The sequence below is a fragment of the Pleurodeles waltl genome, chromosome 11 (assembly GCF_031143425.1).
Source record: "Pleurodeles waltl isolate 20211129_DDA chromosome 11, aPleWal1.hap1.20221129, whole genome shotgun sequence".
Lineage (NCBI taxonomy): Eukaryota > Metazoa > Chordata > Amphibia > Caudata > Salamandridae > Pleurodeles > Pleurodeles waltl.
The window spans coordinates 939,865,478-940,009,656 of NC_090450.1; the positions used below are offsets into that span (position 1 = coordinate 939,865,478).

General features: G+C 45.7%; 1 protein-coding gene across 1 annotated transcript; it reads left to right on the forward strand.

Moving 5' to 3' along the window:
* The first annotated feature begins 53,417 nt into the window (after nt 1-53,417).
* ACADS (acyl-CoA dehydrogenase short chain) lies at nt 53,418-120,742 on the forward strand. Its single transcript, XM_069215056.1, has 10 exons — nt 53,418-53,560; nt 78,880-79,043; nt 81,551-81,700; nt 83,265-83,376; nt 83,927-84,078; nt 84,194-84,364; nt 88,745-88,882; nt 109,782-109,877; nt 111,936-111,992; nt 119,885-120,742. The coding sequence occupies exons 1-10, from the start codon at nt 53,509-53,511 to the stop codon at nt 120,035-120,037; spliced, it is 1,245 nt and encodes a 414-aa protein (XP_069071157.1). The 5' UTR covers nt 53,418-53,508; the 3' UTR covers nt 120,038-120,742.
* The last annotated feature ends 23,437 nt before the right edge of the window (nt 120,743-144,179 follow it).

Genomic DNA, 144,179 nt, shown 5'->3' on the forward strand with positions numbered 1-144,179 from the left:
ACAACAGTTGAGGGCAACTGGGAATAGGGGTAGGAAGGGTAAACCAGATGCAAGGGGCAGCATGGACAAAGGAAGGAAAGGGTAGGTATGAGGAGCAACATGGACAACAATGGGAGGGTGTGTTTAAGGAGCAGCTCTGACAACATAGGGGCAGTGGGTGGGATGACGATATGACAGTGGAGGATCAGTGGGTGGGACGAACACTACGTGGGGATAAGGACACAAAAAAGGTAGCTGGAAAAGAGACTCTGGTAGAGGGTTTAAACACAAGGGAAAAAGTAGTGCATAAAAAATGAGCAGTGGAAGGATGCAAGTAATGCATCCGGGCTCCGGGGAAGTAACAAACATGTGAAAAGGAAGGAACCAAATAAGAATGACAGAGAAGGCAATCAATGGTAAACAATGGGCAGCCTCTGGGCCCACTGTTTGTTTATATATATATATATATATAAAGGCAAGGCATGTTTCTGTCTTAGGCGAGACCTAGAAACGGCGAGGAGGAACTTTGACTATGCAACCCATCACTCATTCTAAAACTTACCCCATCACATCAGACACATTTCTGAAAGCTGAAGCACCAATACGAGACTCAAAGGCCCAGATTCCCATGCAGCACGCCAGCCAAAAAATCTGCAATGTGTGAGAAGGGAGGAGCAGGAGAGCGCCATATTTATAGAAATATGGCTCTCCTCTCCCTAGCGCTGGAGCTGATTTTAGCCATGTAAACACCTTAGCTTAGGGTGTGCGCATGAGTCTAGCAAAGGTTTTGTACTGGAAGGATACACTTCCAGTACAAAATACTATGCGTAGACGCACTTTAAAACTTTTTCTACATTGTATGTGTGCTGCACAGTGCAGCACGCATGCAAAGTCAGAGAAGAAAGGAAAAATGAAAACATGCTTTTTGACACTAAACCCTTTCTACTAAAATGAGTAGACCGCGTTTAGCGCCAAAAATTAACACCACTGAAAAGCGGGCATTAAAAGGAGATCTTTTTTCATTTCTCCTTTCTTTTCCTACTTTGCATGTGTGCTGCATTGTGCAGCACATAAACAACATAGGAAAAGTTTTCAAGCACAGATAAAAGTGCAGAAAAAAGAACCTAAGAGGTGCGAGTCATGCATACCTATATCTTTGCTAAATAATTTTTATAAAAGTTTTGCCCAACTACTGGCTAAAAGGTTGGATAAAGTAATGGGAAGGCTGATTCATAGTAACCAGAAAGGCTTTATGAGAGACAGGCATTTAGGTGATTTCATTCATGATTAGGTTTCTGCAACAGACATGGCAATAGATACTAACTCCCTCTCTCTATAATGACTATGGACGCGTCAAGGCTTTTGACAGTGAGCTGGCCCTCTTTGCATGCAGTGATCAAGTAAAATGATTTAGGAGGTAACTTTCTTAAAGCAATTAACACAATCTATAAATCTTTGAGACGATTTTAGTTAATGGTAACATTACACCACATTTTCGAATAGGAAGAGGCACGCTGCAAGGATGCCCACTTTCTCCTTTTTTGTTCAACCTTTATATTGAACCACTCACTAGGAGGATCGGGCAATAGCATATGATTCTGCCTTTTCAGTTTTATGACTGAGTCAGAAAAGAAGCCCTTTACACAGGTGATCTAATGATTTTTATTCAAGAGTTTCTAAATTCTTTCCTGGCAATTTTAGACACCCTAAATGATTTTGGGAAAGTCTCCGGCTATTTAGTCAATGCTGACAAATCCAAATTGATGACTTAGAATGGTCTCGTGGAAAATCTGTTAGAAAAGGAGGAAATTCGATATTTGGGAGTTTGAATGGTGAAGCATTTGGGAAATATGGCGCAGGTAAATTTCACCAGACTCGTGATAGAAACGAAGAGACTCCTCCATTCATGGGCTTTTCTCTCGCTCTCTATTTTCAGGAGAACAAACAATTAAAATGATGATCCTGCCTAAATTTACCTACATCTTTAATGCCTTGCCTTTACACTTTAGGGTTGAACGGTTTAAAAAGCTTAAGAGGGAAATTTCTGGCTTATTTTGGCACACAAAAGCTCAAGAATTGCCCAGAAGAACTTATGTAAAAAGAAAATAGATGGGGGCATAGCTGTACTCTTCTATTGGGACTCCTTAGCTGGGTGCAATCATAATAGGTTATCCAGATTCAAATACCTCCGAATAGCAAGCTAGCTACATTGGAAACCTGCTGTGGGGCTCAGAACGGAAAGGGAAGAGGATTTACAGAGTACACTGGAGAAAAAGGAGGTATCTAAATGGTACTGGACTTTGGTTCAGGGGTGGAGGATGGTCCCCCTTCACTGCAGGAAGCTGGTTGGTAGACGGACCTGCCCTCTTCCGATATCGTGCATCTTTGGCGAGTATCAAGAAAGCATTTGTTAACTGTGTACAGGGAATATTGGTCACCGAAAAAACTGGTGAAATTAGGAGGTCGAGGAAGGGAACCTGTCCGAAGTGTGCCTTTGGGAATGCAGATGACGTGCATTTATTGTGGCAGTGTCTGGATATCCAAACCTTCTGGTAAGACGTGGGTAAGACTTTCTCAGCCATAATGAAAAGCGATGTCCAGGTAAGCCTGGCAGTGGTTATATTTGCATACAGTAAGGGGTGGGGCAGGTCCAAGAGGTGAAGTGGGGAAGCTTCAGGCTCCTCTTATGTTCCATTTGGTACTAATTACCCTTAGAGAAATCTGTGTTAACTGGTTATCCAAGTCCTCTCCAACCCATATGGACTGGTTACACTTGGTAAAAAAGATTAGTAGGCTAGATTGTGTTAATGGTTCAGAGATATGGGCCAGAATGTGGGAACCTTGCTTTTCTTTTTCACCCAGCTAGCTCCACCATTGTTATCTAAGAGTAAGCGCCAGACTGCCCTGATAATGAACCTATGGTAGTCCAATGATTAAACAAGGAGGCATTAAGGGGCGGGGATGGCTCTTTCTCTCTTCTTCCATATGTTGGTTGAGGCCTGCTTTAAGAGGCTAAACCCCTTGGGGTTTGGGCTGTGTCACTGGCACACGCATGGTACCTCCCGCCTTTTGTCATGAATGAGAACTAAAAAAAAAAATACAGGCTAGCTATAAGTAAAGGAGATCCTTTCCAAGTCCTTTCCAGATTTGTATGTGTCTGTAGACCATGAAAGGGAACCCGGGGAAGGATGGGGGGGGGTCCACACCAAGGTACCCCTGTCTAAGATACAGTAACCAGTGCCCACTACTTGCCCACCCCATGTCCTGCGCAGTACCTCTGGATCCGCATGCATGAGATGTGTCTCCTGGAGACATACTATCTTGGCCCCCCATTACTTTAGGCAGAAGTACATTTTGTGTTGTTTCGACAATTCAGCTATTCCCCTTCCATTTCATGTAACTCATACATACACATTACACATCATTACAGGGAACATATAATCACTTTCTTTCAGCAATCCCTGCACATAATCCATCTCTGCATATTAGGTATACTCATCTTCAACACAGGACACACCTTTGGACATCTGCCTTCTGTGTGGCATGCATATGCAACAGGTTCTCACACACAACTTGGCGTATGCATATCACAATACAACTCCATAATTATTAACAACATAATTATTAACATGTCACATTTGGACCAATACCACACTCACATGCTTGATGAGAAGGCAGACAAATTAACAACCTAGCATTCGGATCTAAGATTGACCCGAGACCTGTACTTCACACTTTACCACCGTTTATATAAGCACCACTGTCTTCTTTGCCTCGACCTTATTTTAAATATTTCCAACAAGCATACAAGTGTAGTTTCAAATATCCTATGTCAAATTATATTGTCCGCCATCCAGGAGTCACTTCGTGGCCCCCACTAAGTACTTCTGTGGGTTCTTCAGTATCTGATCATACATCAACCCTCATCAGTTGAGAGCGTGGAACTTGCCTATCTCCTAAGCCTGTCCATTCTGGTCCATGTCTGGGACTACTCCGGCCTTCTCCTCTTCTGCTCGCTGCCTTGTTGGGTGACCATAAAGTCTACTCTTTCACCCCTTCCGGGGTCTATCCCTACCATGTCCCGCTCTTCTCCATTCTCTCTTCCTGCTGGGAAGACTCCATTACATTAAAGTTACTTCCAAACATCAACATGAGTATCAAACAAGTGGACTGTATTATCGTTATAAATGGAATCACGCCGGGAACACTACGGCATATCTAATATCCAAAGAAGTCTGGCCACAATTAGACTGGAGTGGCCCCGGCAATGGGTGGTGGCACGGGTACTCCGTGGGCCCTCGACTACAAAGGAGAGGGGAGAAATACCTGCAAATACATTTTTCAAAAGCCACTTTTCCAGAAATTGTTCAACATCCTGCTCTCCAGCTTCTCGGGAAGTCCTGTGAAATGAATATTATTCCTGCGGGAGCAACCCTCATTGTCTCTCTTCTGCTAATGCCCCACCATTTCAGACAGCACTTTTAACTGTTTCCGCAGTTCCGGCACTGAGGATTACAATGAAAACAATGTGTACTCATTATCTTTCCCTTTTTTAGAGAGCATTTTCATGATCAGTGTGAAGAAGTATGGCATCTGTCTTAATCGTGTATATTTGTACCTCCAGTGAACCTTTTAAATCGGAAATGACTTTCAGGATTTTTTCAAATTGCTCAGTGTTTCCTTCATGTATGGTTTCAACCCTGCAGAGCGTGAAGCCATCATCCGTGATCCCAGGCCATGAAACGTCTACCTGAGGTTCTATCTGGTCTTGGTTTAATCATTGTGTATCACACACCTACAGCACCACACTATCCAGCTTACTTAGGTTAACATCACACAGGCAAAAACTTTAGGGTGTCGCGTGGGCTCTCATTATTCTAAATGAGACTACTGGATTTCTAGGCAGCAGGATCGATAACGGTGTGGGGGACTGAGTCTGACCCACGTGTAAAGAACTCTGTCACCCTAAATCCGGTTTTTGCTCCGGCTAACTAGCAGTGCCTCATTTCTCCCATGTGGAAGGAATGATTCGGCAGCCGAGCGCATGACATCTTTGGAACTTCTCAGGGAAGTCGTGGTTACTCCGATCCAAACCAACTCTCTTATTTCCAATATGATCTCATATACAAATGACAAAGACAGTATAAGTTTTATATAATGTTTTAATAAAATGACTGTATTTTAGATATTAAGGCGTGAGCCGCAATAACCAGAACGATACAACACAGTAGGATTGAAATAGTCACCAGGAGAGTAAAACATAAGAACAAAGCTATCATATTGTCTAACAGTTTCTACTCTCCCTCTGCTTGTTCTATTTAGAGCACAGCATGTTAAGCTTCTAGCTTGCCTATTAGAATCACTGTGGAGACATCAGCCCTCATACCTGAGCAAAGACCTGTGATCTTGGATCAGCATCTGCAACGAGGCAGTCAGCGTCTAGTTGTGGTTCCCTGGTCGGAATCTCCCTCTTGCGTGTATTGGGACAAGGAAGTGATTTTATAACTAACATGTCATCGTGATCACAAAATGTCCCTACGCATGAATGCCAAGTTTAAACTCCTACCACGTCTATCGGCAATGTACCAGACTGTATCCTTGACTGAAGCACAGAGTAAATATGTTATGGAGAACTCCAGTGCTGAAGTAGGCAAAACAGTGTGATATGAATAAAAAACAACACCGTAGAACTGGCTATTTGAAAAATAACAGTACAAAGCCTAATAAAAAGCATGTAGAGCAAAGTGCACAGAGGCTCTAGGCTGTCAGCAAATGAATAAAATATATTCAGGGCAAAGTGCACAAAGGCCTAAAGCCCGAAGCTAAAGCGCAATCAATACGTAAAAACTGACCACACTACACCCTCCCCTTGTCGGTAGCAAGTGGTTCCAATAATATAAAAGGATGCCCCAAATATAAACAATATATCAAATCAATTATTTCGACAAGGTGAGAAGACAACAAAGTCATAAATTTAGGAAACATATGACCATAAAGCCAAATTCAATATAGTGTCAATTTCGTAGGAGAAAAAAAATCCAATCATCAGACAGAAGCAACAGAACGCAGGAGTTCCTCCACTTCGATATATGTCAGTATCAGAAGATCCACGCCACAAAGTACCATGGAGCAGGTGTGATCCAAAGCCCCAAAACTATTCAGGGCGGCACACCGTGCAGGGCCTATGAAAGAGACAATACCATCTTCCTCCAGGAAGGGAATCTCATAAACCGCCTCACGAAGCAAGCGCATCCGTAGTGCACAAGTCTGGGAATGAGCCCTAATCAGGAACATCAACAAATCACTATCGACCATTGGAGGGCGCTGCAGTGAGAGACAGAGAGTCAGTGCATGTTCAAACGAGCACCAAAGGCATCGAAACACGGGTTGCACACAATCCAAAACCGGTCTGAATGACAGAGACCAGTCACACTCCAAATGTCCCAGGAGTGTTGCTCCAAAATGCTGCATCATGCGTTCACGACACAGCTGCGCTGACGGGAGCAGCAATACAGGATCTCGTCGTGACGGGACAGCCATTGTGAAAAAATAGCAACAACAGCAAGACTCCAGCCAATAAAGCCAAAGTAATCGGGAAACCCCCAAAAATGCTTCCGAAAATAGAATGTATAGCCGAAGGTATCAAACCGAATATGGAAGAGAAGGTGTGAGTAAAACCAACACCAACGGCTTTGAAAAAATGTGCAATACCAGCAGTGATGGATGCATTAAATATACGTCCCACAAGTTCACCGAAGTGACTTGGAAAGTTAGTATTCAAAAGGGACTGTATCTCCGCCGATGACCTTGCCACCTGAAGTGCGTAGGTCTCGCTAGCAGATGTAAGGGCCACATGCTTTTGAAACAATAAAGCTTTTAGCCGACTCAACTTGTCGAAATCAACCTTGGAAGTAGCAATATGAGGCCAGATGTCCGCTACCTCCCTAATTTGAGTGGGGGGAAACAACACATTCCCGCAGCACGTAACGGCCTTGTTGACAACGACGATGTAAACTATTCCGGCACGCATGCCACAGCAGCGTTCGCTGTTAAGAACAATGTAACTGCCGTTAGAAAGCACCTGGAAAGTGTTTTTAATAACCGGGACTGGAACTCCCTTCAGATAACAAGCTAAGTTAGCAATCGAAGCGTTACACGCCCCGTGCAAGGACAGCTGTTTACAAACCATTGAATGGCTGACAGAAGCTTCGCATTCGCTGCCGCTAAGAAAAACCTCCCTCAAACCATTAACACATCTGTACTGAAAGGGAAGCTCCCACACCTCGTGTATGTAACTGTCTCCCAATAGTTCATATCTACCCACTGGAATGTGCTTCAAACAAGAAGTAAATTGCAAAGTGGAGATAGGCAAATTAATAGCCCCATGAATCAACCACTCAGCTGACGGAATCTCAGCTACCGTGAAAGGCAGTTTCTCTAATTTCTCAATGTTTAACATAACATATGTTGCTTCCTTTTTAGCCATCAGTTGTTGCTGACGAGTCAAATTAAAAGAGATAAAGATCTCTCTGGCACGAACGTGCTGCCATGGAACGCGACCCGCCTTCAAGGTCTGAAGAGTCCAACCCAGCTGCATGATGGACCGCATCTGACTCTGCCCATGATATAAAGAAGACATGTCCGATTTAATAATGTCAATGGCAGAGGAAACAATGCTGTCAATCGTGTAAACACGGTCCGAAAGGGTATGCATGCCATTATCAACAACAGACAAAGTCTGCATCAGGTTTTCCTGATCAATCTGCCTCAACCGGGCTGCAGCCTCTTGTTGTGAAAGCTTCCAAATCTCATTATAAACTTCGTACAAGAACCTTTTCTTCCGTGGTACTTTGGGACCCGACAAAAAATCTTGTAAATCAGTATCATTAGACAGTAACGTGAGATGTGACTTAACTGCATCCAGCGTGGATGACTTCAACCATTGCTGACAAAGCTTCCCCACACTGTATGTAGTTATAATATCAGCATGTTCTGGTGAAACGTAACGAGGGTCTGCCCTACTAGTCCTGAACCCCCTGAAGAGGTGACAAAACGTTGATGACACACATTAGTGTCTACAGGCCATAATAACCACCCGCCTGGCTGTAACGATGAAATGTTAAGCGTACCATTCTGGACCCAATTTGTAAATTCACTAAAAGTAGCATTCACATAATGCTGCCAATTTTTTAATTTAGAAGGGACAGGTATACTAGGCAAAGTCAACTCCCTAATTGTCGCTAAGCCCAAACAGCTAGTCTGTTGTACTGTGTCATTGAGGAAAATCATCTGCACAGGGATAATACATGCTCTAAATAACGTGTCCCTGCTTTGCATTTGCCAATTTTTCGAACCCCAAACACTTTTCAAGTCAACAGTTTTAAACCAGTATTCATACCCCTCGACCGAAAGTTTAGATACAAACAAATTTGAATACAGTAATTTAGTATCGGTCAACAACATTTGCTTGTTAGAATACGGGGCAACTTTAAAATAGTAAGACTTAGCATTTCGTTGATCATGCCTAGAGTAATATGCAAATTTATCATAATACGTTTTCGAACCTCCTTGTGGAGGAGTCGAGCAATGTTCCCATTGCACATAATTAAACATGGACTGAGGGCTACTAGCTTTATGGATAAAGTGGTGTCCATAATAGTTGTAGCAAAACATGTCACCATGATTATCTCTAAATTGGTAAGCATCTTCATTGTCATAGACAGTATAATATTGCAAGTCTGTTAGCATAGAATCTACTGTCTTCACATCCCAATCATCAGAAACAATGCCAGGTATAACAATATCATTCATTGATAATTTGAGGACATACGGTATTTGAATCAATTCAGTGGGACCATATACATCAAACATTACTTTATCCCACACAATCCCATCCGGAATTGGTATAGCAGAAATGTTTACTGTGGACAAGTCTCTTCGAACCATATGAGACGAAAAATGCGGTTTTAACACAGTCTCCACGTGCTCAATGTCAGATCGATCAGGAAGAAAATGACCATGTATTATCAGAAAAAAAGTAACCACAAATCCCAACCATAATAAAAGAGTCATCACGGCCAAAAACAGCCACAAATAGTTCCAAGGAAAAACAAAATATGTGCGTTTAAGCCAACCCAGCAGCCGTCGTGGACCGTGGACAGAAGACACCGAGGACGAGGAGCCGGACACATCATTATCAGCGTCGTTGAAGCAGCCAGAGGCAGTTCTAGCAAAAGGTGCAACCTTGAACAAAGAAGCAGATGGAGGCTCTCGCCTTGGCACGCTATAAACCACATGTTCAGAAACATCAGTAGAACGTACAGCAAGTTGATCAAAAGATTCCATATTAATCGTCGTCGGTGGAACAATCGCAAGATCATCATCCACCCTCCCCAAGCTCGGAGAGGAAACAGTGTCGGTGAAAATCACCTGCAGCGGGACTTTTTCCCCAGTAGTGAGAGGGATTCCGGAACTACTGGGTGTCCCTCTTGGTCTGCTGTGCAGAATCGGCCACATGTTGTAACTTGACATTATCAATGGAAACAAAGCGATTTCCTTTGGCCCCTCGCAGCGGCGGTAAAATCACAGTTCTCGTGCCGCTTACCCCCAACACAGGGACAGGTGCTCGATAATTGTAATTGTAATTGTAATTGTAATCGTATTTATATAGCGCTTACTACCCCTGACGAGGCGTCGAAGCGCTTTTCGATGAGTAGCACGCTACTCCGGTACCCAACAAGAATTAGTGATGGATTAGTATAATTTAATAAGGAGTACAGTTTTAGTATTATTATGAGTTAATTTGAGTTGCGGATATGAGAGATAAGAAGGACCAAATTCTTTCTTAACTGCAACCTTTTCACGCACTAGATCCCCAATCCTGGGTATCCAACCAGTAGGTGTTACTGGCTCATCCTTAATTCCTGAGGAGGCAGCACTGGCAGAAGAGTTATCTTCACGGAATTGTTGTAAATCCTGCAAAACAGTGACACGATCATTTATGTCAAAGGGCGTATCTGCCGCCTCCACACCAGGACCATCTAGATCAGGAACATACATTTGTGTTCCAAACAGGCACTCATATGAAGTACGACCCCCCAGTGACCTTCTAGGCAAGTTATTAAGTGCTCTCTGTACTCCATATAGGTGGGCTAGCCAATCACGACCCGTACCTATAACCCTGGCCGTTAAGGATTGCTTTAAATCACGATTTAAACGCTCCACGACAGAATTTCCCTCGGGATGAAATGGAGACGAGAATTGGAGTTGGACCCCCAACGAAGCCATGGTGTCCCTGAATGCCTTAGAGGCAAAAGCAGGGCCCTGGTCCGAATGAAAAGCCGCAACTGCAAATGTATCGACAAAGATGCGCAAATCTTTAATAACAGTTCGAGCGTCAGCCGAGCGTTGTGGCCACACCCACACAAATCTGGAGAACGAATCTACAGCAACCAATATATATTTGTATGCACTATCTGGTGTCAGCGGACCACAATGATCCAAGTACACACACTGTAATGGTTTATTTGAAATCAGAAGGGGCGTCTGCTGCGGGCGTCTAGCCGACGACGCTTTAATTTGTTGACAAACGTCACAACAAAGGACATATTGCTTCGTCTCTTTATAGAGACCAGGCCACCAGTAACGAGCCTGTAAAAGTGAAATCGTGGCAGCCACACCAGCATGTGCAGAAGCCACCCCCTCATGTGCTGCAGAAATGAATCGAGGTCTCTCAATTTTATTGGGAATTTCACGTACACCAATGCCTGGAATCGTAACAGTAGCATTCAGCGCACTATTCAAGAAGTAACTATATTTAGAAGGAAATCCTTTAGGATAGGGCGTGCCATCAACCGTAGCCCTTATGGCAGCCGAAATTTCTGTGTCTGGTTTGGAACTCGAACGAGTCACTGCGGCCACAGTGACGACAGCCACTGCCGATTTCGCGGCTTCATCAGCCAAAGTATTCCCAGCAACGTGTATTCCAACGCGCTGGTGTCCAAGTGTATGCACAACATGGACGTTAGGAAGCGTTTCCTTCAGATCCGCAACCTTACCCCACAACATTTTATGTTTAATGGTGTTGCCTTTAGAATCTCTGAACCCATTCATCTTCCAATAGTGTAAATATTCGTTGAAAGACTGTACACAGTAGTAGGATTCACAGACCAGCAAGGTCAAAATCGCCGGACCCGCGTGCTCCAACGCTAACAATAGAGCTTTGAGCTCAGCCAGCTGTGCCGTGCAATCTCCCAAGGTTTTAGTATAAGTATGTCGGGGGCAGAACACTTCCCCCTCCATAGTGCCGCTCACCACCGCACATGCAGCAGAATACTGTTGTTTAGTCCCAACCGCTGGTTGCGCAGAGCCATCGGTATACATGACCACTTGATATTGGTCAATAGGCAACGTACCAGCAGGAACAGGGTATTCCATCTCATATTGAAGAAATTCTTGAGTCTGCAGTTTAGGGTCAAATACGTAATCTACATCAGTGGCTGTCAAAGACGTAGCCCATTGTATCCATCGCGGGTGCAAAGCTTTCGAATTTGGAACACTCGCTTTTGTAACTGCCTCTAAGGCCGGAATTGGGGAAACGACAATGATGCGTTGGCCCTGGGCTAGCGGTCTTTCTTTAATAACAGTCATCTGTACTGCAGTGAGAATTTTCTCAGTATGTGCAAATCGTTGTTCTGCAGCAGAATACAAGTGAGACTTGTATGCAATCGGGACTGTCTCCCAATCATTAAAGGTGACATAAGTAAACCCAACAGCCCCAGGTATCACCCTGATGACTAAATGTGTCTTATTGTCCCGTGTGTGTAAGTGTTTAACTGCTAAGAGATCACTCTGTAACTCTCGTAGTATGTGTGTATGTTCAATCGTCCAAAATCTACTCGAAAAATTCGGGCGAATCAACTCGTATAAGGGTTTTATATGCGTCGCATAATCAGGAATGTAAGTTCTGCCAAAATTCAGAAACCCCAACAATGACTGGAGCTTCCGAACCGTATTAGGAGGCTGCAATAAAGCACATTTCTCCAAAAAATGTGGCGCTAAGCTCTTGCCCTCACTCGACAACTCATATCCCAGGAAAATGATGCTGAGGAAGGCAATCTTTGATTTCTTAAAATTAAACTTATAGTCAATATCAGCAAACCCCACAACAATGCGCGATACATGCCTTAGATGTTGCAGAATCTCATCATCTGTCAGATATATGTCATCAACATATGATAACGCTTCAGGGTCGAACTCATGCAGCATTTCAGTTACATGAGCCGAAAACAGTCCTGGGCTATTCTTATACCCCTGAGGCAAACGACAAAACTTTTTCTGAGAGCCAAACGCACTGAAACTGGTATAGTCCCGACTTTCCGGTGCTATATTTTGGCAGAAAAATCCATTCGAGATATCTAATGTTGTTTTGTACTTCTTACGTATGATATTATTCATAAGCGCTGCGCTGTGTGAATTCTGTATTGCATATGTGCGTGTATGACTATTCAAATGTCTGTAATCCACCACTATCCTATATGAATGGTCCGGTTTAGCAACTGGAAATAAGGGATTATTCATCGGCGAGACACAGGGCTCAATTACACCCTGGTACTCCAATTGTGTAAGAATTTTCCTAACCGATGCCCTTGCTTCAAATTTGATAGGATACTGCGGTTGTGGCTGAGGTGTGCCCTTTATCGGAATTACATGATAAGGTGATTGTCTATCCCACCCCACGTTATTTCTATACAGGGCGGGAGCCTGTGCTAGAGCCCATGATTTACTATAGGACTCCGCTAGTTCTCTCGGAACAAGTGGTGAGAAGGAAGGTGTAATAACCTCCTCCCCAACCGGACAGTCGCGAACAAAGTCAGGTGGCCAATCCTGTTCGGCCAGCAGAACATCATATGATTTTACCACATGGTCCCAAAAAATGGCGTGTACAATACGGTCAATGTCCCCTTCCAATCGCAGAGTCACTTGATATACTCTATCAGGATCAGAGACTCGCATATCTGCCGTCTAGACTTGTATGAAGTCATCAGTTGCTTTCACCTCCAGATGCTCTAGAAGACTCCGGCGAACTATTGTGACCTCTGCCGCGCTGTCTAACAGTGCTAACTCCCATGTCTTGTTCGTCAAGAGAACTCTCTTCTTGAGCGGCATGTCTAACTGAGACTGCTGCCACTTTCTTCTTTTTAAATTGATGTTTTTGTTGCAGCGGTTTCTCTTCTTGTTTAATAGAAACCTCCGCCAAGCGTTGTGAATCCTGTCTCGGTTTCACGTACTCCGTCCTCCGCTCTGACCGCCCACCTCTCTCACTTCTCTTTTCCGAGGAGTCCTGAAAGGAACGAGATTGGCGTGTATCAGTATATTGATATCTATCAGGCGTCTTCAAAGTATCCCTATTCCTGAGATTATACTTATTCTGTGGGGTATCCGGTTGCGGAGACTGCCCACCATCTTTTTTAGGTGTTTGCTGTTTCTTTTCCCAGCGCTTTTTCGAACCCTCAGGTTGTTGCTGTTTAGTATTATCTTTATTATTTTTACCCTGTAACTGGGGTTTTTGTGGTCTAGCCCCTAGGCTATCACGACCAATACTAGAATATGTTTCCGCTATTATTCTCGGAAGCTCCCGCTCCTGATTAAGCAGCGGAACATCCCGAAGATGCATTCGCACTGCTAGTGCTACTGCCTCTCCTTTGAGATTACTCAAAATAATAGAAGAAACTGTGGCAAAATTGCCCAGCAGCTGCATGCCCAAATCTAAGGCAGGGGCAGCCCCATAATCATCTTGAATTTGTTTAAGCATGTCCGGTAAATTAGCTAATGTCTGTGTACCGTGTGCCGTTGTGTAGAGCGCGGCAAACAAGGTGCCCCAGGTATTACAAAGGTCCACCGGAGGAACCATCCCATACGGCAAACACATGGTCAAAATTCTATGTTTATCCTGAGGTCCCGTATGGGGAAATACTGCTTCCAGCGTATTCATTTTTTGCGCCAGCCAAAATGGAGTCTCCTCTCGTTTAGCTGGTACTTTACCCATAACTGAGTGTACAGTGGCCGGATTAATACCCGGAACCACTGCCTGTGGGTGCGCTGGAGCAGCACGCGCTGCATTCGTATTTAGTGTCTGCATGACAAACTGAACTAATCGTCTATATGTAGCCGTTAATTCTGTATATAAACGACGAACTTCAACCACTGCCAATTGAGCAACCGCAGGATGAGGTGTATATGTAGCCAATAAAGGCCAGGTAGGGCCATCATTACTCAGCGGACCTAACCTAACTTGTGCTACTGTGTGTGGGAGGGCGCCATCAAGCCAATTATGGTGTTCTTGATAAGATAGAGGTATTTCTAAGTAAGCGTAAGCCCTGTATTGTCCAGGGACATTCGCAACAGTGTATTCGTGAAAAGTATTTGTACCCCCATCCACTGCTGGAAATCCGACCCAAGAATAAAAAAGTTCCGTTCTATAGGCTGCATGGGCGTCCACCACAAAAGTGACTGGACCCCCCTGGACCGTCAGCCCATGTGCCAACAGATGTCCTGTGAGCGGGTGTCGCATATTGATTGCTATATTCACTACATTGGGATTCGCCATTTATAAAAAATAGCTCCAGGTCAGAGAAGGCACACCAATATCGGGGTTTTCCTTTCAAAGTTCATGTCGCGTGGGCTCTCATTATTCTAAATGAGACTACTGGATTTCTAGGTAGCAGGATCGATAACGGTGTGGGGGACTGAGTCTGACCCACGTGTAAAGAACTCTGTCACCCTAAATACGGTTTTTGCTCCGGCTAACTAGCAGTGCCTCATTTCTCCCATGTGGAAGGAATGATTCGGCAGCCGAGCGCATGACATCTTTGGAACTTCTCAGGGAAGTCGTGGTTACTCAGATCCAAACCAACTCTCTTATTTCCAATATGATCTCATATACAAATGACAAAGACAGTATAAGTTTTATATAATGTTTTAATAAAACAACTGTATTTTAGATATTAAGGCGTGAGCCGCAACAACCAGAACGATACAACACAGTAGGATTGAAATAGTCACCAGGAGAATAAAACATAAGAACAAAGCTATCATATTGTCTAACAGTTTCTACTCTCCCTCTGCTTGTTCTATTTAGAGCACAGCATGTTAAGCTTCTAGCTTGCCTATTAGAATCACTGTGGAGACATCAGCCTTCATACCTGAGCAAAGACCTGTGATCTTGGTTCAGCATCTGCAACGAGGCAGTCAGCGTCTAGTTGTGGTTCCCTGGTCGGAATCTCCCTCTTGCGTGTATTGGGACAAGGAAGTGATTTTATAACTAACATGTCATCGTGATCACAAAATGTCCCTACGCTGGAATGCCAAGTCTAAACTCCTACCACGTCTATCGGCAATGTACCAGACTGTATCCTTGACTGAAGCACAGAGTAAATATGTTATGGAGAACTCCAGTGCTGAAGTAGGCAAAACAGTGTGATATGAATAAAAAACAACACCGTAGAACTGGCTATTTGAAAAATAACAGTACGAAGCCTAATAAAAAGCATGTAGAGCAAAGTGCACAGAGGCTCTAAGCTGTCAGCAAATGAATAAAATATATTCAGGGCAAAGTGCACAAAGGCCTAAAGCCCGAAGCTAAAGCGCAATGAATACGTAAAAACTGACCACACTACAAGGGGTCATGAGACTGTGGCCTTCCATGTTCTAGAAAAATAGGTGGATGTAGCCCTTCTTTAATGTACTAAACAAATTTGTTAACCTTTTAAATATATATGGCACAATGCAGATTATTGGAAATTCAACAAACAGGTCATATCCAGACATTACATTGTGGGCAGAATTGCACAGTCATATCCAGTAATATTTTGATCCCAGACTCGGGCCTCAGCTCACTCAAGTTTAGAAATGCCAGATTATTATAGGCAGTCAGTCTTTCCAGGGCCTTAAATTGGAACATTAGATGGAGCACTGGACAGGCTCCTCCGCACTTTTAGTTCATTAATTGCTTTGTGTCCCAATGTGGCAAAATCCCACAGCTCTCCTTCATCCAGTTCCATGCAATTGGCCTCACTCTACATACACTGCCCTGGTGCATGGAGCAGACTGGAGCTAGGCAGCACATTGTGTCCACCCCCCCCAAGCCACGCTCCGCTGATCTACAAAGTCGCTCACCGCCCTAGGCACCAGGCTCGGTACTGTCTAAGGCAGCACCACACTAAGGGCTTCATTTAGGAGGCCCTAGCAACACACTGCGCCACTAGAGTGTCATTTAGTTTTACGCGCTGGTCTTGCGTGGCTTTCATGCCCTTGTAAATATGGACCCCGTTCACGCATAACACTGCGTGAAAGGGGATTACATGCATGTTGTTTGGGCTCTTCCCATGCAACACCCATGGAATCTGAAGGAATCTTATGCATTCCTAGATTTACAAGTCTGGGAATGCTTCTGATACCTACGCCACCTAAGGGGTGGAGTAAGAGCGACACAACAGGGAGAAATATCTTTATTTCTCCCCATTTCTTCCTCTTTTGATTGTTTTTGTGCAGGAAGGAGTTCCTTCCTGCACTAAAACAATCATCCCCACAGTGCAGGCACCCTTGCACCATGTTACAAGGGTGCCTGCATTGGCACGTGGCAGCAATTTGTGCACCAGCGCAGGCGAGAGGACAGAAATGACAGCATTTCTGCCCTTTCTCAGTGGCGCAGGGTGGTGCAGCAAGGCACTTTCTATGCTACCCTGTGCCTCGGGCCTTGTAAATGAGGTCCCAGGTGTTTGGTCAACTATGGATATGAGGAAAATGTCTTCATCTTCCTTATCTACTCCTTCAGCACCCGACCCCTTAGGTCGGAGGAAGCGGTCTCACTCATCACCATTTGGTCCCTCCTTCTTGTTTGTTGGTATATATGTGTTTCTTTTGAGAAGAAACACACTCGTGCTCCCAGGTTCTGAGTTTGCTTTAAAACCACGATTTCAACAGCCACGCTTGGCATATTCCTTGAGCTTGGACTTGGAGTGGTGTTTGATTTTGTAGTCTCCAAACTGTTCTCAAGAACTCTTCCACTGTTTTTACTTTACTTTACTTTCTTTTCATTCTTATTTTATGTCCATCTGTATCACAATTGCTCCATCTGCAGTGCTTGCAGGTGCAATAGTTAATTGTATCACCCCAGTACATATATTGCTTTTTTTTTTGTTGCAAACAAATGTTATTAACAGGGATCTGCAATAAACAATACAGTTAAGTATGAACGTGGTTGGCTGTGGTGTTACATTTCTCCTGCAATCAATGCTTATAGTGAAGTTGTGATTTTCGAGGCATTAATAGAAGTTCAAATTGCAGGCATGTAGCGCGGAGTGCAGGAGCCGGCAGTCATATAATGCAGTCCGATGTTCCTTGTGTCACTTCTGGGAGTTCCAGGCTTGTCGCATTTGATCCTGTCGACTCCGCATCGGAGTCCGATCCTTCAGTACCTCTCGTCGTTCCGGTCGAGCGTGGGCTACCCCCCCTTGGCTAAAGGAGGCCACTGCGGCTGCAGCTTGGGTTCTCTCCGCTTGCGCCTCCTCTTGCATGGGGGCCACTGTGCTTCGTCTATGATCTTTTGTGTTCCGGCGTCTGCTGCGGGGTCTGGGTTCCCGAGTACTCCTCTCATCCGCTGGGTCTCCTCGGTTCTCCAGCCAGTCTCTCGCCTCCTGTGGCGTATGGAAGAATCGTGCTCAACTGCCATCCGCTACCCTCAGCGTCGCAGGAAAGAGCATTGCGTAGGAGACATTCAATTGCTGTAGCCGCTTCTTAATTTCCAAATACGTTACCCTTTGTCTCTGCACCTCTCTGGAAAAATCAGGGAAGATACGAATCAATGAGTTTTCAAGTCGTATTTCTCCAGTTTTTCTGGACTGGGCCAGTATGTGATCCCGATCTTTGTAATGCAGTAATCGGGCTATTTAGTTGGTGTGGCGCGGCCCCAGGAGGGTGAGCCCCAGCAGGGACCCTATGCACCCTTTCTAGTGCGAAAAAGTGCGAAAGACCCACTGGCGCAACAGCTTCGGCTATCCAGCGTTCCAAGAACTCAGGAAGATTGCTCTGTACAACTTTTTCAGGAAGGCCTATTATACAGATATTGTTTCTTCTGGATCTGTTTTCCGCATCTTCGGCTCGAGCCACAAGGAGTTCCATTTGCTTCTCTAGTTTAGTTATTCGAACCTCCGCCGCTGCCAGCTCTAGCGTCCTCTCCGTCGTTGTTACTCTCTCCGCTAGGCGACGCTGGTCCTCTCGGAGCAGACTCAGGTCGACCGCCAGTGAATCGATCTTTGTCTCGAGACTCTCCCTGGAGTTATTGATGGCCTGCATGATGTCCGCTTACGATGGGCTTTCAGGTAAGCCTTTGCTCCCGTCGATGCGCGATGTTTCTACTGGGATGAGTGGTGCGCCGCTCCGTTGTCTCTGTCTCCCCTACCACGTCCTTTTTCTTCCCAGTCTTCCCCATCTTGAATTGGATAGGAGGGGGCTAGGTTTGAGTCTGCGTCTCTGGCTATTCTAGACCACCGTCATTTGGAGGTGCTGCGCTGCTCGCCTCTTCTTTCTGCCTTCAGGTAAGACACCACTGAGCTCTCATCTCAGTCGGATTCCCGTTTCAGCCCCAGTCCCCCCTGGATCTAAGGCAATGTTCCTGCGTCCGCCAGTCCACAGGGCTCTCTTCTTGATGATCCCAAGGGGGGGAGAGGGGATGGGCACGCCTCACAAGCTCCCCTCGGTTCGATTGGGTGCCAGCTACTCCCTCCTTTCTCGGTCACAGCCCCAGCGGTCCCCTGGCCCTTTTCAGTGACAAAGTCTTGAGAATGCTTTTAAATTGGTCGCATTGTGTGCCTCTGGCCTAAGCTCATGATCAGTCTCAGCCTCTCCTCTCCAACTAGCTCAGGCCCCCAGTACATATATTGCTTGTTAGAGCATTTGTGTCTCTTTGCGAACCAGCCCCTTCAACATGGCTGACTTTGATAATTGAATTATCTACACCTGTACTTCTTTCAGCTGGTGGTCATTCCATACATATGCCTGCTAGTTCTCAAGGCTTTTTGTAGAATCCATCCAGAATCTGATCCTTCTTTTGCTATTGCCATCTCCGGATGAGTAGCTCATAATTAGGACGTATTTGTGGGTTGAATTGTGCATCAAGAGCAGAGACTGCTTGTTTTAGTGTTTGTCTTGACCCCTGAGTGGCAGGTTTTGAAACAATTTGTTTTGTTTCCCAACTAATGCAGCAAAGGTGAATGCTTGATTTCACCATATTTTTTCCTCGAAATACACATTTGTGTACACACAGTATTGAACCTGCTAGTCAACACTTTCCATTTCAAGGCCACAGTGAAAAAGTAGTCAATTCACTGAACAAAGCCATTGAGCAGGAAGTCAAAGCAAATGCAGCTTTATCAACCAATAGAAAGGCCATGCATAAGCTCACATCATTTTCCACCAATATTTTATTTGGGGGTATTACAGCTGTTTGAGGTATTCAGGCATTGATTGGAAGTACTTGATGGCTGCAGTGGTCATGCAAAATACTGCCACTAAGAGTACATAGATGTAATGGTGCCTGAGCATGCTAACCACTATTATTTTGCTGGCAGAGCCATTCCTAGCCACAGATGTGGACTGAATGCATGATGATGTCATGTGATACTTGTCGCTGTGGGGTGAGTCTTCATAGAACACAACAAAATTCTTCAAGATTTGAGCTAGCAAATTTGTTGTTGGAAACACTTAAAATATTTCTGTAGGAAAAGGCCCCTTTTTGACATGGTCACCCCGATATTTTCGCCTGGTAAATGATGCAATTTTGACTGAAAGTGTTGAGGTGGTCCATCTCCCTACAGGAAATGGACTTTATAGTGTAACACAAACCTGGGACTGACCACGCCAATGAATATGGCTGTTCCAGGTTCTTCCACTTAGACAATGAAGACTCTCTTAGGAAAGGTTAGTTTAATTCTCTTTCATTTGGGGGGTGGTTGTGTAGAGAACTGGCCCGTTTTGACATGGTCACCCCCACTTTGTGCCTGGTAATTTGAGGCAATTTTGACTTATATTGTACTGGGTTCCTGCTAACCAGGTCCCCAGTGCCAGGTCTCTTTCCCTAAAACTGCAATTGTTTCCCAATTGGCAATACCTTTGGCCCCTAGTAAAGGGTACCCTTATACTTAGGGCATGGGTACCAAAGAGGGTCCTCAAGGGCTGCAGCATGTATTGTGCCACCCTCGGGGACCCCTCGCCTAGCACACACAGAGAGCCATTGCAGGCTGTGTGTCTTGGTGCAGCTAAAAACAGAAACACGACATGGCACACCGCCTGTGTGTCAGGTCCCCTAACACTGCATGCAACATATGTAAGTCACCCCTACAGCAGGCCTTCCAGCCCTAAAGCAGGGTGCATTACATTGCATGTGAGGACATATCTGCATGAGCAGATATGCCCCTGCTATGTCTTTGTCAATGCTTAGACATAGTGAGGGAACGGTGAAGCAATTTTAAGTACATGTGCTGAACACTGGTTACCACGAGTTCCCCAACATCATTATGGCTTCACTGAAACTATAGATGTTTGGTATCAAACATCTTGTATTAATAAACTCTCACTGATGCTAGTGATGAAAGAGTAAGAAACGGGGAGAAATGCACCCAGAGGGCACCGTAGAGGTGCCCCCTGAAAATCTACCGTGTAGGGACTGACTAGTTTTAGCCAGCCTACCACCACCAAACATGAGTCTCACCACCTAGAGTGAGAGCCTTTGCTCTCAGGCAGTCAACCACAAAGCCCACTCTGGGAGAGGTGTTTACACACTCCACCCAACAGGATGACCTGAGAACCTGCATTCCAAGACAGGGGGCTTCAAAGAAGCCCACCGCCTTTAGTATTCAGATCTGGCTTCACTCACAGGAGAGATGCTGAACCCCCGGCCCCGGGGCCCATTTGACACCTGGACATGTGAGAAATTTAGTGTTTAGGGATGTGTGTGCACCCCTCATGTCAGCCCCACTTCTAAGATGAGCTGCCTGATTTGGACAAAACTTTTAGAAATCTGCCATCTTGGTGTTGACAGATTTAGGAACTCTGGGACAGGGTTATGCTAACCTCCCACAGTAAGTAGTCATTTAGGGGGTGTAGTGACCCCAGGGGTAAGTAGCCCATTGGCTCACTACCCTACACTCCTCAAAACACCCCTAAATGCAGTATTTAGGGGAGCCCCTAACACCAGGAACTCAGATTCCTGCTGACCTTCGAAGAAGAGGGACACCCAAGAGCTGCAAAGACAAAGCCTGAGGAAGAAGCACCTGACTTGAGCCTTTCTGCAGTTCCCGTCAGTTTGTGCCAAAGTCAACTCACCCTGCAAGCTGCTGTGACTCCAAAAACATGGGCCTGCCTACTTTCAACAAAGACCCAGGAAATCCTGTGGAGCAGCGGAGCTGCTTCCATGCATCTTGCAGGCACCCCAAGACAACTGTGAGGACTTCGGCCCACAGAAAACCAGACGCCAGAAATCACCATTGCAACCGTGCTGCCTAGCCCGAGTTGGTGCGGGCCCACTTTGGACTTGCCCACTGTGGAATTACTGACGCTGCCTGCAGCCTCTGCCCACAGACCCCCTCAACCACAAGTGCTCCCGGTGGAGAAAACCAACGCCTCAGGACACCTCTGCACCCGTCGTCCCTGGAGAAGAGGACCAAAGGTTTCCCTCCATCTCCGAGCAACTCAAGACTTAAGCCCCCTGGTGGTTCTTCTTGGCTGAACTCCCTGTAAAGACCTGCAGTCTTTTTTCAACTGGACCGATCCCAAATGACTAACATTGGGCACCCAATACCATACTTCACCTCTGCACAGGGCCGCCCCAGTGCCGCCCGGTGTGATCTGTTGTTATTGTCCTGACCCTTGCCCAATACTTACCTTAAGTCCAGGAGATTGGTCCCGTAAGTCACTGTACCATACGTGAATGCAGTATTTGTTTTTATCTCCATAGGATAACATTGCAGCTTTTCAGAGACTGTACTGTTGACTTTTCAAAACTGTAAAGATTTTTCTTGCAAAAATGTACTCACCTGATCATATTGATTTCGGTGCCAAACATATATAAAGATACTTGTTTTTGTAAATTGGTGTGGTTCAGTTCTTCTTGGGTTGTGTCTCATTTATGGATTGTGTGTGTATTTGCAGATGTCTCACACTCCTGTCTGATAAGCGTAAGGCTTCTCGACCCCACTACCCCCTAAAAGAGCACCTTGGGATTGCTAGGGCAAGCCCCGTCCACTAGTAAGGGAACCCCCGGACATTTGCATGATACATTTCATTTTGATATATCATATACAGAGCCAGCTTCCTACAATTTCCAATTAAGGTATTTCAGCACGTAAAATTACTGTCTCAGTTATAGTTCTTAGTTCAGCCGGTTACTCCTTTCACCAGCTGAATTTGGAATTATAGGTCACTCAGAATGAGGGTTGTATAGTAAAAGCACCCTTCAAACTGCAGGCCTATGTTTGCTGAACCACGATTGGCTATTAAAAAGCTCCTGTCTGTTGGGACCTTATTTCGTTAAAAATGATCATATATATTTTTCATTTTAAGATTCCCGTTTCTTGGATTACATATGTTTGTTATTTAGACATGAGCATCATATATAAAATGCTAATTTATTCATTGCAACATGGTGATCAAGTCTACTTGAACATATTTGTGTTATTTCGTATAAATCAAATTCTATGTTTCAGTGAATATTTTAAGTAATAATGTTTCATAAAAGCTGATAACTTCATTTCTTGTTTAATGTTTTTAAATAATGAGCATGGTTTCACATAATGTAAGTAAGTGAAAGGGTGGCAAGGCCTTTTCTGATATTTATTCAGAAAGAACAGCGAGTGAGGAGATAACTTTGTGCTAGAGACTTGAAACAGATGCCGTACAGAACTGTATCATCTTTCTTTGCCGAAGGTATTGGAAGGTGCATTTAGACTTCACTCTGTGGGCTTATCGCCATGCCTGCTGACACAGGCGAGAATAGCAGACACTGCTATTTTGTTGAACATTGGTCTTACTGTTCAGAAGAGGTATGTGGGTGTGAACTATTTTTGAAACTGAAATTAGACCCCTTTCTTTGTGGTGCTAAGTTTATCTGAAGACACGTGGTGGAGATATTAATATATAGAAAACTCTATGATATCTCTATTATATTACAATATTATTTGCTCTTCAGATAAATATCACTGCCACTATTTTGTTGATTTTTTTTGTTTAAATAGATACTATTCATAATATATGCACTAGGTTATCATTGTTTTTTTTTTTTTAAGTCTTTAAAACATATCCATGGTTTCCTAGAATTCTGCAGTGTCTTTCCTTAATGAAAGGGAGTCTGGGTTCCACAAATTATCTATATAATATCTCATAGAATTGACTGTTACCTGAAACGCATTTCACTCAAATAGTGCTTAGTGGGTTGTAGGTGTTAGCAGTCCAACTGTCTTTCTGTCTCGGGTTGTCACATTGACAAAAGTCTTAGTCCCAGGAGGTCTAGAAAGTCTGTCTCTGGGCCATGGTCTGGCCAGTCCAGAAAACATATCACTTTTAGTGTTCGAGTGGCTTCAGGATCAAGTTACTAAATGTTCTGGTTGAATGTTTGCGTGAGGTGTATTACAGATGACAGTGATTCTATGTGTTTGACTGTTAGCTCATTGCAGGCTATAAGCACACGAGGTTCTTCACAAAACAGGAATGAAACTCAGAAAAGGACGCTGTCTTCTTCCTGTGCCCATGTTGTCTATATGTCAGCTTCAGTTAGTGCGCCAGCAGAAAAAGGTTATCATATAAGGATATAGCTCTATGTCGTCAAGACATCAAGGGGCATATTTAAGAGCCCCTAGCGCCTCCTTGCGCCACATTAGCATATTTTTTTCTGACGCTAATGTGGCCCAACAAGGCCAAAATCCCTGCGCCATAATTACAAAGCAGTGTAATGCTTGCGTTGTGCCACTTTATAACCCTTTGCGCTACATTATGCTTTTGCCATGCATAATGTATGCAAAGGTGGCATTCCCCCATTTGGGGGGGGGGGTGAAAAATGGCGCAAGGAAATCTAACAGATTTCCTTGCATCATTTTTTCACCACTTTTAACGCCTGCTCATAGCAGACGTTAAAATGGGGCACACCATTGTTTACAATGGGCCCCTACGTACTCTGCAGGAGTAGCGCCGGAAGTTTGCCACTACTCCTTCAGGATACCTCAATAGCGTCACAACAAATTATGCTATTGCCCCCTACCCTGCGCTATGGTGCGCCGTACTTTAAATACGGCACACACATGGTGGTGGTAGGGGGGTAGTAAGGGGCGCAAGAAAAGTGGCAGGCCACTTTTCTTAAATATGCCCCCATGTTTTGGATGCTAGGCTTCTCTGTTACAAATCATTGATGTAAGGTGTGTCAGGCCAATTGAAGTAAATGTAGCAGTTGCTCAGTTCCAATGTGTAGTTACATATTTATGCTTGCTTGGCACGCTCCTGTTGCCTCAGTGCCTCCTTCCCAATGACTTCAAATGTTTATGCTTGAATCCTAGAGCGATTACATACCTGGCCACACAGTTACCTTTCCCGTCTTGGAGATGTGTTGCTGTGGGACTCTTTTCAATAATACAGATGACTTTTTAAATGTCTGACTTCCATACAAACCATGACTACAATGTCAAGAACAGATTGGATTGTTTAATTAATACCCCCAACTGGAAACCTGCAGAGCTCTCAAGTTTCCCAGTACCACGCAGGTGTACCTCATTGTAATATCCTGAATTTTGTATACTTGTGGCATAGGAATAGGAATCATCTCAATGGAAATCTACAAGTCTCAGCACGTCTATCTAATTTGGTCTGCAGGCCACATGAGCATGTGTTCAAACTGGGGTATATTCCTGGGAAAACTAGAGTTACTGCAGATCTTTTATGATACATGCCACATGATCCTGGGGTTTGTGATAGCGAATTAAGTAAGATGTAGCTGCTGCATTATTAACTGATGGGCCCAGTACTGAACTGGGTAGAATGGATGGATGCCTTTCGAAATGACACAGAGGATGTGCCAGTACCTTAAAGATCATAGTGAAGGAATGACTGAAACAAAAAGAAATGAAGGTCAACTTGTGGCCTTATTGAAAAATAAAAGTCGAATTGACGAGTACAAATTATATTATTGCGAGAAATTATGCACTTGGAAAACCCACTAAGCTGAGATCCTGTCTCAATTGCTGCTCTGCTATGGGCTGAGATGTGGCGATATATTAGTGTGAGTGCCAAATTTGCAAAGATTCTGACAAGATGCTACTGGTTCACACCCTTGTTGATTTACCTGCGAACCTTGGCAGAAATTCAGAAAAGATCTCATTGTACTGATGAACAAGTTACCTCTTTCTATGCCAAGTGATGTGTTGATGATAGATTGCTGCGCTAACTTTATCAGATTAAAAATGTTAGAATCTCCCTTGACAAAGGTGTAGTTGAATTATTAAAACAAGTTTTCGCAAGAGAAGAGTTCCCCAAGCAGGTTGTCAATGACAACAGAAACAATTCAATTTCTATCCTCCAAGGTTCCCACTTTCTTAAAGGTAAACAGGATTGCCAGCATCCTAGTATCACCCGCAAAGTAACTAGTAGGGCAAATGAGTGAATAGCTTAGTTACCGAAACCATATGATTAGCCCTGAAGGAGTGCATACCTGTGAGAAATGCACTAAGAACCTACCTGAGGGCATATTGCACTACGCCCCATAGTTCACTGGTCTAGGGTGAAAATGGCAACCAGCAGGCCATGCATGACAGGTGAACAGTTGCGTAGGGCAGTAATGAACAGACAAAAAATGATGAAACACTTTGAAAGGAGGAAGGCTGTGAATGGCAATAGTGTGTCTATGTGGGATTTTATCAAGATCATGAAAAGCCTCTGTCCTCTCTCAGTTGGAGCACTGCTTGGTGCCTGGGTGTGGTTTCCAGTGCCCTGCATGGGATAGCGCTCTCACTTGTCCCTCATTATAGTTTGAAGGTCGGTTAAAAAGGGGTGCCTAGATTGCCCTTCTCGCTCTTCATCATCCCTCGCCTTTCCATGATACGACTAGTTAACGGCATAGGATGGACACAAATAAATCTCTAGCAAAGGTGTGGGTGTAATGGGTGGAGGCTGTGCTAGATTATACTAGATGTGAGTGCAGGCATTGGATCTCAAAAGCTGGAAGGGGCGGAACAACCAAGAGGGGCTCAGGATGCCCATGGTCCACCTTGAGCTGGGGAGAGAGCCCTGGTTGTGCCTTGGGAGAGGAGTACCTCGTGAGGAGGAGGGGGTCGAGGGGGGACTCTCAAATTTCTGTAGCAACGGCTATAGGAAGGGCCAGATGTGCAGGTAGTGGGTGGAAGACAAGACCATAATGCTGTTCCCTGACTATACTCAGGCAGTGCAACGTCAGCACTCTTCCTTTCTAGACATCAAGCGGCACCTCCGACAAAAGGGTGTCCCGTATGCACTACTATTCCCACCTGGCTAAAAGCCATGTCTGGAGGTACAACTGTCTTTTTCACCAACCCCAAAGAGGTTTAGGACTGGATTGACCAATAGCAGGGAGAACCAGCAAAAGAACAGGCCAAGCTTAAATCTGGGGCCAATGGACCACGGAGCAGATGCCGTGATAAATCCAGCACAAGGCCACCATCTCAGAGCTCCTCAGCTGGTTCTCCTAACTTAGAACAAATCATAGCTGATCACAGGCGTGCAACACAAGCTGTAGCGCACCTTGGCCACGTCTCCACAGCCACAGATGATAACCGTCCGCACATCTTTTCATCTGAACAGGATGCCACACACTCTAAAGACTCTCAAGCTGGATCAGAATCCCCTTTTTGGCTGATACCGCAAACGGCGGCCGGTCTTTTGTAACCACCTCCCAACAAACTGTAGAAGCTCACCATCATCTGACACTATGCTGCTGCCAGGCCTGGGGACAGGAGTCCCCCACCGAAGGAGGGGGTCCTGGACTAGACATGTTGCCCCTTACAAGCACCCAACGCCCCTGATGGCGGCAACCCCTACCCTTCTAATTGATGCCTTACCAAATGTTGCAGTACCTTATCACTCATCACAGCAGAACCCTATGCTGCACCTGCCATGTAGCGTGGATGGTTCTCACCATAGGTATCCTAATTTCCCAGCCCAGTAAACCTGTTCCCCTTGCGCAGTATAACCCTCTAGTCTCCACAAGAAATGTTAGTACATTCCTCCTCTTCGACCTTGGCACTCTCACTTATCCGCACACGACAGGCCTCAGCATTTCAGCACTTCACATCAGCAAATAACCACACACTCACATTACATTAAGGTATAATGACTGTTTCATTTGGACATGCCACCAGTTGTGACATGTACCCATTATTGGGACGCTTAGATTCCCCAGTTGTTACAGTTCCCCCTCCATGTCCCTCATTGTATCACTTTACTATCCCACTTGGTGGGTATCACATGGTTCATTAGGCCTCAAAGGAGCGACTTAGTGTATTTCCACAGCCAGGAAGCAGCTTTCCCACAGCTCCAGCACCTCCACATTACCATGACTACCACTGATTTACAGAAGCAATATACAGTATATTCATATATCAATCGCCAGCGGTCCCAAATAATCTTTTTACAAGAGATGGGTGAACTTGAACGCCTGTCAAGGCGCTGGAGAGGCCACTTCTGCACCACCACCGATTCGGTGTAAGGGGCGCAAAGGTGTGGATGTGCCATGGTGTACCTTTTCGTGAAACCAACATGACCATAGATGGAGAGGGCAGGTATGCGCTTCTATAGGGCAACATGGACAGTCACTGCTCCTTGGTAGCATTTATGCACCAAATGCCAACCAGGGGGCTTTCTGGGACACCTTCTCCACCGAGCTAGCCCATAAGACTGATGTGCCATACGGGCTTGGTGGTGACTATAATGATGTATACAGATCAAACACTCACCCCTACACGCGCAGGTGGAATGTTTCAGAAACTGGATGCACCACTGGTCACTTACTGATATGTGGTGATCTCAACATCCAGGGATCAGACTCTATTTTTTTTACTCCATCCCACACAATCTGCGAGTGAGGCTTGATCGCTTCCTTTGTGTACTTTGCTCATACCCTTGCTTCAACATACAGACTACTTGGGATGACTAGTGTCTGATCACAATGCACACATTATAGATCTTACGTGGTCTCCTCCTTCCCCCACCTACTTCCACATGGGAGCTTCCTCGTGATTGCTTGGAACATCCACTATTATGGGAGGAACAAGTGGAACATATTCACCAGTACTTTGCCATTAATCACACCACTGCCTCCTCTCGAGGCTTGGAATGGGATGCCTTCGGAGTGGTGGCAGATATCTGGAGCCAGCAAAACCCTTGAGAGGACATAGCCTCAACTGAACGCTCCTTGGCGTAGCTAACCAAGGCAGTGGACACAGACCCCACTCTGTTTCTACACCTAGCAGATGCGAAGACTGCCTACTCCACCCTTCTGGAAGGCTTACGGCGGTATAACTTCACAGCCCATGCGGCAAGGGTCCACCGCGAAGGAGACAAGTGCAGTAGACTTCTGACTTAGCTTTACTGTCGAGATTCTGAAACCCACCCCATCACTGAAGTAGTCACCCTAGCAGGTGACACTGCCAGCTCACAGCCCGACATCTTGCAAGCCTTTCATGATTACTACTCATCCATTTAGAGAGTCCCACCCGACACAACACCCGATCACACCGCAGCATTCCTAGCAGGGCTAAACCTTCCTCCATTTCGGCATCCTCAAGACATTCTCTGGAGGCGGAGATCACGCCACTCGATGTGAAACAATCAGAGACCTGGGACTGCAACAGGACGCCATGTCTAGATAGGCTGCTCTTGGAGTACTATGATACCTTTGCCCCACTTCTGGCTCTGCGCCTGGCAGAGATGTATAATGCCACCCTGACTGAGGCTGAGCTCCCTCACTCTCTTTGAGAATACCTCCTAGTTTCCTTTCTTATACCAAATAGGAACCCCACACTACTGGCCTCATACAGACCCACTGCCATCCTTGGAGCAGACTACAAAATTCTGGGCAAGATCCTGGCTGATCGGGATGCACAGATGCTTCCAGGTCTAGAGGGCGCAGGCCAAAATGGGTTTGTCTCTGGATGGAACACCTTGCAGAATATCCAGCGCGTCTTCCATGTTCAGGATAAGGTCCATGGGTATTTTCCACAGTCAACTTGTCTGATCCTTGACCTGGAGAAGGTGTTTGACACCCTATCCTGGCACTACCTCTTGAGGTGCTCACCTGCATGGGGGGCGGTCCCCGGCTACTAGTATAAACCAAACTGCTCTACTCTAGGCCAACCTCACGAGTCTGCCAGGTTCGCCTCATTTCTGCCCCCTCCCCGGTTGCTTGTGGTTTAAGGCAGGGCTGACCATGGAATCCTTTATTATTTGCGCTCGCCATGGAGCGCTGGCCATATGATTCCGCGAGGAGGGCCGTGCGTGGGGCATCCCACTCGCGGTTCAAATACATGTGTCTCCCTATACACGAACGATCTGCTCTTGTATATACGAGATGTAACGGCAGGCCTGACCTCAATCCGTGACACTTTGGAGAAACATGCACCTGTGGCTGGCCTCCGAGTCAACTGGATGAAATCAGCGGTATACCCCTATGCTCTAGTCAACCACCACACACTATCTGCCTCGTTAACACCCCTCTCACTTGGCGTGCATTATCAGTCCAACTAGACCTATTGGAAGGAAACCTCCACAAGGCCCTAGCCGGAATCCGCACTCGGGTACAATTTTGGTGTTCACTTCCACTGACTTCTATAGGCAAAATTGCTCTGGCGAAGATGGTTATCCTGCCCCACCTTTTATACTAATTTATAAATGTCCCCATTATACTGCCCCACTCTTTTTTCAAAGAACTAGACTCTCTACTCTGCACACTTATATGGAGCTCAGGGCACAGGTATCTCGCCGTGGCTAAGCTCCAACTACCACCCTCCATGAGGGGGCTTGGAGCCCCAAAGTATGAAGCATACTTTCTTGCAGCACAACTACAGTGGCTGTCCAGGTGGACGGCAGGTCGTTACTTACTCGAAGCAAATACTAATGTGAGACCTCTTTCAGAACCAATGATCCGTCACTTGCTCTTGCCAAAAGCACAACACACACCTCCCTGGCCCCTTCAGGGAAGGGTTGCATGGCTAGGATACATCGACTAACCTGAACACTCCCATTGTGTGCCCCCAATTTACCCCTTATAGCCTCCCTCGCGATTCATGCTACTATACTGCAGGAGAACTGAGGACTTGGAAAGAACATTCGGTACTAATGACGGGCGACCTCTTTGCTGAGGTTATCTTTCTCCAATACGACCAATCGGCCAAGGAGAACGACCTCCCTCCAGGATAGTTCCTTCCGCACTGGTGAATCAGTCACACAGGTCACACTCCACCCTCTAGGACCTTTTGGGCTGAGGGGGAACCTTCAATGCACTCGCTACTTCAGACTGTTCTCACAATGGGCACCATTGCCCTCCTCACCACAGTACGTCACAAATGGGACGATGACTTCGGGAGGGTACTACATTACAAGACTGGAAATGGACCCTGAAATATCCCAAAAACGTTTCCCACAATTCACGTTTCAAAAATATACAATTCTTTACCCTGCACAGGGTCTACCTGACCGTGCCACAACTCCACCGCCACTATCCCGAGGCACATTTTGAGTGCCCACAGAGCCGCCTTCTGGGCGCAGATCTTAAGCACATGCTACGGTCTTGCCCAGTTATCCAGGACTATTGGCGCTATGACCACAACACAGTGCATGCGGTCACGGGACAAAGTAATAGGTAGGGTCTAAAAGGCTGCCTTTTGTGCCTTACGGCAGGACAGCACAAAGTATGTGGCTTCATAGAATGTGGATTACAATGATATAATGGAGGAATGAGCGCAGTGAGGCAGCAAAGAGGCAGTCAACATTGATGGCAATGGGAGGGACACCATTTGAGGTTATGGTCAATGTAAAAGGCAAAAGGGATCGGGGGAATAAATGCAAAGTAAGTCTGAGCTATAAAAGTATCACACCTTTCTATTGTTAATTTATTTGGAAGTTCAGTATGTTTTCATCACTTGCACTCCAAGTGTATAAAGTACTGTACTTATTAGCTTTCCTAGTACAGCATATTGTTCTACAAAAAGTTGAACCACAGGAGTCATTTTATTAGACACACTAGCTGTCCCGTTAAAGAGCGGTGCCACCTCTATTCAGCATGGCAGCAATGTATTTAGTGAGACAGTGCGAACACTGGTCAGCATGCCCATCAAACTACTGAGGTTGACTCAACATCTGCCGCTCTCCCTTTGCTCGCTTCAAACTCATTTTTTCCTCTCCATGTCTCTCCTACACATCTTTTCCCCCTCACAGTTTTCAAATGTACTATTTCATCAGTATTCAGGAAGAGGACAAAGAGTTTTGGCACTCCAGCCAAAAAAAGGATACAAATGTTTCCTTCGAAAGCTCCCTGTCCCCCACAAAAATGCTATTTTTGGACCATTTCTTTTGCTTTGGTGCTCTAAGACAGTAGACCTATCTTGCCATAGGGTCACACCGGCCCTGTGACTATGGCATTTATATGTAGCTCACTGCTTGATGCTCCATACTTTCTGCTTGCTCTTTATTGAACAAATGGTGGCCATTAATACTTCAGTTACTTCAACATGCTATGCACACCCTCGGTCAGATGTCTGGCGTCATCTTTAGAGGTCTATATTCTTACTAAATATTTGAAATATAACTACAGTGGCCTTTGACTCAACCTACACTAGTTGCTCTCCCACCTCATGCTACTGGCTGCTTGGTGTCTCACCTCACCGCATTAAGGAGTGCTTGCATTAAAATTCATGTGAGACAATTTTACAACTCCAAAGTACACTGAATCATTACACATTAAGGGCTACATGTACAAAGCATTTGTTTGCGACTAGAAAAATGCTTTGTGGGATGTACAAAGCCCAAACTGCGATTCAGTAACTTGCTACCGAATTGCAATTTGGGTTTTGCGATTCGGTATTAAGAAGGGGCGTGTTCAGGACCTCCCTTCCTAATACCGAATCTAAATGGTATGTATGATTGTTTTGTGACCATGGATGCGGTTGCAAAACAATCGCAGTTACCACCAATTTCAAATTGGTACTAAACCATTCGCGAAGGGGTTCCTAAGTGACCCTTCCCCTTTGTGAATCCATGTGAAAAAGTTTTTGAAGAGCAGGCAGTGGTCCCACAGACCACAGCCTACTCTTCAAAAATGAAACTGAAAAGTTTCATTTTCTTTCTTTTTAAACGCAGCCTGTTTTCCTGTAAGGACATGGTAAGTGAACAGAGCAGCCATTTACATGCATGGGTTGGACACTGGTCAGTACAAGTTTCACAGCTACATGAAGGCCACTCTGCACTCTGAGTAGTTTGGTATAAAAAAAACTCAGAATGATAAGTCCAAACTGGTAAAAGTATTGGATTTATTACAAAATGTATCCAGGGGCCACCACAGAGGAGCCCCCTGCAAAAGCTAACTACACTGGCATGGTTGCTGGCCAGTCACAACCAGCCTTCCACCAGCAGACACAATTCTAGAACCCTGGGGTTAGAGCCTATGCTTTCTGGGTCCAGAGTACAAAGCCCTTCCTGGGCATAGGTGTTACACCTCCTCCCCCAGGAATGTGCGCAGCCCTGCCTATGAGCTTCAAAGGGCTTACTGCCATTGAAACACGTCACCCGGCCCTGCTACTAGCAGCACAGAGCTGCCCCTGTTACAAAACCCACTTTTGAAAGGAGGAACAGCAGGAAAATGCCAAAGGACAGGAAGAGAGGCCACCCCGAGCTTGACCCCACCCCTAAGGTGTTGCATGTGAGGTGATTTCTCCATTTCCTTTTCCTCCATCTTGCATGGTAGGAAAATAGCCTATCTGGGATAGAGCCGTGACTTCTGCCCAAAGGAAGTGGTCACGTAGTTGGTGAAGCCACCTTTAGGTAGATGACCCATTGGTCACTACTAGGTACTCCCCTAAACACTCACTAAAGGCAGTATTTAGTGGGCACCCCTAGACCTGCAGATCAGATTCCAAGAACACAAGAAGACCAGCAACAAAGAAGACCCAAGGCTTGAGAAATGTATTCCTGTTCCACAAAGAAAAAGACGCCAAACCTTGCCTGCTGCACCCAGGACTCGACAATCGCCGCTGTGGGGTTGCTCGGACATCGGACGGACTCTAAAAATCCCCAGAGGCACTCTCCTCACCACAGTACGTCACAAATGGGACGATGACTTCGGGAGGGTACTACATTACAAAGACTGGAAATGGACCCTGAAATATCCCAAAAACGTTTCCCACAATTCACGTTTCAAAAATATACAATTCTTTACCCTGCACAGGGTCTACCTGACCGTGCCACAACTCCACCACCACTTTCCCAAGGCACATTTTGAGTGCCCACAGAGCCGCCTTCTGGAGGCAGATCTTAAGCACATGCTACGGTCTTGCCCAGTTATCCAGGACTATTGGCGCTATGACCACAACACAGTGCATGCGGTCACGGGACAAAGTAATAGGTAGGGTCTAAAAGGCTGCCTTTTGTGCCTTACGGCAGGACAGCACAAAGTACGTGGCTTCATAGAATGTGAATTACAATGATATAATGGAGGAATGAGCGCAGTGAGGCAGCAAAGAGGCAGTCAACATTGATGGCAATGAGAGAGACACCATTTGAGGTTATGGTCAATTGGAAAAGGCAAAAAGGGTCAGGGGGAATAAACGCAAAGGAATTCTGAGCTATAAAAGTATCACACCTTTCTATTGTTAATTTATTTGGAAGTTCAGTATGTTTTCATCACTTGCACTCCAAGTGTATAAAGTACTGTACTTATTAGCTTTCCTAGTACAGCATATTGTTCTACAAAAAGTTGAACCACAGGAGTCATTTTATTAGACACACTAGCTGTCCCGTTAAAGAACGGTGCCACCTCTATTCAGCATGGCAGCAATGTATTTAGTGAGACAGTGCGAACACTTGTCAGCATGCCCATCAAACTACTGAGGTTGACTCAACATCTGCCGCTCTCCCTTTTCTCGCTTCAAACTCATTTTTTCCTCTCCATGTCTCTCCTACACATCTTTTCCCCCTCACAGTTTTCAAATGTACTATTTCATCAGTATTCAGGAAGAGGACAAAGAGTTTTGGCACTCCAGCCAAAAAAAGTATACAAATGTTGCCTTCGAAAGCTCCCTGTCCCCCACAAAAATGCTATTTTTGGACCATTTCTTTTGCTTTGGTGCTCTAAGGCCATAGAGTCACACCGGCCCTGTGACTATAGCATTTATATGTAACTCACTGCTTGATGCTCCATACCTTCAGCTTGCTCTTTATTGAACAAATGGTGGCCATTAATACTTCAGTTACTTCAACATGCTACGCACACCCTCGGTCAGATGTCTGGCGTCATCTTTGGAGGTCCATATTCTTACTAAATATTTGAAATATAACTACAGTGGTCTTTGACTCAACCTACACTAGTTGCTCTCCCACCTCATGCTACTGGCTGCTTGGTGTCTCACCTCACCCCATTAAGGAGTGCTTGCATTAAAATTCATGTGAGACAATTCTACAACTTCAAAGTACACTGAACCATTACACATTATGGGCTACATGTACAAAGCATTTTTCTAGTCGCAAATGGGCCGATTCGCAGAATCGGTCTGTTTGCGACTAGAAAAATGCTTTGTGGGATGTACAATGCCCAAACTGCGATTCGGTAACTTGCTACTGAATTGCAATTTGGGTTTTGCGATTCGGTATTAGGAAGGGGCGTGTTTAGGACCTCCCTTCCTAATACCGAATCTAAATGGTATGTATGATTGTTTTGTGACCGTGAATGTGGTTGCAAAACAATTGCAGTTACCACCAATTTCAAATTGGTGCTAAACCATTCGCGAAGGGGTTCCTAAGTGACCCTTCCCCTTTGTGAATCCATGTGAAAAAGTTTTTGAAGAGCAGGCAGTGGTCCCACAGACCACTGCCTACTCTTCAAAAATGAAACTGAAAAGGTTCATTTTCTTTCTTTTTAAACACAGCCTGTTTTCCTGCAAGGACATGGTAAGTGAACAGAGCAGTCATTTACATGCAAGGGTTGGACACTGGTCAGTACGAGTTTCACAGCTACATGAAGGCCACTCTGCACCCTGAGTTGTTTGGTATCAAACAACTCAGAATGATAAGTCCAAACTGGTAAAAGTATTGGATTTATTACAAAATGTACCCAGGGGCCACCATAGAGGAGCCCCCTGCAAAAGCTAACTACCCTGGCATGGTTGCTAGCCAGTCACAACCAGCCTTCCAGCAGCAGACACAATTCTAGAACCCTGGGGTTAGAGCCTATGCTTTCTGGGTCCAGAGAACAAAGCCCTTCCTGGGTATAGGTGTTACACCTCCTCCCCCAGGAATGTGCACAGCCCCTGCCTATGAGCTTCAAAGGGCGTACTGCCCTTGAAACACGTCACCCGGGCCCTGCTACTAGCAGCACAGGGCCGCCCCTGTTACAAAACCCACTTTTGGCAGGAGGAACAGCGGGAAAATGCACAAAGGACAGGAAGAGAGGCCACCCCCAGCTTGACCCCACCCCTAAGGTGTTGCATGTGAGGTGATCTCTCCATTTCCTTTTCCTCCACCTTGCATGGTAGGAAAATAGCCTATCTGGGATAGGGACGTGACCTCTGCCCAAAGGAAGTGGTCACGTAGTTGGTGAAGCCACCTTTAGGTAGATGACCCATTGGTCACTACTAGGTACTCCCCTAAACACCCACTAAAGGCAGTATTTAGTGGGCACCCCTAGACCTGCAGATCAGATTCCAAGAACACAAGAAGACCTGCAACAAAGAAGACCCAACGCTTGAGAAATGTATTCCTGTTCCACAAAGAAAAAGACGCTAAACCTTGCCTGCTGCACCCAAGACTCGACAATCGCCACTGTGGGGTTGCTTGGACATCAGACGGACTCTAAAAATCCCCAGAGGCACTCTTCTGATAAATCGCTAAAGATCTCCTACCAGAGTGAAGGCATCACCCTTTTGCAACAAAGACCCAAAGACCAGTGAAGTGCAGTTCGCTGACCAGCTGCTGACCAAGGAACCGGATGCCGCAGTCAGACAAAATTTCACCCAATGGACCCGGCGGACAAACATTGCTAGTGTGCCAAGTTTGGTGGCACTGCGCCCTTCAGTGGCTGAACCGTGCAATAGCCTGGGGTACTGGTCACTCAACGTCTGACACCAAAAAGAAAAGTCCACACCGGACTCCAATAAGACCAAGAGGAATCTTCAGAAACCACCAGAACCACCCACCAGACTGGCCCTGTTGACCTGCAAGTGACCCTTAAAGTGACCTCCTTCCTGCTTCCAAGGGCACCTTTGCGCTCAGCTCTTGGCTCATCTATCTGCTTTGCACCCAGTCTCCCTGGGCCCTGCACTGGAGAACCGGCTGTGCCCTAAGGTTCCCCCACCCCTTGAGTAGTTACTTATAAAAAGACTAATTTTGCTAAATTTTGAAAAATCATAACTTAAGAAGTACTTTTTAAGTACGATTTTGATGATCTTGTACTTAAAAATTTTATGAAAATCTGAAGTATTTTTGTAAATTGGTCTCAAGTTATTCCTTTGAGTGTGTGTCTTGCTTTGTTGATACTGTGAGTACAACAAATGCTTTGCACTTCTCCAAGATTGGCCTAACTGCTCAACCAAGCTACCATAAAAATGAGAGCATTAGGTGGTCCAGTTTTTACCTCTGTAAACCGTGTGGTTGCCCGGACTCTACTCAGTGCCTGGTTTTGCACACTACATAGACAGCCAGCCTTCTACACTTATCAGGGAAATCGACAGAAAAAACAGCCCACAAAGTGTTAGAAAAATGGCCCACACAGAGAGCACTCCGACCCTACTTTTTATTAAACCACGGGCTAGATGTACTTAAATGCAATTTTGCATGTTCTAAATAGTGACTTTATAGAAATCTCTATGTAGGAAAAGCAAAATGCTATGTACAAAGATACTGATTTCCTGATAGCGATTCCTACAGAGGAGGACTCGCTATTAGGAAATCGCAAATAAGAAATCCCATGCCATTTGAGAATATGGGTCGGTTTTGCATTTCCCAAATAGCAATTTCTTATTAGGAAATTGCTATTTGAGAAATGCAAAACCATGGATGACTATGGGCAAAAGGCCCCCCTTGGTGCACCCCCAAAAAAGAGGGGCACAGGTAGAGCACACATAAGCTGTAGAGACATGCTCTATTGCACTTTTAAAAAGCACATCTTGGGGTGCTTTTTTTTAAATTGCACATGGTTACCGTCGACTTGAAGTCGATGGTAATTGCATTTCCTAAATGCCCAATTTGTATTTAGGACAGTGCTTGAAATAGAAAAATAGAAGTGCAGGTATTCTACCAGAGTACCTGCTTGTTTCTGAGAAGTGCTGGTACTCTCCAATTAAAAGTATTACATTTTTCTTGAGAAGTTCAGGTACTTTCCCTCTCAAAATAAAAAAAGTACTCAGTACTGGCTCATTTAAAGCACTGATTTAGGAATCGCAAATAGGTAATCACTATTTGTGATTTCCTATTCAGGGGATCACAAATTGCAATTTCTATAGCGTAAAATCGCAATGTGCAATCCCTTAAAGGGCTCTGTACATTAGTAAAGCCCATTTTGCATTTCTTAATGGCCCGGAATGAGTGCATCTAGTTTTCCTTTAAGGTCTTTGTGACCCCACTGGGAATCGCTATATGTGTCAGAGACACATTTGTACATTACATTTTGCAAGTCTCTAATTGCCACTACCAAATGTTGCAATCAGAGACTCACAAAATGAAATGGACATACATCTGGACCAAAATCCCTTAACCCCTTCTGTGCCGCGGACGTAGTGGTTACGTCCCGCGGCACAGTGCTGCTGTGCCGAGGACGTAACCACTACGTCCTCGGCACACAGCCCAGAGGGAGCGCTCTCGCTCCCTCTGTGTGCTTCCCCCCACCCCCCCAAAGTCAGGGATGGAAGGGGAAGCCCTTCCCCTTCCACCCCCGACCCCCCCCACCCCCCCATAATGACGTCAGCGCGCGATCGCGCGCTGACTTCATTATGGGGATTTCGCCGCACAGGAAGCCATTTGCTTCCTGTGCGGCGACGAGGAAAGAGGTGAGTTCCTCTTCCCGGTGGGTGGGGGGTTTGGGCTAAAGAGGCACCGGGGGAAAGGAAAGGCTTTTCCTTTCCCCCGGTGTCTCTTTGAGCATTCCTGCTGCCCGATCGCATTGCGATCGGGCAGCAGGAATGCCCACTAGACACCAGGGATTTGTTTTTTTTTTTGTTCTTTACTGTTTCTTGTTTGCGGGGAGCGGCCCCTTGGGCAAGGGTCGCTCCCCTTGTGGGGGCAATTTGTTACGGCCATTTCTGCCCCCCTTGGGGGCAGATTGGCCTACTTTTTAGGCGGATCTGCCCCCAAGGGGGGCAGAAACCACTGGATCACCAGGGAATTATATTTTCTGTGCAGGTATGTTGGGAGGGGGTGCCCCCTTGGGCAAGGGGCGCCCCCCCCCAAGGGGGCAGAGAACTGTTGGCCATTTCTGCCCCCCTTGGGGGCAGATCGGCCTATTTTTTTTAGGTCCATCTGCCCCCAAGGGGGGCAGAAGCTACTTAGGCACCAGGGATTGTGTGTGTAGTGGATGGGGGGGCGCCCCCTTGGGCAAGGGTCGCTCCCCTTTGGGGGGCATGTCTTTTAGGGCCATTTCTGCCCCCCTTGAGGGCAGATCAGCCTATTATTTTTAGGTTGATCTGCCCCAAGGGGGGCAGAAACCACTAGAACGCCAGGGATGTTTTTTTATGTGTTTATTTTTGTGGGGGGGCGTCCCCATGGGCACGGGGCGCCCCCCCCAAGGGGGGCATTGACCTGTTGGCCATTTCTGCCCCCCCTGGGGGCAGATGGGCCTATTTTTCTAGACCCACCTGCCCCCAAGGGGGGCAGAAGCCACGTAGACACCAGGGATAGTGTGTGTGTGTGTGTGTGTTAGTGGATGGGGGGGGGCTTGGGCAAGGGTCGCCCCCCACTTTGGGGGCACATGTACCCAGGCCATTTCTGCACCCCTTGGAGACAGATCAGCCTATTATTTTTAGGCTGATCTGCCCCCAAGGGGGGCAGAAACCACTAGAACGCCAGGGATTTTTTTTTATGTGTTTATTTTTGTGGGGGGGTGTCCCCTTGGGCACGGGGCGCCCCCCCAAGGGGGGCATTGACCTGTTGGCCATTTCTGCCCCCCCTGGGGGCAGATGGGCCTATTTTTCTAGACCCACCTGCCCCCAAGGGGGGCAGAAGCCACGTAGACACCAGGGATAGTGTGTGTGTGTGTGTGTGTTAGTGGATGGGGGGGGGGGCTTGGGCAAGGGTCGCCCCCCACTTTGGGGGCACATGTACCCAGGCCATTTCTGCACCCCTTGGAGACAGATCAGCCTATTATTTTTAGGCTGATCTGCCCCCAAGGGGGGCAGAAACCACTAGAACGCCAGGGTTTTTTTTTTATGTGTTTATTTTTGTGGGGGGGCGTCCCCTTGGGCACGGGGCGCCCCCCCAAGGGGGGCATTGACCTGTTGGCCATTTCTGCCCCCCCTGGGGGCAGATGGGCCTATTTTTCTAGACCCACCTGCCCCCAAGGGGGGCAGAAGCCACGTAGACACCAGGGATAGTGTGTGTGTGTGTGTGTGTGTGTGTTAGTGGATGGGGGGGGCTTGGGCAAGGGTCGCCCCCCACTTTGGGGGCACATGTACCCAGGCCATTTCTGCACCCCTTGGAGACAGATCAGCCTATTATTTTTAGGCTGATCTGCCCCCAAGGGGGGCAGAAACCACTAGAACGCCAGGGATTTTTTTTTATGTGTTTATTTTTGTGGGGGGGCGTCCGCTCGGGCACGGGGCGCCCCCCCAAGGGGGGCATTGACCTGTTGGCCATTTCTGCCCCCCCTGGGGGCAGATGGGCCTATTTTTCTAGACCCACCTGCCCCCAAGGGGGGCAGAAGCCACGTAGACACCAGGGATAGTGTGTGTGTGTGTGTGTGTTAGTGGATGGGGGGGGGCTTGGGCAAGGGTCGCCCCCCACTTTGGGGGCACATGTACCCAGGCCATTTCTGCACCCCTTGGAGACAGATCAGCCTATTATTTTTAGGCTGATCTGCCCCCAAGGGGGGCAGAAACCACTAGAACGCCAGGGATTTTTTTAAATGTGTTTATTTTTGTGGGGGGGCGTCCCCTCGGGCACGGGGCGCCCCCCCAAGGGGGGCATTGACCTGTTGGCCATTTCTGCCCCCCCTGGGGGCAGATGGGCCTATTTTTCTAGACCCACCTGCCCCCAAGGGGGGCAGAAGCCACGTAGACACCAGGGATAGTGTGTGTGTGTGTGTGTGTTAGTGGATGGGGGGGGGCTTGGGCAAGGGTCGCCCCCCACTTTGGGGGCACATGTACCCAGGCCATTTCTGCACCCCTTGGAGACAGATCAGCCTATTATTTTTAGGCTGATCTGCCCCCAAGGGGGGCAGAAACCACTAGAACGCCAGGGATTTTTTTTTATGTGTTTATTTTTGTGGGGGGGCGTCCCCTCGGGCACGGGGCGCCCCCCCAAGGGGGGCATTGACCTGTTGGCCATTTCTACCCCCCTGGGGGCAGATGGGCCTATTTTTCTAGACCCACCTGCCCCCAAGGGGGGCAGAAGCCACGTAGACACCAGGGATAGTGTGTGTGTGTGTGTGTGTTAGTGGATGGGGGGGGGGTTTGGGCAAGGGTCGCCCCCCACTTTGGGGGCACATGTACCCAGGCCATTTCTGCACCCCTTGGAGACAGATCAGCCTATTATTTTTAGGCTGATCTGCCCCCAAGGGGGGCAGAAACCACTAGAACGCCAGGGATTTTTTTTTATGTGTTTATTTTTGTGGGGGGGCGTCCCCTCGGGCACGGGGCGCCCCCCCAAGGGGGGCATTGACCTGTTGGCCATTTCTGCCCCCCCTGGGGGCAGATGGGCCTATTTTTCTAGACCCACCTGCCCCCAAGGGGGGCAGAAGCCACGTAGACACCAGGGATAGTGTGTGTGTGTGTGTGTGTTAGTGGATGGGGGGGGGGCTTGGGCAAGGGTCGCCCCCCACTTTGGGGGCACATGTACCCAGGCCATTTCTGCACCCCTTGGAGACAGATCAGCCTATTATTTTTAGGCTGATCTGCCCCCAAGGGGGGCAGAAACCACTAGAACGCCAGGGATTTTTTTTTATGTGTTTATTTTTGTGGGGGGGCGTCCCCTTGGTCACGGGGCGCCCCCCCAAGGGGGGCATTGACCTGTTGGCCATTTCTACACCCCCTGGGGGCAGATGGGCCTATTTTCTTAGGCCCACCTGCCCCCAAGGGGGCAGAAGCCACTTAGGCACCAGGGATAGTGTTGTGTGTGTTTTTTTTGTTTTTTTTTGTTTGAGGGCTGTCCCCTTTGGCAAGGGTCGCTCTCCATGGGGACACAGTACTAAAGGTATTTTCTGGCTTCCTTGGGGCAGACAGGCCTATTTTTTTAGTAGGCCCATCTGCCCCTATGACAGAATCCACTTAGGCACCAATTTCTAAAATGTTTGATGGTGGGGTGTTTGTCAACTGAAGAAGTCTTTGCATTTGTGATAAAAGAATTTTTCCTCCTTTTTGTTCTAGTTCAAAGCTTTTGCTTTATTTGCTGTGGCTCCTTGCGGTTTTGGCGGTGGTTGACCTGCAGTTTGCACAGTTGCATGTTTTAGGTAAGTAAAAACAATTTACTCCAAAGGAGTATTGTTGCCATGCATGAATGACATGTTTGTAGGGGGTGTACTAAATGCAGGATTGTGTGTGAAATTGTCCTTAGGTTTGTGCACAATGATATTTGTTGTGTCTTATTTCTAATTTGCCTTTCTTTCTTTCTTTTTAGTGGGATATCATTGGTGATTGCTGTGTAGTTGCTGGTGAATCAAGCTTTTTCAGGCAAGTGAGCGGTATAGTTTTTGAGTTTGTAACTCTTACTAACAAAGCTACACTTTGTTACTTGTCTTACACAGTGCTGGTTGTTGGTGGTGAATTTGTCCAGTTAATTTTAGCAGGAGAGATCATGGCTAGCCGCAGGATGACCGCTCAGCAGGTGGTTGGTATGCTTTTTGAGTCACAGTCTGATCATGACTATGAGACGGACTCTGCATCTGAGGCAGAGGAGGAAGTCAGAGATTCTGGCAGTGATGTTTCTGTTGGAGGGGAATCTTCTGATGATGAAGCCACACTCAGTGCAGATGAAGGTTCTGTTTTAGAGGAGGACATTGATGTGCCAATAGTGCAGCAACCTGGGGCTGAAAGGTTTCCCGTTAGAAGACCTGATGTCTGGGTTGCCCCAAACATGGAGCAGCCAGAGTTGCCTGCCTTTACTGGTCTCCCGGGGTGTAACGCCAATACAGAGAACTTTATGCCTATCAATTTCTTTGAGTTATTCATGGATGATGTGTTTTTGGAAGAGATTGTTGAGCAGACTAATTTGTATGCGGAGCAGCATTTGAGGGACAACGCTGCTAGACTTAGGCCACACTCTAGAGCTGCCCAGTGGATTCCCACAAATTTGGAGGAGCTAAAAAAGTTTTTGGGTTTGACTTTTTTGATGGGGTTGATAAGGAAGCCGTCACTGGCTTCTTATTGGTCTACTAGTCCCTTGATGGCAACAGCTATATTTCCAGCTACCATGAGTCGTAATCGGTATTTGCTTCTTCTTAGGATGCTGCATTTTGTTGACAATGCATTAGCCTTGCCACGAGATCACCCAGATTCTGACCGTCTTTTTAAGATTAGGCCTGTCCTTGATCATTTTGTAGATCGGTTTTCGGAGGTCTATGTTCCAGGCAAAGAGATAAGTGTGGACGAGTCTTTGGTCCTCTTCAAGGGTCGTTTGGTTTTTAGGCAGTACATTCCTAGCAAAAGGGCACGATATGGAATTAAATTGTATATGCTGTCTGAAAGTAGGACAGGATATGTGTATAGTTTCCGTGTGTACATTGGTAGGGATTCCAATATTGACCCCCCTGGTTGTCCTCCCACTTTTGGAGTTACTGAGAAAATAGTGTGGGATCTTGGTAGACGACTGTTCAACAAAGGTCACCATTTGTATGTAGATAACTTCTACACTGGTGTGCAGTTGTTCAAGGAATTGTTTAGAGTGGACACAGTTGCTTGTGGCACAATCCGTTCTAACCGGAAAGGCTATCCAAGGGAGCTTGTCTGTAAAAAACTTGAGAGGGGACAGTGCTGTGCCTTGCGGAACGAGGAGCTGCTAGCTTTGAAATTTTCAGACAAGAGGGATGTCTACATGCTAAGTACCATCCATGATGAGAGTACTTCCCCTGTGACTGTTTGGGGCCAGGTTGCTGAAGTGCGCAAACCTGTGTGCATTTTAGATTATAATAAGCACATGGGAGGTGTAGATAGAGTTGACCAGAGGTTGGAACCTTATACTGCTATTCGTAAGTCTTATGTTTGGTATAAGAAGTTAGCACTTCACCTCTTCCACTTAGCAACCTTCAATGCTTTTATTGTGTTTAGGGATAGGTCTCCAGACTCAAAGATGACATTTGTGAAATTTCAGGAGTCAGTGATAGAGAGCCTTATTGTGGTGGAACAGGCCAGAGTTCCTAGAGAAGCAGTGGTGGAGGATGTGGCTAGATTGAAAGATCGCCACTTTGCTGAGCACATTCCTCCCACACCCAAAAAAGACTTTCCAGCTAAGAAATGTAGAGTGTGTTTTCGAAGAGGTATCCGGAGGGAGTCTCGAATGTACTGCCCAGATTGTCCTTCAAAGCCTGGGCTGTGTGTCGGTGCTTGTTTTAAGAATTACCACACCCAGAAGAATTTCTGGGAACAACCATGAGTGTAAACTCATGTCTGTTTTGTATTTTCATGTGTTTAGTTTCATGGTTAGCATTTCTGTCATGTTGTTAGTTAGAGCTTTTGTGTTTGTTGTTTTGTAATTCTTTCTACTTAGTTAGGGGTTCCTCTGTTAAAAAAAAAAAAAATATGATGCCATTGTGTGTGGAGTGGGGCTTGGCTGAGACTGTACATATTGACTTGATGTTGGCTACTGCAACACACTGCAAGCCAAACACCAGTCCACACACTCCCATCAGCTGGTGTGATTGTTGTATCAGGCATGTGGGCGTATGTAAGTGATGGGCCCTTGAGTGGCGCTGTCTGTCGATGTGAGTGTTGTAATGTGCTGGGCCCGTGGCTGGCGGTGTGAATGGCCTTGTGTGTGTCATGTATGAAAGTTGTGTGAATGGACTGTAAAGCGGTTGGTGCCTTGTCGCGGCTTTACAGCTCACGAGCTGTGAGTCATTGGTTCAGTTTTTTGCCTTTCAGTTACTAACAGTGCTTTTCATTTTTGTGAAAGCTCTTGTTAGTAAAATTTGATCCACTGAACCATCACTCACCCTCGTGCCAAATCCAACCAGTATGTGTGGTAAAAATGACCAAACCTGCTCCGCTGTAATCAGGCGTCGCAGCACACCTATGACACGCTAGGTGCCTCAGGTGGGACCCCGATGATGAAGCATGCCACCAACTTGGTTGGTGGGTGAGGGGTCTTTTTCACATAACCTAAGTGTGTTTCTTTTCAAAATTTTAGTGTTTGGCACATCACGGACGTATGTGGGCACATCAAAACGATATATTACAAAACTACCTGTGTTTGGGGGGGGAGAGGGCACCTATGTTTTTGGTCCTGTGTGCGGCCTTCATCTAGGGAAACCTACCAAACCCAGACATTTTTTAAAACTAGACACCCCAAGGAGTCTAGGGAGGAGTGGCTTGCGTGGATCCCCCAACATTTTCTTACCCAGACTCCTCTGTAAACCTCAAAATGTGCTTAAAAAAAACATATTTTCCTGACTTTTCTTCGTACGATCACCACTCCAGCACAAAATTCCTACTCCCCAGTGTTCCCCTCAGTCTCCCAAATAAAATGACACCTCACGTATGTGGGTCCCCAAAGCAGAGTCAGTCTAAAGATGTATAAAAGAATATGTCCTTATAAACTCGCATTACTATCCCCTGTATCTCTACAAGTTTTGGGCCTTATTCTGTTGGAGGCACCTGGCCCACCCACACAACTGAGGTATCATTTTTATCGGGAGACTTGGGGGAACGCTGGGTGGAAGGAAATTTGTGGCTCCACTCAGATTCCAGAACTTTCTGTCACCGAAATGTGTGAAAAATGCGTTGTTTTAGCCAATATTTGAGGTTTGGAAAGGATTCTGGGTAACAGAACCTGGTCAGAGCCCCTCAAGTCACCCCATCTTGGATTCCCCTAGGTCTCTAGTTTTCAGAAATGCACAGGTTTGGTAGGTTTCCCTAGGTGCTGGCTGAGCTACAGGCCAAAAACTACAGGTAGGCACTGTTTTCAATGAAAAAATGTGATGTGTCCACGTTGCGCTTTGGGGCGTTTCCTGTCGCGGGCGCTAGGCCTACCCACACAAGTGAGGTATCATTTTTATCGGGAGACGTGGGGGAACGCTGGGTGGAATCAAATTTGTGGCTCCTCTCAGATTCCAGAACTTTCTGCCACAGAAATGTGAGGAACATGTGTTTTTTTAGCCAATTTTTGAGCTTTGCAAAGGATTCTGGGTAACAGAACCTGGTCCGAGCCCCGCCAGTCACCCCTCCTTGGATTCCCCTAGGTCTCTAGTTTTCAGAAATGCACAGGTTTGGTAGGTTTCCCTAGGTGGCGGCTGAGCTACAGGCCAAAATCTACAGGTAGGCACTTCGCTAAAAACAGGTCTGTTTTCTTCCAAAATTTTGGTGGTGTCCACGTTGCGCTTTGGGGCGTTTCCTGTCGCGGGCGCTAGGCCTACCCACGCAAGTGAGGTATCATTTTTATCGGGAGACTTGGGGGAACGCTGGGTGGAAGGAAATTTGTGGCTCCTCCCAGATTCCAGAACTTTCTGCCACAGAAATGTGAGGAACATGTGTTTTTTTAGCCAATTTTTGAGCTTTGCAAAGGATTCTGGGTAACAGAACCTGGTCCGAGCCCCGCCAGTCACCCCTCCTTGGATTCCCCTAGGTCTCTAGTTTTCAGAAATGCACAGGTTTGGTAGGTTTCCCTAGGTGGCGGCTGAGCTACAGGCCAAAATCTACAGGTAGGCACTTTGCTAAAAACAGGTCTGTTTTCTGTGATGTGTCCACGTTGCGCTTTGGGGCGTTTCCTGTCGCGGGCGCTAGGCCTACCCACACAAGTGAGGTATCATTTTTATCGGGAGACGTGGGGGAACGCTGGGTGGAAGGAAATTTGTGGCTCCTCTCAGATTCCAGAACTTTCTGCCACAGAAATGTGAGGAACATGTGTTTTTTTAGCCAATTTTTGAGCTTTGCAAAGGATTCTGGGTAACAGAACCTGGTCCGAGCCCCGCCAGTCACCCCTCCTTGGATTCCCCTAGGTCTCTAGTTTTCAGAAATGCACAGGTTTGGTAGGTTTCCCTAGGTGGCGGCTGAGCTACAGGCCAAAATCTACAGGTAGGCACTTCGCTAAAAACAGGTCTGTTTTCTTCCAAAATTTTGGTGGTGTCCACGTTGCGCTTTGGGGCGTTTCCTGTCGCGGGCGCTAGGCCTACCCACGCAAGTGAGGTATCATTTTTATCGGGAGACTTGGGGGAACGCTGGGTGGAAGGAAATTTGTGGCTCCTCCCAGATTCCAGAACTTTCTGCCACAGAAATGTGAGGAACATGTGTTTTTTTAGCCAATTTTTGAGCTTTGCAAAGGATTCTGGGTAACAGAACCTGGTCCGAGCCCCGCCAGTCACCCCTCCTTGGATTCCCCTAGGTCTCTAGTTTTCAGAAATGCACAGGTTTGGTAGGTTTCCCTAGGTGGCGGCTGAGCTACAGGCCAAAATCTACAGGTAGGCACTTTGCTAAAAACAGGTCTGTTTTCTGTGATGTGTCCACGTTGCGCTTTGGGGCGTTTCCTGTCGCGGGCGCTAGGCCTACCCACACAAGTGAGGTATCATTTTTATCGGGAGACGTGGGGGAACGCTGGGTGGAAGGAAATTTGTGGCTCCTCTCAGATTCCAGAACTTTCTGCCACAGAAATGTGAGGAACATGTGTTTTTTTAGCCAATTTTTGAGCTTTGCAAAGGATTCTGGGTAACAGAACCTGGTCCGAGCCCCGCCAGTCACCCCTCCTTGGATTCCCCTAGGTCTCTAGTTTTCAGAAATGCACAGGTTTGGTAGGTTTCCCTAGGTGGCGGCTGAGCTAGAGGCCAAAATCTACAGGTAGGCACTTTGCTAAAAACAGGTCTGTTTTCTGTGATGTGTCCACGTTGCGCTTTGGGGCGTTTCCTGTCGCGGGCGCTAGGCCTACCCACACAAGTGAGGTATCATTTTTATCGGGAGACGTGGGGGAACGCTGGGTGGAAGGAAATTTGTGGCTCCTCTCAGATTCCAGAACTTTCTGCCACAGAAATGTGAGGAACATGTGTTTTTTTAGCCAATTTTTGAGCTTTGCTAAGGATTCTGGGTAACAGAACCTGGTCCGAGCCCCGCCAGTCACCCCTCCTTGGATTCCCCTAGGTCTCTAGTTTTCAGAAATGCACAGGTTTGGTAGGTTTCCCTAGGTGGCGGCTGAGCTAGAGGCCAAAATCTACAGGTAGGCACTTTGCTAAAAACAGGTCTGTTTTCTGTGATGTGTCCACGTTGCGCTTTGGGGCGTTTCCTGTCGCGGGCGCTAGGCCTACCCACACAAGTGAGGTATCATTTTTATCGGGAGACGTGGGGGAACGCTGGGTGGAAGGAAATTTGTGGCTCCTCTCAGATTCCAGAACTTTCTGCCACAGAAATGTGAGGAACATGTGTTTTTTTAGCCAATTTTTGAGCTTTGCAAAGGATTCTGGGTAACAGAACCTGGTCCGAGCCCCGCCAGTCACCCCTCCTTGGATTCCCCTAGGTCTCTAGTTTTCAGAAATGCACAGGTTTGGTAGGTTTCCCTAGGTGGCGGCTGAGCTACAGGCCAAAATCTACAGGTAGGCACTTTGCTAAAAACAGGTCTGTTTTCTGTGATGTGTCCACGTTGCGCTTTGGGGCGTTTCCTGTCGCGGGCGCTAGGCCTACCCACACAAGTGAGGTATCATTTTTATCGGGAGACGTGGGGGAACGCTGGGTGGAAGGAAATTTGTGGCTCCTCTCAGATTCCAGAACTTTCTGCCACAGAAATGTGAGGAACATGTGTTTTTTTAGCCAATTTTTGAGCTTTGCAAAGGATTCTGGGTAACAGAACCTGGTCCGAGCCCCGCCAGTCACCCCTCCTTGGATTCCCCTAGGTCTCTAGTTTTCAGAAATGCACAGGTTTGGTAGGTTTCCCTAGGTGGCGGCTGAGCTACAGGCCAAAATCTACAGGTAGGCACTTCGCTAAAAACAGGTCTGTTTTCTTCCAAAATTTTGGTGGTGTCCACGTTGCGCTTTGGGGCGTTTCCTGTCGCGGGCGCTAGGCCTACCCACGCAAGTGAGGTATCATTTTTATCGGGAGACTTGGGGGAACGCTGGGTGGAAGGAAATTTGTGGCTCCTCCCAGATTCCAGAACTTTCTGCCACAGAAATGTGAGGAACATGTGTTTTTTTAGCCAATTTTTGAGCTTTGCAAAGGATTCTGGGTAACAGAACCTGGTCCGAGCCCCGCCAGTCACCCCTCCTTGGATTCCCCTAGGTCTCTAGTTTTCAGAAATGCACAGGTTTGGTAGGTTTCCCTAGGTGGCGGCTGAGCTACAGGCCAAAATCTACAGGTAGGCACTTTGCTAAAAACAGGTCTGTTTTCTGTGATGTGTCCACGTTGCGCTTTGGGGCGTTTCCTGTCGCGGGCGCTAGGCCTACCCACACAAGTGAGGTATCATTTTTATCGGGAGACGTGGGGGAACGCTGGGTGGAAGGAAATTTGTGGCTCCTCTCAGATTCCAGAACTTTCTGCCACAGAAATGTGAGGAACATGTGTTTTTTTAGCCAATTTTTGAGCTTTGCAAAGGATTCTGGGTAACAGAACCTGGTCCGAGCCCCGCCAGTCACCCCTCCTTGGATTCCCCTAGGTCTCTAGTTTTCAGAAATGCACAGGTTTGGTAGGTTTCCCTAGGTGGCGGCTGAGCTAGAGGCCAAAATCTACAGGTAGGCACTTTGCTAAAAACAGGTCTGTTTTCTGTGATGTGTCCACGTTGCGCTTTGGGGCGTTTCCTGTCGCGGGCGCTAGGCCTACCCACACAAGTGAGGTATCATTTTTATCGGGAGACGTGGGGGAACGCTGGGTGGAAGGAAATTTGTGGCTCCTCTCAGATTCCAGAACTTTCTGCCACAGAAATGTGAGGAACATGTGTTTTTTTAGCCAATTTTTGAGCTTTGCTAAGGATTCTGGGTAACAGAACCTGGTCCGAGCCCCGCCAGTCACCCCTCCTTGGATTCCCCTAGGTCTCTAGTTTTCAGAAATGCACAGGTTTGGTAGGTTTCCCTAGGTGGCGGCTGAGCTAGAGGCCAAAATCTACAGGTAGGCACTTTGCTAAAAACAGGTCTGTTTTCTGTGATGTGTCCACGTTGCGCTTTGGGGCGTTTCCTGTCGCGGGCGCTAGGCCTACCCACACAAGTGAGGTATCATTTTTATCGGGAGACGTGGGGGAACGCTGGGTGGAAGGAAATTTGTGGCTCCTCTCAGATTCCAGAACTTTCTGCCACAGAAATGTGAGGAACATGTGTTTTTTTAGCCAATTTTTGAGCTTTGCAAAGGATTCTGGGTAACAGAACCTGGTCCGAGCCCCGCCAGTCACCCCTCCTTGGATTCCCCTAGGTCTCTAGTTTTCAGAAATGCACAGGTTTGGTAGGTTTCCCTAGGTGGCGGCTGAGCTAGAGGCCAAAATCTACAGGTAGGCACTTTGCTAAAAACAGGTCTGTTTTCTGTGATGTGTCCACGTTGCGCTTTGGGGCGTTTCCTGTCGCGGGCGCTAGGCCTACCCACACAAGTGAGGTATCATTTTTATCGGGAGACGTGGGGGAACGCTGGGTGGAAGGAAATTTGTGGCTCCTCTCAGATTCCAGAACTTTCTGCCACAGAAATGTGAGGAACATGTGTTTTTTTAGCCAATTTTTGAGCTTTGCTAAGGATTCTGGGTAACAGAACCTGGTCCGAGCCCCGCCAGTCACCCCTCCTTCGATTCCCCTAGGTCTCTAGTTTTCGGAAATGTACAGGTTTGGTAGGTTTCCCTAGGTGCTGGCTGAGCTAGAGGCCAAAATCTGCAGGTAGTCACTTCGCAAAAAACACCTCTGTTTTCTTCCAAAATTTTGGTGGTGTCCACGTTGCGCTTTGGGGCGTTTCCTGTCGCGGGCGCTAGGCCTACCCACTCAAGTGAGGTATCATTTTTATCGGGAGACTTGGGGGAACGCTGGGTGGAAGGAAATTTGTGGCTCCTCTCAGATTCCAGAACTTTCTGTCACTCAAATGTGAGGAAAATGCGTTTTTTTAGCCAAAATATGAGGTTTGCAAAGGATTCTGGGTAACAGAACCTGGTCCGAGCCCCGCCAGTCACCCCTCCTTGGATTCCCCTAGGTCTCTAGTTTTCAGAAATGCACAGGTTTCGTAGGTTTCCCTAGGTGGCGGCTGAGCTAGAGGCCAAAATCTACAGGTAGGCACTTTGCTAAAAACAGGTCTGTTTTCTGTGATGTGTCCACGTTGCGCTTTGGGGCGTTTCCTGTCGCGGGCGCTAGGCCTACCCACACAAGTGAGGTATCATTTTTATCGGGAGACGTGGGGGAACGCTGGGTGGAAGGAAATTTGTGGCTCCTCTCAGATTCCAGAACTTTCTGCCACAGAAATGTGAGGAACATGTGTTTTTTTAGCCAATTTTTGAGCTTTGCAAAGGATTCTGGGTAACAGAACCTGGTCCGAGCCACACAAATCACCCCATCTTGGATTCCCCTAGGTCTCTAGTTTTCAGAAATGCACAGGTTTGGTAGGTTTCCCTAGGTGGCGGCTGAGCTACAGGCCAAAATCTACAGGTAGGCACTTTGCTAAAAACAGGTCTGTTTTCTGTGATGTGTCCACGTTGCGCTTTGGGGCGTTTCCTGTCGCGGGCGCTAGGCCTACCCACACATGTGAGGTATCATTTTTATCGGGAGACGTGGGGGAACGCTGGGTGGAAGGACATTTGTGGCTCCTCTCAGATTCCAGCACTTTCTGCCACAGAAATGTGAGGAACATGTGTTTTTTTAGCCAATTTTTGAGCTTTGCAAAGGATTCTGGGTAACAGAACCTGGTCCGAGCCACACAAATCACCCCATCTTGGATTCCCCTAGGTCTCTAGTTTTCAGAAATGCACAGGTTTGGTAGGTTTCCCTAGGTGGCGGCTGAGCTAGAGGCCAAAATCTACAGGTAGGCACTTTGCTAAAAACAGGTCTGTTTTCTGTGATGTGTCCACATTGCGCTTTGGGGTGTTTCCTGTCGCGGGCGCTAGGCCTACCCACACAAGTGAGGTATCATTTTTATCGGGAGACGTGGGGGAACGCTGGGTGGAAGGAAATTTGTGGCTCCTCTCAGATTCCAGAACTTTCTGCCACAGAAATGTGAGGAACATGTGTTTTTTTAGCCAATTTTTGAGCTTTGCAAAGGATTCTGGGTAACAGAACCTGGTCCGAGCCACACAAATCACCCCATCTTGGATTCCCCTAGGTCTCTAGTTTTCAGAAATGCACAGGTTTGGTAGGTTTCCCTAGGTGGCGGCTGAGCTAGAGGCCAAAATCTACAGGTAGGCACTTTGCTAAAAACAGGTCTGTTTTCTGTGATGTGTCCACGTTGCGCTTTGGTGCGTTTCCTGTCGCGGGCGCTAGGCCTACCCACACAAGTGAGGTATCATTTTTATCGGGAGACTTGGGGGAACATAGAATAGCAAAACAAGTGTTATTGCCCCTTGTCTTTCTCTACATTTTTCCCTTCCAAATGTAAGACAGTGTGTAAAAAAGACGTCTATTTGAGAAATGCCCGGTAATTCACATGCTAGTATGGGCAGCCCGGAATTCAGAGATGTGCAAATAACCACTGCTTCTCAACACCTTATCTTGTGCCCATTTTGGAAATACAAAGGTTTTCTTGGTAGCTATTTTTTACTCTTTATATTTCAGCAAATGAATTGCTGTATACCCGGCATAGAATGAAAACCCACTGCAGGGTGCAGGTCATTTATTGGCTCTGGGTACCTAGAGTTCTTGATGAACCTACAAGCCCTATATATCCCCGCAACCAGAAGAGTCCAGCAGACGTAACGGTATATTGCTTTCGAAAATCTGACATTGCAGGAAAAAGTTACAGAGTAAAACTTAGAGAAAAATTGATGTTTTTTTCACCTCAATTTCAATATTTTTCTTTTTCAGTTGCTATTTTCTGTAGGAAACCCTTGTAGGATCTACACAAATTACCCCTTGCTGAATTCAGAATTTTGTCTACTTTTCAGAAATGTTGCGGTTTATGGGATCCAGCGTTGGTTTCATGCCCATTTCTGTCACTGACTGGAAGGAGGCTGAAAGCACAAAAAATCGTAAAAATGGGGTATGTCCCAGTAAAATGCCAAAATTGGGTTGAAAAATTGGGTTTTCTGATTCAAGTCTGCCTGTTCCTGAAAGCTGGGAAGCTGGTGATTTTATCACCGCAAACCCTTTGTTGATGCCCTTTTCAGGGAAAAAACCACAAGCCTTCTTCTGCAGCCCATTTTTCCAAATTTTTAAAAAAAAATGAAATTTTCACTGTTTTTTGGCTAATTTCTTGGCCTCCTTCTGGGGAACCCACAAAGTCTGGGTACCTCTAGAATCCCTAGGATGTTGGAAAAAAAGGACGCAAATTTGGCATGGGTAGCTTATGTGAACAAAAAGTTATGAGGGCCTAAGCGCGAACTGCTCCAAATAGCCAAAAAAAGGCTCGGCACAGGAGGGGGAAAAGGCCTGGCAGCGAAGGGGTTAATCTAGTGCAATTTCTCTGTCCTCTGTTTCCAGAATGTGAACTGCTGCAAAGCAATCCCAAAACCGCCGGGTGCCCACGTGACTCAGTGCTCCTGGCCCCACAGGGGCGAGTAATTCACGCATGCGCTCTGTACACAACTCACTTCGGTACCGCTCGGCACGTTAAATTCTTTTTTAATTCAAAATTTCCAAGTAAACCTTTTTCACGACCATTACCCAGAGCGCTCACGGAGTAATGACGTAAGCACTACTACTCGCGAGCGACCGGAAGTTGTATTCGATTGGACGCCTAGCGGGAGACCGGAAGTGATGTAATTCAGGAACTGTTTACTGTTGACCCTGCGGTTGATCTTGCCTGTTAAGGCTCCCAGTGATGGCGGCGGTGAGAGTCCTGCGGGCCGGGAGCCGAGGCCGCCTCTGGAGGGGTGAGAGGACGGAAGCGGGAGGGGGAGGTCTGTTACACCCGCTGTCGTCCCACTCCTGCACTAGAGTTGGGAGAGCCACTGAAAGCCCGAGTTAGACCCCTGGCCAAGCTGGAGTTGGAGCCCTGGCTCAGCTCGAGGTTCTTCTCCAGCCGAGGTGTCACGGCGGCGACGTGGCTCAGCTGCAGCTTTCGGTCATGTAACACAGGGAGCCAAAATCTCTCTGTGCTCAAAGAAAAAAAATGTAAATTAGTGTGTTTTCAAGCTCTGTTATACACCGTGTAAAACCCCCAGTAATAAAATGTAGATTATGCCTGTCACACACTCAGATTTCATCCTCCAGGTCATACATAGTATTTGATGTCAGAAAAGAGATATCTATCTAGTAATTAAATTGCATAATGCAGTGGGAAATGTGGTTTCAGTCACGTCTTCCTCGCTTCACCAAATTGTGTCACCGTAGGCCAGTAACTTTCGTTTTGAACACTTTCACGTATGAGGGGACCTTTACATATGTGATTTAAGAATCTGCGTTGTACAAGACTCCATTGTGTTTTAATTGAATAGCTTATAATGTTGCCTATGTCAGAATTGTAAATATACCAAGTGACACACACCGCTCAGTGCATGGAACCTGACTTCTTTCTTCGTTAACGTTGTCGGCAGAACTAGGGGCAATAATTTTTCTCTGTTCATGTTTAATAACTTTCACTTTTAATACATATTAATTAAATAATCCTATGTCCTAAGGTGAAACGCATTTGCGTGTTAAATAATTTGTTTTATTTTGAAGATGTCTTATATTCTAACGTGATTTTTTTTGTTGGACGATTTACATGCCAGGAATTTTCAGGGTTGGCAAATGGGCTGTTGGAGCCGACCCTTGGCTGGGCTCTCTTTGTTAATTTCCTGTCTTGTCCTCTTTGATGCTGGAGTGCTATTGCTACACACTGGCCTTGGGTGTCTTGGGCAGTGTTCCCAGATCTTGTAACACTCGTCTAATACAAAGCCACCAATCAAAAGGTAGCCCAGTAGCAGCACTTGAGGTATGAGGGGCAGAGTGGGGGGCGCAGTGATACAGACAGGAATGAAGATTGGTGGTGGGGCCGGGCCTCCTGCCAGCTGCTTTTTTGCCTCCTAATTGTCCTAGCCGGGCCGCTCAGGCAATGAATCAGTGTCCTTTTCTCTTCCGTGTGGCCTAGTTGCGAGAAGGTGGGGTAAGAGGAGGAAGGTCATCAACCGATCGAGGAAATTCCACTTCACCTTAAGTTGTAAGACTTACATAAAGTGTGAGTGACAGCAGCATTTATTGCAGCTGAAGGCACCGGTCATTGTCTCATCTGCCAGACTAGCATCCTGTGAAATGCATCCCCTGAACCCTTTGAAGGCTCTTGACGGGTGACACAGCCAATATTGGAGGTAGACTACATATTTTTTGTTTAATCTTTGCTATGACATTTTATCTTTAAGCAGTGTGTATTTTAATTAAACTCTGTACCCATGATTTGATATTTAAAAAAGTAATATTTAATTGGGGTCTGTGACATAACTCCATTCTCCCAGCTGTGAAACTGTCTTCCAGGCTGCTGTATAAGTAGCTCAGTGAGGCCTACAATTATGATTGTCACAGAGTGATGACTGGCAGTTCACGTGCTCAAGCTCCAACAGGCTGAAAAGTTGAGGACTTTTAATTTGGTCAAAGGGACAAGTATTATCCAGTGCTGATTAAAAACAGTATTATTCAACTTAGGTTGGACATAGACGTTGCTGTCATTGAAGGTAAACAAGGGAGGAGGATTAGTGGAGAGGTCTGTGGAAATGTGCATGACACTGCCTCCAGTAAAGGCTTCAATCACACATCTTAGTGGGTTGGCTCCAAGTTCCTGGCCACTACCGGTATTGGTTGTATCTGAAACAGATTCATCCACTTTTCAGTCCTGACCCACCCTCCAAAAAGTGTTCATTCCCTGTTAACTTTAATTGGGTCACCATTTTAAATGCCTCATTTCACCAGCGTTTTTGAGGTTGACAGGTATGTGATAGTAGATCCCACAAAATGGAGACGGGCGCTAAACGCTCTGGTCTAAGTGCAAAATCACGACCCTGTCTCCATAGCTCGATGTTAGAGCCACACATTTCCATCTGGGAACCTCGATATTTGGCCTCAGAAGAACCATAAATCCTGGCCTCTTAACTCCACAATGTGGACCTCAAACCTACAGCAAGGAGCCCTGGATTCACCCACCCACTTCAATTAGTGTTACCTGAACCACCGCTCCACTGGAAAAATGGTGGACTGTCCCGTCAGAGAAAGAATACTGACTCTGTACAAAACCCATGCAACACCAAAGGGTCTGCCTAACCCAACACCAGGAATCCTGAACCCCATCATACCCAGTCTCCAACAGAAATATCCTCTAATTTTTACCTCAAAGCAGAGTATCTTTATCACTTCGCCTAGCTTAGAGAAACCACGGCTCATGGGCGTACTTCAAAGTCTCTTATTACTTAGCCTGCATACAACTGATCCTTGACGTACACTAGCTTGGTCTTGGGGTCCACAGTATGACAATTTGCCAGTAAACCCACTAAAGCCAGTTACTGCATACAGGCCTTACAGCAGGAACCACACGTGTAAGACATAGAAACCAACAGTAGGAAATCTTGATCCTATTATACCCCTAACATAAAGAATTAACTTGAGCATTTCCTCTGCAGGGGTAGTTGATCTCTGAACTAGCAACATATAACAAAAAAAATAATCAGCTTCCCTTGTCTGTTACTGCGTGCATGCCTGCCCTTCGATGTGGTTCCCTTATCCTGCTCCCTCTTGTCTCTAAGACCTCATCGGAGATTGGCTTAATCCCTCTTCAAATAGTGTACATCAGTTAAGCGTCTTAACAGTCCTGTAAACCAGCGCACGTGTATGAAGTGAATATAGTGGAGTACCGTTTCATCATATGCTTAAGTCTGCTAAAACAGTATGGTAGCATGTTTTAAAAACTGAGCAAGCCATGCTAACATGAAGTTATACAAAAATGAAATGGTTAGTCAAACAGGATAAAACACAAAGGAAATGAACAGCCAGCCATAACCTAATTATTGGCAGAGCCATTCGATCTCGCCGTATAAAACAATGTGAAGAACTATTGTGTTTGCTATTGCTTCCTAGTTTTGTGAATAGCGAACTTTAACAAAACAAAAAGTACAATTTCAAGATGACTTCTGGTGCATAAGCACTCATAGTTGGCAATCTAGGGATGATATTTATCATAAAGAAAAAGCAAAGGAAGAAGGCTGATTATGCATGCATGTTGATATTTTGATGGTCATTTTCTTTCAAATTTACAGTTCTAGGATGGCGTACGTTAAGTTTGGAGTAAGAAATTTAAAAATCAAGTTTTCCGGGGATGTAGTGCAATCCACAAGGAGTGGCTCAGCAGAACTGTGCCAGGCCCTTTAGAAAAATCTTTAAATACAAATCAGGCACCAGGAGGGTTGGAGGCGCAATGGAGAAGTTGAAAAGTGAGTGGCCCAGCAGCAGTGTGTAGCTTCTGGGTCCTTGCAAAATCCTTGTTAAAATAAACTTTTTTTTTTTAAACCATTAAGCATCCCAAACTGAATTAGAAAAATGGAGTAATATTTAATAAAATGACACAAAAATGACAACAATCCAATAAGGGGAACCTGAGCTAAGATTTTTTTATTTTATTGGATTAGCGTCAAGAAGTACACAGGGCCAATGGTAGTCAGTGGTCTCTGTACAAAGGGGTCCTAGACACAATTTGATGCTGACCATGATAAAGCACGGGTCAGAGATGCCAACCAGGTCTATCCTGATCAAATATCATACCTTCTGACTTTGGTCTTGCCCTTTAAGACCCAATCCATCATGGGAGTAAACTTCTAAAGGCACAAGGATCTTGTGAAAGACACTTGGAGACACACAGAATGCTGAGACAGAGGCCAACAGCAGAGTCCAGTCCAGGTCTAGTTGCCATTGGGCACTTGCAGGAAAAGGTCTCTGTTAGCTTGCCATGTCCCTGTAACTTGAACAGGAGGTACTCCTTACGACCCTTGATGTCTACTTCATTCTCCTGGATACTAGAGAGGGCAGGTTCAGGCCTTCGGCGTTCTTCTTAGGTAGCAGACAATCGGGTTCAGTCCTCTTCTGCTATACTTCAGGTCCAGGAGTGTTCTGAAGTGGGTACCTGGAGTTGCCACATTTATGTTTGGCTTGAGCTAAAGCTAATGGTTGGGGTTGACTCCTGGGTATGCCCTCACCAATGTGCTAAAAGTTCCCAGGGCTAACCCTGCACACTTTGTGCATTTTTAAGATGGTGGAAGTCTTCAGTCACATTAGACTTGATCAGTGAGGGCAGTGGATATGTGTGGGGAGAAGAGTACTATGGTAATCCTAGTGCCCTCTCACACATCACACTAAATCCAGTTTGTGGCAGTCACTGTACCTACAATAAACCCAGAGTCTGAAGTCTAATTGAACAAAGGTAGGGTTTTCCAGCAATCAGGCAATGGATGCACAAGCATTGTTTTGGCATTCTGTTTCTTTTCTTTTCAGGTGCACCCCTAGTGATATATATATATAAAACCCAGCAGACCCGTCAAGTACGCTTTGTAATAATGTAAAACAAGCATTGGCATAGCCAGTAGGTCTCGCCTTTGGGACCTTATTAGTATTGAGCCATGCAGTATATTACATTGGCAGATGGAACATACTATAGCTGGCATTGTGCAACCATTGGTGACCTCTTCAGAGTACCTGTTTGCTCCTAAGATGTGCAGGTACTCCCCCATAAATGCCTTGTAGCAGTGCAAGGAAGTGTCAGTACTCTTTCTTTCAAAATAAAGAAGTGTAGGTACTCGGTACGAGACAGGACCTCCCTTTTAAAACACTTGCCGTTTCTGACTCACAAATGTCATCTTTGCAGTTTCAAATGTTGAGAGATGTGTGGAACACCACCCAGTGGGCCCATCTGGATCTAGTTTCAGCTGATAACATGACATAAATTAAATTGCAACACAATATTGGATAAAGCTTTCCAGTAGAATTGCCTAAAGACATTGTAAGAATGAAAGCCTGAGTTCTGCTTATTGTTTTGCCAGCAAAGCATATGTCAGACAAGGCGTCGGTAATGTTTTGGTTTCTCTTGGGTCCCTCCTTTGGGTGAGCAGCACAGCCACCTAAATCCTAATTCCATTCGTGCTTGGAAAGGAACGGTGTCAGAGGACTGAGAATGTGATGCAGCAACAAATAGTGAAGCGACAGAAGAGAAAGGGAGGTAGGAAAGAGATATAGCTGTAGATGGGGCGGAGGAGACATACAGTGAGAGAGCAGCAAATAGAGAAGGGGGAAGATCACAGACAGGAAAAGATGGGTACAGTGAGACATGAATGAAGGGTACAGAGAGATTGCGATGTGTATTGAGCGAGAAAGGGATGGTTTTCCGAGGGAGATAGTTCATGATGAGTGAGAGGAAGACAGAGAGAAGTACCATGGAAATAGAGAGAGATGCTGAGATATAGGGGGAGAAAAGATAGGTGTGGAGGGAAGGAGAGAGACCAGTATAAAGGAGGAGAAAATGTAGGTATGGAGTAAGAGGGAGAGGGGGCTAGCTCTAGATGGATGGCATTTTGTCCCTCCATCTGTTTTCGTCTCTCTAAAAGAAGTCCTGGGTTATGGATCTTCTGCACATTTAAATAACAATCTCAGCGGCAGTGTGTAACTGACTGATCTTGTCCAGACAGAAGAGACGAGATCCCTTGACCACAGGGGCCAGTGATGACAAGGACTAGCATTCGAGGGATGGGTCATGCCCACTTTCTTTTTGTACCTTATGGAAGGAGACTGTACGCTGTGACCCAGTACATCATATGACAAGCAGACTGTGACCGTCTAACGCTAGTATCATTGCCCAATAAAGTATAGAGCTTTGCATGCATGCAGACCGTTTGGAAGCACCATGTGGTTTTTGCAAGCAGACGTGAATGATTGGAAATCTGTTTCTGCCAGGGGACACTGCACTTGTTTAATTGAGGTTTGATAGAAATAGAGCTTCAACAGCACTAATATTGTGAAGTCAAACCATATAAGCATGGTCTGTCTAATGTGGTTCTAGGGAGATTCCTGAGCCCTCAAGGATGGTACATGTGACACTGGCATGAGATATGAGCCGCAAAAGTAGGGATCACTGCAACATTTTATTTAACGAGATGTGAACCATACAAGAATTATAATGAACTTCTGGCTGTGCATAAAGTCCCCCACTCCACCCCAAACACATCCTCCACCCCCCCACCCCCCTTTTGCTTTACCAGCTACAGCGGGGCAGGAAGAGTAGTGCTCGTTAAAACCAGAGAGGCCTTTGTCAGAGTGGAATTGATGAGGGTCTCAACTGTAGAAAAAAACAAGCGTCCGAAAGGTCTGGAACGCACAGTTGAGTTTGGGCAGAATCCTGTAGTCTCCCTGTACAACAGCACAGTGTATTTATACGTGCATATTGTGTACATCTAATATATTTGTATGTGGCTCAAGTTCCCCTCCGCCCACAGGTTGTGTGCACTGGTCTCTTTTGACAAACTCACCACTTCCCATCCAGGGCAGAGCGGTGAGAAGCAGGAGGAACCACGGGCCTTGCTGAGAACAACCAAGAGAACGTCCCAGACTGCCCCCACACCCAACATGCACCAGACAAAGAAACCTAGGGGAGAGGATGTGGCCTAACGGTCAGAGCTGCCAACTTTGGAGCTAAGGAACACGGTTTAAGTGTCAGCACCAGCTCAATATCCTGTGATTTTGGGCAAGTCACATAATCTCCCCTTGCTACCAAAAATGAATGTGTCCTTGTGTAATGTGACAGGTGATCCTGTAAAGCATTCGAATACCATAGTGTTGCGTTCACACTATATAAAACTGCAAAAACATAAAGCGCTCCATTGCCTTCATGTTGAGTTTGCGCTACATAAAACTGCAAAACAAAAAAAAAGTGCAGACATTGCAAAGAAACAGCAAGTTGTCCAAAAACAAGGAAGAAGAAGAAACCACATACCGCCATGAGCATGAAGCAGCAAGGCAAAAGAAAAGTAGTGCACCAACACTAAGATATATGGACCAGCATGCAATAATCCATGTAACGGGACCAGTCTCCAAGGAGGTAACAAAACAACCTCAAAGTGGAACACAGATAAGGCATTTACGTACGAAATTAAAGGAATTTGGAATGTTAGGCCAAGGAACAAATGAAAGTGCTGGACATGGTGAAAGCCCACAGAAGTAGATTACAACATGTCGCAAGACTGTGCATGACACAATAGTTGCTTCAGTCCACTAGTGACATTTAACATTCAGTCCCTGGGTAACCTGTGTACCATATGCTAGGGACTTATAGGTAGGCTGTGCTGTTTTCAGTGCTTGTGGATTTCAGTGGTGTTTTCTCTGTGTTTTCCAGAGCTCCTGAAATCAGTACTTACCTGTGATTTCAATGGTGTTTTTGCATTGTTTTCTAAGCCTCTTGAAATCAGTTATCTATGTATATTTAGCTGCCTAACCCTCCACCCCTCAAGACAAGAACTGTGTATTTCCAGTGTTTACAGAACAAGTAGTGCAGTGCTGGCAGTGTGTCCAACTGTTTTAAACATAGCCTGTGTATTGCACTTTCACTCACACTAACATCTCAGAATCCTGTCTCACATCTCACCAACTCTTACACTCACTCTGTCAGCACTCTGGTCTACATGAGCAGTTACTTGATTAAAAAAATAAGAGTCATCCTGGACATCCCTGACACAGCCGAATCTTCTCCCACCTCAGAAACCTACACTGGCTACCAGTCAACAAGCGCGTTACTTACAAACTCCTGTTCCACACCTTCAAGGTACTGCCCAACATAGGACCAGCGTACCTCAACCACCGCCTCACCTTCTAGGTACACAACAGACATCTCTGTTTCTACCAGCTCGCCCTTGCAGCCATTCCCAAGATCTGGAAAAGTACAGCACAAGGAAGATCCTTCTCCTTCCTAGCAGCCCAGACATGGAACACACTTCCCCTAAAGCTCAGGTAGACTGCATTACTGAAGCAGTTCAGGAAGGACCTTAAGACCTGGCTCTTCGACTGAACATCACGCCTTGAGCCCTATGCTGGACTTAACAAATCCTTGTTTGACTGATAGAGTGCTATATTCAAACATTTTCATAAACGGAATCACGGGCACAGTTGGGGGTTATTCACCTACTCCCTACTAAATATTACAACATGTAGGGATGATCAACTCTACCAATTCTACTTGCCACCCAGAATTCTGCATCATCTTCTGGCCACTTTGCCAAAGTTCCCAGGGTTACGGAGTTAAAACGGGAGGCAGATCCTTCTTTCTCCTCAGCCTGCAGGCCTGGAATAACCTACCGGACGAATTATGCCAAGTACTCAACTAACGTTCTTTCAAAAAATAACTGAAGACATGTTTTTTCAGTTCTTAATTACAATTCCCTTCTCTCTTACTTTCCTCTAGCGCTGGTACACTTCCTGGAGTAGCCATGCGTTCTATAAATCCTGCTATTTATTCAATCATTCATTCAACAGCATAGCACCTTGTGAAACCTTTAACATTTGGAATTGCACCAGATTAAGTTGTAGCCCTAAATTCTAAGGCACCTGAAACGCAATGCTTTAAGAATGCTCGTAGCTGCTTTTCTGCACTGTTTCCTGACTGCATTAAGATGGTACTGGTGTTGTATGACATTTATACCTGCTAAGCGTCTCCACAGCAAATGGCTCACAAGTCAGTCCTGACTTTTTAATACACATTACATCGTATTCTAGGACTTAAATTTGTACTGATAACATTGCAAGATTGGGTTCAGCCCTTCCAGCAATAAAGTGCAGTTGGATAAAAAGGCAGGATTAGCTGAAGGTATCCCACGTAACAATGGGACACCTTGCAGTTATGAATTTTGTTGGTCTATGGAGAGTCCTATCATGTTTTCACCACTATCTCATGTACATGGTAACAGTACTCTTTTCACAGGTACTTGTCACTACACCTTGCATTGAATGTTTAAAGTCTAGTGTGCCTGGCAGGTGACCTGCTGTCAGTATTGACTTGTTAGAAAAAGAAGCTGATTTATCAAATGGTTTTACCTATCCTATGTCTGTGTGTTAATTTGATAGTACATATTGGTCAATATTCTTTTGAGCCAGCCATTTCACCAGTCAGTGAAAGAATTAAACACTGCTGAAAGATCAAAAATGATTTTAATATTTCCATGTTCTCTACAAAATAATTAGATCATACCTAGAACATGCTTCTACATCTGCACCTTTGAGCTAAACACACAAAATCGGGGGAAACGGAAGGAAGAAGAAATAATATTTTAGAGACACCTCTAAACAACAAAACACAAGCCAAAAGATCTTAGACCAGTTCTCTTTGCTGCTACCTTCAATAACAAACTTGCATTGTGTGGGACCCTTGATAAAGAAGTAAAAATAGCTTAATCTTTCAAACGTTCCTTTTTCTGAATGATATTTTAGTTTGTGGTTGTACAGGTGTTTATATATTTCCACTGACGAGGGCTGCTTCCCTTTTGGTGGGATTTTATTATTATAGGTTTAAACCTAAAACAGGATCACCTGCTTCTAGGCAAGTTAAATATGCCAATTAGGAATATGCCAAATGGATCATGTTTACAAGTGGAGCACAGTCCCTTTACTACTGGGTTGCGGGGGTAAAGTGCACAGAGTTCTAAAACCAGCAAAAATATAAGGTCCAGCAAAAGGTGAAAAATATGAGATGACCACGCAGTAACGACGGATTTCCTACACACACCAACAGTATCTGAGAGAGGCAAATGTTAAGCATAGAGAGATCAAGATATACCAAAGGTTTGTGGCTAACTTATACAAAGACCTCACATAGACAAGAGAGGGAAAAGTGGAAAAGAAACTGCAATACGAGCATAACATCCATGTTAGAAAAGGCCAAGCACATCAAAGCTTTATTAGTAGTGAGCTACACGGACACACAAAAACTTGATGTACGTCCAGGGCGAAGCTGCGAACTGAAACACTTCCATAATAGGGCATAGCCTTTATCTGGAGCTGTAGTAGACGAAGCTGAGCCTACCACACACTGAGACCAAAAAAGCTATAACAATGACATACCTTTACACCAAGGACCTGCAACTAGCTCAAGAGACTATATAAAAGATCTTTGACGAAGGAGGCTTGGGGAGCAGACAGCTATACAAACGGTGATAAACCAGCTAACGGAGAGGAGGTTGTATTACCAGGGGAGATTATTTGTAAAGAAACGAGGCATGTCAGTATTGACTTGTTAGAAAAAGAAGCTGATTTATCAAATGGTTTTACCTATCCTATGTCTGTGTGTTAATTTGATAGTACATATTGGTCAATATTCCTTTGAGCCAGCCATTTCACCAGTCAGTGAAAGAATTAAACACTGCTGAAAGATCAAAAATGATTTTAATATTTAAGACTAGGAGCTTGTCTCACTCTGTAACATTAGCGTGAGCAACACCACATGACGCGCCAGAGAGTACTGCATCTTCCTACTGCTCCAGGAGATTTTCTACTTGAGTGGCAGCTTTCTCAATGAGAGCGGCTGCTTTCTCAACGCAAGCGGACCGTGCCCTGGCTTTGCAGAGTAGGAGTATGCTCTCACAGCAGGCCCATCCCTCAAGTTCCCTTCTCCAAGCCTCTACTCTGGGTCCTCCTGGGGCCTTCCAATTTCTAGTAATTTCCCGCTTTGCAAGAACAAATGCCAGATCATGAAATTTGCTAGCATTTTTAGTTTTGGCTGTATGCGGGAACCAGCTTGGTAAGCAATGCTCATGTGTTCCTGGAATCTCTCTAGCCACAACCTCGGTTAGTATTCTAGTGATTTTTCCCCAGTGGTCCCTGAGCCTCAATTGTGGTATCGACTCCACCTGTAATACACCCTCTAATAATCTACCACTACCCAACAAATAATGTAAATCTTTCAGAGAGCATACTGGCAAGGTTACCATTTGTACTAACCTACTCTGTTACAATGTTCCCGGTATCCTGTGCTACATTTTTCTGATATTTGGTCTCATTTCTTCTTTTTTTTTTTTTTTTTTTTTTATAACCAAATTTTATTGTTTAGGAATTAATACACACACGGCATACATCAATAATTGCAAACATTGAGTCTTCAGATCAGGTTCCACATATCACTCCTTATCCATATACATTATAAACAGCATTATATTAGTATACCATGATAGTTCCACCATTTACCCCACACTTTGTCTTGTTTCTTTGGGCAACCATGGGAGGCATAAATCGGCATTTCTTGGTGTGCACACCTGTCCACCCCTGTCCTCCACACTGCCATAAATGGAATTTTAGGTTGCTTCCACATACGGGCTATATGTCTCTTAGTGACAAGGTAGGCCACACTCTATAAAGATCTGCTCATTGCGGAGACCTCCCAGCTCCTCTAATAGTCCCAGTATTGCTGTTTCGGGGCACAGAACAATTGGATGCCCCAAAACCTTCGATATCTCTTTACCGAGCCCCTCCCTGAAAGGTTTTATCTGAAGGCAGTCCCAAACCACATGAAAGAAGTCTCCTATGGGAAAGTTACATTTAGTGCAGGTTGGATGAGTCTTGGGGGACATTCTCAGCAATCGTGCAGGGGCTAGGTAGGTTGTATGAAAGCAGTTAAATTGTGTCGTGCATAGTCTTGCTGAAATGGCCAGTCCCGTCGGGGCCAGGGATGCCTCTCGCCAATCATCATCATCGTCCAGCTCCCTGGCCCAATTTGCCCATTTCTGTCTTATGAAGCCAAGCCATCCTGGGACACTCGTAAGCAATGATCTGTAAATTTGGGATAATGCTTTTTACCCCCAATTTCCCTGTTAGTATCTTAACTTCCAGTGGATTATACCTAGGGAGGTGAGTTTCGGGGGGGGGGGGTCGTGTGCCCCTAGGGCATGCTGCAGATAGCGGAAAACATGTGTATTGGCTAATCCACGCTGTTCTTTTAGGTCTTGAAAGGGCATTAGATTTCCCCTCTCTATGTACGTCTTCCAAGTAAGTAATCCTTATCTGGTCCCAGCATTGAAAACGTTTAAGTGCTGTAAGCTGTTGTAGCCACATCTCTTGCAACAAGGACGTCATTTGAGTTAAACGCCATTCCCATTTTAATAAGCGCAAGGCCGCCCTACAACAGTGTATGGCTACTCAAGAGCAAGAGGGCACCTCGTTGGATATTTTACCACCATACAGTAGACCAAGAAGACCATTAAAACTCATTGAATAAATCTCAAGTAGGTAGGCAGGGTCATCCCAGCCCCTTGCAAATCAATCTTTGACAGACACCAGCTGTGCCGCAAGATAGTAAATATATAGGTCTTGAATACCCAACTCCCCGCCTCAAAAGGAGATTTCCGCACAGAGTTGAAGGCTACCCTTGTTCCATATGAAAGTCGTAATTTTAGACGGTAGTGTTCGGAACCACTCCTGTGGTAATCAATAGGGGAAGTTTGCCAAAACATAAAGATAGCGAGGGAGCCACATCATTTTGGAAAGAGTGGTGTGCCCCATTGGGTTTAAGGGCAGACCCCTCCATCGTTGTAGGTCTCGGTCAAAGACCGAGGTCAAGCCTCTGAAGTTAAGTTGCCATGCCAATTCAGGGAGGTGTGATATGTGAACCCCTAGATATTTGAAGGCAATTCTCTGCACTGGGAAGTTGGGGCACCAGCAGCTCTCCTCTGTGTCGCCCATCACAGCCACCAGGGTTGACTTACTAGAATTGACAAAAAGCCCAGAGATCTCCCCGTACAGATCCAGTAACTCCAGGTACCTAGGACCCAAGTAGGTGGGTCGCCCAAGAACACCAGAACATCATCAGCATATAATGCCACTCTGTCTTCTAGTCCTTCCCCCCCATCTCCAGCCCCACATCAGAGGGTCAAAGCTCAACAAGCACACCTATATAGCTAGTGTGAAGAGCAACAGGGAGCGGGTCATCCCTGGTACGTTCCCCTCTGAATCTGAAATTGGGATGGGGAGGTGTGGGGGGGACAAAACTCAGTTTACCCGGACCTTGGCTGTTGGTCTTTGATATAGAAAGTGGATCATTTTGCGAAGATCTGTTCCCAGCCCATACGCAATAGGACCACCTACATAAATTCCCATGAGATCGTGTTGAGTGCTTTACAGAAATCAATGAGAAGCAGGGCCAGTTTACCATACAGCTGTGGGCTTTTGGAACGAGCTGCCTGGAGCCGACGGATACAGTGCCGAGTACTTATTTGGTCTCATTTCTACGCCATGTGCAGTGGTGTCAATGCAAGTTCCTTGTAGTTTTGTAACAATACGTCAGTGTCTGTGGCAAGAATTGAGAATGGGGGTAACACAAGAGACCAGACCGACATGTATGAGACCACAGAGGAAGTGTTCAGAATGTTAAAATAAACAGGAAGAAACACTGGACGCATGTATTTACATCACATTTTTTACACGCATATACTTAAAACACATTTCAGCATAACGTAATGAAATCAATATTTATTGCTGACTCGTTTGTTTACACTGCTTATTTTTTATGAATAAAACTGACTATTTTTATAATACTTTTTTTTTAAAAGAAATGATTGAGTGACATTTTTTAAAGTGTGCTTAATCCAAAATTGCATTTCTAAAGGCCAAAATAATGCTTATCCTCTTTGAAATTCTTTCAATGAAAATTAATATTAAATGTATTATAATTCGTTTCAACATTTTATCCAAAATAGTTTACAAATTGGGAAATATGGAAATACATTTAAGTTCAGTTTAATAAATTTGTATTCATCTAGTAGATTTATGCTTAGGTGGAAATGAAATTGTACACCTTTTAACTTGTTTCACATTTTTTTCGTGAACTAGCAATGGTAGTGATTTTTTTTTTTTTAAAGCATTAATTAGTTGCATAATCCATTTTGCGAGCATTTCATATTTACACACTGTTTAGCTTTTTTTGTTTATTTGAAATACGCACTTCCATATAAAGCTTCTCACGGTAACTAGTAATAAATGAATAGTTATATGAAATGCATGCAGTGTTTATGGATATGAGATGCAAATAATTCGTTGTGAATGTATTTAATCAAAAATGATTTGTAGTCAAGGTAACATACTTTTTTCCTGACTTTCACTGTTACTTTATTTTGGAACCATCCTCCGTCACCTTCTTTCTGATGGATACAACTACCTGTGGATTCCTCACCTCATGAATACTCCCATGGCGCCAGCATTCGACGGAAATCTTCTTACTAGTCTCTGCACGTCGACGAGGACGTCACTGTAGCCCACGCGACGCCGTCTGACGTCATACAGGCAATAAGAGGTCCTCGACGACGTGCGGACGTCAGTTCCCTTTTTTCCGTGCATTCGAAACGGTTATCTTCGAGGGAGCAACTGTTACTCTTGACGGTTACAGTGTATATCTTGCTGCGTACTCTTTCTCTGTGGAAATAATGTCGCAGAGAAAGTCTGGATTTAAGCCTTGTCGTGAGTGTGGAGGCAAGATGTCGGTGACGGATCCTCATTCCGATTGCCTTTGGTGTTTGAGTTCCGACCACGACGTCTCGACTTGTGATTCATGTCAGCACATGAATCCGAAGGCCCTTAAAGAACGTGAGGCGAAGCTGTTTATGGCCAAGTCAAAGGAGAAGCATCACAAGAAGTCTTCTCCAAGACATCGGCGTCATCGAGACTCCCGGCGCCGTAGAGAATCTCGGCGTCATTCAAGGGAGGCTCGTTCCAGGTCTCCGGATCGGCGCCGAAGGACATGGGAGGTCAGCCCCACGGTGACGCCGCATCCTTCGACGCCGTTGCCCTCTCCGGCGTCTCCAACTTCGCCTGGACAGGCGTCGGTGATTGAGGTATTGGAGCCTCAAGTGTTTTCTCTGGCGCAGACGCCGAGGCCGGCGTCGGGGTCGCCTCCGAGACAGGCACCCCAGTATCCGGCTTTTCCCACCCCTGGAGCCGATAGTTCCGCATTCTTGAATGCGATGTATGCCATCTTCCAACAGATGGCTCCAGGGGGTGCTCCGGCTGGGCCTTTGGCCTTTTCTTTGGGTGATCCTGCGCCTCTTCGGCCGGCACCCTTTATGCCCTTTCTCCCGTTTGGGAACGTGGGCTCGGCGCCAGTGTCGGCGCCGGTGGCCGCTCCGGTGGCTTCGGAGGGATTGGCCCCAGGGATTTCCATCCCGTCGACGTCGAGATTTCGGCCTGTGACTCCGGTGGGTCCATCCGTTTCAACTGATCTTCAGTCGGCGCCGAAGTTACCTGTGGCGCCGGATGCGGCGTCGGTGGCTTCGGAAGATCGGCGCCGATCTCCGACTTCGGCGGAGGTATTGTCGACTCCGCGGATTGAGCAACGACTGCATTCAAGGAGGCGTGCTCTCCGGGTACTAGAAGAGCAGGAGTACCAACGAGCCCTAGAGGAAGGAGAGCTAGAGGACTCGGGTGATGGGCTGCGTGGACTGGAGTCGGCCAGTGGGCTGGACACTTCCCCTGAGTGGGACCTTTCGTCCCCGGGGGAATATACTGAGGAAGCTGCTTCCTTCCATACAGTGGTACGGAAGGCAGCTAGTTTTTTGGACCTGCCTTTGCCGGTGGTGGAGGCGAAACAAAACCTTTTGACAGAGGTGTTGCATCCGGCCTCAGCCGCGGCGGAGCCTCTGTTACCTTTTAATGACGCTCTGCTGGATCCGGTTTTAGAGGTGTGGAAGAGGCCGGCATCTTCCCCAGCAGTTCACAGAGCCGTGGCCAGGAGGTATCGGACGGCTCCAACTGATCCTGGTTTCCTATCTAGGCACCCTACGCCGGAGAGCTTGGTTGTGCAGGCCTCCTGTTCGTCCAAGTCAGCGCCTGGTTCTTTTCCGACGGTGCCTGGGGACAGAGATTCAAAAAAGCTAGAGGCGCAGTCGAAGAAGATTTTTTCGTCCTGCAGTCTGGCGTTAAAAGCCACCAATGCAACCTGTATCCTGGGGAGGTATATTCATGCTCTGATGGATGACATCTCCTCTTCGTTTACAGAGCTTCCCCAGGGTCTTTTGGATCTTGTCTCTGATGCCCAGGCTGCTGCGACCCAAATTATCCAGACGGGACTGGATACCACCGACTCGGTAGCCAGAGCAATGGGCACAACTGTGGTGGAAAGGAGACAGGCCTGGCTCCGTAACTCGGGCTTTTCGGCAGATGTACAGTCCACATTGTTGGATCTCCCGTTTGATGGGGACAAACTGTTTGGGGCTAAGGCTGATTCGGCCTTGGAACGTTTTAAGGAGAGCAGGGCCACGGCTAAGTCGTTGGGACTCCAAGCTCCTTCTTCCACGGCCTCTTCCAGATTCTTCAGGTGGTTTCGTGGATTTGGGTGTGGCTCTTCCTCCTCTTCCTTTCGGGGAAGATATCAGCAACCTTCCTCTTCCCATCCCTATAGATCTTTTAGGGGGAGGGGTAGGGTCCGCACCAGGGGAGCCTCTCAGCAGCACTCTGCCTCTTCCTCATCCTCTGGCGGGGTGCAGCAGGGGAAGCAGCCTTAGGCTTCCACCATTTCCCACTCACTCCTCTCCTGTAGGGGGAAGATTACAGCATTTTCTCACCAAATGGGAGACTGTTACGTCGGACACTTGGGTTCTCAGTGTTGTGGGAAAAGGCTACACCCTTCCCTTTCGGGGGTTTCCGCCCCTCATCCCGCCCCGCCCTTCGTATTGTTCACAAGAACACCTCCTGTTGCTAGAACAGGAGGTAGAAGTCCTCCTTTTAAAGGGCGCGGTGGAGTTGGTCCCGGAGCAGGAAAGGGGTCAAGGAGTTTACTCAAGGTATTTCCTGATTCCCAAGAAGGATGGTCGTTTGAGACCAATTCTGGACCTGAGGATCTTGAATTGGTTCCTCAAGCAGGAAAAGTTCAAGATGCTGACCCTAGCACAGGTGCTTTTTGCGTCATCTGCAGTCAACAACCCAGTTGTTGTTCGACCTGGGCTTTTCGGTGAACGAGCCCAAATCTCACCTAGAGCCCTCTCGGCGCCTCCTGTTCATAGGGGCAGTACTGGATACAACATTGGGTCGGGCCTTTCCTCCGCCTCAGCGGATTCAAGATATTCAGGATTTGGTTCCAATGTTTCGAAATGGAGCGGTAGTTCCAGTCCTCAAGGTCCTTCGTCTGCTCGGTCTTTTTGCCTCCTGCATTCTGTTGGTCACGCATGCTCGCTGGCACATGAGGGCTCTTCAGTGGTGCCTCCGAAGGCAGTGGTCTCAACACAGAGGGGATCTAGAGGGTACTGTCAAGATCTCCAGAGATGCTGCTGTGGATTTGAAGTGGTGGATTGCAAGCAACAATCTTTCACAAGGAAAGCCGTTCCAGCAGTCGCCACCAGTGGCCACAGTCATAACGGATGCTTCCACTCTAGGGTGGGGAGCTCATCTGGGGGATCTGGAGATCAAAGGTCTTTGGTCTCCAGAGGAACAGATTTTTCACATCAATCTGTTAGAGTTACGGGCTGTACGTCTGGCTCTCAAGGCCTTCCTCCCTTCCCTTCGTGGTCAGTCGGTACAGGTCCTAACGGACAATACTACCACGATGTGGTACATAAACAAGCAGGGAGGAGTGGGGTCGTACCTTCTCTGCAGAGAAGCTCTTCGACTATGGTCCTGGGCAAAGGACCATCGGATTTGCTTGATAGCAAACCATCTGGCCGGAGTTTTGAACGTGCGTGCGGACAGTCTCAGTCGCCACTTCTCGGCAGACCACGAGTGGCGTCTCCATCCAGATCAAGTCCGTTTAATCTTCCAGAAGTGGGGGTTTCCTCGGGTAGATCTGTTCGCCACTCGAGAGAACGTGCATTGTCCGTTGTTCTGCAGCCTTCAGTATCCGATGCAGGAAGCGTTGGGGGTCGCGTTTCAAATGACCTGGTGCGGCCAGTTGCTTTACGCGTTTCCTCCCATACCCTTGATTCCTCGAGTATTGAGGAAGATTCGCCAAGACCGGGCTCTAGTAATCTTAATAGCTCCGGATTGGCCAAGGAGGGTGTGGTACTCCGACCTTCTCCAACTCTCAATGTGCCCGCCGCTCCGTCTCCCTTTCAGGGCAGACCTCCTCTCACAGTCGCAGGGGCAGGTTCTACACCCCAACCTCCAGAGTCTGCACCTACATGCCTGGAGATTGAACGGGGCAACCTGAGTTCCTTCTCTCTCCCGCCTGAGGTAGTGGATGTTATATTAGCGGCCAGGCGACACTCCACTAAATCTATCTACGCTAATAGGTGGTCTAAATTTGTTGCGTGGTGTGTAGAGAGGCAGATTGATCCTTTACATGCTCATCTATCGGACGTTTTGTCTTTTGCTCTATCTCTGGCGCAGAAAGGTTGTGCAGTGGCTACCATTAAAGGTTATTTATCGGCCTTGTCAGCCTTCATATGTCTTCCAGACCAACCATCTTTATTTAAATCCCCTATTGTTATCAGATTCTTGAAAGGTCTTCTAAATCAATATCCTCCAAAGCCATTCGTTATGCCGCAATGGGATTTGTCCTTAGTCCTGACTTTCCTTATGGGGTCCCCTTTTGAACCTATGCATTCTTGCCCCTTGAGGTATTTGGTTTTAAAAACAGTCTTCCTGATAGCTATAACATCAGCAAGGAGAGGGAGTGAGTTGCAGGCCTTATCAGTAAAACCCCCTTATACAACTTTTTATGGGGATAAGGTGGTGTTGAGGACCAAGGCTGCTTTCCTCCCGAAGGTTGTTTCACCCTTCCATTTGGCTCAGGCAATTACTTTGTCCACGTTCTATCCTCCGCCTCATCCTTCCAAAGAGGAAGAAAGACTGCACCGTCTGGACCCAAAGAGAGCGTTGAGCTTCTTTATAGATAGAACAAGGGATTTCAGGCTGGAGGATCAGCTGTTTATTGGATACGTGGGCAAGAGGAGAGGAAAGGCAGTCCACAAGAGAACACTATCCAGGTGGGTTGTTCTTTGCATTAAAATATGTTACTCTTTGGCAAAGAAGGAACCTTCTGAGGGCATTAGAGCTCATTCCACCAGAGCTAAGTCGGCCACTTCGGCCTTAGCCAGAGGTGTTCCTGTGGTCGACATCTGCAAGGCCGCAACTTGGTCGTCCCTTCACACTTTTGCAAAACATTACTGTTTAGATTCTGAGGTTAGAAGGGACGGCCATTTTGCACGGTCAGTGCTGCAGGATTTCTTGGTTTGACCATTTAGGCACCCACCGCCGGGCGTGGTACTGCTTTGGGACTCTATTCATGAGGTGAGGAATCCACAGGTCGTTGTATCCATCAGAAGAACGAGTTACTTACCTTCGGTAACGACTTTTCTGGTGGATACATTAGCTACCTGTGGATTCCTCACGGTCCCACCCGCCTCCCCGTTGCCTTTATGGTCTTGCCAAGTAATCCTTGAGTGCGCTCCTCTTGGTCTTTGAGGGTGCAATAGATGTATATATAATATATTTATATATATATATGTATATATCTTTATGTATATACTTGGTGTGTGTATATATTTTAAAAGAGAGAGTTTTATATATATATATATATATATATATATGTACATAAAAAGATTTACAGTTATTCATACAATGTGGTGTATTTTTACAATATAATGGATGTTGCCTTGCTCTTTCATTGCATTGCCTGGTTGTTCTCATGCACGTAAAAAATGATTGGTACTGACGTCCGCACGTCGTCGAGGACCTCTTATTGCCTGTATGACGTCAGACGGCGTCGCGTGGGCTACAGTGACGTCCTCGTCGACGTGCAGAGACTAGTAAGAAGATTTCCGTCGAATGCTGGCGCCATGGGAGTATTCATGAGGTGAGGAATCCACAGGTAGCTAATGTATCCACCAGAAAAGTCGTTACCGAAGGTAAGTAACTCGTTCATTAGGCACATATCTTGAGACCTTCCCTACAAATGTTCTTTGTACAGTGCTTGTTAACAACCAATATAACATCCCACATCCAAGTAATGTGGCAGCAAATGACATTCTGCTAACATTCCAGTACCAATGAGAGGCAGCCAAGAACAAATGACATACTGCTAACATTCCAGTACAATGAAAGGCAACTTGTCAGTCTATTTACAATCCACCAGAGGGATTTCCTTCTACCCTAAAACAGCCTCTGGAGCTGGGAAATAGTTTCCCCAGCTCCTGAGGCTGTTTTTGGTTCTCAGGGAAATGACAATCAGCAGGCACAGCACACTGATGTAATTTCACTTTCACTGCCTAGGTGCTCGCCGCAGGACGACGACCCCAAAGCAGAGATCCACTCCACTAGGCAATAGGGAGAAGGGAAGGTCCCCTTGGGCTAGGGTTTTTGCTCCCCACCCTCCCACACCCTTATTATTTTGACCAGTTCAGTCCTTCTGGCCCCCCTGGGGTCAGATGGGGCAATAGCCCACTAGGCACCAGTGTTTTTTTTTTTTTTTTTTTTCTTCAAACCTAGTGGTGAGGGCTGCCCAAAATGGGCATGTCCATGCCCCCACCCAGCCCAAACAGAAATGTACACAGTCTTTCTGTCCCCACTCCCTGCCCCCCCCAGTGGGGGCAGATTGGGTTATTGCCCCTGATCTGCCTCCGGGAGGGGGGCAGAAAGTAACTAGACAACAGGAATTTCTTTTATAAAAGAGGCTTGGGGACTGTCCACAATGGGCAAGGCCATGCCCCCACCCTAGGCAGAAAGCTCACTGGGCACCAGAGATGTTTTTTGTTTCATACCTAGGGGTGGGTGTTGCCCGAAATGGGCACAGTTATTACCTGAGATCTTTGGCGGGAGAGGGGGTCAAAAAGCCCACTAGAAACTAGGGAATTATAAAAAATAAAAAAAGACAAAATTAAAAAAAGATGGGTGGGGCATAGCCATTCCCCCGCACCAAATAAATTGGGACAAAGTCTTTCTGCCCTCCCCTAGGGAGCAGATGGGAGTTATTTACCCCCGATCGCCCCCCGGATCCCTGGGGGGGGGAGCAGACAGCCCACTCGACACTAGCAAATTAAAAAAAAAAACAGAGGAGTGGGGGCTGTCCACCACCATGGGCATGGTTATACCCCTACCATCTCATCCCAATGGCAAGCAAGAGGGCATTTGACCCTTGTTGGTGTTGATTTGACATATCAACCAGGAGAGCCTTGCTAACTCCCAAAAATATTCATCTTACAATATGAACAGCTGCACTTTTTGGGCTTGCATAGGCTGCCATCTAGAAGAACCTACCAGACCCAAACACTTCAGAAAACTAGACATATAGGGGAGTCCAGGATGGTGTGCTTCATGCACCTTACACCATGTTCTCACCCACAATGCCCTGCAGACCTCCACCTTTGCCTGAATTCACACATTTTCCCTACATTTCTGTGATGGAAACTTCCGGAATCTGCAGGAATCCACAAAATTCCTACCACCCAGCATTGCCACACCTGGGCTGATAAAAAGTCTACCCCACTTGTATGGCTCAGCTTAGGGCCAGTGACGGGAAGGGATTCAACCGAAGTCAGTAGGAGTCTCCATGCAATTGCTACCACTGTCCTTGGTTTGATCTGTTCCTGTCATGGCACTAAGTCTAGTCACTCAGGTGGGGCAGCAGGCTTATCGCCAAAGGTGGGGCAATGCTGGGTGGTAGGAATTTTGTGGATTCCTGCAGATTTCACAAGTCCCACTCACAGAAATGTAAAGTAAATGTGTGATTTCAGGCAAAGTGTGATGTTTGCTGAGCATTACGTTTTGGCATGTTTCCTGTCACAGGCACTAGGTCTACCCACACAAGTGAGGTACCCTTTTTGTCAGGAGAATTGGGGGAATGGCGGGTGTGAGGAGGTTTGGGGCTTCCAGCAGATTCCAGAACTTTCCATCACAGAAATATGACAAAAATTCGTTTTTTGGTCAAAGTTTGGGGTTTGCAAGAAATTCTGGGTAAAAAATAAATAAAAAATATGGTGAGAGACACACAAGTCAGCCCATCCTAGTTACCCCTAGTTGTCTAGAGTTAAAACATTTACAGGTTGGCTATGTTTCCCTGGGTGCCGTCTGAGCCAGTGTCCAAAATCTAGAGCTACCCATATCTGAAAAAGAGGGTTGGTTTTTGTTGGAAAAAAACGTGCCTTGTCCATGTTGCGTTTTAGACCGTTTACTGTTGTGGCCACTAGGCCTACGCACACAAGTGAGGTACCATTTTAATTGGGAGGCTTGTAGGAGCATAGAATAGTAGAACATTTGTTATTACTAATTGGATGTCACTGCATTTGTGCCTTTCAAATGTAAGCCAGTGTAGGAGAAAGATGACATTTCGAAAAACACCCTCCAAATCATACGTTAGTACAGTTACCTACAAATTCAGAGATGTAGAACTAACCAATGCTTCTAAACTCTATATCTTGTGCCGATATTAGAAATACATACGTTTTCTTGATTCCCATTTTTCACTCCGCCTATTTCACAGAAGAATTGGCCTGTACTCAATGAAAAGCGTTTGTGTGCTGCATGCTCATGCATGCAGCTCATGCATGCTCTGGGTAGCTTGGGTTCTTGCAGGATCTACAAACCCTATATATCCCTGCAACCAGAAGGATCTAGCAAACTTGATGGTATATTGCTATTGTCAATCAGCCATTGTGACATAAAGAAGAAAATGTCACAAATGCTTGTTTTTTCTACTTATTTTTAATATTTATTTGTTTCAACAGTTGTTTCCCTTGTGAAAACCTTGAAGGATCTACACATAAGACACCCTGCTGAATTCGGAATTTTGTCTAATTTTCAGGAATCTATAGCTTTTCTGGATCACCCATGGGTTTCCACCACAAACTAAGTAGGTTGAGAGCGCAAAAAATAGGGAAAGTAGGTTACCGCTTAGAAAAATGAAAAAACTGTGGTACAAAATTAGTTCTTTTTATTCAACTCTGCATGTTCCTCAACGCTGGGAAGATTGCACCTTTAGTACAGCAAACCGTTTGTGGATGCCATTGTTAGGGGGAAAAAACAGACACTTTTATCTGGAGCACTTTTTTCCCTATTTTATTTTTTTTAACAAACTTTTGCCCATTTTCTTGGTCCCCTCCTGGCACATCTACTAAACCTCTGTATCTTTAGAATGTCCATGATGTTTGGAAAAAAGGAAGTACATTTGGGGTGGATAGCTTATGTAGACAAAAAGTTAAGCACAAAGTTAATATCTCTCATTGAAGCATTTTAGGTACTCGAGGGTGGAGAACATCCTCATGGTGCCCATTAAGAGGTTTGCATGTCCCTGAAGTATGAATTTGGGACTTCTCAAATGAAGTTGGACTTCTTATATTTAGTGCTGAGGCACTGCTAATTAGGAAACAATGCACATATTTTATGATTAAGCTAGAGGTTACTATGTTGGTTTGGTGAAAAGGAAAATTAGTGAAACTGATGATGACCCATTTTCGACCAACTGGTTTCATCTCCTTTCTCACCATGAATGATTTTTCCCAAGCTGATGAATCTGACCTAATGGAAGTCCTTCTAGGTGAACAAAATGATTTTTTTTTTTTTCTTGCGGTCCCGTTGCTGTTGAATGTTCTTGTTTTCTCCTGTTGTCTGTTGCCTTCTTTCTGATTCCCCTTTGTTTTTGTTTTTCCTTACATATATATATATTTTTAGGTTTAAGTACTTGTACCTGTAGTGGGTATTGGCTGGCTTTCTTGCCACTCTCAGTTGTGTGCTTCTTATTAAGTAGCTTTCCTTCATTTTCGTATGCTTGTCGCTCCCCTGGAACATAGGTTAATTACCATCCTTTTGATTAGATGACTTGCATCCTTTCATTAGTCATATGCAGGGAAGTACTTTAATCTTGTTTATTTACCACTCTATGGGAGTGCTTGTGTTTTCTTACTCACTTCCCCACATGCTGCTCTCCTCAGCCCTGTGCTCTTCTTGTTGCCCCCCTCCCCTGGCTTTAGCCTCCTGCTTCCCACCCCCACCTGCACTAAAGTTCACTATCTTTGGCTTTTTTTCCAAGATTCACTTTGAGGGCCTGGCATGACACTACAGAGTCCGGTTAGATGCCAGGCTGCTCTTTTTTCAAAATGCACTTAAGGCCATGGTTAAAAAGTTTTTTGTTTTTAATCTTTGTTTTTACTTTATTGATCCAAGACTGGCGTCTACCATCTTGGAACAGTAATTAAAAAACAAAACAAAATTGACACCATAGCCATGCCCTATGTGCGCATGTGTGGTGGTGCATGTATGTCTTCACGCTGAGACTCTGTAGTGTCATGACGCATACATGTGCTTGCTTCATGATGCATGTACGAGTACACATCACAACTTTGTATCCCCATCCTGTCATACCCTGACTGTTGTTTGTGTTTTTGTACCATTTCACTGACTTGTACGTCTGGCCTCTAATAGATTCTCAATAACCACCCACAAGCCCCTTACCGTGAAATCCCTTTGTTGTTTATTTTTTAACCGTATGTTTATCTAAACACTTTTGCAAAAATGGTTTTCCACACCTTGCCATTTCTGTGACATGGATTTCCACCAGTCTGAATCGTCAGGCTGGTGTTCACCATTTTAGATTTTCGTATAGTTTATTTACAGCTGTGCCAGTTAGAGAAGTTGGAGACCAGTGCATACTGTTGCTGTAGCTCTTTGAACTGTTACAGTACTGTGAAGACAGGTCGGTGAGTTCCCAGGTTGCCTCTGCCACTAGTGGTACAGACCCAAACCTAGAAATAAATCCTAAGTGGCATTGAGGGAACTAATAAAGTGAAAACTGAGCAAGGAGCGTTAGTAATGGGGCCACATAAATAGTTTTACGGGCCATGAAGGTTGGTGATAAGACAGCTTGTGGAGTCAGCATATCCAGCATGTGTGCATCTGAACTCATCTAACAGGTATATGTGCATTTCCTGAAAGCCTGTCTCGATTCTTCGATGGGTCAGCAAGCTCCTCCCTGGCGTAGAGATTGACATGGATGTATCAATAGCTGTAAACCTTGGTGATGATGTACCTAAAAGGACTGGACAGCCATGAAGATTGATAATTTGCATGCGAGAATTCGGAAAGAAATAGGAGTGTTAACGCAGGAAAATCTAGGTGATGCAGTAATCTCAGGAAAGCACTACCAAAATGTTAATGGGAATTTTGGAGTTTGGGTCCCTAAACTAGGGTCTTCACTTTGTTCTTAGGGTACTCTGTAAGTTGATGTGTAGCTCATAAACCAGTTTCTCATGGCAAGGGTACTGTGTCCCTTAAAGCTATGCTAACAAACGCTTTCTGCCCACAGCCCTAAGATTTGGCTGTGCCTGCCAACTGCACACCGTGTACCAGACAGCTGAGCTGCCAGACACACATCAGATGCTGCGTCAGACATGTCGTGACTTTGCAGAGAAAGAACTGGCTCCCATTGCGGGTCAGCTCGACAAGGAACACCGCTTCCCTGCAGACCAGGTATTGGAGACCTCAACCTGGGGACCCAGTAGGCTGGGCCTTCATTTTGTGTTTCCACAGTTTAGCTGTGATGATTCATCACTGTTGCAAACTCTCTACTCATGATGTTTTTAGCCACTGCTTTCCGCCTGCTGCTGTCTCTTGTCTGCTTCTAATTGAATACATTGGCTTCTTGTTCTTTCCTTCGCGCTTCAGGATTTAAAGACTCTTGAACTATTAAGTAGCACAGAGAGTGGATGCTTCTCTAAGGATGGGGACTGATCATTGCATATGGAGGTAAACGGCATATAGTTTTGGTGTGTTTTAAGACATTTCTTCCATTCTTAAGGTTAGATCTTTTTGAAACAAGATTTGTAATACCATCTCACTCGAGTGATGCAGCAAGAGTGTGACAGAGTCTAAAGGCACTGACCAGCCTCCCTACGTCATCCGCTTCAGTGGCAGCAGCGGTTCACCCTCAGTCAGAGCCCGACATACTTTCATGGAGCCTCGCAGGCTGTCATCCACAGATGTGTTACTTCATGCTGTCTTTCAAGTTATCCCATTCGTATGCTCTTTCTTCTGTTTCTCCACCCCGGTGTCTGCGCATGTGTCACCTGTAAGCATCATTGGTGGGTGCCATTTCTGACAGTCACCTTAGTGTTTATCCCAGAGGTGCTTAACTCATGCATGGGTACAGTTACCAGTGAGGGTGGTTGTAGACAAGATGGAGAGACGGGACATCTGGTCACACTGTCCTCCCTATCGGCATTATTGCAAGGCTTGCATGTTTAGTTTTAGAACTTTGTTAAAACAAATCTGGAATGTTTGCCACGTCCTTTTGAGAGGAGTGTTATGGCAGCTACTGCTGTCTTTTGAGAGTGTGCTGTTTGACAGTGGTTCCGGGCATAATTAGGTGCAGAACCCGTGGGAAAACCATACAATTAACAATTTCAACTGCAAACTTTTTTTTTTTTTTTTTTTTTTTTTTTTTACATTAAGGGATGTGCTGTAAAGTTTTATTAGCAGCAAAATACAGTGCAAAAATGTACTTTCAAGTAACAAATGGTGCAAAGTAGTCTCCCCGTAGCAGAGAAGTACAGCTCGGAATGCCTTCCTTCCTTTTTTTTTTTTTAAACCAACTTTATTGCCTTTTGAAACAGATATTAGCGTTGTTGTACAAGTGATCTTCTCGGTACAAGAAGCAATAGTTTTAAACATTGGTCATTCCAGTACAGTGGTGTTTTGATGGTTAGGACACAGCCTCAAGAAGAGAGATAGTGAAAGCATACAATTCATCACTGCTGTGGTCATAATAAATTCTGTCTGTTACATCTTACAGTCAACTCTGTGGAACCTCCCCGTCCCCCCAAAAAAATTGACATCTTCCCCTTATAGCACATGATTTATGAAGAATGTAAGTGTCATCGGGCAATACATAATATGGTCATCTGGGACCGGGAGCGTCGTAGTATTTGTGACATGGCTATAACTTGTGACAAAGAGGGCCCGCGCCCTCTGTAGCCCGTGTGTGCTTACCCACGTTGATATGGCAGTGTCAGCTACCTGTTGGGGCAATGTCACTGTGCCCAGTGTCGTCTCTTACACTATGGATTGATTAGGTAATATCATCATTAGGATCTTCTTGGGCTTTAAAGGACTCCTATAGTTCGTCCCACTCCATTGCAGTCAGCCTCTTCCGCAGTCCCCTATACTCCTCCCTGCGGAGAGCTGTGCTCTCTGCCAGTCCCCACCTCTCCACTTCTTCCTTCTTCCTTCCTACAGTAGCAAACTTTTAAATCAGACTTACCTTCCCTTGTTCTATTGCAGTTTTGTGCTTCCATCAAAATAGATTGGTTGCAGATCATGTAATACAGTGGCATTGCATTTGTTTTCCAAGCAGGGATGTGAATGTGAATGCAGCCATAACTGAGGGTGTGCTTTAGTGATCCTTCTTATCATCTGCTCTATTTCTTTTGCATTCTCGCTCCCTTCTCTTGCATTTGTTTCTGTCTCCTGTACTGCTACCCATGACGGTATTTTTCTCTCCAGTTTAGTTACCTAATTATCATCACTTTGTACCTATTTACATCTTCTGAGACATTTCTATCCTCTAGTTGCTAGCTAACAAGGTTGCAGTATAGTGCACCACAAGAACTCTCTTAATATATGTACAACTCATTGTATCACCCACAGGGCCCCGGTCACACTCACTGGCTAAACAAACAGAAGGTGATGGGAGGAATGGGTGGCAAGTAGTCAAAATTATATTGGCAGTAGCTTGGGATAGATTTATAAACAAGACTGGTCTTTGCCAGTTTAGTCTCCATTTACTGGGGCCTTCCGCTTCACCACCATCTTCTTCCTCTACCTGCTCTGTTTTTTTTTCTCTGCCATTGCTCTTACTTCCTGTTGTCAATGTCCTTTTTTGTCATTGTCCCTCCCGCGTGATCTTCTACTGGTGCAACCACATCATTTTATCAAATGTTACTCAATTTTGTGCTGTTGTCTCGATGTTCTCTGTGCAGGTGAAGAAGATGGGGCAGATGGGTCTCCTGTCCATCGATGTCCCAGAGGAGGATGGCGGGGCAGGGCTGGATTATTTGGCCTATTCTATTGCTCTTGAAGAGATCAGTCGAGGCTGTGCATCTACCGGAGTTATAATGAGCGTCAACAATGTGAGCCCCCTTTACTTGTGGCATGGATCCCATTACAAGCATGTCCCTTTCACACTAATCAAATTACTTACACACTATTTCTTTGCATGTTCTCACCAAACCTACTGCCGGCTGTACACATTTTGTTGTGACAACACTCATCCCACAGTGAGCCATAACAATTCAATTTCAGTCACATGTATCCAATTCCTTGCCATCCATCCTGGCAATAGCCAGTGACTAGTTATTGTTAGGTCAGCCTTACTTTTGAAAAGCCATAACCGTAGCACCGTTCAACAAATTTGCACGACACATTCCTAAAAAGGCCTATCCAGTTTTAGTTTGGCACAACAAGGTTCACGCTTATACGCTTATCCATCTGGGGGATATGGGGAGGTCTAAATACATGTGGGTGGGGTCCAAAAAAGTTGGGTTTCTCTTTTTAACTCCCAAAAGAATCTTTGATCTCCGCTGCTTGAAAAAACCCACTAAAAGTAATTACATCAAACTTGGTATGAAAGTAAACTTTACTCGGGAAACTGCCTTTGCTTGGTTTGGTGTGTACCTGTTCAGTAGTGTTTGAAAAATTAGCATTATAAAATTGTGTTAGGTGAGCTTGAAAGGGTTATACGTCGGAAGTATCTTGATAGCTGAAAATAGGTTTTATGATTTACCTGTAACTTTAGCGCCGTTTGAAACATTCACACAAAATGTCTAGCTTCTTATGCATAGCTAAGCAGATGGTTATTCCGTTTTGCTTACTCTTTTTATATATTTCTTTTTATTTATGTAGATCAAACAAGGGTGGGCCCAGTCAAAAGGGAAGGACAAAAAAGTCTTAATTTGTTAATAACTAGCATTTTTTGATAAATCCACGTAATTGTTAGTAGACGTTTTTCATGTTCAGACTTCCATGTATACTGTTTCATACGAATCCAGCCGCAAGGGAGGGATTTAAAAAGGGGGAGCAAAAACATTGCTAATAACTTTGGTGCCTGCACGAAATTTGGTGAGCTGTTTGTTAAAATCAATGTAGGGCTTTCCTGTTTTTTGTTGTTGTTTTTTTGTGTGCAGATTTGATAGTGGGGGCTTGTTCAGAACGCCATTGATTTGTTAATAACTTTGGTGCGGATTGACAGATTCGCACTACATTTTTAGACATGTTTACTTTGCTGATATAAACCCACTGAAATTCACCAGCTATGACTATCAACACGCCGTAACTTTAACTGCACCACACTCTCTAAACACCTGTTTCCCTACGGCAAAAAAAAACAAAGAAAAAAATTTAACGAGAGCAGCACGGAGGGATGCATTTAACGAGAGCAACACGGAGGGATGCACCAGTAATGTCCTGGCGGGTGTGTGATCCTAACAGTATCTAGCGAATTTTAGCCGTTTTGCACATTTTAGCCAGAACCACAGCTTCTAGCGTTTTTTTGTTGTTTTTTTTAGTGTTAAAAAGTATATATCTATAGCTCGCTATGTAAATATATTTCTCGGAAAGGATCAAAGCTATATTCCGGAGCTTTATTTCTACCATTTTATCTCCTTCTTTCTATTGATATAATCTTTCTGTTTCCAGTCCCTCTATTTAGGCCCCGTTTTGACGTTTGGGTCTGAAGAGCAGAAGCGGCGGTGGATCACGCCTTTCTGCAGCGGAGACAAAATTGGTTGCTTTGCCCTCAGCGAACCCGGTAATTGCACAAGGAGTTGTCAAACGTGTGATAGAGAAAGCAGAGGTCAAAGGGTCCTCTGTAAAGTAAAAGGTCGGCATAGTACGTGTACACATGTCCACCTTCAGAGTGGCATGGGTGTTACACAATTGTTTTTGTTTTTTAAATGTTCTTACAGAAACTTTGATACAATACTTATAACAGCATCATTCATAACTCTAGTTCCTTGGGAGGCAAACATGCAAGAAGTTTCCAAAGCTTGCAACACATTGCATGTGAACATGATATAGTGTATAATTAGTGCATCTTATTACAGGTTTTTTTTGGTAGAAAAAAGAAAACAATTTTATATACTGTCTGTCACTTACATGAGCATTTAAGCACATGGGATAACATTGCAGTGAGAGTGGTAAGCCCCTTCAGGCCATATGTTTTGATTAATGCTGCATGAAGTTTCTGGTAGACGAATGGTCACAGTCCAGGCTACTGGGTAACAACCCATGAGAGATGCAGGTCTGAGCTGCAAAGGTCTTTTGTCAATCCTGTTATCTTGTCCGGCATTCGTACACAGGGAATGGCAGTGACGCAGGCGCTGCTTCTACCATTGCACAGCTAGACGGCAGCGAATGGATACTAAATGGTACTAAGGCCTGGATCACCAATGCTTGGGACGCCTCTGCTGTTGTCGTATTCGCCACCACGAACAAGTCACTGAAGCACAAGGTAAATGGTGACACTTTTCTTTGCCCATGGTGCTTATAAAATGAATGCAGACCAGTTTTAAAAGAAAATAAAGTCTCTGGAGGTACAGTTAATGACTTTTGGTTGTATTTTTCAGGGGATTAGTGCTTTCTTGGTTCCGATGCCAACGCCTGGTCTCTCGCTGGGGAAGAAGGAAGATAAATTAGGCATTCGAGCCTCCTCCACTGCCAATCTTATCTTTGAAGACTGTCGAGTTCCGAAAGAAAATCTCTTGGGACAGCCTGGACTGGGCTTCAAGATTGCCATGGTAAGAGTGGAATGACAGGAGAGGTCAATCTAGCCCTCCTTTTTCTAATCATGATCCCACGTGTGGCTTATGACTGTATTTATCCTTTTCACTATTGTAATTCTATATTGAAGAACAATGCTAAACTGAGGGTAAAAGACAGGTCTTATTTGTTCAAGGTCTTATTGCGGTACAGAAGCGCTATGTGAGAATGTTAAATTAATGAATAATACATATTAGAATATTAGGAGCTCCATTTAAGACAATGGAGTGGATCCGGGTTTATGATGGCTGGTATAAGCCTTCTGCTCCACCATTCCAATGTTTGTCTTTCTGTTTCTCCCCTTTTAATTTAGAACTTTCTACTTTAGTGGGCTCTACCTGTTGTTAAAGGCCTTCACTCTCGTTATAGGTCCTTGCCTATGGCTGAAGCTTGTAACTCAGGTTCAGGCCTTTAACAACCGGTATAGCCCTTAGCAGTGGGTGAAAAGGCTATTGTTAAAGAACTTTGCAGCCAGATCACCCTGCACTGAAGTTGGCCAGAGATTTGGAGGGAGTTCTTACACATGCCCATCATAAACAAGCAAGGGAGGATAGTCCCAACATTTTATTGATGTTATTGACACTTTCATTATGTGTGTGATTATTTGCTTTGCTATTTTTTTTTTTTAAACCAATGAGGTGATTTCAAAGTGTTATTTCCACCCCTTTCATATATCAGTGTAGCCCACAGCTCAGACATCAAAAGATTGGTAAAGTCCCTGAACCCGAGTTATAAGCTCTAGCTGCAGATGAAGGCCTATTACAAGGGTGAAGGCCTTTAACAAATTGTATAGCTCAAAGCTAGCTGAAAAGAGAAGGGGATAGCAGGAAAAGATGCAGGAACAAATAGGATAACAGGAATTTGCAGGATATTAGGAGTGGGATCGAAGAACGAGGGAAATGTAGCATCATCCCATTTTAATGGCAAGGACTAGACAGGAGGACCACAGCCAAAGATTTGCAGTGTGGGCAAGAAAGGAACAGCAAAAGCGGGACCTGGTGGGAGACGTAAAAGGGACAATACGAAAAGCGTGCTGAGGCTGGAGTGTGTGGAAAGGGCTCGTTGATGTAGGCGAGATGGCAGAGGAGGAACTAGGCAGAAGGTATAGAAACGAACAGGGGAGGAAGTAGAGAAGGGGCAGATATATAAGAGCAAGGAAGAAGGAAAAACTGCAAACATTTCAATCTTGGGAAAAGTTTCAAGATCAATATTTAATGTTTTCCCACTCAGTATTATTGAATGTTGATATTCTAGCTCGTTATATTGGCATAGACAAACCAGCACTGCAGCTGGATCTCCCTTGAAGCAGTGCTCCTTACCAAACTGAAAGTGCTGATCACCAGTGTTGACTGCACCTTGGACACTACCTCTACATTAAACGATGAAATTGCTAGTAAGTGATTCTGGAAGACTGGTAGCATTCTGACAAGGCCCATGTGGCAGAGCAAAGATCCCAGCTGTGCTGCTGAAGCCACCAGTAAGGCACAGAAATAACCTTTGTCCTCACAATAATATTTATGTATTTGGTTTGCCGATTTACTAAGTTGAGTCTTCATCAGCTGGCACCATGAACAAAATTCCCACTTCAATCATATATCTGCCCTCCACAAATTTAGAAGTACTTCAGAATCGTGGTTTAGGTTTTTTTTCTTCTAAATTCCATTTCTGTTACAAATTGAAGGGCTGAAAGATCTGTTATAAAAACAGGTAACATCTTTGTGTGTGCTTGTATCCATATAGCCAAAACGGCACCTATTGCATTGTTCCTTACATTCTGTACTTGAGTCTCATCACAATCGAAAAAGACAATTGTAAATTACTAATCTGTGGTTCTAATTAAACAAAGGCTACGCAGAAACAGCCAGTATGGGTAGTCATCTCTGTTGTTTATGGTGACCACACAGGAAAAATGGCATCTGGTGTGTCCTTCCTCAGTCTCTATGTTTAAGTGGTTCATAGCAATTGAAAAAATACATCCAAGTTACTCGTTTTATGGAGTAATGACAGAAGGAATCTTTTGCAGGAAAACCTTACTTTGTTACTTAAATGTTACCTTCCTATTTGATAATAAGTGTACTTCATGTAGTACTGTTATATTCCCCAGCAGATCTTCTTTAGACCCTCGCCAAATTAAGAATAAGTTATCAATATATCTGAGCAACATGCAAGGATCGTTCTTCGACATGTTAGTTCCCAGGATGTGGTCCTCCTCAAATGTATGCATGAAGGCATTGGCATATAATGGAATATAAATTGTATCTGTAGATATTCACATGAAAGTATTGGCATATGGTGGAGCTGGTGAAGAGCACATAGTCGTCCTGCATACCGGCAGACTGTATGCTTATGTGTGAATAAATGGTGCTGCTATTGCTTTTTATGCCAATTTATTGTACAAAACAACGCCATCAGTATCTGCTATTAATAGGAAGAAAAACAATAGCATGAAACCAAGAACAAAAAATAAACAAGAAAACAAATTCACAGTGACAGGAAGAGTAGGGAAAACTTTACTTATGGACAGTAAATGTGCAAAGGTTGTAAGCTGTAAAATGATTTACAAACTTGTAAGACTTTCAGTCCAGAAACCAAATGTAAGTATTTAAGATCCACCTACTGTTCTGTTACCACTCATGAGTAGGGCTTTGGGTACATGTTAGTGTTTGACATGTTTGTCTTCATTCGCATTACTAGCTCTTTAAAGATGGACTGTATTGAGGGGTTGGTTGTGATCACAACTGAAAGCCAGATTTCACTTGGCAAGGAAAAAGAGCATGGCTCACCTGTATATTTGTAAGCTGAACAAAGCTGTCACATTTTTTGGGTATCGCAAAAGTATGCTCATTTTGAGAATTGGGAGGAAACGTTTATAGTTCGGAAGAAGGCAGAAGCCCTGTCCTGCATGGCAGTTGTTCATGGATTGCTTTAAGGCCTGTATTTATTATGTTTTAACCCGTTTTACTTGGCTGATAGGTTGGTAGGCCCATCTTCCTCCAGTAGGTCCTCGCCACAGTACTTTGTCCCGCTGTCGGCGAATGGTCTCTAGTTCTTTAGTACATAGTTGACAATCTCTTGAGGGTGTGGGTTATGGTCCTGACTTAGGCTGAGTTGACATCAAATGAGAAGTGCTTTGTTCAGAGCACTCGGGAGGCTAATCTATGGTTTTCAACGCTGTGGCATTTTGTCACGGCGAGTTTGAGATTCACCCGTTGGCGATGGAACCCCAGCGCAGAGTATTGCAGAGGATGTAAAGGAAGGGCACACGGGACAGGCCTGGGCCTCAAGTGCTTGATCTTAGCTGAATGTTTCTGGCCTGCTTCCCTTCCTGCTCTATGCTGGTAAGTCAAAAGAATATGAAGAGAGGGAATAAGGAACTGCACTTGCAGCCAGGTCATGATCTTGGTAAATGTGTTCACTTTCAGTGTGGGGGCTCATAATTCTAAATAAAAACAGACTGAATCTTCACATTAAGAGGCAATCCTAATATGAATTTAATGTTTTTGAAGCACTACTGTGGCACAATAGAAACAACAGAAAGGTAGTTTCTCACCTAACTGTACAAGTAGAAAACTCCAGTGGGAATGGCCTGGCTCTCACTGTAATGGCATTTCTGAACTGGCATGCCTTATGCTACGTTATGATTCGTTGGTGGCTGGGCAGAATCTGCCCTGGAGAGTGGACTCCCTGCATTTATCATAGGCAGATATTAAGGAAGCTGGAGAGAGACGGTACCTTTTTCTTGTGGCACATAACACACACCACGAGTTTTTCTGTGGAATGTTCCCAGCAGCTAAAGTCCTTCAGTGCCTATTTCTACTGCCACAGAGGAAGGCATTCGCTCCTGGTGCCCCGCCTCCGGTCGGCTGGTAAAGGACCCGGTGCCACAGTGGAGAAGTTTTAGTTCAGGTTGTTTTTCAATTGGTGGCCTCTGCCTAGACGGTTTGTCTGCTGCTGGCATCGATGGTAAAAATCTCCTAATTGCATCAAACATTTCTGGCACTTTTGTAGAATCCATGCCTCCAACCATGCCCTTTATGCTTCCTTCCACAATATAAACGATGCAGCTTCCACCTGACTGCCACGGAGAAGCAGAACCTTTCTTGCCAGCAGCAGAAAAGTTGTAAATTGGATCGTTCCTGGCTAAATAGCCTGATAATTAGCCATTTAATTATACTAATGTTGCTTTAGAGCCGGTCAGTTTGGGTGAACCAGATAGAAAATATTTTGGAGAATCTTTAATCCTAGTAATACAAGACAGTTCTTGTTCCACGCCGTCTTGTAATAGTGAAGGACTTTAATAGCCTCTAAAATATCACCTACGATACAACGGAAGCACTGACCTTTATATTTCTTTACAGCAAACCCTGGACTCTGGCAGAATTGGCATTGCCTCACAGGCCTTGGGCATTGCACAGGCCGCCCTGGACTGCTCTGTGGATTATGCAGAGAAGAGACTTGCCTTTGGGTCATCAATCAGCAAACTACAGGCTATTCAGGTGAGTTACATATTGAAGTGTTTATTTTAGTGTTTTCTGTGCTATCAAATGGTTGGTGTCAGGTTTGTAGGGCGTTACAGATTACCATTTGGGCTATGTGTTTCTGGCTGTAGAGACCGGGCAGGACATTATTGGAATGGATTACTTATAAAGCACTTACTGGTGCCCAAAGGTGGAATGGCTCTAGAACTCGTGGCCAGCTGTAGATGGGCTCAGCAACAAAGAGAAGTTTTAAGAGATCTTCTGATTAAGAGATGCTTTTCCATCCCCTGGAGGTGGAGCGAGAGAGAGAGCATTGTAGATGGTAGGAACTCTTAGAAGAGCACTGCACTTGCCCTAATGCAGTGATGAATAGCCACAGTGGCAAATAACTGGATCTGAGAGAACGCTTATGAGAATATCTGGGCAATAGAATTTGGTGAAAGGTAGTGCCAGACTCATAAAAAGCCTTCTGACACAAGCAATATACTTATAGTACAAGGGAAACCTGAGGGATTACTAGGGACCTGGGGATCAGTACTATTGCAAAGCACAGGGGTCCCTGTGATAACAGTAGTATTGTGAGATGACCAGACATTGTACATTCAGACAGTTTTAAATACAAATTAAAACATATACGGAGACCGACAGAATCTACATGGAATTTCAGTGGTGTGAGAAAACAATCTTCGGTGCTCAAACAATTGTGATGCTTATGTGCAACATATAAATATTTATGTATCTCAAATTAAAATTACAGTTACATCCCAAATGTTGCATACTTATCCTAGTACTTTGCACTTATCATGCATATTTATTTATACTTTGCACATAAGCATCACGATTATTTGAGCACCAAGGGCAGTTTTTTCACCCCACTAAAATTCCACGTAGATTTTGTCAGTCTCTATGTATGTTCTGACATTTATTAAACATTGTCACTGTGTATAATATCTTTTCATCTCACAGTACTACTGTTATCATAGGGACCCTTATGCCTTAGCGATCGCCAGTACTCTGGGAGAAGTCGTACTGATACATTCTGAATGCCTTGCAATCTGCGGTGGAAGAGACCGAAGACCTAGATAACCAGCATTAGCATAATATAGCCTAGAGATGGTGGTGTCACTGACCACCGCTGCTTAGTGTCAAATGGGAATGAATAAATGAAAAACATAGAGACACCACTGCTCTAATCGTCGAAGACAGATTGAAATCTCCACAACCCAGAAGTCTTTTGACTTTTCCCACTGGTTGGGGGTGGTGGTGGAGATGGGGGTGTTTCATCTCCAAGAGAAGCAGGCGAAAGTATTGAGGACCAATGAGAATTACAGCGTAACACCAGTACCTCCATTTTTGGTCCATTCAGTCTCAAGTAAATTACCATTCATTTGATGCAAAGTGTCCTGTAGACTGTCATTCCCTCTTGGAGTTAGAGAAAGATTTGTTGAGCATAAAAATCAACTGGATGTCATCAGCTTAGAAAATAACTCCAAAAACATAATTCTTTATAATTTGGGGAAGAGGGCCCAGGGCCGCTGTTTGTATCTTCATAACCTCTTCCTCCACCTTTTCCTATCCTGTTTGTGCGGAGGTGTCCACCTCCGTGGTGGTGACTTTTGCACACATAGGTATATGTTTTAGTAGTTAATGTGGGCAGGACTAGGAGAAATTGTTGTTATATGGTGTATACGTACTACTAAAAGGAAAGTAGAGAAGTAGTGCATTTTAGGCAGGATTTAGGGTGGGACATGCTGAATCAAACCGACATCTACAAGAGTCAGACAATTGCTATTCACAAACTACATTTCTAAAGTTACCATAGCTCTGCAGATGTCAATAGAGGCTCAGATGTACTCCAGCACAGTTGGCCACTCACAGGTACTGCAACACATTCCCACAGAAAAAAAATGCAAATAAAATATCACCCTATAGGAATTAACGTTAACTTAATTACATTATTTGAACATTACATTTTATATTTATAAACAGTCTTAAAATGTTTATAGTTACAATTTTTTTTAAAATATGGCAATAACTTTAATCTATGAGTAAACACTTAACTTAAAAAAAAAAGTCAATTCAGCACAACTTTCAGCATAATTTACTACATATTAAATAATAGAAATGTTAGAGATGTCCTTTTTTTGTTTATTTATAAATTAATATTTACATAATGAATACACATTTAGTTTGGCCTAATGTGCTGCAAAATATGTCTGTGTTGTGTTAATAAATATTTTTTTAAAAATTACTTTATCCATTAAAATGTTTGTATATATTTTTAAAGAATATTAAACGTTTATAATGTTCCTTATACTTTCCTAAAGGTAGATTTCTTATGTGTGCAAAGATTGTAGGAGGCTGCACCTGCTGATTTTATTGGGTTGAGAAATGTAAATCACAACCCCCTAATGGTAAATAGCAAAAACATGCAGCTACACCTAGATGTAGTAGTAAATATACACAGGTGGATGTTCGTGTGTGTGTGTGTGTGTGTGTGTATATATATATATATATATATATATATATGTTCGATGGCATGTGTAGCTGCAGATACACATGCTGTGCACAGTCCGCCGTCTGGTGTTGGGCTCGGAGTGTTACAAGTTGTTTTTCTTCGAAGAAGTCTTTTCGAGTCACGAGACCGAGGGACTCCTCCCTTTTCGGTTCCATTGCGCATGGGCGTCGACTCCATCTTAGATTGTTTTTTTTCCGCCGTCTGGTTCGGACGTGTTCCTTTTCGCTCTGTGTTTCGGGTCGGAAAGTTAGTTAGAATCTCGGAAAAAACGTCGGTATTGTTGCGTTCGGTATCGGGTTAGTTAGAACAAATCGACACCGAATTTTGAAGAGCTCCGGTGGCCCTTCGGGGTAATTTCGATCCCCCGTCGGGGCCTGGTCGGCCCGACCGCGTGCGACTTCAAGACTGATGGAACGGACCCCGTTCCGATTCTGTCCAAAATGCCATAACAAATATCCGTATACGGATCTGCATTTGGTCTGTAACTTGTGCTTGTCCCCCGAGCACAAGGAGGATACGTGTGAGGCCTGTCGAGCGTTTCGGTCCCGGAAGACGCTGAGAGACCGAAGAGCCAGAAGACTACAAGTGGCGTCCACGCCCACAGGTCCACATCGGTTCGAGGAGGAAGAAGAAGAAACTTTCTCCATCCACGAGTCGGATTCCGAAGAACTCGACGCCGAAGAAACGTCAACCGTGAGTAAGACGTCGAAAATTAGGACTCACGAAAAGTCCACAAAAGCCCAGGGGACGCCACCGCCGACAGGCCATGGCTTAACCCAAAAACAAGGTGACCGAGCCAAGGCACCGAAAATGGGCATGCTCGTGTCGAAGTCATCCGACTCCGGTCGTGATACCGCCACACAGCAACCTCGGAGCCGAGACAGCGGCTCTGAGAAACCTCGGCACAAATACGGCGCCGGAAAGATTCGGCACAGAGACACCGAGCCGAAGCAAAAGAAAATTTCTTCGGAGCCGAAAAGAACTTCCGAAAAGGTTTCGGTCCCAAAACACCCAGCCTCGGAGCCGAAAAGTAGTTCCTATACAGAGGAACAAGGGCTAACCACCCAATTACATAGATTTGGAGAGGACCTTCAAACTGTGGAACCTGACCACACACAGAGAAGGCTTCATATCCATGAAGATACAGGGAAGATAACCACTCTTCCTCCAATCAAGATCAAAAGGAAACTTGCCTTTCAACAAGGGGACAAGCAACCACAGGCAAAGGTGGCAAAGAGAACAACCCCACCACCTTCTCCACCGCCATCAACACATGCATCACCAGCAACCACTCCACCACTAATGCACTCACCAGCTCATACAATGAGTCAGGATGACCCCGATGCATGGGATCTCTACGATGCTCCAGTGTCTGACAACAGCCCAGACTCTTATCCCACAAAGCCTTCGCCACCTGAGGACAGTACATCTTATACACAGGTGGTCGCAAGAGCAGCCGAGTTTCACAATGTATCATTACATTCGGAAACAATTGAGGATGACTTTCTCTTTAATACCCTATCCGCAACCCATAGCCAGTACCAAAGTCTTCCCATGCTCCCAGGAATGCTAAGACATTCAAAACAAATATTTCAGGATCCAGTTAAAGGCAGGGCCATAACTCCAAGGGTGGAGAAAAAATACAAGCCACCACCCACAGATCCTATATATATTACAACACAACTGACACCGGACTCAGTAGTTGTGGGGGCAGCTCGTAAGAGAGCCAACTCTCATACCTCAGGCGACGCACCACCTCCGGACAAAGAGAGCCGCAAGTTTGATGCTGCGGGTAAAAGGGTTGCAGCACAAGCAGCAAATCAGTGGCGTATTGCCAACTCTCAGGCACTTTTGGCAAGATACGACAGGGCTCATTGGGATGAAATGTAACATTTCATCGAACACTTACCCAAGGAGTTCCAAAAAAGAGCGCAACAAGTGGTGGAAGAGGGGCAAAGTATCTCCAACAATCAGATACGGTCTTCCATGGATGCAGCAGACACAGCTGCAAGGACAATAAACACCGCAGTCACAATAAGAAGACACGCATGGCTACGCACTTCTGGGTTCAAACCGGAAATCCAACAGGCTGTGCTCAATATGCCGTTTAATGAACAGCAATTGTTTGGGCCGGAGGTAGACACTGCCATTGAGAAACTCAAAAAGGACACCGATACAGCCAAAGCCATGGGCGCACTCTACTCCCCGCAGAGCAGAGGCACATTTAGGAAAACACCTTTTAGGGGAGGGTTTCGAGGTCAACCCACAGAAGCCACAACCTCTCAAACAAGACCTACCCTCCAGGGGCAATATCAGAGGGGAGGTTTTCGCAGACAATTTAGAGGGGGCCAATTCCCCAAAAATAGAGGAAAATTTCAAGGCGCCCAAACCCCTCAAAATAAGCAGTGACTCACAAGTCACACACCCCCATCACATAACACCTGTGGGGGGAAGACTTAGCCAGTTTTACAAACTTTGGGAGGAAATAACAACAGATACTTGGGTACTAGCAATTATCCAGCATGGTTATTGCATAGAATTTCACCAATTCCCTCCAAACGTCCCACCGAAAACACACAAGATGTCAAAACAACATATAGATCTTCTAGGACTAGAAGTTCAAGCACTGCTACAAAAGGACGCAATAGAATTAGTACCAATTCAACAAAAGAACACAGGAGTTTACTCACTGTACTTTCTAATACCCAAAAAGGACAAAACTCTGAGACCAATACTAGATCTCAGAACACTAAATACCTACATAAAATCAGACCACTTTCACATGGTCACGCTACAAGACGTAATCCCACTGCTCAAACAGCAAGACTACATGACAACATTAGATCTAAAGGATGCGTATTTCCATATACCAATACATCCTTCACACAGGAAATACCTAAGGTTTGTATTTCAAGGAATACATTACCAAGTCAAAGTGTTACCATTCGGAATAACAACTGCGCCAAGATTTTTTACAAAATGCCTGGCAGTAGTAGCTGCGCATATCAGAAGGCAGCAAATACATGTGTTCCCGTACTTAGACGACTGGTTAATCAAAACCAACACGCTAAAACAGTGCTCACAGCACACAAAATATGTCATACAAACCCTTCACAAACTAGGGTTCTCCATCAACTACGCAAAGTCACATCTTTTACCGTGTCAAACGCAGCAATACTTAGGAGCGACAATCAACACAGTAAAAGGGATTGCCACTCCAAGTCCACAACGGGTTCAAACATTTCACAAAGTAATACAGGTCATGTATCCAACACAAAAGATACAAGTCAGAATGGTAATGAAACTACTAGGCATGATGTCTTCATGCATAGCCATTGTCCCAAACGCAAGGTTACACATGCGGCCCTTACAACAGTGCCTAGCATCACAATGGTCACAAGCACAGGGTCAACTTCTAGATCTGGTGTTGATAGACCGCCAAACATACATCTCGCTTCTATGGTGGAACAGTACAAATTTAAACCAAGGGCGGCCTTTCCAAGACCCAGTGCCACAATACGTCATAACAACAGATGCTTCCATGACAGGGTGGGGAGCACACCTCAATCAACACAGCATCCAAGGACAATGGGACATACATCAGAGATAGTTTCACATAAATCACTTGGAAATGTTAGCAGTATTTCTAGCGCTAAAAGCATTTCAACCCATAATAACCCAGAAATACATTCTTGTCAAAACAGACAACATGACAACAATGTATTATCTAAACAAACAAGGAGGGACACACTCAACACAGTTGTGCCTTCTAACACAGAAAATATGGCATTGGACGATTAACAACCACATTCGCCTAATAGCACAATTTATTCCAGGGATTCAGAACCAGTTGGCAGACAATCTCTCTCGAGATCACCAACAAACCCACGAATGGGAAATTCATCCCCAAATACTAAACAATTACTTTCAAATTTGGGGGACACCTCAAATAGATCTATTTGCAACAAAGGAAAACTCAAAATGCCAAAACTTCGCATCCAGGTACCCACAAGATCAATCCCAAGGGAACGCTCTATGGATGAACTGGTCAGGGATCTTTGCATACGCTTTCCCCCCTCTCCCTCTCCTTCCATATGTAGTAAACAGGTTGAGTCAAAACAAACTCAAACTCCTACTAATAGCACCAACATGGGCAAGGCAACCTTGGTACACGACACTACTAGACCTGTCAGTAGTACCTCATGTCAAACTACCCAACAAACCAGATCTGTTGACACAACACAAACAACAGATCAGACATCCAAATCCAGCATCTTTGAATCTAGCAATTTGGCTCCTGAAATCCTAGAATTCGGACACTTGCACCTCACACAAGAATGTATGGAGGTCATAAAACAAGCTAGAGAACCTACCACTAGACACTGCTATGCAAACAAGTGGAAAAGATTTGTGTATTACTGCCAGAATAATCAAATTCAGCCATTACACGCATCTCCAAAAGATATAGTAGGATATTTACTACATTTGCAAAAATCAAATCTAGCCTTCTCTTCCATAAAGATACATCTCACAGCAATATCAGCTTACCTGCAAATTACTCATTCAACTTCACTATTTAAAATACCAGTCATTAAAGCGTTTATGGAAGGCTTAAAAAGGATCATACCACCAAGAACACCACCTGTTCCTTCATGGAACCTCAACATTGTCTTAACAAGACTCATGGGTCCACCTTTCGAGCCCATGCATTCTTGTGAAATGCAATACTTAGCGTGGAAAGTTGCATTTTTGATTGCCATCACATCTCTAAGAAGAGTGAGCGAGATTCAGGCATTTACCATACAAGAACCATTTATTCAGATACATAAAAATAAAGTGGTTCTAAGAACAAATCCTAAAAAAAATCCAAAGGTTGTCTCACCGTTCCACTTAAATCAAACGGTAGAATTACCAGTGTTCTTCCCACAACCAGATTCTGTAGCTGAAAGAGCACTACATACATTAGACATCAAGAGAGCACTAATGTACTACATTGACAGAACAAAACTAATTAGAAAAACAAAACAACTATTTATTGCCTTTCAAAAACCTCATACAGGAAATCCAATTTCAAAACAAGGCATTGCCAGGTGGATAGTTAAGTGTATTCAAACCTGCTATCTTAAAGCAAAGAGAGAGCTGCCTATTACACCAAAGGCACACTCAACCAGAAAAAAAGGGGCTACCATGGCCTTTCTAGGAAATATTCCAATGAACGAAATATGTAAGGCAGCAACATGGTCTACACCTCATACATTTACCAAGCACTACTGTGTAGATGTGTTAACTGCACAACAAGCCACAGTAGGTCAAGCTGTACTAAGAACATTATTTCAAACTACTTCAACTCCTACAGGCTGAACCACCGCTTTTGGGGAGATAACTGCTTACTAGTCTATGCACAGCATGTGTATCTGCAGCTACACATGCCATCGAACGGAAAATGTCACTTACCCAGTGTACATCTGTTCGTGGCATGAGTTGCTGCAGATTCACATGCGCACACCCGCCTCCCCGGGAGCCTGTAGCCGTTTAGAAGTAGATCTTGAACAATTGTACATTTGTAAATATATTACTTTAACCTTTATTATGTACATACGTATTAATTCCATTGCATGGGCACTATGACTAACATACACAACTCCTACCTCACCCTCTGCGGGGAAAACAATCTAAGATGGAGTCGACGCCCATGCGCAATGGAACCGAAAAGGGAGGAGTCCCTCGGTCTCGTGACTCGAAAAGACTTCTTCGAAGAAAAACAACTTGTAACACTCCGAGCCCAACACCAGACGGCGGACTGTGCACAGCATGTGAATCTGCAGTGACTCATGCCACGAACAGATGTACACTGGGTAAGTGACATTTTCCATATATATATATATATATATATATATATATATATGTTCGATGGCATGTATAGCTGCAGATACACATGCTGTGCACATCCTGCCATCTAGTGTTGGGCTCGGAGTGTTACAAGTTGTTTTTCTTCAAAGAAGTCTTTTCGAGTCACGAGATCGAGGGACTCCTCCCATTTCGGCTCCATTGCGCATTGGGCATCGACTCCATCTTAGATTGTTTTTTTTCCGCCATCGGGTTCGGACGTGTTCCTTTTCGCTTCTGGTTTCGAGTCGGAAAGTTAGTGAGAATCTCGGAAAAATCGTCGGTATTGTTTGCGTTCGGTATCGGGTTAGTTATAATAGATCGACACCAACTTTTGAAGAGCTCCAGTGGCCCTTCCGGGTTTTTTCGATCCCCCGTCGGGGCCTGGTCGGCCCGGCCACGTGTCTCTTCAAGGCTGATGGAACGGACCCCATTCCGCTTCTGCCCAAAATGCCATAACAAGTATCCATATACAGATCAGCATCTGGTCTGTAACTTGTGTTTGTCGCCAGAACACAAGGAAGATACTTGTGAAGCCTGTCGAGCGTTTCGGTCCAGGAAGACACTAAGAGACCGAAGAGCAAGAAGACTGCAGATGGCGTCGGCGCCGACAGGACAAGGGCGTTTCGAGGAGGAAAAAGAAACCTTCTCCATCCAGGAATCGGACTCAGACGAGCTCGATCCCGAAGAAACGCCGAAAACCGTGAGTAAGACGTCGAAACATAAAACTCACAAGAAGATCACAAAAGCCCAGGGGACGCCACCGCCAACAGGCCATGGCTTAACCTGAAAAATAGGTGACGAACATCGGCACCGAAAAAGGGCACGCTGGTGTCGAAGTCATCCGACTCCGGTCGAGATACCGCCACACAGCAATCTCGGGCTCGAGATAGCGGCTCCGAGCAAGTTCGGCACCGAGACAGCGGCACCGAAATAAGTCGGCACCGAGAGACAACGATGCCGAAAATAAAAAAGGTTTCGTCGGAACCGAAAAAAGTAGCCGACAACGTTTCGACACAGAAACATCCGGCCTCGGAACCGAAATCAAGTTCCTTTCACAGAGGAACAAGGACTGTCCACACAAATGAAAATACATAGGTTTGGACAGGAATTAGAGACAGTGGAGCCAGACTACACCCAAAGAAGGCTCCACATCCAAGAAGAAACGGGGAAGATCAGCACTCTCCCTCCTATTACGATGAAACCAAACTTGCCTTCCACGAGAAAGACAAGCAGCCACAGGCAAAGGTGGCTAAACAAGTAAGCCCGCCACCGTCTCCACAACGCTCGCCGCAACCATCACCGGTAGCCACTCCACCTATGATGCAATCCCCGACTCATACAGGGATGATTCAAGATGACCCTGACGCGTGGGATCTTTTATGATGCGCCAGTGTCAGATAATAGTCCTGACTGTTTTCCAGCTAGACCGTCGCCACCAGAAGATAGTACAGCCTACGCACAGGTGGTTTCGAGAGCAGCGGCATTTCATAATGTCAGCCTGCATGCAGAGCCCATTGAAGACGACTTTCTATTTAATACACTGTCGTCCACACACAGCCAGTACCAGAGTCTCCCCATGCTACCTAGAATGCTAAAACACTCCAAACAAGTGTTTGAGGAGCCTGTAAAAGGAAGGGCCGTTACTCCAAGAGTGGAGAAAAAATATAAACCGCCACCAACAGACCCTGTGTACATCACACAACAGTTAACACCAGACTCAGTGGTAGTAGGGGCAGCTCGCAAGAGGGTGAATTCACAAACCTCAGAAGATGCACCACCTCCGGACAAAGAGAGTCGTAAGTTCGACGCAGCGGGTAAAAGAGTGGCGGCACAGGCAGCCAAACTAGTGGCGCATTGCCAACTCACAGGCTTTGTTGGCCAGATATGATAGGGCTCATTGGGACGAAATGCAACATTTTATAGAACATTTGCCCAAGGAGTTCCAAAAAAGAGCACAACAAGTGGTGGAAGAAGGACAAAGTATCTCAAACAATCAGATACGGTAAGCAGTGGATGCAGCAGACACAGCTGCTAGGACTGTAAACACAGCAGTGACAATACGGAGACATGCATGGCTACGTACATCAGGATTCAAGCCGGAAATACAACAAGCGTGCTGTATATGCCATTTAACGGACAGCAGTTGTTTGGGCCGGAGGTGGACACTGCTATCGAAAAACTTAAAAAGGACACTGATACAGCCAAAGCCATGGGCACACTCTACTCCCCACAGAGCAGAGGCACATTTCGGAAAACACCGTTTCGAGGTCAAAGCACAGAACCCACAACCTCACAAACAAGGCCCACTTATCAGAGCCAATACCAGCGGGGAAGTTTTCGAGGACAAAATAGAGGGGGACAGTTCCCAAAGAGTAGAGGGAAGTTCCAAAGCCCCAAAACTCCACAAAACAAACAGTGACTTCGATGTCACAAATCCCCAACACATCATAACAGTGGGGGGGGGAGACTAACCAAGTTCTACAAAAACTGGGAGGAAATAACAACAGACACGTGGGTCCTAGCCATTATCCAGCATGGTTATTGCATAGAATTTCTAGAATTCCCTCCAAATGTCCCACCGAAAACACACAATATGTCAAAACAACACATGGATCTTCTACAACTGGAGGTTTAAGCGTTGTTGCAAAAAGATGCAATAGAGTTGGTACCAATTCATCAGAGAGGAAGAGGAGTTTACTCACTATACTTTCTCATACCCAAAAAAGACAAAACTCTAAGACCTATATTAGATCTCAGAACATTAAATATCTACATCAAATCAGATCACTTTCACATGGTGACACTGCAGGACGTAATCCCATTGCTCAGACAACAAGACTACATGACAACACTAGACCTAAAGGATGCGTTCTTCCATATACCGATACATCCTTCACACAGAAAGTACTTAAGGTTTGTATTCCAAGGGGTACATTACCAATTCAAAATGTTGCCATTCGGGATAACAACTGCGCCAAGAGTTTTTACAAAATGCCTGGCAGTAGTAGCTGCTCATATCAGAAGGCAGCAAATACATGTGTTCCCATACCTAGACGATTGGTTAATCAAAACCAACACGCAAGAACGGTGTTCACAACACACAAATTATGTCATAGAAACCCTCCACAAACTAGGTTTCTCACTCAACTACAAGAAGTCACACCTTCAGCCGTGTCAAACACAGCAATACTTAGGGGCGACAATCAACACAACAAAAGGGTTTGCCACTCCAAGCCCACAAAGGGTACAGGCATTTCACAATGTAATACAAGCCATATACCCAAAACAAAAGATACAAGTGAAGATGGTGATGAAACTACTAGGCATGATGTCCTCATGCATAGCCATTGTCCCAAACGCAAGATTGCACATGCGGCCCTTACAACAGTGCCTAGCATCACAATGGTCACAGGCACAGGGTCAACTTCAAGATCTAGTGTTGATAGACCGCCAAACACACACCTCGCTTCAATGGTGGAACACTATAAATTTAAACCAAGGGCGGCCTTTTCAAGACCCAATGCCTCAATACGTAATAACGACAGATGCCTCCATGATAGGGTGGGGAGCACACCTCAACCAACACAGCATCCAAGGACAATGGGACACTCAACAGAGACAGTTTCACATAAATCACTTAGAACTACTGGCAGTATTTCTAGCGTTGAAAGCATTTCAACCTATAATAAGCCACAAACACATTCTTGTCAAAACAGACAACATGACAACGATGTATTATCTGAACAAACAGGGAGGAACACACTCGACACAGTTGTGTCTCCTGGCACAGAGAATATGGCATTGGGCGATTCACAACCACATTCGCCTAATAGCGCAGTTTATTCCAGGAATTCAGAATCAGTTAGCAGACAATCTCTCTCGGGATCACCAACAGATCCACGAATGGGAGATTCACCCCCAAATACTAAACAATTACTTCCAAAGATGGGGAACACCACAAATAGACCTATTTGCAACAAAAGAAAACGCAAAATGCCAACACTTCGCATCCAGATACCCACAGGATCAGTCTCAGGGCAATGCGTTATGGATGAGTTGGTCAGGGATATTTGCATACGCTTTTCCCCCTCTCCCACTCCTTCCATATCTGGTAAACAAATTGAGTCAAAACAAACTCAAACTTATACTAATAGCACCAACTTGGGCAAGACAACCTTGGTACACAACACTACTAGACCTCTCAGTAGTGCCTCATGTCAAACTGACCAGATCTGTTAACACAAACAACAGATCAGACACGCAAATCCAGCATCGCTGAATCTAGCAATTTGGCTCCTGAAGTCTTAGAATTCAGACATCTAGACCTTACACAGGAATGTATGGAGGTCATAAAACAAGCTGAAAAACCAACCACAAGACATTGCTATGCAAATAAGTGGAAAAGATTTGTTTATTACTGCCATAGTAATCAAATTCAACCTTTACACGCATCTGCTAAAGACATCGTAAGCTACTTATTGCACTTACAAAAGTCAAAGTTAGCTTTTTCATCCATTAAAATACATCTCACCGCAATTTCAGCTTATCTGCAAACTACGCACTCAACTTCACTCTTTAGGATCCCAGTCATAAAGGCTTTTATGGAGGGCCTAAAAAGAATTATCCCACCAAGAACACCACCAGTTCCTTTGTGGAACCTAAACATTGTCTTAACACGGCTCATGGGTCCACCGTTTGAACCCATGCACTCATGTGAGATACAATATTTAACATGGACAGTAGCGTTTCTAATTGCCATCACATCTCTAAGAAGAGTAAGTGAAATACAGGCATTTACCATACAAGAACCCTTTATTCAGATACACAAGCATAAAGTAATTTTACGAACAAATCCTAAGTTCTTACCAAAAGTCATATCACCGTTCCACTTAAATCAAACAGTAGAACTACCAGTGTTCTTTCCAGAACCAGATTCAGTAGCTGAAAGAGCACTACATACATTAGACATCTAAAGAGCATTAATGTACTACATTGACAGAACAAAACAGATTCGAAAAACAAAACAACTGTTCGTTGCTTTCCAAAAACCTCATACAGGGAATCCAATATCCAAACAAGGCATTGCCAGATGGATAGTTAAATGCATTCAAACCTGTTATCTCAAAGCAAAAGGAGAACTGCCTATAACACCAAAGGCACACAACTAGAAAGAAAGGTGCTACCATGGTCTTTCTAGGAAACATTCCAATGACTGAAATATGTAAGGCAGCCACATGGTCTCCGCCTCATACGTTTACCAAGCATTACTGCGTGGATGTGTTAACAACACATTAAGCCACAGTAGGACAAGCAGTACTACGAACTTTATTTCAAACAACTTCAACTCCTACAGTCTGAGCCACCGCTTTTGGGGAGATAACTGCTTACTACTCTATGCAAAGCATGTGTATCTGCAGCTACACATGCCATCGAACGGAAAATGTCACTTACCCAGGGTACATCTGTTCGTGGCATGAGATGCTGCAGATTCACATGCGCCCGCCCGCCTCCCCGGGAGACTGTAGCCGTTTGAAGTTGATCTTGAACATTTGTAAATTTGTAAATATATCGCTTTAAACCACATGATGTACATACATATTTACTCCATTGCATGGGCACTATTACTATAATACACAACTCCTACCTCACCCTCTGCGGGGAAAACAATCTAAGATGGAGTCGACGCCCATGCGCAATGGAGCCGAAAGGGGAGGAGTCCCTCGATCTCGTGACTCGAAAAGACTTCTTCGAAGAAAAACAACTTGCAACACTCCGAGCCCAACACTAGATGGCGGGATGTGCAAAGCATGCGAATCTGCAGCGTCTCATGCCACGAACAGATGTACACTGGGTAAGTGACATTATATATATATATATATATATATATATATATATATATATATATATATATATATATATATATATATATATATATATATTCGATGGCATGTGTAGCTGCAGATACACATGCTGTGCACATCTCGCCATCTGGTGTTGGGCTCGGAGTGTTACAAGTTGTTTTTCTTCTAAGAAGTCTTTTCGAGTCACGAGACCGAGGGACTCCTCCCATTTCGACTCCATTGCGCATGGGCGTCGACTCCATCTTAGATTGTTTTTTTTCCGCCATCGGGTTCGGACGTGTTCCTTTTCGCTCCGTGTTTCGGGTCGGAAAGTTAGTTAGAATCTCGGAAAAAACGTCGGTATTGTTTGCGTTCGGTATCGGGTTAGTTACAACAGATCGACACCGAATTTGAAGAGCTCCGGTGGCCCTTCGGGGTTTTTTCGATCCCCCGTCGGGGCCTGGTCGGCCCAGCCACGTGCGACTTCAAGGCTGATGGAACGGACCCCATTCTGCTTCTGTCCAAAATGCCATAACAAGTATCCGTATACGGATCAGCATCTGGTCTGTAACTTGTGCTTGTCCCCAGAGCACAAGGAAGATACTTGTGAGGCCTGTCGAGCGTTTCGGTCCAGAAAGACGTTAAGAGACCGAAGAGCCAGAAGACTGCAGATGGCGTCGACGCCAACAGGACAAGAGCTTTTCGAGGAGGAAGAGGAAGCTTCCTCTATCCACGAGTCGGACTCGGAAGAGCTCGAGGCCGAAGAAATGCCGAAAACCGTAAGTAAGACGTCGAAACATAAGACTCACGAGAAGTCAACAAAAGCCCAGGGGACACCACCGCCAACAGGCCATGGCTTAACCCAAAAAAATAGGTGACCGAGCCAAGGCACCGAAAAAGGGCACGCTGGTGTCGAAGTCATCCTACTCCGGACGAGATACCGCCACACAGCAATCTCGGACCCGAGACATCGGCTCAGAGAAATTTCGGCACCGTGACAGCGGCACCGAACAAATTTGCCACCGAGAAACCACCACGCCGAAAATTACAAAGGTTTCTTCGGAGCCTAAAAAGACATCCGAAAAAGTTTCGGTTGCGAAACATCCAGCCTCGGAGCCGAAAACAGGTTCCTATACAGAGGAACAAGGATTGTCCTCCCAAATGCAAAAACATAGATTTGGAGAGGAACTTCAAGCTGTAGAGCCAGACTATTCTCAAAGGAGGCTCCACATTCATCAAGACACAGGGAAGATAACCACTCTTCCCCCAATTAAAATAAAAAGAAAACTTGCCTTTCAAAAAAAGGACAAGGAGCCACAGGCAAAGGTGGCAAAGAAAACAACTCCACCACCGTCTCCACCACCATCAGTGCACACATCACCAGTAGCAACTCCTCCACTGATGCACTCCCCGACTCATACTGCCATGAGTCAAGATGATCCTGATGCATGGGACCTTTACGATGCTCCAGTATCGGACAACAGCCCAGACTCGTACCCTGCCAGGCCGTCCCCTCCTGAGGACAGTACATCTTACACACAGGTGATCGCAAGGGCAGCTGCTTTCCATAACGTCACCGTGCATTCCGAACCAATTGAGGATGACTTTTTGTTTAACACGCTATCCTCCACTCATAGCCAATACCAAAGACTACCTATGCTCCCAGGAATGCTAAAACATTCAAAACAAATCTTTCAGGATCCTGTTAAAGGCCGAGCCATAACTCCAAGGGTGGAGAAAAAGTACAAGCCACCGCCAACAGATCCTGTTTATATTACAACCCAGTTAACACCGGACTCAGTAGTTGTCGGGGCAGCTCGTAAGAGAGCGAACTCTCATACCTCGGGGGACGCACCACCTCCAGACAAAGAGAGTCGCAAATTTGATGCTGCGGGCAAAAGGGTTGCAGCACAAGCAGCAAACCAATGGCGCATTGCCAATTCACAAGCACTTTTGGCAAGATATGATAGAGCTAACTGGGATGAGATGCAACATTTGATAGAACACTTACCCAAGGAGTTCCAAAAAAGAGCACAACAAGTGGTGGAAGAAGGACAAAGTATCTCTAATAATCAGATACGGTCTTCAATGGATGCAGCAGATACGGCTGCAAGGACAGTAAATACTGCAATAACAATAAGAAGGCACGCATGGCTGCGCACGTCAGGTTTCAAGCCGGAAATTCAACAAGCCGTGCTAAATATGCCATTTAATGAACAGCAGTTGTTTGGGCCGGAAGTCGACACTGCTATTGATAAACTCAAGAAAGACACTGATACAGCAAAAGCCATGGGCGCACTCTACTCCCCGCAGAGCAGAGGCACATTTCGCAAAACACCTTTTAGGGGAGGGTTTCGAGGACAACCTACAGAAACCACAACATCACAAACAAGGCCCACTTACCAAAGCCAATATCAGCGGGGAAGTTTTCGGGGGCAATATAGAGGGGGACAATTCCCAAAAAATAGAGGAAAATTCCAAAGCCCCAAAATTCCTCAAAATAAGCAGTGACTTACAAGTCACACATCCCCATCACATAACACCTGTGGGGGGAAGACTAAGCCAATTTTACAAACATTGGGAGTAGATAACAACAGATACTTGGGTACTAGCAATTATCCAGCATGGTTATTGCATAGAATTTCTCGAATTCCCTCCAACAGTCCCACCGAAAACACACAGTATGTCAACACAACATATAAATCTTCTAGGATTAGAAGTTCAAGCATTGCTCCAAAAAGAGGCAATAGAATTCGTACCAAAACAAGAACTAAACACAGGAGTTTACTCACTGTACTTTCTGATACCCAGAAAAGATAAAACTCTAAGACCTATACTAGATCTCAGAATATTAAATACATACATCAAATCAGACCACTTTCACATGGTTACATTACAAGAAGTAATCCCACTGCTCAAACAACAAGACTACATGACAACACTGGATCTAAAGGATGCATATTTCCATATACCAATACATCCTTCACACAGAAAGTATCTAAGGTTTGTATTCCAAGGGATACATTACCAATTCAAAGTGTTGCCATTCGGAATAACGACTGCGCCAAGAGTTTTTACAAAATGTCTAGCAGTAGTAGTTGCACATATCAGAAGGCAGCAAATACATGTGTTCCCGTACCTAGACGATTGGTTAATCAAAACCAACACGCAAATACAGCGTTCACAACACACAAATTATGTCATAGAAACCCTACACAAACTAGGTTTCTCAATCAATTACTCAAAGTCACACCTTCTGCCGTGTCAAACACAGCAATACCTAGGAGCAACAATTAACACAGTAAAAGGAATTGCCACTCCAAGTCCACAAAGAGTCCAAACGTTCCACAATGTAATACAAGCCATGTATCCAAACCAAAAGATACAGGTCAAATTAGTAATGAAACTCCTAGGCATGATGTCCTCATGCATAGCCATTGTCCCAAACGCAAGGTTGCACATGTGGCCCTTACAACAGTGCCTAGCATCACAGTGGTCACAGGCACAGGGTCAACTTCTAGATCTGGTGTTGATAGACCGCCAAACATACATCTCGCTTCAATGGTGGAACAGTATAAATTTAAACCAAGGGCGGCCTTTTCAAGACCCAGTGCCACAATACGTAATAACGACAGATGCATCCATGACAGGGTGGGGAGCAAACCTCAATCAGCACAGCATCCAAGGACAGTGGGACATTCAGCAAAGACAGTTTCATATAAACCACTTAGAACTGTTAGCTGTGTTTCTAGCGCTCAAAGCATTTCAACCCATAATAACCCACAAATACACTCTTGTCAAAACAGACAACATGCCAACAATGTATTACCTAAACAAACAGGGAGGAACACACTCGACACAGTTGTGTCTCCTAACACAAAAAATATGGTATTGGGCGATTCACAACCACATTCGCCTAATAGCACAATTTATTCCAGGGATTCAGAATCAGTTAGCAGACAATCTCTCTCGGGATCACCAACAGATCCACGAATGGGAAATTCACCCCCAAATACTGAACACTTACTTCAGAATGTGGGGAACGCCACAAATAGATCTATTTGCAACAAAAGAAAACTCAAAATGCCAAAACTTCGCATCCAGGTACCCACAACATCAGTCTCAGGGCAATACACTATGGATGAACTGGTCAGGGATATTTGCGTACGCTTTTCCCCCTCTCCCACTTCTTCCATATCTAGTAAACAAGTTGAGTCAAAACAAACTCAAACTCATACTAATAGCACCAACATGGGCAAGGCAACCTTGGTACACAACACTACTAGACCTTTCAGTAGTACCTCATATCAAACTGCCAAACAGACCAGATCTGTTAACACAACACAAACAACAGATCAGACATCCAAATCCAGTATCGCTGAATCTAGCAATTTGGCTCCTGAAATCCTAGAATTCGGGCACTTGGACCTCACACAGGAATGTATGGAGGTCATAAAACAAGCTAGAAAACCTACCACTAGACACTGCTATGAAAATAAGTGGAAAAGATTTGTTTATTACTGCCATAATAATCAAATTCAACCTTTACACGCATCTGCAAAAGAGATAGTAGGATACTTACTACATTTGCAGAAATCTAAACTAGCTTTCTCTTCCATTAAAATACATCTTACGGCAATTTCAGCTTACCTGCAAATTACGCACTCAACTTCATTATTTAGGATACCAGTCATAAAAGCGTTTATGGCAGGCCTAAAGAGAATTATACCACCAAGAACACCACCGGTTCCTTCATGGAACCTCAACATTGTCTTAACACGACTCATGGGTCCACCTTTTGAGCCCATGCACTCTTGTGAAATGCAATACTTAACGTGGAAAGTTGCATTTTTAATTGCTATCACATCTCTAAGAAGAGTGAGTGAAATTCAAGCATTTACCATTCAAGAACCATTTATTCAAATACACAAAAATAAAGTTGTTCTACGGACCAATCCTAAATTTTTACCAAAAGTAATCTCACCGTTCCACTTGAATCAAACTGTAGAATTACCAGTGTTCTTCCCACAGCCAGATTCTGTAGCTGAAAGAGCACTACATACATTAGACATCAAAAGAGCACTAATGTACTACATTGACAGAACAAAACTAATTCGAAAGACAAAACAACTATTTATCGCCTTTCAAAAACCTCATACAGGAAATCCAATTTCAAAACAAGGCATTGCTAGATGGATAGTTGTGCATTCAAACCTGCTATCTTAAAGCTAAAAGAGAACTGCCTATTACACCAAAGGCACACTCAACCAGAAAGAAAGGTGCTACCATGGCCTTTCTAGGAAATATTCCAATGAACGAAATATGTAAGGCAGCAACATGGTCTACGCCTCATACATTTACCAAGCACTACTGTGTAGATGTGTTAACTGCACAACAAGCAACAGTAGGTCAAGCTGTACTAAGAACATTATTTCAAACTACTTCAACTCCTACAGGCTGAACCACCGCTTTTGGGGAGATAACTGCTTATTAGTCTATGCACAGCATGTGTATCTGCAGCTACACATGCCATCGAACGGAAAATGTCACTTACCCAGTGTACATCTGTTCGTGGCATTAGTCGCTGCAGATTCACATGCGCCCACCCGCCTCCCCGGGAGCCTGTAGCCGTTTAGAAGTAGATCTTAAACATTTGTACATTTGTAAATATATTACTTTAAACTTCATTATGTACATACGCATTCACTCCATTGCATGGGCACTATTACTAGCATACACAACTCCTACCTCACCCTCTGCGAGGAAAACAATCTAAGATGGAGTCCACGCCCATGCGCAATGGAGTCGAAATGGGAGGAGTCCCTCGGTCTCGTGACTCGAAAAGACTTCTTCGAAGAAAAACAACTTGTAACACTCCGAGCCCAACACCAGATGGCGGGATGTGCACAGCATGTGAATCTGCAGCGACTAATGCCACGAACAGATGTACACTGGGTAAGTGACATTTTCCATATATATATATATATATATATATATATATATATAAACATTTTTTACAATTGTTAATAAATACATTTTTATCAAGCTTTCAGGTATCTGTCTCACTTTGTGTAGCAGGTTTGGTAACTATTGAACAGCTTTGTATGGGGTGGTAACACCTGATAGATTATCATAAACTAGATTGATTGGTAGATTATCATAAACTAGATTGTGTATAGTGAATGGGGGAGCTGCCATTCACGGAGATAGAGTTTAGCTTTGAAGACTGTGGTTGTATTTCATAGGTGTGTTTTTTTGGGTGTTTTGCTAATTCCCTTTCAGGCCTGGTGTTGGGTCTTGAATGCTCCAGTGATGATCTTCTTGTTGTAGGGATGCTCTACAAATTCACTTTGTGTGAGTGGCAAATGTGGAGGTATTTCCTCATATCATCCTCGAAAGTAGATGTGGGAACCCTTTAAAGATAGCTTCATAATATAGGAGTGCGGATGTTAAGCAATTTTTTAAAATGGTGCAACAACAATGGCTGGATTTTAGGTAGGAGCCCTCAACTTATGTTTTAGTTAGGATCAGGTTTGGGGGTACTCTGGGGTGACACCTTGCAAGTGCCTTGTTTGCAGGTAATTGCAGTCCTGCTGCCCTCTTACAGTAGGTGTCATGTTTTACGGATGTCTGCGGTCTTCATGTCTGTGACATTGTGCTTTTGTTTCAGTTTAAACTGTCAGACATGGCTTTGGCCCTGGAGAGCGCTCGTCTCCTGACATGGCGAGCAGCAATGCTGAAGGACAACAAAAAAGCCTACACTAAGGTATGGAACTATCACCCCCTCTCCCACCACAGAGCACTGTCATCTCTTCACCACGAAAATATATGTGCCTCCACTGAAGAATCTTGGTGCCATCCACTCCCCATAGACACGGCAGCACTTTCTTTATGATGTATGCTTCATCCATTGAAGAACCTCAGTGCACACTGCTAGCCAAGTGCTGCAGCTCTTTTCTCGTAGCATCAGGCCTCGAAAAATCATAAAAATGTCACTAGACCTGCAGGTTGAGTAACTTGAATAATCTACTTGACCATAACCGTAAGATACTTGACCCACAAATGGGTCTTAAATTGTGTGATCCTAGGCAAATATTTTAGTTTACAGTCTCACCTTTTTCTTCATTCTCACACGAGTGCACCTTCAAATATGTGAGCTTAGCATTTCTGTTGTACAAAAAACTATTTTGTTTGATTAAATAGACGAAATGTTTGCTCCATGTATAAAAATAATCTAGCCCATATATAGGGGACACATGATCCATGACTTGCCTCTTAGTATACTAATAGCATTGCTATCAAGGGCAGGGGTGTTTCTCAGTTTGTTTAAAGACTCACTTTTAATAAATATATTACTAAAGCATGATGTGGGAGCATACTGTCATTTACAGACTATATTTCCAAGAAATGTCCAAAAACTTTTCCACTAACTTGCAGCTTTACTGATAAAACTATATAGCGTATTAACAAGCACATAATCAAGTAGTGTTCTGATTTGTTTTCAGCCTGTTAAAATATTTTTTGATTATAGAGAAGTACAAAAAAAATGGGCTTTCACAACTACTGAAATATATTTTGAAATGTTCATACAGTTGACCTAGTTATTTAAAAGTTGCGTTAGGAAAAACCTGACACCCTAAACCCTTCCATTTCATACTCTTTGTACAGCAGGTCAGAAAGTTTACCTTACAAAAACCTGGAACTCAGCAGTTAGAAGAAAAATTCATTGTAAGACAATCTGACTCTTGACGTCTGTTTCTGAACACAGAGCAAATATGACAAGACAAAAACAAGATTCAAAGGCATCTTTGTTGCTACTTCACTTTCTGTCTGAACAGAACACCTGTTCTTTGTCAACTTGCCAGAGGGAGCGAGGAGGTCCTAAAAATAGCTCAACCTGATAAAATAAGACTCACCATAGCGAGGGAGCAAGTCGATTTTTTGAGGCCTGAGTATCTTACGTTTTCTCTATTAAAGAGCTCTAGTTTCACCCACTCCCCTCAAAATGCCATATCACCCTTCTCACAGTATCATATACTTGCTCCATTGAAGTGTCTTAGTAAAACCTACTCCCTTGAGAGTGCTGTGGCCCTTAAATCTATGGATCTGTGCCTCCTCCTTAAGGTACAATGCAATACTTTCTGTTGCAAGGTTTTGTTGTGTGCCTTCTATTGCAAAGGTCGCCCACTGTGACAACTATTTTCTTCAACTCCCAAGTACAGTATTACTTACTAGTCCATTTTCCATGATGCCTTCCTGTATGACCGCATGTCAATCTCTCTTACTATTACAACTTTGCCTCTTCTTTACTGACATAGCTGCTGAAGGACAAATGCCTCAATGTTATGTCCCCCTTTATAGACCTCCTCCCCCGATTTGGTGCCACTGTATACCACCTGCAAGTGCTGCAACAACACCACCTGCTCTGCTTTCATGTCTTGAGGTGCCAGTCTAAGAGGATTTGCCCTCTGTGTGTCACCTCATGCATCTGCACCTCCTCATTTCTTAGCACCTTGATGAGTAAGGACTACTTCAACCCCTCCCCATTGTTACTGCACTACAGGGCGGTTTATGCACGAAACATTCTCGTTTTTGGGCTGGGTGTTAATAAATCACAAAGACATGCAGTCACACCCCCAACCTTTATTTAAAATTCACAAAGCAGAACTCCCGCCATTAGTGCTTCAAGCTGCATTTACCTGAAAGACAAATGGCCAGCGTCCCACAGACAGTTGTGTGATAATTGTAGGGATTCTTTTGAATGTTATTGTAAACTAGATAATCTGAAATTAATGTTTACTTTTTGATCAACTATGTTCTTTAGGAGGCTGCCATGGCCAAGTTAGCTGCATCAGAAGCTGCAACAGCCATTTCCCATCAGGTAAATACTCTGGCTTCCTAAGGTAGATAAATGCGTGGGAGTGGAACGACAAAATCATATTTGGTCTCTCTAAGTTCATAGATAAAGGTTTGCATCCTACCCAAGTGTGGCTCTAGGTGGAAATGTAGTGGGTGTATCGTCAGAATAGTGTAGAAGAGGAAAATTCTTGCAGAAAATTAATTTCTCTTCACTTGATGCTTCAAATGCTGCATAATGGCATGAACAGAGCACTTAACCCGCTACATAAACCTAACTAGCGTGAGCGGTCTTATAGTGTCTTACCGCATTTTCATAAGAGTTCATTTTTGCAAGATGAATTGCTGCTATTTTGATGTCCCAGGAGCATGGAATAACAGTGTTTGGAGTAATGTATTTTAAAAGCTGGAAAAGAAAGGTATGCCTACTGTAGGTGTCCTTGGGAGAGACTGATGACCTACAAATCAGTACGAATCATAAGCTGTCAACTGTACCCATCACAAAGCTTCAAAGACATGACTGAAAGGATACACAGCTTCTTAGCAGCATATGAGAAGAGAGTGATGACATGCGTTTGTGTAAGGTGTGACTGAGAATCAGAAATCATTCTTTCATTGGTGGGTTATGTACAGAAGAGCGTGATGCAGGGTTTTAGACAATTGTTATATATTGGGCTTTTGTAACATAATAAACCTGCGATGGTAATGAGATGGTTTCTGAAAAAGCAAGGATACTTTATATTTATTTTCATAGGGTCTTTAATGAAAGTCCTAAACATTAGAATAATTCCTGGCTGCGTGCAGGGACCTCGGAACACTTCACTGATATATATATATATATAGATATATATATATATAGATATATATATATATATATATATATATATATATATATATATATATCTTCGATGGCATGTGTAGCTGCAGATACACATGCTGTGCACATCCCGCCATCTGGTGTTGGGCTCGGAGTGTTACAAGTTGTTTCTCTTCGAAGAAGTCTTTTCGAGTCACGAGATCGAGGGACTCCTCCCATTTCGGCTCCATTGCACATGGGCGTCGACTCCATCTTAGATTGTTTTTTTTCCGCCATCGGGTTCGGACGTGTTCCTTTTTGCTCCGTGTTTCGGGTCGGAAAGTTAGTTAGAATCTCGGAAAAATCGTCGGTATTGTTTGCGTTCGGTATCGGGTTAGTTACAACAGATCGACACTGACTTTTGAAGAGCTCCGGTGGCCCTTCGGGATTTTTCCAATCCCCCGTCGGGGCCTGGTCGGCCCGGCCACGTGTCTCTTCAAGGCTGATGGAATGGACCCCATTCCGCTTCTGCCCAAAATGTCATAACAAGTATCCATATACAGATCAGCATCTGGTCTGTAACTTGTGTCTGTCTCCAGAGCACAAGGAGGATACCTGTGAAGCCTGTCAAGCGTTTCGGTCGAGGAAGACATTAAGAGACTGAAGAGCAAGAAGACTGCAGATGGCGTTGGCGCCGACAGGACAAGGGCGTTTCGAGGAGGAAGAAGAAACCTTCTCCATCCAGGAATCGGACTCGGACGAGCTCGATCCCGAAGAAACGCCGAAAACCGTGAGTAAGATGTCAAAACATAAAACTCACGAGAAGACAACAAAAGCCCAGGGGACGCCACCGCCAACAGGCCATGGCTTAACCCGAAAAATAGGTGACCGATCATCGGCACCGAAAAAGGGCAGGCATGTGGCGAAGTCATCCGACTCCGGTCGAGATACCGCCACACAACAATCTCGGGCCTGAGACAGCGGCTCCGAGCAGATTCGGCACCGAGACAGTGGCACCGAAATAGTTTGGCACCGAGACACCACAACGCCGAAAATAAAGAAGGTTTCCTCGGAGCCCAAAAAGGCGACCGAAAAGATTTCGATTCCGAAACATCCAGCCTCGGAACCGAAAACAGGTTCCTATACAGAGGAACAGGGATTGTCCTCCCAGATGCAAGGACATAAGTTCGGAGAGGAACTTGATTCAGTTGAGCCAGACTACACTCAAAGAAGGCTCCACATTCAAAAAGACACAGGGAAGATAACCACTCTTCCCCCAATTAAGATGAAAAGAAGACTTGCCTTTCAAGAAAAGGACAAGCAGCCACAGGCAAAGGTGGCAAGACAAACAACTCCACCACCATCTCCACCACCATCAATGCACACATCACCGGTAGCCACTCCACCACTGATGCAATCCCCGACTCATACTGCAATGAGTCAAGATGATCCCGGCGCATGGGACCTTTATGATGCTCCTGTAACAGATAACAGCCCAGACTGTTACCCTGCGAGGCCGTCGCCACCTGAAGACAGTACATCCTACACGCAGGTGGTCTCAAGGGCAGCTGCTTTTCATAACGTCACCTTGCATTCAGAACCAATTGAGGATGACTTTTTGTTTAATACACTCTCCTCCACTCATAGCCAATACCAAAGCTTACCTATGCTCCCGGGAATGCTAAAACATTCCAAACAAATATTTCAGGATCCTGTAAAAGGCAGAGCCATAACTCCAAGGGTGGAGAAGAAGTACAAGCCACCGCCAACAGACCCTGTTTATATTACGCAGCAATTCACACCAGACTCTGTGGTTGTTGGGGCAGCTCGCAAGAGAGCAAACTCTCATACCTCGGGAGATGCACCACCTCCAGACAAGGAGAGTCGCAAATTCGATGCTGCGGGTAAAAGGGTTGCAGCATAAGCAGCAAACCAATGGCGTATTGCCAGTTCACAAGCACTTTTGGCAAGATACGATAGAGCTCATTGGGACGAAATGCAGCATTTCATAGAACACTTACCCAAAGAGTTCCAGAAAAGGGCACAACAAGTGGTAGAAGAAGTACAAAGTATCTCCAATAATCAGATACGGTCAGCAATGGATGCAGCAGATACGGCTGCAAGGACAGTAAGTACTGCAATAACGATAAGGAGACATGCATGGTTGCGTACGTCAGGATTCAAGCCGGAAATACAATAAGCCGTGCTGAATATGCCCTTTAATGAACAGCAGTTGTTTGGGCCGGAAGTCGACACTGCTATTGAAAAACTAAAAAAAGATACTGATATGGCAAAAGCCATGGGCGCACTCTACTCCCCACAAAGCAGAGGCACATTTCGCAAAACACAATTTAGGGGACGGTTTCGAGGTCAACCTACAGAGGTCACAACCTCACAAGCAAGGCCCACTTATCAAAGCCAATATCAGCGGGGACGTTTTCGGGGGCAATATAGAGGGGGACAATTCCCAAAAAAATAGAGGGAAGTTCCAAAGCCCCAAAACCCCTCAAAACAAGCAGTGACTTCCAAGTCACACATCCCCCAACACATAATACCTGTGGGGGGGAGACTAAGCCAATTTTACAAACATTGGGAGGAGATCACAACAGACACTTGGGTACTGGCAATTATCCAGCATGGTTATTGCATAGAATTTCTCAAATTCCCTCCAAACGTCCCACCGAAAACACACAATATGTCAAAACAACATATAGATCTTCTAGGACTAGAAGTTCAGGCATTGCTACTGAAAGAAGCAATAGAATTTGTACCAAAACACCAGAAAGGAACAGGAGTTTACTCTCTGTACTTTCTCATACCCAAAAAAGACAAGAGTCTGAGACCTATATTTGATCTCAGAATATCAAATCAGATCACTTTCACATGGTGACAATACAAGACGTAATCCCACTGCTCAAACAACAAGACTACATGACAACACTAGACCTAAAGGATGCATATTTCCATATACCGATACATCCTTCACACAGAAAGTACTTAAGGTTTGTATTCCAAGGGACACATTACCAATTCAAGGTGTTGCCATTTGGAATAACAACTGCACCAAGAGTTTTTACAAAGTGCCTGGCAGTTGTAGCTGCACATATCAGAAGGCAGCAAATACATGTGTTCCCGTACCTAGACGATTGGTTAATCAAAACCAACACGCTAGAAAGGTGTCCACAACACACAAAGTATGTCATAGAAACCCTCCACAAACTAGGTTTCTCAATCAACTACACAAAGTCACACCTTCTGCCGTGTCAAACACAGCAATACTTAGGGGCGACAATCAACACAGCAAAAGGGATTCCCACTCCAAGTCCACAAAGGGTTCAGGCATTTCACAATGTAATACAGGCCATATATCCAAAACAAAAAATACAAGTCAAAATGGTGATGAAACTCCTAGGCATAATGTCCTCATGCATAGCCATTGTCCCAAACGCAAGGTTGCAAATGCGGCCCTTACAACAGTGCCTAGCATCACAGTGGTCACAGGCACAGGGTCAACTTCTAGATCTGGTGTTGGTAGACCGCCAAACATACACCTCGCTTCAATGGTGGAACAGTATAAATTTAAACCAAGGGCGGCCTTTCCAAGACCCAGTGCCACAATATGTAATAACGACAGATGCCTCCATGATAGGGTGGGGAGCACACCTCAATCAATACAGCATCCAAGGACAATGGGACACTCAACAAAAACAGTTTCGCATAAATCACTTAGAACTATTGGCAGTATTTCTAGCGTTGAAAGCATTTCAACCCATAATAAGCCACAAACACATTCTTGTCAAAACAGACAACATGACAACAATGTATTACCTAAACAAACAGGGAGGGACACACTCAACACAGTTGTGTCTCCTGGCACAGAGAATATGGCATTGGGCGATTCACAACCACATTCGCCTAATAGCACAATTTATTCCAGGAATTCAGAATCAGTTAGCAGACAAACTCTCTCGGGATCACCAAAAGATCCACGAATGGGAGATTCACCCCCAAATACTAAATACTTACTTCCAGAGTTGGGGAACACCACAAATAGATCTATTTGCAACAAAGGAAAATGCAAAATGCCAAAACTTCGCATCCAGGTACCCACAAGATCAGTCTCAGGGCAATGCGTTATGGATGAGTTGGTCAGGGATATTTGCTTACGCTTTTCCCCCTCTCCCACTCCTTCCATATCTGGTAAAAAAAGTTGAGTCAAAACAAACTCAGACTCATACTAATAGCGCCAACATGGGCAAGACAACCTTGGTACACAACACTACTAGACCTCTCAGTAGTGCCTCATGTCAAACTACCAAACATACCAGATCTGTTAACGCAACACAAACAACAGATCAGACACCCAAATCCAGCATCGCTGAATCTAGCAATTTGGCTCCTGAAGTCCTAGAGTTCGGACTCTTAGACCTTACACAGGAATGTATGGAGGTCATAAAACAAGCTAGGAAACCTACCACTAGACATTGCTATGCAAATAAATGAAAAAGATTTGTTTATTACTGCCATAATAATCAAATTCAACCCTTACACGCATCTGCCAAAGACATCGTAGGATACTTACTACATTTGCAAAAGTCAAAGCTAGCTTTTTCTTCCATTAAGATACATCTTAAAGCAATTTCAGCTTACCTGCAAATTACCCACTCAACTTCTCTATTTAGGATACCAGTCATAAAAGCATTTATGGAAGGCCTAAAGAGAATTATACCACCAAGAACACCACCAGTTCCTTCATGGAACCTCAACATTGTCTTAACACGACTCATGGGTCCACCTTTTGAGCCCATGCACTCTTGTGAAATGCAATACTTAACATGGAAAGTTGCATTTTTAATTGCCATCACATCTTTAAGAAGAGTAAGTGAGATTCAAGCATTTACCGTACAAGAACCATTTATTCAAATACACAAGCATAAAGTAGTTCTACGGACAAATCCAAAATTTTTACCAAAAGTCATATCACCGTTCCACTTAAATCAAACAGTAGAATTACCAGTGTTCTTCCCACAGCCAGATTCTGTAGCTGAAAGAGCACTACATACATTAGACATCAAAAGAGCGTTAATGTACTACATTGACAGAACAAAACTAATTTGAAAAACAAAACAACTATTTATTGCTTTCCAAAAACCTCATACAGGAAATCCAATTTCTAAACAAGGCATTGCTAGATGGATAGTTAAGTGCATTCAAACCTGTTATCTTAAAGCAAAAAGAGAACTGCCTATTACACCAAAGGCGCACTCAACTAGAAAGAAAGGTGCTACCATGGCCTTTCTGGGAAATATTCCAATGACCGAAATATGTAAGGCAGCTACATGGTCTACGCCTCATACATTTACCAAACACTACTGTGTAGATGTGTTAACGGCACAACAAGCCACAGTAGGCCAAGCAGTACTACGAACATTGTTTCAAACAACTTCAACTCCTACCGGCTGAACCACCGCTTTTGGGGAGATAACTGCTTACTAGTCTATGCACAGAATGTGTATCTGCGGCTACACATGCCATCGAACGGAAATTTCACTTACCCAGTGTACATCTGTTCGTGGCATTAGTCGCTGCAGATTCACATGCGCCCACCCGCCTCCCCGGGAGCCTGTAGCCGTTTAGAAGTTGATCTTGAACATTTGTAAATATATTACTTTAAACTACATTATGTACATACGTATTCACTCCATTGCATGGGCACTATTACTAGCATACACAACTCCTACCTCACCCTCTGCGGGGAAAACAATCTAAGATGGAGTCAAGATTTCCTGAATCGGTCGGCTGTACTGTAGTATTAAAAACCTCTTTTCGCAAAACTGCATTGCAGTACACATAACACAAACTGCTGCCTGCGTGTCTGAGCAATGAGGAAAAATGCAGCCCCAGCAGTGTATATTGTAAGAGTTTAAAAAGCATCCTGTCCTTTCAGGGCTTCAGGAACTTCCATTACCCATCACGCCTTGTACTGGCTGTTGTTGCAAAGTCAGTTTTGTTAAGCGAATAGTGGAGACCAAATAACTGGGAGAAGATAAGATTCCACTTTGACTACTTCTGAGGTTTGTTGGAGGGAGCAGAGGGGAGTGCCTGCATGGCACGTTTGTGTGTGATGGTAACGGCTGTTTTGCTCTGGAGATTTACTTTGCACTGGTAATGAACACAATGTTTTTGTTTTTATTTTTTAAGGAAGGTGGGCCGGTAGTATTTGTGAATATAAAGAACGTGCAGGGCGTTTCGAGAGCAGTTGAGTAGGAAAAGTGCTCTATTAGCACAATTATGCCTTCCACTAGACATCACATCAAAGTATACAAAAAAGTGATGAATAGAATGCTTGAATTAATCTCAGCCACTGGTTTTTAGTGGAGTTGCATCCCAATCCCTCGTTATTTTGCACACTACGTCAACTCAGTTTGTACTTAGCTAGATGCAAATCAGTCTTGACCCTGTTCCAATCGTAAACAGTCCAGCCAGGCCAGGTCCTCCTTGAACCGGAACACAAGCAACCCAGGGCTGGATTCACCCTAGTAATGGGATCATCAGCCGAGTACAGCTTGGTCCAGTGATACAATGTTCATGGGTCCCACGTCTGGGCGTGCCCCATGACACACTGAAGTATGCAAAAATGTGATGGTAGAATGCTTGAATTACACCCAGCCACTGGTAATTACTTGCACTGCATCCCATTCTATTGTTCTATCTGGCTGGGCTGTATCGATTGGAGCGGGGTCAAGACTGATTTGCATATAGCTGGGTCCAAACTGAGGTGACATGGTGTGCAACATAACGATGGATTGGGATCCAGCCCAGAGTGACACACTGGTTAGTTACCCTGTGGTGACCTGCAGTGCTGTGGTACTCTTTGGCCCCTGTGCTGATTTCCTGTAACTCACTGGTTAATTTGTGGTGATTTGCAATCACATGCAGTTTGTGTTTCCCAGCTCAGACTTTCCTCTTAACGATGTCTTTTAATTATTCAATAAAGACTTGCTTCTGTTCTTCCTTACAGTTTAGTTTCCATACTTTTTGTTTATGCTCTGTGCTGTTTTACTTCACCCTCTTTACATCTCTGTATTAGATGACATTGTGTTGGCTCTACCTTTTTTCAGGCTATCCAGATCCTAGGTGGAATGGGCTACGTGACAGATATGCCAGCAGAACGACACTATCGGGATGCTCGTATCACGGAAATCTATGAGGGAACCAGTGAAATACAGAGGCTGGTCATTGCTAATCAGCTGCTGAAGGACTACCGTAGCTAACTGTGAACTAAGAAGAAGATGGGCCATCGTCTAAATGTGGCTCCCTCACACTGCACGGGGAGGAACAGAGGCAGGGGTCAGCTCCCTGAAGCACTGAAGATAATCACGCACAATACTGCGGCTCCAGACCCATGGGAAGGTGTTGATTTGCACTTCTAATCTGTATCGAGGTCCTTTTTTTTATCTGACAGAAATATGCATTGAAAGGATGACCTTCAAAATGAGTAACATCTTTCAAAAGATTACCAGCTGTGCCAGGTGCTTTAGTCTCTGTGGTGATTCCTGGTTTCTACAAGATATATTCAGTGCAATAAATGTAGTACTGTCAAATCTTAGGCCCGCAAGAGGGTTGGTTGATTAAATGAAGGGCCTTCTGTCAGCATCTCATTGTCTCATAGAGGAATGTGCAGTGAGAGAGGATCTCACCACTGCCCCTTTTGGCAGCATATATGTGCCTTATGCAGTAATGCTTGATTTGTCACTCAGGGATTTAATGATCCATAAGGTGGAAAACACGGGGTGATTTATTGAGAATCTGCTACATTTGGAAGGCAGGATTAAAGATTGTACAGCTAGTAACTATAGGTTCATGGCATTGACTTTTGTCCGACTTTCCAGGATTTTACAGAACAATGCACTGTTTTTATCCTTGAATGCGAACCACTGATCAATTTCTCATATATATGAATAGAAAACTGAATTGTGTTCTCAGTGCCATTGTCTTAATTTCTAATGTGAATAGCTCCTTCGTTATCATGAAGCCCTTGGGCTGCTGCTAACACAGGCAGAGGAATAGAATTTACCCTTCTTGGTATTATGGACCTTTGTAACATAAGATAAGTTGACAGCTTACAAAGATACAGCTTCGTACTACTGTGCTTTATTTTTTTTCTTGAATCTTTTTTATTATCAAGTTTTCCATTTGACATTTTTCAAGTGCAATAACGGTTTGGAAACCACAGTATAGACATTGGTTACAAAATTCACGCATTTGAAGATATTTACAATAAGTTTAGCGAGGAACCGTGTGTGAACTACCTGGATTACATCCAGTACATCCGTAGGTATCAACAGAGAATTAGAGGGTTGATTATGTATAGTGAATACAGATAGACAATATTAGGCTGAAGTTTAGCATTCCCGGTCTGTTAGTTATCTTCCCATAAATCACGAGCTCTCGCAAGGCAGTTACTCATTAGGATATGTATGCAAATAGCGGCTTGTAAAAATGTGGATACAGCTTGGTTATAGGCAGAACAGTATAACTCGTAAAACAGTTAACAAACATTGAATTCGGTCTTAACATCCCCCAACCCACAGCCTAAGGAGGTCTCCCATCGTTGCTGCTTAGGTGTCACTCCATTTATACGCAAGGATCTTCGCTGATATAGTCTGTTAGTAGATGAGCCCAACTATCCGTGACCTTTATAGGCAGACACAGCCAGGGGCTCATTTATCAGCTCCAGTATAGGAGATACCTACTCCGGCGCTAAGTCTGTGATGTAAGCAACTGCATTTCTGTCACCCACATCCTGTTCCGGTTCGCGCAGTAGGTGCAGCATCGCATCCCAGCTAGCAGATAAGGGATATTTATGCATACCCATAGCGTCCTCACGCATCAATGCTACTCCCTCAGCCTCCGCCCCCGCCCATACCAGGAAAGAGTTCTTCCACGCTACCATAGGTGGAGGCTCGTCAACCTTCCACCTCCTAGTGACTAAACGCTTGGCCATAAGAAGTCCAAGGTCCAAAAATCTCGTGGAGGCTTTGTTTCTTGTCTCTCGGGAAGAGACCCAGAAGACAGGACTCCCAAGAAGATAACAATGGTCATGACGTTCACAATGTTATTCCACGCCAGTAAAGGTGTAAAGAGGGACAAGACCACAGCATGTGTAGGATGTCCGCCCCTATCAGTTTACACTGGGGGCAAACAGCATCCACGCGGCAGAAGTATTTGTTGATGCAGGCTGGTGTGAGGTAAGCATGGTGAATAATATAGAACTGGATAAGGCGGAATCTGGAGTTGCGAGGGATATTAGCATGGCTGGATAATGCCGCTTCCCATGCCCCGTCAGTAAAGGGTTCAGTCAAGTCGTCCTCCCAGCTGGTACACAGTGCAGTGGGGACGTACATTGTTTGCGTTCTGAGTGTGTCAGTGAACCACCATATCAGGTGACTGCCCTGTCCCATAACTTGTAGATATTGCACCAGTAAATGTGTTGGGGGTTCGGTTGCCATGTCCCCCCACCTGCGCGACAGCGTCATCAGTGCATTGTACCGCAGAAACTGTCCTGCCGGTAGACCTGTCTCTGTTAACAGTGTGTTAAATGGTATAAGTCGCCTGTCGTTATAGAGGTCGCCCAGCGTGTGTAGATTGGCAGCGTGCCAAGGCCCCAGCTCAGCAGTTGACGTGGGTCGTGAACCGTGCTGTGTGCCCAGCAACGCCAGTACCGGGGCATAGGGAATAGTGGCGCTCGTAAGACGCAGACATCTGCGGTAGTAGCGATGTGCCACATTTAGTAAAAGCTCTACAGGTGTCTTCGCGCTCGTGAGGGGGTGAAAGAGATTCAGGATTTGTGGAAGTGTCCAGGGTGACAAACTGGTTGCCGTGTCAGAGAGTTGAAGGCCAGATAGCCAACGCGCCACCCACTGAAGCTGTGAGGCCAGGTAATATTGTTCCATATTGGGTACCGACAGACCACCTAGGGTCAAAGGAGAGTAGAACTTCTTCAACGCCACTCTGCATCAGCCTTTGTTCCAGATAAACTCCTTTATTCTGGGCTCCAACTCTCTAAAGAAGCTGGTTGGGACATAGTATGGCAAATTGGAGAAGAAGTATAGCAGACAAGGGAGTACTACCATCTTCAGGAGAGCGACCACCCCGCCACTGAGAGTGGCAGCGTTTGCATCTGGGAACGGATAGACAACACTGTCCATCTAAGGTTTCCGTCATGCAGGTCCTCATATTTGTGGAAGATGTGTATACCCAGATATCGGAATGTCCTGGGTTGCCACTGAACCTGAACCCCTAAAGAGGTACAGGTGCGGGTCTGGTAGGTCAGGGTCGAAGGGGAAGAGGCAAGATTTCACCCAGTTGACACGTAATCCAGATAATGTCGCAAATTGCTGCAGAATGTCTGCACTTTCAATAGGGACATTATCAGTGTCTCTGAGATAAAAGAGAAGGTTGTCTGCATATAAAGATGTAACATGGGGGCTGTCGCCTAGCAGGATGCTCCGTGCCTCTCCCCTCTTGCGAAGTTCCACAGCCAAAGGCTCCATCGCCAGAAGAACAGCAGCAGAAAAAGGGGGCAGCCCTGCCGAGTGCCTCTTCCCACTTCCACTGGCTCAGAGATGATTGTGCCGACCTTGACCCTGAATCGGAGCTGGGTATACAACAGTCTCACCATGCGCAGAAAATGAGGACCGAAACCAAATCGCCGCAGGGACTCAAACAGGTCGGGCCTTTCCAGAGAATCAAAGGCTTTCTCCAGATTGAGTACCAGACAGCCTGCACAAGGCCAATTCTGTGTTGAATATCTCATGACTCTGAATAGGTGCCTCGAGCTGGTACAAAGCCGTTCTGGTCCGGGTGCAACACCTGGGGTACCAGAGGAGTTAGTTGCGACACCAGGGCCTTGGCCAGGATTTTGTAGTCCGTATTGAGCAGTGCTAGTAGTTTATAGGAGCCCAACTCCGATGGGTCTCTGCCAGGCTTAGGGAGCTACACCAACAGCGCTTCACATTGCGATGTAGATGTAGATGCTGCCTGTAAGGCCTCCTCGTAGAGACTGAGAAGGTGGGGGTGCTAGCATTTGGAATATTTATAAAAGTCAGAGGGAAGGCCATCAGGACCTGAGGTCTTGCCCCCGGCCAAAGCACGAGTGCTATCCTGCACCTCAATCAGCGATAGGGGTGACTCCAATTTCTCCCTCTGGTCGTCCATCAGCCGAAGCAAAACGGTCAGGGAGAAGAACTCATTGTAGCCCGTCAAGTCTGTTGTCATAGAGGAGTGGTAGAGTGTGTCATAGTATTGCGTGAGATCGGAGTGTATTTCCTCGGGGGGTGTGAAGGATACTCCCTTTGCTCATGTTGCATCAGGGACCTCTCCACACGGGTCAGGACGCGTTCTAAGAATTTGCATAAGTTCCATTGCATGCCCATCCAATGTCCTCTGATGAAGACTTTAAATGCTTCCCATTCTACAAGACCAGAGGACGTTGTGCCGTTGTTATACAAAAAATATTTGGGAATCGCTCCATCCAGCAATGCTTTGAACGCTGCATCCTCCAACAGTTCCGGGCGAAGTCGCCAGGTGGGAATGATCGGAGGAGACGCATCCCAGCCCAACTGCATGAGCTGTGGATTATGGTCTGAGTGAGTGCGACCTAAAAAGTCAGTCAGTCATTACTGCGGGTACAAGTAGGGTGTGCGTAAAATTATATCAAGGTGGACATGTAGTTGGTGCGGAGCAGAGAAGAAAGAATAGACCCTAGTGTTAGTGTTTCGTTGACGCCATGCGTCCAACAGTTGCCAGCTCTGAAGCCAGTTCTGAAACGCGCATGCAGTCACCACAGCAGGCGCAGTGGCATGAAGGAATGGTCCAGATGGGGATCCAGTACGCTATTAAAGTCGCCCCCTCCAACAGCCAGGGAAGATTACTCCAATGAGAAAGGGGGCTGGACAATGCGTGGAAAAAGGAGGTTTGATCTGTATTCAGAGCGTATATGGATCCTAATACCATTGCTCGACCAGCAAGGCGTCCTCTTATCAGGACATAACACCCTTGTACATCAATGGTCTGATCCTCCACAAGGAATGGAGTGGCCGGTCTAACCCAGATTAGTGTTCCCGTGGCATAGGAGGAATAGCCTGTCACGAAAAGTTGCCAACGCCACTGCAGTCTAACAATTTCAGGCTGTGCAAGGTGCGTCTCCTGTAAGAGCGCTATGTGGATTGAGTGTCTCTTAAGATATGAAAATATAGAATATCTGCGTGCTGGCATGTGTATTTGCACATTCTATGTGAGAATACTGGTGGTGTTCATGGCGGGTCAGTAACTTGGAAGTGCCCCTCGGTCCCACGTCTAGGGACGCAGGATATTGTGTAGTCAACAACAGAATCCCCACAAGGGGGGGGGGGGGAGGTGGAAGGGGGTGAGGGAATTCCAGACTCCATTCTAAAGTAAAAAAATACAACTCAAGATCAAAAACGGTTGTAAAAGTAACATGAAGGAATACCATTGGAGCAGAGGGACAACTGGTATCTGCCCAAACAAGTCAATTCGCCTATTTGGCGTAACAGATGTGAGGTAGTGGCTCCCACAAATGGGGGTGTGGAGTGACGGAGGTGAGTGATATTTAGTCTAATCTAGGACGTAACCCCTAATCCAATATAAGCGCGGGTAGCCAAGGTCGATAGTATATAATATTTAGTATAGAGGACAGGAGGTAGGATGCCACCAAGCAACAGACACTGGCCAGCGAAGGCGCCAAGACTACGGAGCCCCTAGTGAGATCCTAGGCAAGGTAATAAAAACGTCCAAAAAGCTGGAATGGTAGGCAGCAAAGTGCAGCCCCCCAGATGCCGCTTGCCGTGCCACCACCAATCAATTAATTGTCATGTGTGTGTCTGCTTGGTAAGTTCAGATCAGAGCATCTGCTGTTTGTGGCGTCACCACGGGGTGGACAGAGGACCCCACCTCAGAAGATGTCTCGGGAGAGGAACCATCCTCACCGTTGAAGTTGGTGAGCTCTGCGTCCACGTCTGAGGTGATTGATGGAATCCTGATGGCTGCGGCAGATTGCAGCTCAAAACGACGCTTCTATGTGATCTGTTCTAGGTCAGGAGTGTGTCTTGCCTCCCTCGAGGCAATCACACGTCGTTTGCAACTTTTCCGTTTGTGGGATTGCAGGCCCTGTGTTGCCAGCCCCTCTGCCCTGGTATCCCACTGACTGACCAGATCCGTGGACTCCAGCCACTCCCAGGTTGCCTCTGGAGTGTTGAAGAAGTGTGTTTTACCTTCAGTTGCTACCCGGAGTTTGGCTGGGAAGAGGAGAGAGTACGTCAGATTAAGGGCGTGGAGTTTGCGTTTTACTGACAGAAAGGAAGCACGTTCTTTTTGTGCGGCGATGGTGTAGTCTGGAAACAGCACAACTGGAGTGTTATTCACATGGATCGTCTGGAGTGATCTCACTGCGTGTAGGATAATATCCCTGTCTGCATAGCGCAACAGACGGAGCAGGAAGGTACGCGGCCCCGCGCCCAGCGGCTGGGCCTTCGTAGGAACCCTGTGGGCCCGCTCCACAGAGAAGAAAGGTGGCAGAAAACCCTCCGGGGCCAGTCCTCGTAGCCAGGTTTTGGAGTAGGCGACTGCGTCCAGACCCTCCACTCCCTCCGGGAGGCCTAGAACACGAATGTTATTCTTCCTGGTTCGTCCCTCTGTGTCTTCCGCACGATGTTCCAGTATCGCTATCAGGTCCTGTACCAGCTGCAGTGAGTTTTCCAATTGAGTTGTCTTTGGTGCTTGGTCATGCAGCTGGTCTTCTATTGAGCAAGTTTTGTCTGCAAGCTTGCGGTGATCTGCATGATGCAGGGTGAGATCACTTGTCACTTTGTCGATCTTGCCCTCCAGCAAAGTCCAGGCTTGATCCAAGGAGGTGCCTATCCACTCTACAGCCACCAACATGACATCCAGTTTGTGGCTGTCAGGATGTTGGGCCTCATGTCTCGGCGGCTGCAGCTTCGCCCCTGTACCGGAGCGAAGGTGACCCATGTCTGCCACCACGAGGTCTGAGGAGGCAGCGTGTATTGGTGCGGGTCGCAGTCGTAGACGCCGGTGTGATTCAATTCAGAGGAGAAGGGAGGCCCGCTTGCATGTACGGCGTGAGGTCCAAGGCACAGCAGCACGAGCAGCCCCCTCACCTTTGCAGTCGGAGAATCCCACCACAAGGCCCCCTCAGCGCCCGGATCCACCAGAGTGACGGGTGTGGCGCAACCAAGCAAACCATATGAGAGATGCACAGGGTTCAGGGGAAGGGAGGCGCGGGAGGCCCGCTTGCATGCGCAGCACAAGGCCTGAAGCTCAGCAGCACAAGCAGCCTCCCTCACCATGGCAGTCGGAGCCGTGGGAGTCTTGCCGCAAGGGTACTTCAGCGCCTGGATCCAGTAGCAGATAGTTGGTCCAGCGTGGGCAAGCAAACTACAGAAGGAACACACAGGGCAGTGCAGTAGTCACTCTTGCGCCCCAGGCCTTCGCCGTGTGGCACTGACCACCGGGCCCAACCGCACCTTCAGTTCCAGTCGGCCGGCTCCGTCGGAGCCCCAGTCAGACCCCGATCCATTCGGGCCTCGCAATAGGCCAGTCTTCTCCCGGTGGCCGGGAGCTCCAATAACACCTGCACCGCCTCCTCAGACCGGTCAGACTACGCTGTCCAGTCCCCGGCAGGTTCTGGATGCGCAGGCACGAGCGCACCGCCACTCGGCGGCCTCCCGGGACCATATGTGGGTCAGGTGTCCGGGGTATCGTCCCGGTGCTCCCTCAGCTTGTGCCTGTCATCTTGGCCGGCAGGCCACGCCCTTCTCCCTCACCCCCCGAATACTACTGCGCTTTAACAAAACTATTGGCACAGAAGGCTAACGTAAGAAGCAGATTAAAATGAAATCTGAGCATTTACAAGCAACTTTTCGTGAATAAGCGGTTATGTGTGTTTTGTTGGACTGGTGTGGTAATTGTGAACCAACTATTTGCATTACTGGTTCGTAGTGGGCGGACTCAGTTTTAGACCTTGAAATGGCGATAACGTACTAATTGTGCAAGTTTTTCCCTTGTCCGAGATTTATATAGCCAAGGACTGTGCTATTTCCTGTACAATTTTTTTCAGGTATTATCTGTCAGAATTTGTGCTGACAAGCACATGTTTGATTGTGGGGGAAGGGATGGGACAGATTAATGTCTTCCATGGAATGAGGACCAGTAGAAAATGCCACAGCACAAATAGGTTTGAATGATTTTTCCAAACATCCCTCACTGATAGGGGACAAGCTATCGAAAAACAGCAGATTTCAATTTTATTTGAAACTGTATTAGTGAAACATGTTGTGGTTGTAATACTGACATGAAAGGTACCGTTTGTCTGGCTTGGAGTAGGCTCAAGAGTGTGATGTAGGGATGGAAAAAGGGGACGAGATATCGTGCATGGAACTGCTGAGTTAGACATTGGAGCCAGATGATGTAAAATGCAGTTCAATTTCTCCCTGATCAACCAGTGCAAAACAATAATTGCACAGACTCATCAATGCAAAGCAATGTTTGCCCTAATGACAACAATCACATTTGCTCATGACCCGTGCATATTTTTATGCTGGTTCCTTGGTGCAACTGTGCACACCAGCAAAGTTAATCTAGTGTTGCCTGAATGTACACAGACCTAGATCTGCAAAGGCTTGAGGCACAACAAGTATAAAACCAAATTTTCCTAACAAACAAAAATGTAATTGAAAGGATGAATCATGTCCTTGGGAGAATTGAACTTGTGACACACAAGACAACAGACTATTGTGTGTCACTGTGTATTACGAGAATAGAGAACATTCCTCTTGGATCAAGCCTTTGGGCAGGAAACAAACTCTTCATTGTTATCCAACCATTAAAAAAAATGAATGATAAAAAAAAATCTGCACTCACTTAAGTTATAAAGGTCTAAGATACATATTCTAAGTTCTGAAAGGTTAAAGAAATGAAAATAATACTTTTTTGTAGAAACCTGCCTGACTCAAGGAAGAAGTTAAAGTTGGGCAACGCGCTATTTCAAACTGGCGCTCTATAGCAGTAACATCTCTTAGCAATAGAATCTGCACAATAAGGCCCGTATTTATACTTTTTTTAGTGCCGCATTTGCGCCGCTTTTTGACGCAAAACGGCGCAAACCTACAAAATACAATGGTATTTTGCAAGTTTGCGCCGTTTTTGCGTCAAAAAACGACGCAAATGCGGCGCAAAAAAAGTATAAATACGGGCCTAAATACTTAAATATGTTGAGCTGTGCGTGAAAATCTGAAAAGCCTTCTTCATACACAATAAGGCTTTTAATGGGTGTGCAGCACGATCTATTCACTTGGCAAATTAAATCATCACATTATACCATCCAATTTTTAATTGACTGAATAATTGTAAGAAGCTCTTCATTTTTATATATTCCACCACAACATGCACCTTCCATGTGGATCTTGGCTATCCTTGTTTCCTTCAGTATTCTCTCCCACCAAAAATGTCATTGCAGAACCTTAATATCAGTCTGAAGGAATCTGGCAACAGACCCCTCTTCAAAGTATTCCTTCCTGACCGCTCCTTCCAAAACCCCCTCTCGTGGAAACCCCTGGGCCTGATTCTTGAATACATGCCACACTGTTTCTCCTCCTCAGACTACTTCTGATTCACATGCCTGTTACCATCATATCGCGTTTATTCCTATGACGTATCCCACATCCGAACAAAAATTTCAGCTGACACACATCCTCAAAATTACACAGCTGTTGGCTGTAAATTTCCACTAACCCCTACGCACTTTTTTTTTTTTTTTTACCTCCAAGCACCTGGCCCAGATTTGGGCTTTGGGACAAATCTGCATTCTAGTTTGCCTTTGTTGCTTATCCCAAATCCATCAATAGACTTTCCTCACAACCAACTCTTGCCGGCCCCTCTGCAAGGTTATATGATGGAACCATGCATGAGGCAACCATGCGTGCATGAACAACTGGTCGGAAGAACAACTGCGTTGTTTCCACGCATGCCTTTACAACGATTTTTCGTTGTAAAGGCATGCATAGTAAAGGCATGTGTGTAAATGGCACGCATGCCACACCTCACCCTAAAACAGAATTACCCCAACCCCACACCCACCCTGAGCCGTAAAACCCCCACCCCCAAAAACAAAAAACCCAACCCCTAAAAACGAAATTACCCTGACCCCACCCCACAACTAAAACAGAAGTACCCCAACCCCCACCTTTAAAAATGTCCGCGATACCCCACCCACCCTGAGCCCTAAAACCGACCCCCACCCCAAAAATAAAACCCAACCCCTAAAAAACAGTTACCCCGACCCCCTTAAAAACAGAAGTACCTCGACCTTTAAAAACTACCATTATAACCCCCCACTCAGAGCCCTAAAACCGCCCCCCACCCCCAAAAATAAAACTACCCAACCACTAAAAATAAATTTACCCAGACCCCCCCACGCTTGTCCCTAAAAACCCGATCCCCCGCCTGCCCTGAATACAGAATCAGCCCAACCCCCCACCCGCCCTAAATACAAAATTAGCCCAACACCTCCACCCCTAAAAACCCACCTGCCTTAAATACAAAATTACCCTGACCCCCCACCCCCACTCCTAATAACCCGCCCCCCACCTGCCTTAAATACAAAATGACCCCGACCCACCAACCTGCCCTAAATACAAAACTACCCCAAACCCCAACCATAAAAACCCAAACCCCCCACCCGCCCTAAAAACATAACCCCAACCCCCAAATACAAAATTACCCTGACCCCCCCCACAAAACCCAAGCTCCCCACCAGCCCTAAATACAAAATTATCCTGACCCCTGATCTTAAAAACCCAACCCCCCCACCCCGCCTCTAAAAACACAATAACCCTGACCCCCCACACCTTAAAAAAAAAATAACCTAACCACCCTAACCCCTTCACCTGCCGCCCCCACCCCTAAAACTATCCCCAACACTGCCCCACTTACTTGACCGCGTCCTTCCTGATGGATCTTTATTTTTCTCTGCCTTAACCACGTATGTGCGTTGTTCAGCACATTCGTGGTTAAGGCAGAGAGAAAGGCCTGTGTTGTTCAGGCAAGCGCCGATCCACTTGGATGAACAACACAGGCGTTGTTCCGGATCTTTCCCTCTCTGCACTGCTAACACCCTAGCCATCCTTTCTGCTGGCAGCTTTGTATAGTACAGTAACCTGCCTTCTCCCCTGTGATCGTATCAAACGCCGGGTGCTGGAGGTTCTGTGTGACTGTTTCTGGCAGTTAGACCAGGGCTGAGCTACCTGTAACATCACTCCAGCACCATTTGAGCCATCCCTGTAGCCTAGGGTTCTGTGCATATGTGCAGCACAGTTCCTGCTTAGTACTAGAGTACCAGTAACACCAGTGCAGTGGGTCCCCAAGTCCCATAGATGGGTGTCCTGCCTGCAGTATATTTCATCCATGGCCTGTATTTAGAGTAGCAGGACAGTGAAGACGGTGCCAGGAAACACCACGGCCCATATTTATACTTTTTGACGCAAAACTGCGCTAACGCAGTTTTGCGTCAAAAAAATTAGCGCCGGCTAACGCCATTCTGAAGCGCCATGCGGGCGCCGTATTTATCGACTGACGTTAGCCGGCGTTAGCCGCCGGCGCCGTCTGGTGTGCGTTAAAAAAAACGACGTACACCAGGCAGCGCCGGCGTAGGGGGATATGGGGCTTGGGCGTCAAGAAATGGGGCAAGTCAGGTTGAGGCAATTTTTTTGCCTCAACCCGATTTGCGCCATTTTTTTTTCACTCCCAACCCCCATAGAAATGACTCCTGTCTTAGCAAAGACAGGAGTCATGCCCCCTTGCCCACTGGCCATGCCCAGGGGACTGCTGTCCCCTGGGCATGGTCATTGGGCATAGTGGCATGTAGGGGGGCACAAATCAGGCCCCCCATGCCACAAAAAAAAAAAAAAAACGACGTACACCAGGCAGCGCCGGCGTAGGGGAATATGGGGCTTGGGCGTCAAGAAATGGGGCAAGATCAGGTTGAGGCAATTTTTTCGCCTCAACCCGATTTGCGCCATTTTTTTTTCACTCCCAACCCCCATAGAAATGACTCCTGTCTTAGCAAAGACAGGAGTCATGCCCCCTTGCCCACTGGCCATGCCCAGGGGACTGCTGTCCCCTGGGCATGGTCATTGGGCATAGTGGCATGTAGGGGGGCACAAATCAGGCCCCCCATGCCACAAAAAAAAAAAAAAAAAACTTACCTGAACTTACCTTAATGTCCCTGGGATGGGTCCCTCCAGCCTTGGGTGTCCTCCTGGGGTGGGCAAGGGTGACAGGGGTGTCCCTGGGGGCATGGGAGGGCACCTCTGGGCTCCTTCAGAGCCCACAGGTCCCTTAACGCCTGCCTTTTGCAGGCGCTAAAAAACGGCGCAAAAGCGGCCGTACGTCATTTTTTTTGACCCGCCCATTCCCGGGCGTGAATTTTGCCCGGGAGTATAAATCCGACGCACATGCCTCGGAGTCGATTTTTTAGACTGGAACGCCTACCTTGCATATAATTAACGCAAAGTAGGTGTCCACGCTAAAAAATTACACTAACTCCATGGACTTTGGCGCTAGACGCGTCTAACGCCAAAGTATAAATATGGAGTTAGTTTTGCGTCGGAATTGCGTCAAAAAAAACGTCGCAATTCCGGCGCAAACAGAGTATAAATATGCCCCCACGTTTCTGTCTCACTACTAAACCTGTTGCAGTAAACCCTTGGGGCAGCAGGAATCTCAGGTGTTCTTGGTTTGGGAGGGGGAAGCTTGCTATTGTGCTACACATGTTCCTTTGTGGTCACTTCAAAGGTCGTTATTCTGTTCGTATTTAAAGCCGCTGATAAAATGGCAAACCTGTGGTATGCAACGTTATCTTGAATCAAATGATTAAGAAGAATGCCGGGTCATGGGGGTGTGAGGAAAAAAAATGGGTGATATAATAAAAAGAAAACAAGCAGGACATAGTGAGCTTGGAGAGCAGCTGTGAACAGACAAAAGAAGATGGAGCTCTCGGGAAGAAGGTAAACCAGGGGGATGACACAAGGACAGCGAGGCCACCACGGAGCAGAGATAGTAGTGGAAAGTAGACGGACGTGGTGATGGAGCGAGCGAAAGATGGAGGATGATGGCACAAGCTGATGGGGGAATAAAGAAGGAAAATACTTGGTCAAATTTGGAATGGGGTAAAATGAGGGCAGCGTCTGATAGATACTTCTAACCACAGATTCCTCACCTTAGAATATACTTCAGGCATTTGTCCATACCACTGCTCCTGAGCAGTTGGCCTCGTGCAGCTCTGCTTCGTCTCCATACTGCTCTGGAAGTGAGGGCGCGGAGCCAAAAGGGGAGTTGGGGGGAGGGGGCGATGTCACCTGCACGCTGATGTTGGTTCTTTTCTTTGTGGGCAGTTCCAGAGCTTCCCCAATTTGCTGGTTTTCTGATGATTTCCAAACTTCATAAAGTGTGCTAAGTCCCACTGAAAATGAGAGGATCTAGGTCTGTGCAATAACTGCAGGGAGTGGTTTCGGTCTCGGATCAACGAGAGGTGTGCCTGGGCTCAGGACACTTCTCCTAAGTATTGTGATAAGTGCACTTCATGCATCTGAGGTCAATTTGCGTCCAGGAGGTAAAGATTTATGTTGCTGAGCACAGGGAGTGAAAAACGAGCACTTTCAGTGCATTAGCCACACTACTTTTTTCTTGGCGAAATAGGTGCTAAGGAATGGGGCTGCCATCTTACCTAGAGTTATGACTCCCTTCCGCTTTGTGCAATCCATCACTCTACCAGCGTTCTTTGTATCCCCCTCACTCTTTGAAAGAGGAGGAGAGGCTCCATCAGAACCAAAAACAAGCTTCTGTAACATTCCTTTTCCATGTCCCAAAATATGACTACATTTTTTAAAAAACCTGCCAAACAGTGTTACACTTCTGTTCCCCGTCATGGAAGTAATCCCTGCCAAACTCCCCATCCCATTCACACTCCCATTCTTTATCTCAGTCCATATCTCTGGAACGCTCACAAACCAGGTGACCATCCAATCCTCGTTATACTCCCATCCCAGTCCCTGCCTCACTTCCGGTCCTGTCACACGGTCTTTAACTTCCTGCTTAACCCTGTGATCATCCCAGTTTCTGATGGATACAACTACCTGTGGATTCCTCACCTAATGAATACTCCCATGGCGCCAGCATTCGACGGAAATCTTCTTACTAGTCTCTGCACGTCGACGAGGACGTCACTCTAGCCCACGCGACGCCGTCTGACGTCATACAGGCAATAAGAGGTCCTCGACGACGTGCGGACGTCAGTTCCCTTTTTTCCGTGCATTCGAAACGGTTATCTTCGAGGGAGCAACTGTTACTTTTTTGGTTACAGTGTATTTTTGCTGCGTAGTCTTTCGCTGTGGTAATAATGTTGCAGAGAAAATCTGGATTTAAGCCTTGTCGTGAGTGTGGAGGCAAGATGTCGGTGACGGATCCTCATTCCGATTGCCTTTGGTGTTTGAGCTCCGACCACTACGTCTCGACTTGTGATTCATGCCAGCACATGAATCCAAAGGCCCTCAAGGAACGTGAGGCGAAGCTGTTTATGGCTAAATCGAAGGAGAAGCATCACAAGAAGTCTTCTTCTCCAAGACATCGGCGTCATCGAGACTCCCGGCGCCGTAGAGAATCTCGGCGTCATTCGAAGGAGACTCGTTCCAGGTCTTCGGATCGGCGCCGAAGGACATGGGAGATCAGTCCCACGGTTACGCCGCATCCTTCGACGCCGTTGCCCTCTCCGGCGTCTCCAACTTCACCTGGACAGGCGTCGGTGATTGAGGTATTGGAGCCTCAGGTATTTTCTCCGGCGCAGACGGCGAGGCCGGCGTCGGGGTCGCCTCCGAGACAGGCACCTCAGTATCCGGCTTTTCCCACCCCTGGAGCCGATAGTTCCGCATTCTTGAATGCGATGTATGCCATCTTCCAACAGATGGCTCCAGGGGGTGCTCCGGCTGGGCCTTTGGCCTTTTCTTTGGGTGATCCTGCGCCTCTTCGGCCGGCACCCTTTATCCCTTTTGGGAACGTGGGCTCGGCGCCGGTGGCCGCTCCGGTGGCTTCAGAAGGATTGGCCCCGGGGATTTCCATACCGTCGACGTCGAAGTCGGGATTTCGGCCTGTGACTCCGGTGGGTCCATCTGCTTCAGCTGCTCTTTTGTCGGCGCCGAAGTTACCTGTGGCGCCGTACGCGGCGTCGGTGGCTTCTGAAGATCGGCGCCGATCTTCGACTTCGGCGGAGGCATTGTCGACTCCGCGTATTGAACAGCGACTTCATTCCAGGAGACGAGCTCTCCGTGTATTAGAAGAGCAGGAGTACCAACGAGCCCTGGAGGAAGGAGAGCTAGAGGACTCGGGTGATGGGCTGCGTGGACTGGAGTCGGCCAGTGGGCTGGACACTTCCCCTGAGTGGGATCTTGCGTCCCCGGGGGAATATACTGAGGAGGCTGCTTCCTTTCATGCAGTGGTACGGAAGGCAGCTAGTTTTTTGGACCTGCCTTTGCCGGTGGTGGAGGCTAAACAAAACCTTTTGACAGAGGTGCTACATCCGGCCTCAGCTGCGGCGGAGCCTCTGTTGCCATTTAATGACGCTCTGCTGGATCCGGTGATAGAGGTGTGGAAGAGGCCGGCATCTTCCCCAGCAGTTCACAGAGCCGTGGCCAGGAGGTATCGGGCGGCTCCGACTGACCCTGGGTTTCTATCTAGGCACCCTACGCCGGAGAGCTTGGTGGTGCAGGCCTCCTGTTCATCCAAGTCAGCGCCTGGTTCTTTCCCGACGGTGCCTGGGGACAGAGATTCAAAGAAGCTAGAGGCGCAGTCGAAGAAGATTTTTTCGTCCTGCAGTCTGGCGTTAAAAGCCACCAATGCAACCTGTATCCTGGGGAGGTATATTCATGCTCTGATGGATGACATTTCCTCATCGTTTACAGAGCTTCCCCAGGGTCTTTTGGATCTTGTCTCAAATGCTCAGGCTGCTGCGACCCAGATTATCCAGACGGGACTGGATACCACTGACTCGGTAGCCAGAGCAATGGGCACAACTGTGGTGGCAAGGAGACAGGCCTGGCTCCGTAACTCGGGCTTTTCTGCAGATGTACAGTCCACATTGTTGGATATCCCGTTTGATGGGGACAAACTGTTTGGAGCCAAGGCTGATTCGGCCTTGGAACGTTTTAAGGAAAGCAGGGCCACGGCTAAGTCGTTAGGGCTCCAAGCTCCTTCTTCCACGGCCTCTTCCAGATTTTTCAGGAGGTTTCGTGGATTTGGGCGTGGCTCTTCCTCCTCTTCCTTTCGGGGAAGATATCAGCAACCTGCCTCTTCCCATCCCTATAGATCTTTCAGGGGGAGAGGTAGGGTCCGCACCAGAGGAGCCTCTCAGCAGCACTCTGCCTCTTCCTCATCCTCTGGCGGGGTGCAGCAGGGGAAGCAGCCTTAGGCTTCCACCATTTCCCACTCACTCCTCTCCTGTAGGGGGAAGATTACAGCATTTTCTCACCAAATGGAAGACTGTTACAACGGACACTTGGTTTCTCAGTATTGTGGGAAAAGGCTACACCCTTCCCTTTCGGGAGTTCCCGCCCCTCATCCCGCCCCGCCCTTCTTATTGTTCAGAAGAACACCTCCTGTTGCTAGAACAGGAAGTACAAGCCCTCCTTTCCAAGGGCGCGGTGGAGTTGGTCCCAGAGCAGGAAAGGGGTCGAGGATGTTACTCAAGGTATTTCCTGATTCCCAAGAAGGATGGTCGTTTGAGACCAATTCTGGACCTGAGGATCTTGAATTGGTTCCTCAAGCAGGAAAAATTCAAAATGCTGACCCTAGCACAGGTGCTTTTGGCGTTGAACAAGGAAGACTGGATGGTGTCTGTCGACTTGCAGGATGCTTACTTTCATATCCCGATACTCAAGTCACACAGGAAGTATCTCCGGTTTGTGGTGGGATCGCAACACTATCAGTTTGCGGTCCTTCCGTTCGGTCTTACTTCAGCACCTCGAGTCTTCACGAAGGTGATGTCGGTGGTTGTGGCAGAACTCAGAAGGAAGGGGATAGCAGTATTCCCTTATTTGGACGACTGGTTGATCAAAGCCAAGTCCCCGGAGCTTGTGTCGCATCATCTGCAGTCAACAACCCAGTTGTTGTTCGACCTGGGTTTTTCGGTGAACGAGCCCAAATCTCACCTAGAGCCCTCTCAGCGCCTCCTGTTCATAGGGGCAGTACTGGATACAACATTGGGTCGGGCCTTTCCTCCGCCTCAGCGGATTCAAGATATTCAGGATTTGGTTCCAATGTTTCAAAATGGAGCGGTAGTTCCAGTTCTCAAGGTCCTTCGTCTGCTCGGTCTTTTTGCCTCCTGCATTCTGTTGGTCACGCATGCTCGCTGGCACATGAGGGCTCTTCAGTGGTGCCTCCGAAGGCAGTGGTCTCAACACAAAGGGGATCTAGAGAGTACTGTCAAGATCTCCAGAGATGCTGCTGTGGATTTGAAGTGGTGGATTGCAAGCAACAATCTTTCACAAGGAAAGCCGTTCCAGCAGTCGCCACCAGTGGCCACAGTCATAACGGATGCTTCCACTCTAGGGTGGGGAGCTCATCTGGGGGATCTGGAGATCAAAGGTCTTTGGTCTCCAGAGGAACAGATGTTTCACATCAATCTGTTAGAGTTACGGGCTGTACGTCTGGCTCTCAAGGCCTTCCTCCCTTCCCTTCGTGGTCAGTCGGTACAGGTCCTAACGGACAATACTACCACGATGTGGTACATAAACAAGCAGGGAGGAGTGGGGTCGTACCTTCTCTGCAGAGAAGCTCTTCGACTATGGTCCTGGGCAAAGGACCATCAGATTTGCTTGATAGCAAACCATCTGGCCGGAGTCTTGAACGTGCGTGCGGACAGTCTCAGTCGCCATTTCTCGGCAGACCACGAGTGGCGTCTCCATCCAGATCAAGTCCGTTTAATCTTCCAGAGGTGGGGGTTTCCTCGGGTAGATCTGTTTGCCACTCGAGAGAACGCGCATTGTCCGTTGTTCTGCAGCCTCCAGTATCCGATGCAGGGAGCGTTGGGGGACGCGTTTCAAATAACCTGGTGCGGCCAGTTGCTTTACGCGTTTCCTCCCATACCCTTGATTCCTCGAGTATTGAGGAAGATTCGCCAGGACCGGGCTCTAGTCATCCTAATAGCTCCGGATTGGCCAAGGAGGGTATGGTACTCCGACCTTCTCCAACTCTCAATGTGCCCTCCGCTCCGTCTCCCTTTCAGGGCAGACCTCCTCTCGCAGTCGCAGGGGCAGGTTCTACACCCCAACCTCCCTGCACCTACATGCCTGGAGATTGAACGGGGCAACCTGAGTTCCTTCTCTCTCCCGCCTGAGGTAGTGGATGTTATATTAGCGGCCAGGCGACACTCCACTAAATCTATCTACGCTAATAGATGGTCTAAATTTGTTGCGTGGTGTGGAGAGAGGCAGATTGATCCTTTGCATTCTCATCTATCGGACGTTTTGTCTTTTGCTCTGTCTCTAGCGCAGAAAGGTTGTGCAGTGGCTACCATTAAGGGTTATTTATCGGCCTTGTCAGCCTTCATATGTCTTCCAGACCAACCATCTTTATTTAAATCCCCTATTGTTATCAGATTCCTGAAAGGTCTTCTAAATAAATATCCTCCAAAGCCATTCGTTATGCCGCAATGGGATTTGTCCTGGGTCCTGACTTTCCTTATGGGGTCCCCTTTTGAACCTATGCATTCTTGCCCCTTAAGGTATTTGGTTTTAAAAACAGTCTTCCTGATAGCTATAACATCAGCAAGGAGAGTGAGTGAGTTGCAGGCCTTATCAGTAAAGCCCCCTTATACAACTTTTTATGGGGATAAGGTGGTGTTGAGGACCAAGGCTGCTTTCCTCCCGAAGGTTGTTTCACCCTTCCATTTGGCTCAGGCAATTACTTTGTCCACGTTCTATCCTCCGCCTCATCCTTCCAAAGAGGAAGAAAGACTGCACCGTCTGGACCCAAAGAGAGCGTTGAGCTTCTTTATTGATAGAACAAAGGATTTCAGGCTGGAGGATCAGCTGTTTATTGGATACGTGGGCAAGAGGAGAGGAAAGGCAGTCCACAAGATAACACTATCCAGGTGGGTTGTTCTTTGCATTAAAATCTGTTACTCTTTGGCAAAGAAGGATCCTCCTGAGGGCATTAGAGCTCATTCCACCAGAGCTAAGTCGGCCACTTCGGCCTTGGCCAGAGGTGTTCCTGTGGTCGACATCTGCAAGGCCGCAACTTGGTCGTCCCTTCACACTTTTGCAAAACATTACTGTTTGGATTCTGAGGTTAGAAGGGACGGCCATTTTGCACGGTCAGTGCTGCAGGATTTCTTGGTTTGACCATTTAGGCACCCACCGCCGGGCGTGGAACTGCTTTGGGACTCTATTCATTAGGTGAGGAATCCACAGGTAGTTGTATCCATCAGAAGAACGAGTTACTTACCTTCGGTAACGACTTTTCTGGTGGATACATTAGCTACCTGTGGATTCCTCACGGTCCCACCCGCCTCCCCGTTGCCTTTCTGGTCTTACCAAGTAATCCTTGAGTACGCTCCTCTTGGTCTTTGAGGGTGCAATGGAGGTTGTATATAATATATTTATATATATGTATAATATGTATATATCTTTGTGTATATACTTGATGTGTATATATATATTTTAAAAAGAGAGAGTTATATATATATATAAAAGATTTACAGTTATTCATGCAATGTTGTGTATTTTTACAATGTAATGGGATGTTGCCTTGCTCTTTCATTGCATTGCCTGGTTGTTCTCATGCACGTAAAAAATGATTGGTACTGACGTCCGCACGTCGTCGAGGACCTCTTATTGCCTGTATGACGTCAGACGGCGTCGCGTGGGCTAGAGTGACGTCCTCGTCGACGTGCAGAGACTAGTAAGAAGATTTCCGTCGAATGCTGGCGCCATGGGAGTATTCATTAGGTGAGGAATCCACAGGTATCTAATGTATCCACCAGAAAAGTCGTTACCGAAGGTAAGTAACTCGTTCTTCTGTCATATTCCTCTTCATGTCACACTCAAAACCGCATCGCCCTTCCAATCCGTGTCGCCCTCCCTGTCTGTCAGTATCCCATTCACTATCACACGACAAATCCCTTCTGCCTGTCCGTTCACTTCCTAATGCCTTGCAGCCGATTGACAGATAGTGGGTCAGGGCAGGACAGGATTGCACTGCGAAACCAAAGGTGTCTGTCCTCTGGTACAAGAGTACTTTAAAGTTCTGTAAGACAGAACTGAGGTGATTGGGCAAAGCTGGACGTGGATCCCTAGTGCTAAAATAGTATGAGTGCTGTAGATTAGACACGGAACTAAAGTGCCTTGGCAAAGCTTTGTGTGAGCCCCAGTACTGGAATAACAGGCGGCACAGAACCTCTGGATTGAGTTGCAGTAGGGACCTGTGTTTGTCTCCGTACTAGAATAATAGTTGATGCTGCATTGGCAGATTTGTGTATGAGCTTCAGTACTAGAGTAATGGGTGCGGCAGGCCAGGACTGAGGGGCATCGGTAGCTCTGCATGTGGTGTCTTCAGTGCAAGATGTTAGGGTGCTGCAGATCAGCACTGAGGCTTTTTGGCAGTGATGTGTGCGGATGTCATTCCTGCAATAGGTGTGGTACTCTGGGACAGAATCGAGTTGCAGTTAGAGAGGTTTGTGCTGGTATTAGTGCCAAATAACAGGAGCGGAGGATGTCAGGGTTGGGCTGCACGGGCAGCAGTGGGTTTATGCATTTCCTTACTGCAGTCCGCCGGGGGCGGGGTGCAGTTCAGGATTGCAGTGCGTTGACAGATGTGCATCTCATTACTAGAGACGATGGGGTAGTTGCACATCAGGATTGAGATGCACTGATATAATTGTGTGAATGTGTGTTCCTTGGTGCTAGACTATCAGGGCAGCTGCGCTTTTAAGTGCTAGAATGCAGGGGATACAGCAGTTCAGGATGGAGGGGTGTTGCACAATTTAACATGCACCTCAGTTCTGAAGACATGGGGTGTAGCACGTGAATAGTCTATCTGTGTTCCTGGCAGGATGTGAGGCACTTGTACAATGGGGACATTATAGGGAAATGAGACATTAATGGAAGAGAAACAATGACATTACCTTCATTCCTTTTCCCTGTCCCCAAGCTCAAGTCGGGCCCGTGGATAAATATAAAATGTTGAACTTATTTACAGGAAAGTGTTGTCTGACTCACTAGCTGCTTTAGAAATTGATTGCAGTGTAATCTGGATGACCGATGAGATTGTAAAGGTATCTTCAAGTCTGTATTGGGGACGGGGCAACAGGTATATTTGTCCCACAGACCTGAGTGGACCAAAAGATTGTTAACATTGGTGAGATCGACCTGGATTCCGGAAGACCAGCATTCTCTGCACCTTAAACTAATAAAGTAAGCCTATACTACTTATGCATCTTTTAAACAATGGTAGCATATTTGAGAGACGTCATTGGGCTGAGGAGACCAATTCACTACTCCTATAAATGCCACTGAAGAGGAAGATTGTCACTGTATGTGGGAAACTGCCTTGGTTCAGATGACTGCAATGTTGTACAATCAGCCAACAATGTCATGGTTAATGAACACAGAAGACAGACTACGTATGTGTGTTCAGGAGGCCTGGGCTGAATGGAACACAGGTATAAAGGTGACCTTCTCTTTTGAGATTTCTTGCATTGGATCTGAGCATTGGTCTTCATGAAATGAAAGTTCCCATGGATGTCAATTATGGATTGCTTAGAGCAGAAGCTTCTGCCCCTCACTTATTCATTGGTACCTCTAGCATTGTCCTTGCTAACCCTGTTTAAAGGGGTCGAAAGACAGTCACAGGTACAAAAAGCAAACAGGGCTCTACAAGTCCACCTTTGACTTTAAGCACCTGATGTTGGGCTGGTGAAAAAGTTGTTTGTACTATTACAGGTTATTGTCTAAGTGTTTTGGTGGTAGGATGATTGCAATGTATCGAAAGGAATTATAAATGGCACATTTTTCTGATAGAGACATCTAACCGCAGATTACTCACCTTTTGCATATTCCCAAGGCATCAGACGGGATCCGGAAACCTTTGAGCAGTATCTCTCTGTGCTGGTAGCTGGCGCTGTGTGGCTCCGCACTGAGACCATTCCACTCCGGAAATGACATGCAGGGCCTATACAGGCACCACTCCAGCATGCTTTCAGTGTCTTTTTTTTTTTTTCTCTGCCCCCCAGGCATGGATCCAGAGCTACCACTTATCTCTTCGAGACAGTTTTTCAATCAAAATGTGTAAAAGTGTGCAAGGGAAATGTCACCTATAGGATTCTAACTCCGTAAAGACTGTTACAAGCAAATGTCTGTGACAGATCCTCATCAGGTTTGCCTGGGGTGGAGCCATAAGTCCAAGGCCTGGAGTGACAGCGCGTTGATGAACCTGAAGGCCATACAAGACCGCAAGGTGAAGCTGTATGTTGTTAGGCATTTGAAGACTCCATGTTGTGACTACTCCTGGTTCAAAGGTTGGTCTTAGTCCCATTCCCTGTCTAGTAGCTTTCTTCATGCTCCAAATCCTCAATCCAAAAATCATAAAAAAAATCGAAATGGAACTCTGACCCTTCCCACCATTCTCAAACACCTGAGAAGGCATGCAGGTGGTTCCATGCCTCCTGAAGTCGGTGGATGTTGGAGCCCATTCCGTGACAACTCTAGTTTCTGGGGCCTTCTGTGACACAGAGGCAGATACAAGAGTTCCACAAGCCACGTGCCGTCTCTTTGGGTCCCTGCCGACTCACTCTGATGCGCCTACAGGCTCCTGGGAGCCAATGGGACTTCCATCAGGGATACCACTGGTGGGTTTACCCTCTGTGCCAGTTTGAGTCTCCAGACCCATCAGCAGGCTTTTTCAGGTGTGTATCAACTACGCTTCTCGCCTCACAACTTGCATCAGTTCCCAGAACATAGACGCTGATGCGGACTCCATCGAGGTCAGGCAGGGAGATTCTCATTGTGCCCTCAAAGTTGATGCCACTAAAACCCTGAACTGAGGCTGTGCTCAGTTTCTGCAGAACCACAGCATTCTACCCTGGAATCGCTCAGGGGCATATTTACAAGGAACTGGCTCATCAACTTTGATACAACAGTTTCCTTGCAATGCCCTGTGCCTCTCCCTCCCCCTAATGACACCATGGTAGCACTAAATTTACAATTCAACGCACCATAGCACTCGGTAGCACAACTGTGCCAAAAATTTTGGCTCAGTTGTGGCCCTTTGCTTGATTAGTGCCAAAAATGTTGGTGCTGGTCCAGCACAGCTCAGAGAGGCCCATAGGATATAGGGCTAGCATCACTGGAACGCCTCCCTTGCATACATTATACCTGGTGCAAGGGTTTACAAAATGGTACCATTGCACCACTAAGTAACTACGGCGAAGGGTGCAGTCAAGTTTAGCGGTGCCATGGTGTGTTTAAAAAAAAAAAAAAAAAAAAAAAAAAAAGAAAAAATGGTGTCAAGGTGCTTGTAAATATAACACCCCCCCCGGGCATATTTAAAAGCCCCTAGTGCCTCCTCGATCCACATTAGCTCTTTTTTTGTTTTTTACTCAAATGTGGCCCAGCATCCCTGCACCATATTTACAAAGTGGCGCAATGCATGCAGTTAGTGCATCTCAATTTTGTTATATCTATTTTGTCATCCCACTCTCCTTCTTTGAACAAATGAGTATTTAACTTCTGTTGAACTGGTCTCCCCAGGCACCATGGAAGAAGCAAGAAAGTGCATGATGTCATGGCATCTCATAGTTACATCTTTAGTTAGAAAATGAGAGGCTAGAGTATCACACCGTCTTTCATTAAAAATTGGGCAAAGAGTTGATGTTCCCTCCCAGGAAAAGGGCAGCCAACAAGACTATAACCAACTTCTTTTTATTTATTGTATAGTCCGGATGTAGCAAGAAATAATGTTGATTTGCATGCCTGAAGACAAGACAGAGACTTGATTAGCCAGTCGCCCAGTACGGGTACATAGACAAGCCAGGCCGTCATTGAAATCATTCATTTGGTGAAAAGGCTTGGCATCGACAAAGGAGCACTTTTAGCTGAGGAAGGCCATCAACCTTTAAGTGCAGAACTTTTCTATGATTGAGATGAATTGGTTTGTTGAAGTAAGAGTCCTCCAAGTCTACTATTGCCAGAAAAGCACATTTTTGGATGAAAGGGAGGATCACCTGCAACATGACCATTTGGAAATCCAACCACCCCCCCACCCTCAAGATGCTAT

Excerpts from the sequence above, each read along its gene's own strand:
- ACADS (XM_069215056.1), top strand. The coding sequence starts at position 53,509 with ATGGCGGCGGTGAGAGTCCTGCGGGCCGGGAGCCGAGGCCGCCTCTGG. Across the intron at positions 84,365-88,744 it reads TGGGCTTCAAGATTGCCATG|CAAACCCTGGACTCTGGCAG; the intron begins GTAAGAGTGGAA and ends ATTTCTTTACAG. Across the intron at positions 109,878-111,935 it reads ACAAAAAAGCCTACACTAAG|GAGGCTGCCATGGCCAAGTT; the intron begins GTATGGAACTAT and ends TATGTTCTTTAG.